The sequence below is a fragment of the Bos grunniens genome, chromosome 6 (genome assembly GCF_055505025.1).
Source record: "Bos grunniens cultivar Pamir isolate PY7600 chromosome 6, Bosgru_T2T1.0, whole genome shotgun sequence".
In the NCBI taxonomy this organism is placed as follows: domain Eukaryota; kingdom Metazoa; phylum Chordata; class Mammalia; order Artiodactyla; family Bovidae; genus Bos; species Bos grunniens.
In genome coordinates this window covers 88,018,399-88,141,002 of record NC_141170.1, presented here as the reverse complement: position 1 = coordinate 88,141,002, position 122,604 = coordinate 88,018,399, and the positions used below count along the sequence as shown (strand labels likewise).

Here is a 122,604-nt window from a genome sequence, read left to right as displayed (position 1 = left end):
GAAAAAATCATGATTATCACTTATATGTGGGATCTGAAAAGGATACAAATGAATTTATTTACAAAACAGAAACAGACTTAGATATTGAAAACAAATTTATGGTTACCAAAAATGAAAGTGTGTGTAGTGGGGAATAAACTAGGAGTTTGGGATGAACATACATATACTACTGTATATGACCGATAACCAACAAGGACCCCCTACTGTATAGCACACGGAACTCTACTCAGCACTGTAATTACTTATATGACCAAAGAATCTAAAAAATATATGAATGTATAACTGAATCACTTAGATGTACAGGTGAAACAACATTGTAAATCCATTCTACTCCAATAAAATTAAAGTATTTAAAAAAAAAAAAGACAAAGAGAACTCACCAACAAAGATGAAAGTGCAGTAAAGAAAAGTGGTAATGCTGGAGTGAAACTCAAACTGAACATAAATGGAAAGACGGTCTTCACACGCAGTCTGAAGAACTTGGTAAGGCAAACTTACTGACATAGATGAGGAAAGTGGTTGTGACAAAGATGAAGATATCCTGGAGGAAGTGAGACTGGTGAAAAATCCTTCACATTAAAAGAACAGAAGATGAAAAGAATGAGAAGCCAAGGCACAGATAAGAAGAAAATATCTGCAAAAGGACTTTATCCAAAATATATAAAGAACTCTTAAACATCAACAACAAAATAAACAACCTGATTACAAAATAGACGAAAACATCTGGATACACACCTCATCAAAGACACACAGATGGCAAATAAGCATATGAAAAGATGCTCAACATTATATGTTACCAGGGAACTGCAAACAATGAGATACTATTACATACCTATTATAAAGGTAAAAATTCAAAATATAATACCAAATGCTGGCAAGGATGTGGGGCCACAGGGACTTTTATTCATTTCTGATATAAATGCAAAATAGTACATATACCTTGAAAGAGAGTTTGGCAATTTCTTACAAAATTAAACATACTCTTACCATATGATTCAGCAATCACACTCTTTGGTATTTGCCCAAGGGAGTTGAAAACAGGTCCACAAGAAAATCAGCACATTGATATTGTTGGTAGCCTCATCAATAATTGCCAAAACTTTCAAGCAACCAAAATATCCATTAGTAGGTTAATGGATAAGAAAACTGTGGTTTACCCAACAAGAGAACATTTTTCATTGCTAAAAAGAAATGAGCTATCAAGCCATGAAAAGACATGGAGAAAACTTCAATGGATTTTTAAAGCAGTAAGACTATTCTGCAAGATACTGTAATGGGTTCATTTGTCAAACCCATACACCATACAACATCAAGAGTGAACCTTAGTGTAATCGATGGACTTTTGGTGATTATGTCGTCTCAATGTAGGTTCACTGATTGTAACAAAAGTATCATTTTGGTGTAAGATGTTGATAGCGAGGGAAGTTGTGTTGTGTGGGGACAAGAGTACATGGGAACCCTCTGTACATCCTGCTTAATTTGCTATGAACCTAATCTCCTTTACTAAAGTCCACTTAAAAAGAAAAAACAGCAGGGAAGGGGGGCATTATTTCATAACACTGAAAAAGCAATGAAATGTTGGAAGCTGATTGAAATCTAGGATTATGACTATTTGCAAAAGTTTAAAAAAAAAAAAAATTCTTGCCTGCAAGTTTTATAGGAAGGTACCATTCCAACTACTTTGATAAATTTTTTACAAAAATTTTCTCAATGTTTCTAATATTTTACAGTGCACTAAATATTAGTTTTCCTATTTCATTCATTTACTTATAAATTTACTTTATGCTGACAACATTTTTAAAGGCCATGGAACAATCATTTTTCCTGAGGATTATTTTACACTTTCAACTTCAATCATTTTTATAGTTCTACATGATTGTACAAGAACTACCCATATAAACAAGCCATTTACATAGAAATCTTTCAATAAACTGTATATTTGGATTATCCCAATCTATTTTAAACCATAATTATATTAAAAAATAACATTTTAGTTCAATATACATGTTAATATTATTGAGTTGTCTAATCTTAGTATGTCATATCAGGAAACAGATTAACAAAACAGATAGCCTTATCTATGAAATGAATGGCAGAGGAAAGAGAATATAGTTGAGAAGCAAAAAGTGGGGACAGGGTATGGGAAAAGAAGAAAGAAAAGGCAAGTCCATGTAACTGTGATCTTGTTTAAGGTGCTTCTTTCTTCATAACAATGTTCTATGAAATCTGAGGAAAAAAATTACTGTACACATTATTAAGAATTACACAGAGTCAGAAAGAGAAAGATAAATACCGTATTCTAACACATATATACGGAATCTAGAAAAATGGTACTGAAGTATTTATTTACAGGGCAACAATGGAGAAGCAGACATAGAGAATAGACTTACGGACATGGGGAGAGGGGACGAGAGGGTGAGATGAACGGAAAGAGTAACATGGAAACTTACATTACCATATGTAAAATAGATGGCCAACAGGAATTTGCTGTATGGCTCAGGAAACTCAAAACAGGGCTCCGTATCAACCTAGAGGGGTGGATGGGAGGGAGATAGGAGGGAGTTTCAAAAGGGAGGGGATGTATGTATACTTATGGCTGATTCTTGTTGAGGTTTGACAGAAAACAACAAAATTCTGTAAAGCTATTATCCTTCGATAAAAAATTAAAAACAAACAAAAAAAGAATTACACTGAAAAACAAAGTGTATTTCTCAAGTACCTTGCTTCTTCAGATTACTTTTCTTACTGTTAGTAGCTGTTAAGAAATGATAATAGGTTGTAAGCAACTTCTCATTGCATAGTCCTCATATATGTCATCAGGGCAGTCTAGAGGGAAAAAAAAAATTGTGTTTCACAGAAGAAATTCAAATAATACTCTAGATAATAAAGGTAGAAACTTTTCTTCCCTCTTATATATATTGATTTTCCTCCACATAATTACATTCTAACAAGCTGTATTGAAAATAGAACTTAGTGATAAATATATTTATATAAATTATGAAAACTCTATAATATAGAGTCCCACTGTTTACACATATCATGATTCAACAGAAAATGCAACCATAGCAGATTTTATAAGGAAATATTTCAATCACAGCATCATCATAACCTTTAGGTCATCTTTTTTTCACTGAAAAGAACAACATATTCCATTATCCCATCCTGTATTTAAACATCTCCTCACTGAGCAAGTAAGCAAGGGCGAGAGTACATGAATTAATCACAGCAGAAATGAGTTGCATATTATATTTATAATTAGTAAGAAATCATACCTTTTGGGAAGTTAAAACAATCAATTCCTTAATTTATAGACCATTTAAATATCTTAAGGTCACACAAATGGAAACCAAATCTCCTGATACTCTTATCTAATCATCATTATACAATAACACCAATGAGGAACAATATTAATGTTTCAACATACATATCTATTGGTATAAAGTTACAAGACTGGGGTCAGAACTAAGAGTTATGAAAACACATTATGTCTTTTATCCCTGTGTGACCTGTATTAAAAAAACATACGGTGCTTCAGTTGGCCAAACATTACTCCAACAACTGTGGCTTCATATAGTCTTTACTGAATATGGATTTCGAATTTTACTGCTATCAGTTCAATAAAAGGACTAATGAGAATACATCCAAAGTAATCATTCCAGTTTACTGAGAAAGAGACAATATTAAGCACATAATACCATTTGTGCTCAATACAGAAACTACTACAAAATGTATGTAATACAACTTATGATCATAATTGTTTTTATTAAGCCAAAAACATAACAGAGCTTTACAGGGAGAACCCAACTACATTTAATTAAACATAAAAATATGGATTAAACAACAACAAAAGAAACAGCCTATCACTGAAGACATATTAATACAAGAAAGTTACAAGGAACCCATTTAAGATTTTTAGAAGGTAACATTCTCAACAATATAAGTGATTTGGGTACCATGATGTAGAAGGAGGTAGTAATACTATTTGCAGAGTCTTTTCAATCTTTCAAGACTGGGTAAGTCTACTGAGTCATGAGTTTTCAGGGTCTATAGTATCTGAAGAATCACTATAAGAGCTTCATTAGCCTTCAACTGAAGAGTTCTATTACTCTAGAAACTTAGAAAGCCAGGATGTTGTGAAAGTATAATCTTCAAAAATGAACAAATCTTTGATTTATAAATAAGTTTATTTATAATGATATTTACATAATAAAACAAAACACATGAAACTCACAAGTTATACAAAGAAACTGATGCATAATAAAAACAGCAATATAGACCAACAGGCAAAAATTTAAAGAAAGATTTAATAAAGACTTAAATATCAAGTAGACAACTTTACTTCTAAATTTCACTTTGTCACCCACACTGAATTGGAATTGAAGAATGGCTCTCTCTTCAGGAGGTCCTGTACTGGAAATTCTGCCAAGTGTAAATTATATTTTGATAAGAATTCAAAGTTAATGACCTATTTCCATGCAGTACCTAATGCTGCCTTAAAATGAAGTCATATTCAGTCTGCTTTGAAGTGAATCAGCCTGCTAATCTGTTCTGCCAGACTAGAAAAATGTCACCAACATTTTGCTGACGTGGCAGGAATAAACTACTATGTAAAGAGAACTGGAGCAGAAATAACTGGGCAATAGTTTCAAGAGAAGCAAAAGCCAGGAGAGGGAAAATAATGAAAACATGCACAAGAATAGGTAGACTAGTAAGCACAGTTAGTGCAGTTGGGAAATGAACAGAAGGATTTACTTCATGGAGTAAGATAACGGCTTCTTCAGTTACTATTCACTGGAAAACAACTTAGTGCCTAGCCAAACAAATTTGTGTTAACAGAAGTACTTGGGAGGACCTGGGCAGGGGGTTAGTATATGGAATGCCACCTTTAAATTCAGGTTGAGTTCTTATTGACAGTGGTGAACATCTGTTTCAAATAGCAATAAAATGAAAACTATATAATCTATACAGCTGCATTCTTTAACATAATTAAAAAAAAACTTCAAATGAGACGAGCAAAAACAAGACATAAGCATTGTCAAATAAGGCACATGTAAAAATCTACACACATTATCCAGTGAAAGACAATATATATATATATATATTTGGAGGTAGAAATAATTACAAAAATACTGACATTTCTAAAGCATTAGCGTATTTGTTACAAACAATCACCAACTAATCCCCATTCAGAAAACTGTTTTGTAAAATGATTATTTAACATCTTCAAGACTACATATTCGTGGCTTTTTTCGAAATTTCACATGTGAGCATCTGGAGAATTCAGTTAGTGGCAAAAAAGTTGTCCATACTATGAGAAATGTAATATGGAAATTATAAAAAGTTATAAATGTTCATAAACCCCATGGTCATCATAATGTAAATGTCCTTGAGTGCACCAAGTTGATATTTCCTCATCAGTTAGGAATTAACAATTCTTACTTCACAGGCCCATTGATGTTTTCAGTAATGTGGCTATATCTGCTGGCATACTTCCTTCGTCACCTGCAGGTCAGAAACTGGTGTTACAAGTTTGATAAAAATATTTTATGAAGCATACTTCTTTCCAATTTTCTCTACTTTTGGTGAATTCTTAATCATCTTTCAAAGCCCAGTTTGATTCAGTGTTACTCCCTGTTAAAAACCTTCTCAAATTCCTACAAATAATATTAGGGCTACTTCCCCTGTGCTCATGTTCACATTGCCAGCAGAGCAGTCTACAGCTTCTCTTTCTGATTTGATAAAGATATACAGAGACAGATATAGATAGCCTGGATCATATCCTATTCATAGACTACATAGTATTTACTCCTCAGGTTCACTAAATAAAAGCATCTATGTAATAATCTGAATGTGAAAATAAAGACAAAACTCACAAATCCAACCAAACAGAAATAATTTCATCTAAACTTATTTTCAGTCCAAAGATAATCATTGACTTAAAGAAAATTTCAATTAAACAAGACCCCAGTATCTAGACACACTTATCCAGGCGTCTCTCTTTCTCTGTCACTCATACAGACCCCAGCTAGAGTCTAAATGTAAGACAATACTTTTATCTACTCTTCTCCTTTCAGTAAAAAATATGCATAAGATGACAAACCACTGTATAAACTCTCAGGACATTCACTGACATGCTTGCCTCTGAATTTGTCCAAAGACTTGAAAACAGTCCATGAAATCCAAATTTAACATCACATAAAAAAGTAAGATGCAGAAATAACTGGTCATACAATAAAAAATAAACTTTACAAGGAAGCTGGGTGATAGGGTGGGAAGGAGGCTTTTATTTGCCCTTTTATATCTTAGGAATCTTGAACTATGTGGATTTATTTACCTTTTTAATAAAAAATTAAAACTTTAAAAATCATTCTCTTTAAAAAGATGGAGGAAATGGAGAGGGTTCTATTTGATGATTGTTTCTAATATCCAATTGCTCTTTAATTTGAAATTATTCAATTTTTTAATAAGTGCATTTTATTGTACTCTAGAGTAATGAGTATTTTGCTAGTCAAAATGAAATTAATATAAATGTTAGAGTTCTTAAGAACTTAATATTGTGCCATGTGCTTTGGATTCATAAATATTTCTAATATAGTAAGTGAATTATAAAACTGCAGATAAAATTATGGACCCAATTTTATTTCTGGGATATTTTTGTGTCAGAGACTGAGAATGGAAGAGACAGAATTTTTCAAAATCAAAGTGGTTTTATCAGTTCTGGCAAAATGATCTTAGTTACTGCAGTACTTTTAACACAAGTATGCTTATGTTCTCCTGTGCTATCCGTTAATCTGCATACCAATCAAGGACTCAAATCATCTTTGTTACTCCCTGCTACTGCTAAATTGACGCCTTTCCATATTTTATGCTGATAAAAAACTTACCTTCATCTACTGTGGTCATATCTTGTTCTAGTTTCAACTTCTGTTGATTAATTTTTAGCATGGATTCTTCAATTGTCCCTTGGCCTATTAATTTTATAACTAGTACTTCTCTAAAGAAAACACAAGATATGTCCACTGGTTACTTAATATAAAATTATTTGATATATACAAACTATGAAATACATAAATCGCTTAAGAATGCAGTAAGAATAATTAGAAAATTGTTTTAATGAATATATCCATAAATTTAAATTCTTTTATTCACACTACTTGAGATTGACATTTTCTGAGCATGTCACTTTCAAACATCCTTACTGATCCAAAGGATAAGAAAAAAGGTATCTATAAAAATTGCTGGTATAACTGTATTACAACAAACAATTCTGGGTTCAGGTAGGTATTTCATTTAACAAAGAACATGCTTTTCTTATCAGGTTCCCAGAGATATAATTTAGTACAAAAAGTATGGAAGTGTTGTAAAGTACAAGGATTACATAGGAGGTTTTAGTTCTACAATAAGTACTAATAAATATTTGGTTCACAAATGAACTTATCAATGTCTTTTGGAAATACAGTAAAACACCCCACAAAGACTGATTGTTTGCTGTTTACATTGAGAACAGAGCTGAATTATAGGTATTTTCACCTCTTTATGTCCTGTGAGCAATGTCTAATTTAACCTTCACCTAAAATACCTACAGCTCACATAATCTATTTCCTATGAGGTAAGAAGGTAGCAACTGTATCACATTACCAAATGTGTCTGGCTCTTACATGGCTTAACAAGAAGTTATTTCAATTACTAATCTTTTTCAAAGGGGCTGGGCCATTGGTAGGACTTCGTTTTCATTAGTTGCAGAACGATATGGACTGGGGGTGGGAGGTTATTCTGTTTTATTTTTTAGGCTGCACCATGTAGCTTGTGGGATCCTAGTTCCCCAACCAGGGACTGAACCCGCTCTCCTGGCAGTGAACGTGCCTAGTCCTAACCCCTGGACCTCCAGGGAATTCCCTGCTTTAATTACTAGAATAAGAATAGGTTATATAGTGCAGTTCATATCCAACACTGTTGATATAAAATACCACAGGGGTCTTGCTTTGCTGAAAATATAAAAACAAAAAACTAAGAAAGGACATCTGACAGATCATATTCTAATACTCTATAGAAATTAAATTGGCATTTAATTAAAAATAAATTTCAACTGCAAACACTCACTTCGTCTGGCCTACTCTATGGCATCTATCTTCTGCTTGTTTGTCATTGTAAGGATTACAGTCAATATCATGAAGTATAACAACATTTGCTGAAGTCAGGTTTATTCCTAAGCCGCCAGCTTTTGTTGACAGCAGAAAGACAAAGATATCCATATCGGTATTAAACTCATCAATTAGATGAATCCTATAAGATAAATATATTAGGTTAAATATCACAAAAAGGTTTATAATGAAAACTGAAAGCAATCACATCACATGGAAAATAAACTTCAAGATGTAAATATATGCTCTTGGCACTCTAGTTATTTTTCTTTTCTACACCATTTATCTCCCTACTATTAATAATTCTTACTTTTAACTATGCAGATTTGATTAATTCCTAATTAATTTTGTCTTTTGTTAAAAGACTCTTGGCTTTTCTAAATTCTGATACGGCTTTGTGATCTTTAACCTTCTTAGAGTCAGTCAGTTATGACTCACAGACAATATCCCTGATGAACTATGCATTTCAAGATTAAAATGGTTAAAACTATAACCATTAAAACTATAATGGTTTGTTCTCTTTAGCATTACTTCTCTTCCTACTCAATGCAGGAAAAAAAAATTTACTCTAGCTGATAAAAAAATAAACCAAAGATATAATGCAGTTTAAACACACTAGAAAAAGCACTGCTTTTAAGACAACCAAAACCCCAAACTTACTCAACTACCCTCAAAACAAAAGATTTTAAGGTAATCTTGGTTTAAAGACAATGTGCTTTAGACTTGGAATGATTTTCAAAGAGAAAAGCACTGACATACATCTAACTCTACTAGTTGTTTCAAAATGTATTTGACTATGGTTCAGAACAAAAATTAAATTTTCCTCATCTTAAGGTAATGAATGATCTAAAGTAACCAAACATAAGACTCAAAGCAATATACAATTCTATGAAAAGCTCTAGACATTTAAAATTCTAACATTTACTCTTATTTGAGAGTAAGGTAGAGATTTTCTGAAACCAAAGTATACCAACCTTTCAGAAATCTGAGTCTTCCCATCTAATCTGAGGTACCTATGCTGATGATGTTTTAAGAGAACCTCTAAAATATCCAGCATCATGGTAAATTGGCTAAATAATACAACTCTATCACCCTGTGGAAATACATATATTAGTTAGGTACATAAAAATAAAATAATTATCTAATGAAAAACTGCCTCTTTAATAATAACAATAATAATCAAGTAATCATAGCTGAGATAAATTTCTTATTTTAGATTATATATAAATTGTCTTCTAAACTTTGGACCTAAAATTGATTTTTAAGACTAATTAATGGGAATAGCTACCAAAAATACTAATTAGATTGTGATCTTACAAATCTAAGCTATTTCACATGTAAACATTATGCATTAATTTATGTTAATGCTCACATATAAGGATTAATTTATGTTACCATGTACCTTCAAAATACTAATTTTGAAGCAATTATATACAATGTCACCTATGAAATAATGACAAGATTATTTAAAAAATCAATATAAATACATTCTACTAACTTCTATTAGATGGAGGAAAAGTAATCAGGAAAACATGCCCAAATACATCCAAAAAATGCTCAAAACATTAATTTCTAGAAGAATGCAGAACATAGGCTAAAACCTCAAGAAAGTCAAATCATGCCAGAACTACTTTAAAGTAGCTGAACTAATTGGGAAAACATATAAGGGAGAAATATTCTTCTTTAGTACCTTCTGCTTCAATTCAGACAAGATGCATCCTAAAACTCGGAATTTTCCAGAATCTAAAATCAAGTCCATGTCTAACTGGAAGTTATTAATATGTCGATACTGTTTACAAAGTACATGTAATTCAAAGTCTGTCATAACTTCCATATCTTCAAAGATCAGGTCAGGGTTAGCCTCACAATGTGTAGGTTCCTCAAAATAAAACAAAACAATATACACCTCAAAATGAAGATAATTTATAATATGATTAGAACAATCTAAAAAAATTGTTCAGATCAGATAGAATATCTAAATCATTAGGTATTTCAGTGCAACAGATTTGGCAAAGGAAATTAATAATTATTTTTTAGCTATAATACAGATAAGAAGTTCTTACTGTTTTAGAGATAATATACTGATATATTTACAGTTGAAATAATGTCTAGAATTTGGTTCAAAATAATCCTGGGGAGGATTCTAGGTGAAACAAGAGAGAGCAATCTCCTTCCAGATGATAACTGTAGAATATGGGTGAAGGTTACACAGGTAGAAGCTTTCATTACACAATTCTCTCTACTTTTACATGTCTAAAATTTTCCACGAGTTTAATATAAAACACAGATACAAAAGCATATGGCTGTGTTCGAACAAAGCGTTATTTGTAAACATAGCTACTGTCATATTTGGCCTTGTGGTCATAGTTGGCTGACTCTTGATGTAGACTGTCAGTCCTTCTTGGCTCTTATGTCTCCTAATTGTTTTCAACTATGTCTTAAAAATGTTTTTCTTAAATATTTGGTTAAAGGGTTAATACCCTTATCAGGTTCAATGGTCTGACTTTTAGACTAACAATGAATCTAAAAGCTTAATAGTGCTAATAAAGCTTACTGTTAGCATACAAAATCCTTACCTTTAGCATAAGCTGAGACATTTCCTTGAGTTTTTCAGCTGTGTAATATTGGCGATGTAATAAAGGATGATTGGCCATTTTTCTCAATTGCATCATGACATTGCACATTTCTGTATTTTTTTCTGTGATCCAAAAGTACACATTAAAAAAAAAAAAACAAGTTGATGGCTGTTTGCTGAAATACATCTCAATGCAAACAAAAGGTTTTAAAACTATTTCTTCAAATTGCAACTTAAAAAAAAAAAGCAAATCCCACTATCATACGATTAAACAAAAAAACAGTCCCAGTACAGGATTATTCTTTACATAAAATTGTGAAAATAAGGTTATACCCATGTTATTGATAGACTTTTTCAATCTGTTGAAGAGATTCATATAGAGTTGTTCCTGCTTCTCTGACATTGCACATAACTCAATTCGATCTTTTTTGGGGGGCAGCTGCTTGAGAACCTGTGAAAGGAAAACAGTTTAAGCAGATCATTCAAATAAAGAGTAGAAAAGATTTTAAAACCAATCATAACAAAAATACACAGATAAGAGTTACCTCTTCTTTTACTCTTCTGAGAATAAATGGTTTTATAATTTGTTTTGCATGTGCTATTCTCTCCTTTTCATATATACTTTGCTCATCTGCTGGTTTCTAAGTAAAGTAAGAACATGACATTTTAAAGTTATTACACAACATGAAACTCTCCCTCACTACATTGAGTTGTTTCCCATAGAAATTCAATTCATTCTAGACGGAACTTGAATTCTGGGCTGACGTATGGCTCTTAAGACTCCACATGTACTTGCAGGTGTTGTGACAAATCAGGTACTCTCCGGAGGTAATGAAACTGAACTGCACTAGGACACTGTTCAGAAGTTATTAACTGAGGAGTCATTACTGATCACACAGATAACTCTCTTAAAAAGATGTGTATGTATTTAAGGGAGTTTGGGTAGAGGTAAAGAGAGAGAGAAGTAGAAACTTGTTTGTTATCTATTTGTGGAAAATGGCCCCCAAAGAAAGCTAGTGCAGGTGATGCAAATAATTAGTCTACAGAAATAGGGTAGTTCCTAGCCAAAACCTGTTAATTTTGGAGAAGAGGATTTTTATTCTAAGATTTTAAAGGAATCCTCCATATCCTATGATCTGCTAAGACCACCAAATGGGAGGGACTACATTAGTGAAATTAGAAAGGCAGCTGGCAGTAGAAGATTATCAGAAAATTCTCGTAAAATACATGTGATTTGGGAGAGTGTCAAGAACCTATATAAACATTGTTGTGCTGGAAAATCAGAGTTCCTGAAAACTACACTCTCATTTTTCTAAGTAACAGGGAAAAAATTAATCATATTTTCTTCTAAATAAGATTTCTTTATTGTGACTTTTATGGAGTGTTAATGCAAAACATATCTCCCAGTATATGAATTTTTGGGATATTCTATCTTGCCTGGCTTTATAGTTTACCTATTAAAAAAATGCTAATTTATCTAATTTTAAAAAAGAAGATGACATGATCAAACTTTCTCCACATATTAAATATCTGAGCTATCCACTAATTTGAAATGATGATTCAGAAAATCAGGATATTAAAAACCAAAACTTTCAGACAATGATTATAGAAGCCTCCAGTTTATTTCCCATTGTATTTTGGCTGACTTCCCAACTCATCCAAATACAGGGATATCAACCACTTAAACTTATTTCATAAGCACACATCTCTGATGAAAACAAAAAAAAAGACAAAATTAAAAAATGGTCCAGATAAAACACAAAGTAAGACATTTGAGAAAAAAATATGAATTTATGCTTACTGTCTTAGAAGAAAACATTCTTCGTATTTCACTGGTGCTACTACTGAACATATGTGGCATAACAAAATTCAACAGCGACATGAGTTCTAACAGGTTATTTTGCACAGGTGTGCCTGTGAGCAGCAGACGGTTATTTGCCTATGAACAAAGATAAAGTTTAGATTAGTGTTGCCTTAAAAGAAAAAAATATTTATATACTTTTTGGTTATCTCCCTCAGTGGAGGAGAAAAAAATTAAAATCATTATTAGTAATAAAATATTCTGTGATGAAAGATAAGTAATTCTAAAAAATTATCATCTATTGTACTTAAAGGTAGAATATATAAAATAGTTTATAAGTGGCTAACTCATGTTCCCACATTACTTTTCTATGAAGCAATGAAAGAAGATAGATTACATCTGATATCCATAAAGTTTATCCTATAGTACAAAGGTTGGCAAACTGAAGCTCATGAGCTAAGAATGGTTTTTACATTTTTAAAGGGTTTAAAAAAAATAAAAAGCAAAAAACAAGTGATAGTAGCTATGGCTCATGGAGCCATAGTAGAATGGCTCATGGAGCATGAAAAGTTACTTATCTGGTCCTATACAGAAAAAGTTTACTGATCCCTAATTTAAGATACCATACACACACACACACACAAAATCTAAAATTTTATCATACTTGGAAAAATTCAGAGAACATTCTCTTACATTAATTGTCATAAGGTGCTGGTAGCGGATGGAGCCCATATTCTTCAGCATATGGCCCTCATCAAAAATTGCATAATTCAGTTTCAGCCGACGAAACAGACTACGATCATCAGAACTGCTGATGGCACAGTTATACCTGTCACCAAAAGAAAAAATCAGTCTCTAAGAATAAACCTTTAAAAGCATGAACTCATGTGAGATTAATGTTTCAAAAAATTATTTTTATTTATATATTTTTAATAGCTAGTACCTAACATAGCTGGTACTCAAATAATTACTGATGCACTTATATCCAATAATTACCGATGTACATGTAAGTGTGTATATGTTAGTCACTCAGTTGTGTCTGACTCTTTGCGACCCGATGGACTATAGCCTGCCAGACTCCTCTGTCCATGGAATTCTCCAAGCAAGAATACTAGGGTGGGTAGCTATTCCTTTCTCCAGTGGACCTTCCTGATTTAGGGATCGAACCCAGGTTCCCTGCACTGCAGGCAGATACTTTACCATCTGAGCTACCAGGGAGGATGATGCACATGTAACCAAGTTACAAAAGCTGCAATATGCAGTTAAAAGACAATTTATGTGTTGTAATTAGACAACCTCTACACATCTAGAAGAGGCCAATTTGGGTACAATTTATATGTGATCTGCAATTATCACACACTTTGCTTTATGAACTGTTACATCTTAAGAAGCAGTAGGGAAAAAAAACCAAACAAACATGAAGCTAAGACATTTCTGTTAAGAACACAATGTTCTGTGCTTAGTTGTTCATTATATTAAACTGGTAGAGTGAATCCAAGAAATAACAATTAATAGCAGCTAGCAGTACAAGACTATATATGAAAATGGAGTCTCTTTTATTAAGAAAAGATGAATTCTGGATGAATTCTTTTAATCATGGTCTCCTACAGAATTAATTAAAAAGTGTTATTATGGTACTACACACCAAACTGAAAAATGCGTAAATCTTCAACATAACTCATTATATTACTTTTGTTTCATAGTCCTTAGCATAAATTTTATTTCATTTTACTACTATTTTAAAAACATTTTTAAAAAAAGATTTGGTGGCTATACATTTTTTTTCTTCCAATTTTTTTTTCTCAATACTTACGTGGTCACGATTACATTGTATTCTTCATATCTACTATGAATGTTGTATCTAATCTGTTTACGTTCTTCTTGAGAACCTAGAATTTAAAGATGAAACATACAAATTGATTTATTGTACTTAACTGTATGTTAAGATTTTAAAGAAATTTCCAAAGTTAAGAGAATAATGACATACTCTTACCATAGTAACAGAGCACCTTTAAAGTGGGGCACCATAAATTAACTTCTCTTAACCAGTTATCTATGAGACAAAAGAGATATTACTTGCATCTGCTACAAGAGGATATATGTGTACAATGAAATGAACACTAAAGTCTAACAAGTTCCACCAGGAAATTCTTTTAAAAAGTAACAGAAGATGATTTTGAAAAATCACAGACTCTTCACAATTTTATCCCTGTGATTTTCAGGTGGCATCAAAATAAAGAGCAGAAGCCCAATCATTATATTTACAGATGCTTATTAATTTCTAATTTTGACATTTCTTTTTTTTGGGGGGTAGGGTACATTCATACATACATTCTCTGACTCCAGTCTAAAATGAATTGAAAAAGAATGAAACAGTAATTTGAATTGGGATGAATTGCATATTTCTCACTTAATAAATGTTTAATTATAAGTTTAAATCACTTCAGATCAGATCAGATCAGATCAGTAGCTCAGTCATGTCCGACTCTTTGCGACCCCATGAATCGCAGCACGCTAGGCCTCCCTGTCCATCACCAACTCCCGGAGTTCACTCAAACTCACATCCATTGAGTTAGTGATGCCATCCAGCCATCTCATCCTCTGTCTTCCCCTTCTCCTCTTGCCCCCAATCCCTCCCAGCATCAGAGTCTTTTCCAATGAGTCAACTCTTCGCATGAGGTGGCCAAAGTACTGGAGTTTCAGCTTTAGCATCATTCCTTCCAAAGAAATCCCAAGGCTGATCTCCTTCAGAATGGACTGGTTGGATCTCCTTGCAGTCCAAGGGACTCTCAAGAGTCTTCTCCAACACCACGGTTCAAAAGCATCAATTCTTCGGTGCTCAGCCTTCTTCACAGTCCAACTCTCACATCCATACATGACCACAGGAAAAACCACAGCCTTGACTAGATGAACCTTTGTTGGCAAAGTAATGTCTCTGCTTTACTAGGTTGGTCATATGCTATCTAGGTTGGTCATAACTTTCCTTCCAAGGAGTAAGCGTCTTTTAATTTCATGGCTGCAGTCACCATCTGTAGTGATTTTGGAGCCCAGAAAAATAAAGTCTGACACTGTTTCCACTGTTTCCCCATCTATTTCCCATGAAGTGATGGGACCGGAAGCCATGATCTTTGTTTTCTGAATGTTGAGCTCACTTAGCTTCCCTTAAATTAATTACTCATGAAACAATTTAAAAGTATTACGAAAACAATCTTTTCAAATGATATTTGATCTGTAATAATTTATAAGCTGAATAACTTACTTATACTGAGTTATTTTCTTTAAAAAGACTTCCAGTATAATAATACACATATGCAAAGGGAGAAAAGTTATAAGGAAACCACAAAAATGAACATCCACCTCCACAAACTAAGAAATCACACACACACACACAGTTTTTCTTCCCTTCATATAAAACACTATTTAGTCAAGTAAAATTGTCCACAGTATTACAAACCTATAGTTGATGCTGGAACAACAATCAAATGAGGACCTTTATTACCCTCCTGATAGAGGTAAGCCAGAAATGCAATAGCTTGAATAGTTTTTCCCAGGCCCTAAAATAAAAGTTTAAAAGAAAACATATTAAATGTAAAATCAAACAAAAGACTCAAATAAATACTGGGAAAATGAAAGAAAAAAGAATATTTCTGGTTTTATTTATTTATGATTCCCCACAATGTAACTCTACTGTATTCTTAGTTCTCAATAACCAAAAAAAAGATCATAATCTCCAAGTGATACTACAACTTAAAGAGTGGGATGTATTTTAACTGCTTGTTAATATGTGATACACACTAATATGAAAGACCTCTGCTTGCATATAAACAATATAATTTTGGTAACTGTTAATATAAAGCAACCATTTAATACATACTGGATTGATAGAAACAGCGTTCCATTGAGTAACTGGAGTTGAATATATACCCATCCTATTACTTAGCAATTTTACTCCTAAGAATATATTCAAGAGATATGAGAGCATATGTCTATGAAAAATCTTGGGTAAGAATACTGATGCACTCTTATTATAATAACCACACCCTGGAAATAATCTAAACTGCCAGGAGAGTGGGTAAAAAGCAACCACCACCACCAAACCACTAATACATGGAAGAGCATGGATTAATCTTAGTAATGTTATTATGTACCAAATGAACCAGAAACTATTTAAACAGTATATGTTGTATGGATCTATTCATACAAAGTTCAGAAATCAGAAAAAAAATTATTGTACTGTGATAGGTGTCAGAATAACGGTGGTGTTTATGACTGAAAAGGAGCATAATGCAACTTTCTGGGATGATGGAAATGTTGATCGAGAGGCAGTCACGTGGGTGTACATACATGTAAAAAGTCACTAAGTTGAACATTTGTATGCACATCAATGAAGTATTATATTAAAAAAAGGCTGCTGCTGCTAAGTCGCTTCAGTCGTGTCGGACTCTGTGCGACCCCATAGACGGCAGCCCACCAGGCTCCCCCATCCCTGGGATTCTCCAGGCAAGAACACTGGAGTGGGTTGCCATTTCCTTCTCCAATGCATGAAAGTGAAAAGTGAAAATGAAGTCGCTCAGTCGTGTCCGACTGACCCCATGGACTGTAGCCTACCAGGCTCCTCCGGCTATGGGATTTTCCAGGCAACAGTACTGGAGTGGTTTGCTATTTCCTTCTCCAAAAAAAAGCTAGAGGAAGAACAGCTCCTCAGGAGAGCTAAACATTGCCAACTGTTAGGAACTGAATTGCTCCCAACCCCAAATTTATATGTTGAGTCCTAATTCCCAATGTTAAGATTTTTGGAGATAAAGCCTTTAAAGAGATAAGTTAAATATAGAGTCATAAGGGTAAGGGCCCAACCCTAATCTTTAAGAAGAGACTGAATGTGCCCACAGGAAAAGCCATGTGAGGACACAGCAATGTGTCTATCTACAAACCAGACGGTAGCCTCTGGTGAAACCAAACCTGCCAATACTTCGATTTTAGACTTCCAGTCTCCAGAACTAAGAGAAATTTCTGTTGTTTAAGTCTCCCTGTCTTTAATATTTTGTTAGGGAAGCCCTAGCAGACACTACCTTATCATAAATATTGTACTTTACAGGATACAAAAACAGTTCCACATAATATATCTCATCGATACCAAATATAAATGATATAGGAATTACTTATGCTTTATTAACTTCATTCTTGAGAGATTAGGTCATTTGGTAAAGGTCAGGCGGCCCATGAAAGACAAATGTAGACCCAGAACCCAGACTTGATTTCCAAGTCCAGTTTCCACAATTGTACTATTCTATATACTATATATAACTTCTAATTATTTTTAAATCCCGCATATATTATTCACTATTCTAAATCACTTCTATGTTTTAACAAAAGTATGAGGCACATGTAGGAATTGTCTTAAAATACTGACGATTATTTTACTAGAAGCGAAATAGAGGACAAAGATTATCTTTGTTTTTATTTTGAAACTCTACACAGTGTAAAAGAGCTGACTCACTGGAAAAGACCCTGATGCTAGGCAAGATTGAAGACAGAGGATCAGATGGTTGGATGGCATCCTTGACTCAACAGACATGAGTTTGAGCAAATTCCAAGAAACAGTGAAGGACAGGGAAGCCTGCATGCTGCAGTCCATGGTGTCACAAACAGTCGGACGTGATTGAAGAGAGTGAACACCACCCCCACCACAAGTTAATACATATATATTCAATAAACATTTTCTCCACTGAACATGATTCATTTTTTAATAAACACTTTTTTAAAAGTATAGTTGGCAGAAGGAAGGTAAAAGTTAGATTAAAGGTCAAGTTTCTACATGACAATACTTGGACTATTGGCTGTAATGAACTTCCTAAGCTTACCTTCAAGTAAAATGTGATTGGGAAAAGAACAGAAACTCAGAGATCTCTAATAAAAGTAAAATGGCTGAGATGATGGTGATGATAAATGTGTAGATTTACTTACTGACAAGGACAGTATCTATGATCAATTTTAAAGGCAGGTATAGAAAAGCACATGCATTAAAATCTCTTTTAGTATAATATATATATGTACATGTATATATATGTATGATGCATTCAAACACATCTGCAGAATAATCTGGAAAGATACAGCAAAATAAATATTTAAGGTGATAGGATTATGTGTGATATTGGTTTTTTTCCTATGTATTTTTATGTAACATCTAATTTTTAAAATATATATTTATTAATTTGATGAGAAAGACAAAAAACCTATTTTCATTTCTGAGAGGAAGTAAGGAGGCTAAAACTCACATAAGCAATCGAAAACTGAGAAGGGCAAGTGGCCTTAACTTTGCTAAGAGCAGTAAACTAACAGGGTCCAAGGGAAATTTTCATTTTTTAAATGACAGCAAGGATGCCTACTAATAGTATATCCTAGAAATAGAGTACTACTTACCATTTCGTCTGCCAAAATGCCATTAAGTCCATGTTTATGTACCAGGGCCAGCCAATTCAAACCAACCTTCTGATAGGGCTTGAGTGACAAACTGGTAAAGAGAGAGTTACCGAATGTTATAGCTTTATAATTCTATTAACTTTCTCTACTAGTTTTCTGAGATGCAATTTAGGTCTACAATGTACACAAAAAGGAAAGTATCTAGGTGTGGTCTTACCTTTTAACTTACAGTTATTAATAAAAGCTATTTACACTTAAGAAAATGAACCCAAAACATAATATGTTTTAAAAAGTCTCTCAAATTTTATTCTGTATTTGTTAACTTACTTCTTCTGGCAATAAGAATTACAAAAGGTATTGTCGTATTCAGTTAAAACGTAATGCTACGAAATTAATTACATAAACAATCAGACTATTAACTATGGTAACATATTACAAAGCTAACATTTATATTAGAAAAATGCATTCATATGAATGAGTATTAGCACACTAAGGAACTTAAAAGTATCAGAACAAAAACATAAGCATAATTTGCTACTTTGCCAGGCTGATTTAATAAACACTTTCTGAATGAATGCCAATCACCTTTAATGTCGCTGATATATATAATTATAGAGCATGTATGCATTGTGTATTTATGTTTGAACTATGTATAAATGTAAACTTGCTAGGCGTCAATAAATACCAATGAATAGAAAACAGCAGGCAAGTGTCAAAATGTTATTTAATTTGTGAACACATAACAGATTAATCCCTGGGATTAACTTTCTTGAAAGATAACATGGAAGGGTTACAGCAGATGAAAACAACAGTTTTTTCTCAAAGTTCAAGTTGTTAAAAACTAGTATTTACTGAACATCTATTATATACACAGATACACAAAAATATCATTTTCAGGTATCACCTCATTCATAGAGGTAGGCTATCACCATTTTAACAGATGAAAAAACCTGAGGCTCAGCAATTTGCCTGAGGCTGCATAACTACAAAGCAAAATCTCATGGATAAAATTTTAACCCAGAAAGTCTCTCTCACTCAAAAGCATATTCTTATACTCTCGAGGGCAGCTTAAACCCCACATTAACATAAAAACTTAAGACAAGGCCATGCTCCTCATTCTACAGTTTTTATTCTGTCCCTTTAATTTCTGTTGCACATATCCTATCTGCACATAGGGAATGTGTCTAGACACAGCCATGGGTATGATAAATGGTTAATGGGTCAGATTCTGAAATCCAGACACTTTAACTAGAACAGGGGTCAAAGAGGTAAGGCAGAAAGGTATCCATCTTAAATCAGAACCTATTCTTCAACTGTGGGGTGTGCAATCTGCAAAACATTTCTCATCTGAAAAAATTAAAAGTAGAGGTAGAAAAAAGTCAGCAGTGTTGCTGAAGCCTTTACAGTTCATTTCTTAAAATGTCTTTGGTCTTCTTGGCCAATACTATTTCTATGCCATTAGAAAAGTAATAATAAGTAGAATATACTATCGAAGGTATTTCAATTTTTCAGATCCAATTAAATTCTACTATACTGGTAGTCAGAATAAATGCTAATACTGGACTCAAGACACTCTACTATGGGCTTTACATGCATTATTACTTTATTTAACCTACATTATAAAGTAGGTACTATTACTATAATCATCTCCATTTACAGATAAGAAATCCTCCCTGGGATTCAAAGAAGTTAAGTAACTTCCTAAGGTCACAGTTATCCAAATCTGTGTCTACAGTTGGTAGAGTAGAGCTGGTATTCAATCCAGGTCTCATCCAGAGCTCTGCCTTCAATCACTAAACAGCAAATATGAAAGTTTTCTCTTTCTGACCCACCTACTCTACAGTCAGGACTTTCTATTTTTAAATTGAACTTTCTGTTATTTTTCTGAGTCATTCCTAACGTCTTAGTCATCCCCTACATATCAAGGTTCACATTCCATGAAAATGATGAAAAACTCGATAAGGTAGGCACATTGCTGCTGCTGCTGCTGCTAAGTTGCTTCAGTTGTGTACGACTCTGTGCGACCCCACAGACGGCAGCCCACCAGGCTCCCCCATCCCTGGGATTCTCCAGGCAAGAACACTGGAGTGGGTTGCCATTTCCTTCTCCAATGCATGAAAGTGAAAAATGAAAGTGAAGTCGCTTAGTCGTGTCCGACCCTCAGCGACCCCATGGACTGCAGCCCACCAGGCTCCTCCGTCCATGGGATTTTCCAGGCAAGAGTACTGGAGTGGGGTGCCATCGCCTTCTCCAAAGGTAGGCACATTACATCACTTCTAAACACATGCCAAGAGCCAATATGCTATCTCAATGTAAACTGATCACAAATAGCCAAAAAATATTTTTAACAAACAAAAGTGACTGAATCTATGCATCACTAACACATGTTGAGAAATGAGTCTATTAAAATATTCTTGACTATACATAAAATTTTTAAAAAGTGATGAGATAGAGAATCACCTACTACATTGAATTTCCCATTCAAATACAATTGTTTCATTCACATTCATAAAGCAGCTATAGTAGTTGTTCTGATGAGGACATTAAATACCTTTATTGAGTACATGTATGTGTGTATTTGCTCTTCTGCTCAATTTATCTAAATTACAAGTAACTAAATTATCTAAATTACAAGCAACTGTCTGTTGCAGCACTGCTGCCCACAACACAAATCTTTTCAGAAAGCAGAAGGATCACTGAAAATGCAGTTTTGGTAAACATTTTTCAATTCACTTGTTAAGACAAGTTTTAAAACAGGGCAGCTATAGTCTTTGTCAGTCACTAGTATTTAGTTGCTATACAATTACACCTCCCATTAATTTTGACATTTCAACATTTTCTAAAAACTTTCGACTGCATATGAACCCCAACCACAAGTTTACAGGTAAGAATATAAATTGCTCAGGGTTATCTGAATGGTATGAAGTATAGCCTGGACCTTGTGAAGTGGGTAAGTGAACTCTTCTCAGTAAGGGACCATAACTATCCTACATTGTATCTTACCTCCCAATGAGGAAAAAAGTGATTTTAAGATTTTCTGAGGTCATGAAAGAAAATAAGGCAGCATGTTTAAAGTTACTTGTTTTGTTAGGGGGGGAAATCCTTTCAGATATAAGTTACTCTGATTTCTTTTCAGAGGGAAATTAAATTGGGTTTAAATTTCCTGTCAGAGAACACTAACTTCAAAATTATTTTGAAAGGTGAGAAAGGCCTGAAATAGAAAACTGGAGTATATACAGTGTGCTAAATTTAAGTGTAAAATGCAGAAGTAGAGGGCTAAACTTTTTGCAGTAGTTCATATGAAACAGATTAGGGATGCTAGTTGAAATTTTATATCCCTTAAGTATAACATGAATGCTGAAAATACTACCACAATAATAGTTTGTACTAAGAGCAGTATCCAAGCTTCTAAAATATTTATATCATAGGACTCTGAGTTAGTTGGATTACGTCTGCAGTATAGATTTGCATTTGATGTCACTGTCAAATGGTTTCACAGCAACTGTTTAGGAACAAGGATATGGAATCATCCTGTCAAGTTGAGGATGAACAAGATCAGAAGAACCTTAGTAGATTTAGCCCAGAAAAAGACACATAATTAAATATTATTTTACACTGAACATGTGAGATATCTTTTCAGTTAGAACAGTATAAAGCTGATAAAATGCTGATTACAGCTAAAGCTTGAGAGATGGCTACATTTATGATAGGAATAAAATAGGAGTAATGCTGAGGTTTGTTTTTTTAACTTTTCTCTCACTGTATTATTATATTTTAACTTAAGGCAATTTTAATTTTGATGTTTCAAAATAATGATTATGAATGTTAATGGTTTTTAGATACATATGAGAATTTTTTCTCTTGCCAGGACTTTAACAGGTTACACAGTTAAAAATATGTCATAGTTACACTATGTCTATATTTTCTTTTATCTCTAAAAGGTTCTTTTTCTGTTATAATTCTTATAAATTCATAATAGCAAAATAGTTAACAAAATTTTGCTTCAAAATAAACTTAACTACAAAGAATTCATTCTGTTAAGCAAAAGCATAACGGGTTATTCATCAGGATTGCGTAATATTTTCTTCAGTGCTAATAAATCCTTTCCCAAGGCAAGGAAAGTACTTTAAATGTTTCTATACTAAGCAGCCATTATGCTTGGCCAGTATACCAAGTAAAAGTCTGCAAGTTGCTTGTGTAACTTACAATGGCTAAAACAAAAGCCAAGAAAATAAATTTCACCCCCTAGAAGTGTATCTAAATAAACTCTAGACTATCTGTACAGGTTTTCAGAAGCTGTACTTTGGACTAGATCCAATAAGCACCTAAAAAAAAAATAAACTATTTTTCTCATCTGTTCAATATTTCATAAAAAAGTCTTCAGTCTAATGGAAAGGATAGCTTTATTACCTGATCATACTATTTACAAGTGATAGGACTTTGTGGATGTGGGTTTAATAGAGAAATTTTTTAAGTGATGCAATAAAGCACTTGATTTTTTAAAATCCAAATTACGATAAAGTTGACTCAACTGGGTAAGCCTTGTAGAGTGAAGAACTCCCCATATCCAATGCTGTAGAACAAGAAGGAGCAGCTCCAACTACACTTTTAGGAGATGAATTTGCTGACATGGTCTTAGTTCTTTCTATGCAACAGAGAAAAGAGCTTCTTTGTGGGAAGTGCATCACGTTTCCCTACACCATCCCATAGCACCCTAGAAGGGCACAGAAAAGATTGTAGCTTACTATTAAAGGCCAGTAACCATATCCTGATTTTTTTTTTTCTTATCTTGATTTTTAATTAACCAATGATCAGCAAATATGCTTTGATCATTAACTTCGTAAAATATCAGAAGTATATAAAATCACCAATGAAGGTAATTAATTTTTATGAGGCCCTAGTGTTAATCTTATTATATATCTACCAGAAATATTCCAAACAGAAATAATTCATTTAAAAAATTACATAACACTGCAGAGTATGGATATACCAAAAGTAATTCTAACTAGGCTCTGATCTTAGAAACCTCAACTGTTTCTGTGTTTCTGCCTCTGTATGTATTATCACAGTAAACAATTGTATACTTTTTTAAAAATGGAAGCATTCTGAACAGTTCTAGGTTTCCAGACAACTTAAAATTAAACTTTTAAAGGAAGTTCAAAACAACTGTGTGCCCACCATATCCCAACATCATGCAAAGTAGGGATGTTCACAATTACAAAATATTGTGTTAGTTATGTTCTGGTTGTTGGACAATTTTTTTTAGTGAAAATACTTTAGTGCTTATTTTTTGCAAGAATTCTGACAAGGTATTTTACTGACAGCAGCAGGTGGGGGAATATACTTCTTGTATTTTTTTTTAAATCACTTTTCCTTACATAATCTATTTAATAGAAGTATCCTTTTCATTTTTTATGTGTTTTTACCTCAAAAAGATTTAAAAATTTGGGCTTCTGAAAGCATTTAAAACATTTAATGACATATATAGATTATTTTAATCATTTCATTCAGGATTAAAAAGAAATTGAACTAAGACAAATTCTTACATTGATAGAATTCAGTAGCTGACTCTTCGAAGCCCTAAATTAAGTAAAGAGGTAGCTAAAACCACCTTTTCAGGTTATGTGACTGTATAAGAAATTATCTGTTATCACAAGGAAAACATAGGTTATGTAAGACCATATTTTTTCCCTCTAACTTACAATGTGATAATGGAGGAAGATATCCTGACTGAGAAGGGGAGAGGAGATCAATGGAAAAGAATTCACACACCACTCATGTACCATTTTAGGAAACCCTGGTTTTTCCTTTTGACATTAGTTTTCCTATCATTTCCACAGTTAAGTTTCCTAGGCACAATATAGAAATAAAAAAAACAACTTACACAACTGAGATAAGACAATAAATAGGTGCATACAAGTGTTACCTTTGGTTTAGAATGGAGGGTTGCTCTGTGTTCCATCCACCTCCATTTCCAGTGAGCATGGTAACTTGTTTTGTCAGTTTATTTGAAATGTCTTCACATTTGTTCATAAGCTTTATAACTACATCCCTTTCTTGAATCAGTGTTTTACAGTGCCATATCAAATCTTCTGATAAGCCATTCGTTTTGGACATCTTTGTGAACTATGGCATGAAAAGAAAAATAATTTAACAGTTCAGATCTAGAGTCAAACGGAGAGTCAATCTCAATTTTTCTCTGTGATGGAAAAAAGTTTCTTAAACTCTTATTAATGACCTTCCTTAATCAAGTGCAAAGACAATAGGCATTTTCATTATCATATTTCTCTTTGATAAATCTCACTGCCATCTTAAACTCATCATGTTGAAATAAAATACACCTTTCTCTTCAAAATACAGAATCCCAAGCTTGTTACTTTGATTCTAGTAGCTGTTCTCTTATGGGAGAAACTCTAACGTAATTGTTAATGTCTCCTATCAGTCATTTTTTTGCCTTTAAAACTCAATTCATTTCTATTACCAAAGGTAACAATACCAAATGTAATAACCTCAGACCAGATCTCTTATTTTTGTCACTTCCTATGAATATGACATACAGTCATATGACTATATGATTAATTTTTCTGAAACATACTTTTCCCTATCTAAGTACAACCCCTCAAGCTTTCAAAAACTCCAATTATTGATATTGTCCCTTGATATTTTACCCTAAACTGAGACTAATACTTGGAAGATACTGCCTGAATTAAAAGTTAGCTGTGACCAATTCGATAGTTTGATTAAACTTAAAAATAATATCAATTTCAACACAAGACTTGGATAAATGGTTTTGTGTGAAAACTCAGAATTTCTTTCAAAATATATTCGTATTTATTTTTCTAAAGGAGATACTGACTACTGCACAATGTAGAAGTTTTAACAGAATTAGAATTTTTCCACAGAGCTGAAAAATATACCCTGAAAAACTGTAAAAAAATATTTTTAGTGTAAACGATTAGAAAAAAATCCCAGTAGCTATTTGAAAACTGTTTGTTGGACAAAAAAACAAACAAACAAACAAAATTCAGAACAGAACAAAGCTAACTAAACTAAAACCATCTTATCAAGATAAAACCACACGATTTTGACTCATGACATCTTACTTGGAATATTTTTTCAAGTGTAACAAGAATCTCATTAACAACTCTAAATAATCCCTGTTATCACAATATTTCTAAGTTCACAGAAAAGCTCAAGCAATAGAAATTTAGTAGAGGATATGCTGAGAAAATTTCATAAATAATAGTTTATATTAATACATTTTTTATATCTAACTTAGTTGGTAAGAAATGAAATTTTTAATCTGTCCCAAAGCCATATTATTACTGTACTGCAGGAATAAAAAACATAACAAAACAAAGATGCAGCATGCCAAAAAACAGCACTGTGAAATACGAAGTCATTTGCACACTACTTTATATTTTCACAAGGACAACATACATTCATAATCACAATGTAACCTTCCATTTGGTACTTTCAGGGAAAAGATTTACACATAAAGAACCAGATGTGTAGGAATCAGTGCCTTGAAGATTTTAAGGAGGTTCTACTAGAACTTTTAATTACAGTATTTTTATTTAATGGAACGCCCCAAAACAACCTCATGTCTATTATGGGGTATGTGTTTGTGATATGTATGTGTGAGAGAGAACCAACAAGAATAGCCAGGAAAAAAAAAAAGGAACATACAGTGTGTGCTTTGTACGTGGCAGAGACTGCTAGGTAAGACTCATTAAGTCCCCACAACAAATTCAAGATCAGTCCACCAGTTCCGGATGAATAAATCAAGGCTCAATTCCCAAGGTTACAAAGCAGGATAAAAAGACTCCAGTCTATGCTCTTTTCACTAAAAACTAGTAACTCCCCAAATAAAATAAAACTGTGAAAGTTAAAAAGCAAAAACCCCTTTTTTCTGCAAATAACTGCCATTTATTGTGCGTTTTATTTTTAAATAAAATAACAATTTTATTTATCACTACCCTGGCTGGTAAACATACCCGGTATACAGACATATTCCCTGTTCTCATGTGGTTTACAGTCATTGGGAAAGACACACAACATACAATTTTAAGTGTTAACAACTGGTATTCCAAGTTGTTGTTCAGTCGCTAAGTCGTGCCTGACTCTCACAAGGAAAAAAAAAACAAAAGCTCACGAGTATAATATAACTGAGGAAGTCCTTTCAGAGTAATAAGGCCAGAAATCGCAAAGAACAGTTTTGACTCAAAAAAGATCAATTTAAAATGTCACAACCTAGAGAAGTAAGATATAAACATAAACAAACAACTAACCAAACATTACCACTTCCTGATGAAAGAACACATCACCAACCATTTAATAGTACTGGTGGGAACATCTAATTCTAATTTTGTTACTTCTAATTCCACAGAAAATATAACCAGAAAAGCCCAGACTGGGAAGCTATAGAACAAATGATCCAGTTTCTTCACCAAAGATTACAGGAAGGGTTGGGGCAGGAGGGAGGGAGAGAGGCACAGGAAGGTGGGGGGAGATGAGGAATGGAGGAGCAGCGGGGAGGACAGATGAAACAAGATTCAAGCGGGTAATTAAGCTGGCGATGAGTACACAAAGGTTTGCTACACTATTCTAATTTTTATGTCTGATATTCTTGTAGGGGCAATGAGGGGTATGCAAAGCAACTCATTTCACAATGCTGTAACAGTCTGATTGAGACTTAGTGAACTTGACATTTTGGATATTTTTGAAGTCAAAGTTTCAAAACTTAACTCGCTGAGCTTCTCACATTCTTTACCCCTCTTTCCATACAAGACAACCAACATTAGAGATGATCCAAATTATTGCTGTTAGTTTAGAATTTAGATCTAAGTAGTGATACATTGTCAATGAATGTAAGACATCAGTTTCATTTCTCATCAGAAAGAGAAAAAAGTTTCACTGTGTGATAAATTTGCTAATATTAGCTTTAGTAATAAGTAATAATAGTAAACACAAAACATCTCTCTCATGTAAATGATGACTCTAGGGAGCAGTTCAGATCTGGTAGAGTGGTTCCAAAAACCAAAACTTCTACTTTGTCGCTTCAATATCCTCAGCATGTGGTTCCCAACATCACACCAACAGGGAGAAGAGATCCTTAAAAGACTCTTTCAAAAATCACAGTATACTTCTGTTATATCTCACTGGACAGGAATTTGTCAAATTACCAAAGGGAGGCTAAAAAAAGTAGTCTTAAATATACTGTGGGTAATGTCACCAGTCATAAACCTGTTTTAAAGCACAGAGTGGGTTAAAAAGACAGAAAAATGATTTGATCCAAAAAAGTTTGACTCATTACGTCTAGAAATGACACTGACGGAGGAGTAGAAAACTACAATGGTTTCTTAACATTTCACTAATAATATACTATGGTTATCTGCAGCAAACGTTTTTCAAGACAGACAACTGAACAGGCACTTACTTTACAGTCCTTAGACTGCTCCACTGGTCAGTACCATAATTACAGCCCATTTACAGATGAAGAAATAGAGGAACAGAGACAGAACTTGCTTAAGGTCATGTAAGTTGCTGGAAAATGTCAGAACTGGGATTTAAAATAAGGTCATTTATCTCTACTCTATTATTCAATCACTTCCTAGTAGGTATTTATAAAACCAAGGGACTAAATAAAGAGGCATGAAACACAAAGAGAGAATAACAAGTTTCCTCAGGATGTCAGGGAAATCAGACTCCAATGTCACAACTGATTATTTGACCTACAAACAATCAGTCCAAACCACAGCAGGTCTTAAGACTCCAGAAGACTTTTTCAAGAAGACGAAACTGATAAAATATCTGAAGTGTTTAATAACTGAGGGCAAATTTAGACAACTAGGGAAGAGTCTAGAATTGAAGTAACAAGTATATATACAAAACTAAGAAAAGAGAAAAATCAAGATAGCTAATAATTAGGGAAAACAAAACGCTGAGCAAGGTGAAAAAAGCAATCGGTGTTGTATATCACAAGGTTCAGTTATGAAAGGTATTTGCATAGTTAACAAAGTAGATACTAAAAAAAAGATTTTCAAAATTATCACATTATTAACATATTGCTGGGCCTGGGAAATGGGCATGTGAGACAGACGGTGAGAAGAGAGCTAATCCTACCACAGTGCTATAATGTCTTGTATCATGTCAACAAATAAGCCCTGCAACTGAGAAATTTGGAAAAGCATTATGTTTATATTACCTAGAGATATAAAAGCAATAAGAATCAGACAAGATGTGGAAGCAATTATTTGCAGTACAAGAAATGGGCTAGGAAGCGGATGGATATGGATTTTCAGGGAAAACAAGGCTATAGAATTATTTAACCTGTTTATCTAAATATATGCATAAATAATAAACATTAAAAAAATCAAACATTTAATTTCATAATGTTTTCATCAAGTGTGTGTGGAGGCAGGGGAAATGGGCATCTCCCCTTAAGAAAAGGTGTAAGAAAACTACTGCTATGTCACTGCTCTGAAGACAAAAAGCATTTAACAATCCTGTAAGTTACTTAGCTTCACTAAAACAAGATTTAAGAAGTACAAAGTACTCTGTAAAAGCAGGATCTACTAAGAAATCTAAAGTTATTGATAAGCATAAAAATATGACCCTAATTACATAATGTGAAATATACAAACATACACATAAACGGATACTCAATAAATCTTAAGTGGTGACTATCTTTGGTAGAATTTTGGCTAAACTTGACTTTCTTTTTTCTTCTTGCATGTACTGTTTCAACTTTAGACAAAACAAATTCTTTTTAAAAAATGATAAAGCTATTTCTTTCAGGGGGAAAGAAAAGGTAACTGATAGTAACTGGATAATTTCATGAAAAAAGAACATCAACATGGCCCTGATTACCATCTCTTTGATTAAAAAGTATTACTTTAAGGCCTTTAATGTTTTTAAAATAGTCACAAACTGAAGTACCTATCTCCTGCCACCATGTGTCGCTCTTACAGCACAAGTAACTGAATTTCTATGGGAAGGGGAAAATTGTTTAAAAGCAGACTTAATTCCCCACCTAAATAAAAAGTGGGACAGCAGCTTAGAAAGTACTCAAATGCACATGTAATTTCAAAATAAATATTTATCAAACTTACAAAAGTGAAAACAAAGCCTGAATACAGCAATCTTCTTCATTTTATTGAAGCCACCCTATCAGGAAGTAGTACACATTACAATGCATCAAGTGACAAATTCACAGACATTTTACAATAAGCACCAGGAAAACAAAGCAAAAGAAAACTTGTAGTATAAGTTACTAGAGGATGGGAGCAGTACAACAGGAGCTTAGTGTTTCCACATGACTAAACCTTGTTTGCTTGGTTAACAGTCAAAGAAAACTGCATTTATACTGATCTAAATGTTATGGAAGTAAATGTGTTTTAGGTTGAGTTATTTACATAGAGTTAGCTACTCATGAATCTTCAATTGATCAGTATACACTACTGTTCTGATTAAAGTATAAAGGTGCAACATATAAGATTATCATAGACATAATAGTATCTCCACCTTACTTTGCACAAAGCTAAATAAAAATTCAGTAAGTGGTGGATCAACTGGTGCCATCAAATGTGTGAAATCTGGCAATAAAAACCCCAATTTTACCACATTAACAGTACATGTTTTTAAACTAATAACATTTTGGCTGGCTATATTTTCAAAGTCTACATGATTTAACAATGTGGCTTCTTACCATAAGCACATACTTTACTGCTATTAAGCAGAAAAATAAGAGAAATGGAAAAATTATGAGGAAAATTTGACAATCTTTAGATTTTTATTTTTAAAAAGGATATACAGCTGCAAACATCAACACCCTCACATAATGCACTTATTTTGTTAAAAAAAACTGATTACATTTAACCCATCAACATTATGGAGACTGTCAGCTGGGTAAAAATCATAATTAAAATGTATGTGTATACTTGATTTATTGGCTGTTTGCACTGTAATGAAATATCTAATGAGTTATTAAAGTTCTGCCAAATTCTCCAATCCTTAAGACTAAAATAAGCTTCAACAATAATGTCTAGTTTACTAGACATTTGTATACTGCTCTTAATATACATAATGCCTTGTAATTTTCACTTAAGTATGACTGAGGGACATGATTAAAATTTCAACTAATTCTCACAGGAATTTCTAAAAATAGTAGTTATGAAAACAAAGGTAAATGCTATTTCTTTTGTTTCTTTTTGAAGTAGCTAACAGGTGTGTTAGCAAGCCTCTCTGATTAACAGGGAAGGAGTAAATTATAACATATGCATTTTTTTTTTTACCAAAATGTACATAATATTGACTTTCCTTTAATTACTTTTAAGACATTAAATTGCTCTTTAAACTAGTCTCATTCAAAATTCTAAAGTAACTGAAAGGAGAAGTTTAAAGTCCTAAACAAATTAAAACATAAAGCTCATACACAATGACTTGCTAATTTTAACTGTTCATTTCCCAAAAGTTACATTTACTTTTACATTTGCTAACTTTTCCAAAAGTTACATTTACTTTTTTTTTTTTACTAAAGCACTGTATATGCTAAACTCAAGTGGCCAACTTTGCTTTTTGACTGCTATATAAAATAATCAACATAATATGAATGGCTAGTGAAAACAGTCTGTGTTCAACTTTAAGAAAGGGGGCAAGATGCTTTAGGAGGTTTAAGTAGATAATCTCTAAATTCATGTCAAGACTAATTTAAACTATGCCAATTAATTAGTAGGGGAAATACGCTTTCTGCATGCTAAGTTGCAGAATATTTTTCAAAGCATCTGGGACATATCACTTTGGTATAATTTACTTTTACTGTAAGATATGTGGGCAAGTGGTTACAGTGACTAAACACACTGGCGCAGATAACTGCATTCCTTATTAAATAAATCAGAATCCCAACAAGCCTGAGCAACCCAACTCTGCAACAACACAGGAGACCATTCAAGATTAAAAGAAAGAAGAAAAGGAAGAAAAGAAGAACAAGAAAGCCCTTCAGCAAATACTTTACCAAATAAATCACTTAGGCAAAGCCAAACAAGTTTTGAAAGGGCCTGCTTTGACAGATGTTCTCCGTAAAAGCAAAAGCTTTAGGCAAAATGAATGTCTTTATTTATTTATTTTCAAAGCCACAGAATATTAGTAATGTTTCTTTATTTTTCAAATATTTTAATTTTTAAAAAAATGCTATTTACAGCCACTGTTCAGGGACCTTCCCTCACTGCCACTTCAAGATACTCATCAAGGGAACTTAGGTTCACACAGATTTGACCAAGTACAAAATTAATCACAAAGCAACTTTACTCCCTAAGTTAGAGAATAAAACTGAAAACTTTATAAAGCACCAAGAGTTACTTCATATTCTAAAGCTATAAAAAAATCACCTATATTGCTTTCACAGCAGGGCTTATTTAGAATTCATGCTCGAAAAGCTGATATTTTCATAAAAGATAAAGGAAAATTTAAAAGACAAGAGTTCTTTTTTCTGTATGAATAAGATTTGCTGACTGTTGACATTTATAAAACTCAAAATACAGGTATTTTAGATATAAGTTGTTTACAGTAAATGAAATTCCAGAGAATGATCATGCAAAGTGTACTTACCAATGCTTATGCCTTCCCTTCACCTAACGCTTGAATTCTAGGCTTCCACACACTTTTCTATCTTTCCACTTAAAAACGCTGCAGCCTGCTACACTCCATAAAATGGCCGCGTTGTTTAATCAAGAAAAGCATGTTAGAGATTGAGCTGTCACTTTTAGAAGAAAAAGAAAATAAACAACTGCTTCTTTTGTGGTGAAGCATAAAACACTTAGGCTGGCATTTTGAATCATGGAGCTCCCCTGGATGTTGCTATTGCTCTTCAAGTAGTTGTTGTAAAATTTCTGCCACATTCTTGCTTTCTGCATGGTGTCTCAGCAGTAACAGATCAGAACAGGCTAGCAAACAACTCCTTCCTTAATGGTAAGCTCTAATTTCTTCTTCTGCAGTGAAATGAACCAAGTTTCTATGCAAAAAAATGAGTGACAGTATGCCCAGCCAATCAGCTTGGGGTTTTCCAGGAAAATCACCCCCTAATTCATTCAAAATTAGGTCATATGACACTATTTGAAATACTATTGGCTTAGAATGATAAGTAATGTTTGACTCTACACAGGATAAGGCCACCCATCTATGCTTCCCTAGGCTGAAGACACCTTGACTATGAACGGTACAGTGAAAACACACACACTCACACACAGGGGGAAAAAAAATGTAGCCTTACCAGAGCTTCCCAACTATTAAAGGGCCGGAGTTCTGTTATCTTCTGAGCCTTTTTCTGAGAACACTGAGGAATCAAAGTAAGTTCACCGATTGAAGCATCTTGAAGGAAGTGAAGGATTTTACCTTTATAGCCATCCTCCATCACTTCTTCACCACTACTATAGTCCTCGTCTAGCGAACTACCGACATCAGAACCTGAATCATATTCAGAGTCTTCAATAACTCTTTTAGGATTAAATACATTTTTTTTACGTTTCTTGTTAAAACCATTTTGTGGTTTCATGGAACATTTCTGTTTCAGTTTTGTTTTAGCTGCATTTTTAGGATAATTTTGACTTCTTGAAGAAACCTCTTTTCCATTTGGAAACTCACTCGGTGAAGCATATTGCATATCTAAGTACAAAGAAAGACAAAAATAACTATATTAGAAAGATATAAATTAAATATAAAGACATAGGACTTTAAGACTTCATATAAGAAAAATATTTAAAACAGTATTCGTGTTTTTCAATACAGAATTCAATTACAATTTATTGTTACATCTTGATTTGCCTTAAAGAGAAATAATGAAGTAGAATATGAAATTATACAATGAATTTAAATATTAGTTTCAAAAACAGGTGATAACTTCTTTCTTAAAATGAATTAAATATAAATCCTCATTTTCTATCAAAGATCCTGAGAATGTAAATGGCAGCTGCATATACATAAGACACCCATGATGGTATTTAGCAGCCCCATCCCCAGGCCAAAACTGATGGGTATTAGAAAAACAATGCTCATCCTAAATTAAAACTATCCATTTTATAATTAATTTTCCCATCACCCATCTCCACTATTCTAGGTTCATCTTTACTAAAAGTCATTTACATATATTATTAAAAAGCACCACTACTTTATCACTGATTAATGTATTATATTCCATGGATTTCTAAGATGTCTGTGATTGAAGGTACATTTATTTTACATACTAGTAAGAAATATGAACAATTAATCTATAATCATTGTTTTATTATCTAGAATGCTTTACTTATTCAAACAGCTTTGAGACTTGAAAATTTTCATACATTCATTTTTGTACATGTATTAAAAAATAAGAAAAATAAATTGAATTTCTTCACATTCGTAATCCTTCTCTTCTTAACCTTATTTCAGACTCAGAACTGATGATATTGGTGGCTTTCTTTTCTCCACACAATACCATTCTCTGTGCCATCAAGAGCACTTGTTGTACAGCATTACCTAAAATAATTCACTAATAAAACCTACAGCCATTGTGTTGGAATTTTAAAAAACTGGCTTTGTAATTAAGAAGAGCTAGTCTACTTGATTGCTACTTAAGAATGTTACTAAACATGTGTGGTTCAACTTCTCCCCACTATTTCTCTACCCTTAAGTTCCTAAAGTTAAAAACAATCCACAATGGGATCAGTGACCTTCTTCCATGCCTGCGACACTTACCTTGTAAGTTTCTGATATTGATGCTTTAGATATTCATGTAGTGTAGGTGAGGACATCTATCTTACAATGTTTACAAGGAATACAGGGAACTGGTTTCTAATATCTCTTGCAAGCCCATTCTCTGGTTATTAACTAATAGGTTTACTATTTTCTTACATACTACAATATAATATACTGGGAAGTATGAATTTTCTATAATAATATAGAACAGATAATTACCTTGGTCTTCTGCAAATACTTTTAAAGATTCTAAAGCCTCTGTGTACATCCATTCATGTTCCTTGAGTACTTCCCTTAATTCCTAGAAATAAGTCATTGATCTTTTTATTAAAAATCTAGAATTAATGACTTCTTGAAAAGAAAAGTTTTATACTTTAAAAAATAAATCACTTAAAAACTTAAAAGAATTCATAGCTGATGATTTCACACTTGTTTTTATGTTGCTCTTTACAAATGCTTTCTGTATATACAGTTATACTTCTGTAAATATATAACAGTCTTTCTTCAAAGGGAAGGAAGCTTGACAGTTTTTGCATTTCTACTCTTGCTATGGAGTACTCTGAACACCAGAATATCAAAAAATGTTTGCTCAGTTTAACTTCAACATGCAGTTAAGCTTTTTCATAAACTGATAACTTCAAAATGTAATTTGAACATACATAAAGAACCAGTATAGCAACAAAACTTTGTCTTTAGTTCATCAGAATTTAGCAGATGTGCGTATACCTGAATAAATCAATACAGGTATAAATGTATTCCCAATGTGAAACAAATAATGTGTTTCCAAGTACAATATGATAAAACAGAGGCTCTTTTAGTAATGGCATGCTTGGCATGGGTCTTTACTGACTCTGAAAGTATTTTTACTACCTAGCAAATAAACCAAAGATTATGGAATATCAAGGCACTAAAGTGGATTATTACACTTTAAAATTCTTTACGAAAAATCAAAGGTTGAGAATACGAAGAAAACTAAAAGAAGTTACTTGGGATCATAGATGACTTTGCATTTTATATATGAGTTGACAACTATTACTACAGTTATATTTGTTATGCTTACATGATGTTATCATTATAATGTTGATATTACAGTATCAAATAAGGCAAATAACCAAGGTAAACAAGTTATACAAATATGTTTTATAATATTGATAAACAAGAGTTAAATTAAATATAATTAGAAAAATGCAAAATCACTCTAAGCTTTTCATGCAGTTGACCTCAAAGACTATTTTGCAGTACAAACAGCACACACTGATTAAATACCTATATATGAGGACTCACCTCTTTATCAAAATTGGGAAATTCCTTTTGCAATTTCAACACAATACTTTCCTGCTTTTCCCAGTTAGTGCTAGATTCTGCAGATTCATTTGACTCTTCCCCCTAATGGGGACAAAAGAAAAGAGAACCAATTTAAGAGATCATCAGGAAAAACAGTCTTAAGACAGCCACGTTTGTATTTTGACTTGATTTGAAAGCTCTCACATTCCATCAAGAAGAATTCAAAAATGCTTTTTTTTTTGTTCATGTGAAAGTTGACAAATTTACATCTTAAGAATAAAAATATTACTGGTTTAAGATCACTCAAAGACCCTGACTACATATCTAGTAACTTGAATGATACTAAAACTAACTTGAAATAATTCAGGTATAAATATTAACTGCTGAGTCACAACATAAAAGCAACATAGTAACAAAGAAACTTATATGAAACTAAATAATATATAAATTAAACCTTAATTTGGGAGTAACTGGCTACTCACACACTATCTCTTTCCTCTGTCACTTAACTTCATTTGAAGAAACTGGTTCCACATTTAAAAGAAAAAAAAACAAGATCTCTTGGGTTCACATATAGGAGAAATCTTGTATTTTAGTCAATCTAAAAGCATCTATTTACGTTGCTAAGAACTGTACCACATGCTCTACACACAAAAAATTAGTTTCATGCTTTCTCTTCTACCTCCTTTCTTGTCCAACAACAGTGCTTTTTTCTTTCATTACCTAACAGAGAAATATCTAAATTGTGAGCAATACCCCCTTCACACTAGATATCTAGATATCTATCCACTAGATAAAGATATAAAATGCTAGAGAAGTTAGGAGTAGGAAGAAGAAAACCGGACATGTTTTTTGTAATAGTAATTGGCCTGTTTGGGCTGGAGCACAGAGACTAAGAAAAAGGCTATAAGGTTGAAAAATCAAACCAGAGCTAATACTGCTTAAGGCCTAGAATGCCAAACTGAGGTCAGTCTTCATTCAGAAAGCAATGAGATTTTTGAGAAGGGGAATAATGAAACACTAATATTTGGAGAAAGCACTGAAAAGCTATCAAAAATTCATACTGCCATCCTTGCTTTACAGATGAAGACACTGAACCTCCAAGAACAATCCTTTTAAAGATCACAGATGGACAATGACCAGCTGAGGTACAAACAGAAACTTAGGTGTTTAGATCAGTGTTCTTCCATTACCAAGTACTCTTGCCTGGAAAATCTCATGGACGGAGGAGCCTGGTAGGCTGCAGTCCATGAGGTCGCAAAGAGTTGGACACTACTGAGCGACTTTACTTTGACTTTCACTTTCATGCATTAGAGAAGGAAATGGCAACCCACTCCAGTGTTATCGCCTGGAGAATCCCAGGGACAGGGGAGCCTGGTGGGCTGCCGTCTATGGGGCCGCACAGAGTCGGACACGACTGAAGTGACTTAGCAGCAGCAGCAGCAGCAGCAGCGTTTCCTAAACTTTAGTTATTCCCACAGCACATTCATGATTTTAAATAAGTCAAATGTTATCAAAGGATGAAGGATAAACAAATCGTAATATGCATATAAAACAGAATATAACTCTGTCCTAAAAAAAGGGAGGGGGGAAATGAAGTACTTATACCTGCTACAACATGGATGAACCTCAAAAATATTAACCTAAGTAAAAGAAGCTAGACACAAAAGGTCACATATGATTACATTTATATGAAATCCTACGACAAAAAGCCAACTGGTGGTGCCAGAGGCTAGGGGGAGAAGAGAATGGGGAGAAACTGCTTAAGATATGCAGCATGATATTACTGGGTGATAAAATATTTTGGAACTAGATAGAACTTATATTTGCAAAACATGGGTAATGTACTAAATGCCACTGAATTTTTAATGGTTAATTTTATGCTGTGTGAATCTCATCTAAAGAAAAAAGTTATTTGGAAAATAGTAACCAGTCCATCCTAGAGGAAATCAGTCCTAAATATTCATTGGAAGGACTGATGCTGAAGCTGAAACTCCCAATACTTTGGCCACCTGATGCAAAGAACTGACTCATCTGAAAAGACTGGAATGATTGAAGGCGGGAGGAGAAGGGGAAGGCGGGAGGAGAAGGGGACAACAGAGGATGAGATGGTTGGATGGCATCACCAACTCAATGGACATGAGTTTCAAATAAGCTCCGGGACTTGATGATGGACAGGGAAGCCTGGCATAGAGCAGTCCATGAGGTGGCAAAGAGCTGGACATGACTGAGTGACTGAACTAAACTATCTTTTGCGAATTAAATATATTGAAGCACATATTAAACATTCAGGAGGTTGTGTGCCTATCATTTGCTCTTTGATCTTGGACCCCACACTTCTGTCAGCTCTGCTAATCCCTGATGACTGAAAATACCTATGTAGTTCAGTGGTTATTCTGGAGCTTCACAGAAGCCAGGTGATACATGAACTCTGGGCTCAAATCATATCAGTGGGCCCAAGAGTTACGAATCAATCCTGCAGTTACACTTCTAGTTCCAGAATGTAGAGTCGGAACTGACATATTTGGCACTGGCAGAAATTCCACATCAGCTCCTTGACCGATGGAGTAAGGTCCATAGCGGTATAAAATACTAGATCTAAGGCCCTAGAACTGTCCCTCTGACAAAGTAGCAACAACCATATTACTGAAGGAATTGCAGAGATTGGCACCACCATCCCAGATCCCAATGTAATGTGCCTCCTTGGCCTATACGAAAGCGAAATGAGTCTTAGAGAATTATTTTAGACTATCATACGCAAACAACAGGTGATGACCCCACATGCAGCTGCTATACAAGATGTATTTTTACTGGAGAAAATCAATGTAACTACACATTAGTCTAGCAGTAATTAAGGAAGACAAGAAGAAGCTATTTTCACCTGGGCAGGGTAAGTGATGAAGGTGCAGGGTAAGTGATGAATACACCTTCGTGCTTTCAGGGCTATAACTCTCAACTCTTTTTCAAAAAATACTACCCAAGGACTTTGATAGTTTTGCAGAGTCCACAGTGTATCACTTTGGTCCTTTACACTGAAGACATCACGTAAGTTGGACTTAACAAGCAGGAAGTAGTGGTTGTTTTCAGATGGCCTTAGTAAGATATATGGAGAAGGCAATGGCACCCCACTCCAGTACTCTTGCCTGGGAAATCACAAGGACGGAGGAGCCTGGTAGGCTACAGTCCATGGGGTTGCTAAGGGTCGGACACGACTGAGCAATTCACTTTCACTTTTCACTTTAATGCACTGGAGAAGGAAATGGCAACCCACTCCAGTGTTCTTGCCTGGAGAATCCCAGGGACAGGGGAGCCTAGTGGGCTGCCGTCCATGGGGTCGCACAGAGTCGGACACGACTGAAGTGACTTAGCAGCAGCGGTAAGATATATGCATGCTAGAGTGGAAAATATGCTGAATGCTCAGTCTCTCAGTTATGTCTGACTCTTTGCAACTCCACAGACTACAGCCTGTCCAGGCTCCTCCGAATTTTTCAGGCAAGAACACTGAGCAGGTTGTCAAGTCCTACTCCAGGGGATCTTCCCAACCCAGGTACTGAACCATGTCTCTTGCGTCTCCCAGAATTGGTAGGTGGATTTGTTACCATTGCGCCACCTGGGAAGCCTACCACCCTCAAATTCTGAGGTCCACCACTTTCATTAATTATATGGGGGTTCAACGTGAAGCATGCTGCAAATTTCACTCTGAAAAGAAAAAACAAAAGACAAATGAATGGCTAGACTTGCTGCCTCTGAGAAAAAGGTACAACACTTTAGTCGGCCTCTTGGGATGCTGGAGGCAAGGTACACTTCAGTTCAGTGTATGCTGCTCTGTTAGGAATGGGGCCTAGATTAAGAGAAGGCTCTGGCGTAGGTCCAGGATGCAATTGCCACTTGGGTTTTGCAACCAGCGAGTAGATGCAATGCTTATCAAAGAATCTGTGGCTCATGAGGATGTTGCATAAAGTCTCTGGCAATTCCCAACAGGAAAATTACAGCAGAGACCCATATGGCTTCAAAGAAAGGTCATGTCCTCTTCTGCTGACAACTACAGGCTGTTCCGCTATAACATGACACATCCATTTGCAGAAATTATTGCACCATGCAAAATCATGAAAATAAAAAGCCACTGGGCTGAGGAAAATTGTGTTAGAGGTATCACATTCAAGAACTTCATTCAGTTCAGTTCAGTTGTTCAGTCGTGTCCGACTCTTTGAGACCCCATGAATCGCAGCACGCCAGGCCTCCCTGTCCATCATCAACTCCCGGAGTTCAACGAGACTCACGTCCACCGAGTCAGTGAGGCCATCCAGCCATCTCAGCCTCTGTCGTCCCCTTCTCCTCCTGCCCCGAATCCCTCCCAGCATCAGAGTCTTTTCCAATGAGTCAACTCTTCACATGAGGTGGCCAAAGTACTGGAGTTTCAGCTTTAGCATCATTCCTTCCAAAGAAATCCCAGGGCTGATCTCCTTCAGAATGGACTGGTTGGATCTCCTTGCAGTCCAAGGGACTCGCAAGAGTCTTCTCCAACACTCCAGTTCAAAAGCATCAATTCTTCAGCGCTCACCCTTTTTCACAGTCCAACTCTCATATCCATACATGACCACTGGAAAAACCATAGCCTTGACTAGATGGACCTTTGTTGGCGAAGTAATGTCTCTGCTTTTCAATATGCTATCTAGGTTGGTCACAACTTTCTTTCCAAAGAGTAAGCGTCTTTTAATTTCATGGCTGTAGTCACCATCTGCAGTGATTTTCGAGCCCCCAAAAATAAAGTCTGACACTGTTTCCACTGTTTCCCTATCTATTTCCCATGAAGTGATGGGACCGGATGCCATGATCTTAGTTTTCTGAATGTTGAGTTTTAAGCCAACTTTGTTACTCTCCTCTTTCACTTTCATCAAGAGGCTTTTTAGTTCCTCTTCACTTTCTGCCATAAGGGTGGTGTCATCTGCATATCTGAGGTTATTGATATTTCTCCCGGCAATCTTGATTCCAGCTTGTGTTTCTTCTGGCATTTCTCATGATGTACTCTGCATATAAGTTAAATAAGCAGGGTGACAATATACAACCTTGACGTACTCCTTTTCCTATTTGGAACCAGTCTGTTGTTCCATGTCCAGTTCTAACTGTTGTTTCCTGACCTGCATATAGATTTCTCAAGAGGCAGGTCAGGTGGTCTGGTATTCCCATCTCTTTCAGGATTTTCCACAGTTTATTGTGATCCACACAGTCAAAGGCTCTGGCATAGTCAATAAAGCAGAAATAGATGTATTTCTGGAACTCTCTTGCTTTTTCCATGATCCAGCAGATGTTGGCAATTTGATCTCTGGTTCTTCTGCCTTTTCTAAAACCAGCTTGAACATTAGGAAGTTCACGGTTCACGTATTGCTGAAGCCTGGATTGGAGATTTTTGAGCATTACTTTACTAGGGTGTGAGATGAGTGCAATTGTGTGGTAGTTTGAGCATTCTTTGGCATTGCCTTTCTTTGGGATTGGAATGAAAACTGACCTTTTCCAGTCCTGTGGCCACTGATGAGTTTTCCAAATTGGCTGGCATATTGAGTGAAGCACTTTCACAGCTTCATTTTTTAGGATTTGAAATAGCTCAACTGGAATTCCATCACCTCCACTAGCTTTGTTCGTAGTCATGCTTTCTAAGGCCCACTTGACTTCACATTCCAGGATGTCTGGCTCTAGGTCAGTGATCACACCATCGTGATTATCTGGGTCGTGGAGATCTTTTTTGTACAGTTCTTCTGTGTATTCTTGCCACCTCTTCTTAATATCTTGTGCTTCTGTTAGGTCCATACCATTTCTGTCCTTTATCGAGCCCATCTTTGCATGAAATGTTCCCTTGGTATCTCTAATTTTCTTGAAGAGATCTCTAGTCTTTCCCATTCTGTTGTTTTCCTCTATTTCTTTGCACTGATTGCTGAGGAAGGCTCTCATACCTCTTCTTGCTATTCTTTGGAACTCTGCATTCAGATGCTTGTATCTTTCCTTTTCTCCTTTGCTTTTCGCCTCTCTTCTTTTCACAGCTATTTGTAAGGCCTCCCCAGACAGCCATTTTGCTTTTTTGCATTTCTTTTCCATGGGGATGGTCTTGATCCCTGTCTCCTGTACAATGTCACGAACCTCATTCCATAGTTCATGAGGCACTCTATCTATCAGATCTAGGCCCTTAAATCGATTTCTCACTTTCACTGTATAATCATAAGGGATTTGATTTAGGTCATACCTGACTGGTCTAGTGGTTTTTCCTACCTTCTTCAATTTAAGTCTGAATTTGGCAATAAGGAGTTCATGGTCTGAGCCACAGTCAGCTCCTGGTCTTGTTTTTGTTGACTGTATAGAGCTTCTCCATCTTTGGCTACAAAGAATATAATCAATCTGATTTTGGTGTTGACCATCTGGTGATGTCCATGTGTAGAGTCTTCTCTTGTGTTGTTGGAAGAGGGTGTTTGCTATGACCAGTGCATTTTCTTGGCAAAACTCTATTAGTCTTTGCCCTGCTTCATTCCGTATTCCAAGGCCAAATTTGTCTGTTACTCCAGGTGCTTCTTGACTTCCTACTTCATTAGTGACCCATTAAAAAAATAGAAGAAAATCTTAAAAGAAGGATAGTGCAATTTTACACATTAAATGATTAAGAAATGCATAAATACTCCAATAAGTATGAACTCAAGTCTGCTTGGAATGTGAGCATTGGAAGGGCTATAGTTTATGAGTTACTATGAAATAGTAGATGAAGAGTTATTTGAAAATGAGAGGCAATGGAAAGACATGCCTCACTGTCTTTGTGTCATCTCTACTATATGGCTGAAAATGTAAACATTAGGTTAAAAATAAGCAAATAAATAAAATCAATAAATTTCAGCTACTTTGCTAGCCTCCTGTTCTCATATTAAAAGTGCCTGGAAGGTTGAAGATTCAACTGCATGCCATGCACAACTCTCCTACTATGTTCAGCATTAAAACCAAATTTGTATCTTCACATCAGTAGAATTGTTTTCAATAACGTTTAAAACACCAGTTAACATTGCTAATCTGTCATGGTATAGGTTTTTGAATTTCACTGTCACTGTCCTTAACATCATCTACATTAACATGGTATCAGCAGGAAGTCTTTTGTGGTGAGATAAACAGGTTGGGACCCTAGCTCTTCAATATTCTCATTTTCTATCTCCTCAAATCCAATCTGTTTTCCGAAACCAACACTTGTGAATTTAAAACATTTCTCTGAGGGTTCAAGTTCTTCAAAATCACAAGTTACTGTGAAGAAAAATTTTCCACAATACATAATGCACTCTTTTGTCATCAGTCTAGGCTTCTAAAAATGGTGGCAATGACTACTCCAAAGTTAAGTTTCTCAAAATTCTAAAACCATATTTGCATCCTCACCTTCAATTACAGTAATTAGTATTTTAAATGCTCACTTTAAATAGTAAGTCATAAATGCTGCTAACACATTTTTACTAAAAGACTGTATCAGAGAATGGTTTTTGGAGGCAAAAGAAAAAAAAACTGGGGTTGAGTTCAGCTTCTGTAGAGGGATAGGCTTGATAAAGCTAAATGTTTTCATTTGGGTCCTGTTTTTGCAATAATTCGCTATAACAGAGAAGAATTAAGTAAATCTATCAATGCAGATTTGGCCGGTCCATCCATTTTTGCTATAGCTAGTGCATGGGGTCTCTAAGAGTTGGATATGACTGAGCGACTTCACTTTCAGTTTTCACTTTCATGCATTGGAGAAGGAAATGGCAACCTACTCCATTGTTCTTGCCTGGAGAATCCCAGGGACAGGGGAGCCTGGTGGGCTTCTGTCTATGGGGTTACACAGAGTCGGACACGACTGAAATGACTTAGTAGCAGCATAGTGAATTCCAAGACTGACTTGAACAATTCTCTTAAGAGGTTCCATTTGTTAAGTGATAAACTACCACTGGGCTTCCCTGGTGGCTCAGTGTTAAAGAATCTGCCTGCCAGTGCAAGAGACGTGGGTTAGATCCCTCTGTTGGGACGATTCCCTGGAGAAGGAAATGGCAACCCAGTCCACTATTCTTGCCTGGGAAATCCCATGGACAGAGGAGCATGGTGGGCTCCAGTCCAAAGGGTTGCAAAAGAGTTGACACAACTGGCAACTAAACACCAATAACCAAACTACCACTGGCTTCAGCTTCAAATCTCTATCTGGAGTTGATGCTGAACATGACAACACTGGTACTTTTAAAAGCTTTAAATTCTAGAGTACATTTTCTGTCTTTCAGATTTGAGTCCTTTGATGCATGTGTTCATCAACAGATCTTGTTTCACTGATCTTACCATGTGTCTCAATTCCTAGATGCAGCTGGCTTACAGAGCAGTGGTATCACTTAATGAAAATTTAGAATGTGAATTTGTTGATAACACCCCACAAGGCTAACATGCTATTCAACAGACGTAAAAGCAAAGTGAATGCTTTGAATCAGCCATCAATAAATACAATGCTATTTCTTCCATGGCCGTTATACACAGGTTTATAAACTAAAATGTGGGCCTACTCTCTTATACTAGTGGTTATTCAAACCTAAAACTCAGAATTTTTACTTCCTACCATGGGAAGAATACTTCTATGGAGGGATACAACAGCTATCCCATTAAATTAAGGTCGAGACTATATCAGGCAAAGAAAGGGGTTACTGTGCTAATTGGGGTGACTGACTTTGATTGCCAAAAAGAAATTGTGCTGTCATGAATGCAGACATGGAAGACTATGTCTAGATTCACTGGGAGGCCTCTTAGTAGATTTATTTCACAAAGTAAAAGTTAATAGAAAACCACAATAACCCAGTAAAAGCATAACTAATATTATTTTCAGATAAGCAGTTAAATATCAAAGGAGTCATCTATAGGAATTATAAGTAGTTGTCACCGAGGAGTTTGAAATAGTGCTCGTGCTAGTAACAACTGTTTTATGTAAGCATTGTACAATTATATGTATATACACACACATTTTACAAGATAAAATTTAAAGTATGTTTTTCCCAAAAGTTACTTTACTACACCACTAGAATATTTTAAAAATCAGTTTTATAATTCAGAGATAAGCAATTAATACTTCTGTGAGAGAGAAGACTGATTCACTGAGATGTATTTTTGTAAATTCAGATTCAACATAGTCTGTGCTTAAGTAGCTAATTTTGATGCTGCAATTCAAATGTAACTCACATGATCCAATCTCTTCTTTTTCATAGATTGATCATCATTAAATTCATCTTCCTCGAATGGCTCTGAAGAAGAAGATAATTTTCTTTTCCTGGGTCCACCACCTTCTAAAACAGACAAGGACATGCAAAGTTCACACTGATATAATACAAGAATCATTAATGTTAAAAAAAAGGGCAAACTACACTTAATAGTTCTCTTGATATCAGGACAGTATTATTTCTTCTACATATGGCATACATGCAATAAATGTTAACTGCATTGAAGGAAAAATAAAGAGATCCTTTTCAGACTTTCAAAAGTAGAAATCACTGTAAGACTATACGTATTTCTAAACTATCACATTATTTAATGCTAATGATATATATCTTTGAACTGACAAGTAATTCTATAGTAGAAAGAAGAGGTTCTCCTCAATGACTGAATGTTCAGTAGTGAAAAAAATTGAGCCCATCAGCTTATCTGAATAGCATCAAATAATTGTCAATAATTAAGTATCTACTATGTACCAGGCTTCGCAGTGGGCTTTTATAAACAGCTGTTTCATTTCCACAACAAATCTACCAAGTAAATACATACTCATTTTACCAATTAGGAGGAACTGAGAAACAGAGAAATCAAGAGATGAATGCTTTTAACCTAAAAACAAGAGAGTACAGCACAAGAGAGTGCTGTACGACAGTAATAGGAAATGTGCACATTCTGTCACGACTGATAGAAAAACTCCATCTACATGATTTGGAAAAGCTATGTTACTTATGTTTTACTTTGTATACATTCATATACTTCTTCAGTACCTTCACTCTCAGAGAGCAAATTCCAGAGACATACTGCAGTGCTTGTAAGAAAGTATTTGCTGAAAGCTTACAAAGGTTTAAGAGTTCAGTATTAACTGTATCAGTACCCTAACTATGCAGTTAGAAATAAAAGTTGTAGGAATATTCAAAATAAGTACAGACACAACAGCTTTTAAGCTGTAAGCATGAAAATGTCATAATACGGCTATAACCAAATTGAATGCAATCAACATTTCAATGTATAATAATTACATGCTTTAAGTATGCATGCTTAAATTTCCCCCACTTTATTTCATAAAGTAAATGTGCATTCTGCATACACCAACTAACTGCTGGCATCCACTCTATCATTACCCACATATTTGCTGGGGTTAAGTGACTACCATTCAATTCAGTCATATCCAGTAATTAGGCATATTACTAATAACTACCATTAATAATAATATTCTAATATTCAAAGTCTGAAAAGTTTCAAACTAGGTGATTACACCATGTCACCTAGATATGTTTAATCCTTTCTTAAAATAAAGAAAAGCATATTTAAAACATAAAAAGTAAAACATGAAACTGCAAAAAAGAAAATATGAACAAAGAACACTAACAGGCAATTCAATAGGGGAAAAAGAAAGAGAAAAGATGATCAACATCATTAATAACTAAAGACAGGGAAAACACAGTACCTTTTTTTCCATCCTAAGATTAAAAGGAGTAGTAAAAGGAAGTCACAGCATACTGTGGGCAGTCATGTTACAACACTATAAATTGTTATACCCTATCTGGAAGGCAATCTAAATAACACACCTCAGAATTTTAGATGTGTGTGTCTTTCAGTTCAATAATTCTTTTTCCAGGAATTTACTTATAAAAAACTGAGGGAGAATGATTATTTAGGCATACATAAAAATTTTTACCTAAGCATTTAAGTGCCTGTCAATAAGCTATTAGACAAGTCAGAATACACTGTTATAAAGAAATGAGTAGACTTTTAGAAATAAATATGGTTACAAAACAACCAAAAAAAAAAAAAAAACCAGAATCACAGTCACATAAAAACGTTTTTACCTACTCTTACACTGACACATACATAGAGAACTAGGGCTTCCCTAGTAGCTCAGATGGTAAAGATCTGCCTGCAATGCAGGGGACCCAGGTTTGATCCGGGGTTGGGAAGATACCCTGGACAAGGGAATGGCAACCTATTCCAGTATTTTTGGAGAAATCCCATGGACAGAGGAGCCCGGGGAGCCCCAGTCCATGGGGTTGCAAAGAGCTGGACACGACTGAGTGACTAAGCACAAACATACAGAGGTGGAAGAATCAGCTAGATTCCGGATGACATCAGTAAATTCATATTTTTACCACTTAAAGTAGGGTAAAAATTTTGGATACCTATTTTTGTCTTTATTAACTTAGTATTCATAAATGAAAACATTCAGAAGGCAATGTAAAAAACATACCTTTATTGTTTAATATGCAGGATGATACTGCATATAAAAGACTATAATTTGTGGTAAAACCAATGTCCAACATCAGAATTTGGAGACTCTTTGTGAACTGTCCAAGGCATTTAAAAAGACCCTCTGTTAGTGAGACAAAGCTGTCATTCTATACATTACCTCAAGAGTGTACCATACTGAAGATGATTGATATGACTATCCTGTCCATTCTAAGAAGCAGCACGGAAGTTTACTTAAACAAGAAAACCTTAATTTCTTCTTTCCTTATAATTTGCCATTTGACAATATCTTCCAAACAAAGAAATAAAATCAAAGTCTAGTACAACAATGACAAGTAAAAAACTCCGCTGAAGTTCAACTTTAACAAGTACTGTAAACTACATGTGGGTAGAGGTTGTGTCCATTTCGTTCCAGCATGTACCCTCCATGCCTAAAACAGAATCTGGCATCCAGTAGTAGATACATACTGAGTATTTGTTTAATAAATAAAGCTGAATAATACAAACTGCTCAAGACAAAAAAAGACCATGCATTGCTGTAGAATAGTTACTTAACAAAGTTTTCATTGGAAAGATTCTGAAATATGAGATATTATGAGGACAAGAAAGAATATGTAAAATCTCCCCAACCCATTTAACAACTCAACAAATATTAACAGGGCCTACAATTTTTCAGAGTTTTTACAGTAGGATACAGTAATGAAGACACAGCTTTCTCTTGTACCATTTCTAGTATCAGACGGCCCTTAAGCACAGAAATGTTAATATGGACTATGCACTTACTATTCGCCACACACTATAACAAGAAATTTGTAACAAGGATCATTGTCTCATAACAACCTAAGAATATCCTACTATTAATATACTATTTTACTACAGAAAGAGAAAACTTAGGCAATGCTGCCCAAGGTTACACAGCTAGTAAGCAAAACAAAAGGAAGAATCTTAATATTCACTGTGGGTAGCAGCCACACACCATACAATACCATTCTGTTGCTCAAACTGGTGAGAAAGAGATTTAAAATATTTCATGTGGAAAACGGAATATTACTCTGCCATAAAAGGAACACCTTTGAGTTACTTCTAATGAGGTGGATGAACCTAGAACCGATTATACAGAATGAAGTAAGGCAGAAAGAGAAAGGTAAGTATCGTATTCTAAAACATATATATATATATATATATATATATATATATATGCAATCTAGAAAAATGGTACTGAAGAATTTACTTACAGGGCAGCAATGGAGAAACAGACAGACAACAGACTTATGGACGTGGGGAAAGGGAAGGAGAGGGTGAGATGTATGGAAACAGTAACATGGAAACTTACATTACCATATGTAAAATAGATAGCCAATGGGAATTTGCTGTATGGCTAAGAAACTCAAGCAGGGGCTCTGTACCAACCTAGAGGGGTGCGATGGAGAGGGAGATGGGAGGGAGGTTCAAAATGGAGGGGATATATGTATACCTATGGCAGATTCATGTTGTGGTTTGGCAGAAAACAAAATTCTGTAAAGCAATTATCCTTCAAAAAAAAAAATTAAAAAAATTTCATGTCGATAAAGTAATATCATCTATGGAATCCAAGCAGGGGGTTAAGATGAGGTAGATAACTGCAGAAGAAAGATACTAGACCCATGAAAACACATTATGGTATTTTCTATTTTTGTATATAATTAAAAAAAAAAATCCACTTAGGAATATGGGTGCATATTCACACTGCTAATGAAATCATAAATTGGCATAACCTTTACAATTAACATTGAAGTACATATTATATTTCAAAATGTGCATACCCTTTGACTCAGCATCCTGGTTTGACGTTTAGGCTACAGAAATAAAACCAGAAAGGTTTACTTGTAATGCTACTTTCTTTTGTATTGTAGTAATGAAATAATGTAAACATCAATGCTAAGTAATAGTCAGATCAGTCACTCAGTCATGTCCGACTCTTTGCAACCACATGAATTGCAACACACCAGGCTTCCCTGTCCATCACCAACTCACGGAGCTTGCTCAAACTCATGTTCATCAAGTCGGTGACGCCACTCAACTATCTCATCCTCTGTCGTTCCCTTCTCCTTCCACCTTCAATCTTTCCCAGCATCAGGGTCTTTTCTAATGAGTCAGTTCTTTGCATCAGGTAGCCAAAGTATTGGAGCTTCAGCATCATCCTTAGCAATGAATATTCAGGACAGATTTCCTTTAGGATGGACTGGTTGGATCTCCTTGCAGTCCAAGGGACTCTCAAGACCACAGTTCAAAAGCATCAATTCTTTGGCGCTCAGCTTTATGATCCAACTCTCACATCTTTACATGACTAATGGAAAAACCATAGCTTTGACTAGAGATCTTTGTTGACAAAGTAATCTCTCTGCTTTTTAATATGCTGTCTAGGTTGGTCATAGCTTTTCTTCCAAGGAGCAAGCGTCTTTTAATTTCATGGCTGCAATCACCATCTGCAGTGATTTTGGAGCCCAGGAAAATAAAAGTCTTACTGTTTCCATTGTTTCCCCATCTGTTCGCCATGAAGTGATGGGACCGAATGCCATGATTTTAGTTTTCTGAATGCTGAGTTTTAAGCCAGCATTTTTGCTCTACTCTTCACTTTCATCAAGAGGCTCCTTAGTTCCTCTTCGCCTTCTGTCATAAGGGTGGTGTCATCTGCATATCTGAGGTTATTGATATTTCCCACAATCTTGATTTCAGCTTGTGCTTCATCCAACCTGGCATTTTGCATGATATACTCCACATATAAGTTAAATAAGCAGGATGACAATATACAGCCTTGACATACTCCTTTTCCAATTTGGAACCAGTCTGTTGTTCCATATCCGGTTTTAACTGTTGCTTCTTGACCTGCATACAGATTTCTCAGGAGGCAGTTAAGGGAGTCTGGGATTCCTATCTCTTTCAGAATTTTCCACAGTTTGTTGTGATCTACACAGTCAAAGGTTTTAGCATAGTCAATAAAACAGAAGTATATATTTACTGGAATTCTTTTGTTTTCTCTATGATCCAACAGATGTTGGCAATTTGGTCTCTGAATTCTCTGCCTTTTCTAAATCCAGCTTGAACATCTGCAAGTTCTTGGCTCGTACCGTTGAAGCCTCGCTTGGAGAGTTTTGAGCATTACCTTGCTAGCATGTGAGGTGAATGCAATTGTGAAGCAGTTTGAACAATCTTTGGCATTGCCGTTCTTTGGTACTGGAATGAAAACTGACCTTTTCCAGTCCTGTGGCCACTGATAAGTTCTCCAATTTTGCTGCCATATTGAGTGTGGCACTTTCACAGCATCATCTTTTAGGATTTGAAATAGCTCAGCTGGAATTCCATCACCTTCACTAGCTTTGTTCGTAGTGATGCTACCTAAAGCCCACTTGACTTTGGACTCCAGGATGTCTGGCTCTAGGTGAGTGATCACACCATCGTGATTATCTGAGTAGTGAAGATCTTTTTTGTACAGTTCTTCTGTGTATTCTTGCCACCTTTTCTTAGTATCTTCTGCTTCTGTTAGGTCCATATTGTTTCTGTCCTTTATTGTGACCATCTTTGCATAACATGTTCCCTTGGTATTCTCTATTTTCTTGAAGAGATCTCTAGTTTTTTCCATTCTATTCTTTTCCTCTATTTCTTTGCACTGATCAGTTAGGAAAGCTTTCTTATCTCTCCCTGCTATTCTTCGGAACTCCACATTCAGATGGGTTTAGCTTTCCTTTTCTCCTTTGCTTCTGTTCTTTTCTCAGTTATTTGTTAAGTCCTCCTCAGACAACTATTTTGCCTTTTGCATTTCTTTTTCTTGGGGATGGTTTTGATCACTGCCTCCTGTACAATGTCACGAACCTCCGTCCATAGTTCTTCAGGCACTCTATCACATCTAATCCCTTGAATCTATTTGTCACTTCCACTGTATAATCCTAAGGGATTTGATTTAGATCATACCTGAATGGGCTAATGGTTTTCCCTAGTTTATTCAATTTAAGTCTGAATTTGGCATTAGGAAGTTCATGATCTGAGCCACAGTCAGCTCTTGGTCTTGTTTTTGCTGACTGTGTAGAGTTTCTCCATCTTTGGCTGAAAAGAATATAATCAGTCTGACTTTGGTATTGATCATCTGGTGATGTTTATGTGTAGAGAAACAATAAATTAATCCTACTGGTGTCAGAGAGGAATGTTATGGAGGTATTTTGTAATTAGATAAATTTTGATTGTAACGACAAGTTATCCAAGATAAATGATCAAATGACTTTTCTTAAAAATGCAAACCAATACTATATTTTGTATTCTAATGATTATATATAGTATTTAGGCTTGCTTTCATTTCTTATTTAGTAGTGGGATTATAGGTTAGTTTTACTTGCTCGGTACATACACACAAAAAAAAATCTAGGCAGCATTTACTGAAAAAAATTGGAGGTGCTTATATAAAAATATTTATTTGGTATTCTAAAAGCGGACTATAGTATAAATGTTTAGTACACAAAGGAATGCTAATTACAAGCTAGGATTTCCTTAAGTTCCTGACTCTCATTTAGAGAAGTAAAACTACAATGAATTAGAAAGGACACTTATTAAAGAACATATATCTCCCAAAACTTCACTGTTAAGATATCTGATCTGCAGAGGACAAGCAAAATTACCAATGAAACTGTCCCCTCCCCTTTTTTGGGAGGGTCAAGAAAATGGAACCTAGAAAATTCAGTTTCCAGGTAAGTAAGACCTCAGGTAAGTTAGTCAGTTAACCTTCTTATTTTTTTAAACCTTCTTAATCTTCACTGTTTTCATCTAAAACCCCTGAAGCTATTAATACTTCCTAAGGTTCCTGTAAGAATTCATGGAGAAGCTTGGTAAACTGATGAGCAATAAAAATGAGAAGATATGTATTATCTTCAACATGGCTTGAAACGAAGTCAGGCATACCTGCATCACCGAACATCAGCAAGGCAGCAGCAATTGCTCCATCCATAGTGCTTGTTGAGTCAATCAACTAACAAAATGAGAAAAGATTGTTTTAAAAACAATACTTTAAGAATTATTTTACAAACTTACCAAATATTTAAATATATTAAATATATAAACCAATATATTAAATATACAAGTAGAGAAATAGCTACATAATAGCTTAATTTCAGTAAGTCAGATGATAAATTTTCAGAATATCTGGTTTGTCTAAAAAGTCTAAATTTATCTATCTTAAAATGTATTTAATGGATTTACTTATCACCATTATAAAAGAAAAAATAAAACATAGTCAAATATGTACAGTACACTCAAGGTTTTTGTTATTTTAATTGTAAGACTGGGCCTTGAAGTCTCAAAAACTTCCTACCTATGAGTGAGTTCAGGTACTGGGTGGGTGGGGGTGTGTGTGTGTGTGAGAGAGAGAGAAAGGGAGGGAAAGGAAGAGAGGGAGAGGGGAAGGAAGGGAGGGAGGGAAGGAAGGACAGGCACTGATAGGCATTTAAAATAAACTCTGGAATTATTTTTTAAATCTAGTACTTCTCGAGAGGGATAAAGGACTCTTGAAATATGCTCTATTTCTAAATTGCTAAAAACTAAATTGCTTGAATTTACTCAAGAACATATTAATAGATGGCTTACATAATTCACACTTTCAGATTTCAGAACTCCCATACTTTCTCTTGCCGTAGTTTCCTGTACTTCCAATGAGTTATTTGTTTTAAAAAGATCTTAATTTTTAAAATGAGCTATTTTTGCATTAAATTAAAAGCCTCAAAACAAAAAAATAATGCTCTTTTCTATACTAGTTTTCTTCCTCTTGGATCCTCCAATATCTTGTAAGCCTTTCCTCATTTTCAAAATAGACAAAGCATATTCTTATCAAGTGTAGGACTAAGTTTATATTTCATAGCTCCTTGAATTATTTTATATGGGTCTAAAAGCCTCTGAAGAGTAATTTATAAATGTTATCTTTAAATCTTTTAAAATGATGGGAGATCACTTGAAATCCAGATTACTTCCAGGGAGTGCTTTGCTTTGGAGCAAGTGTTATGCTAAATTCCCCAAATTTCAAATACTAGTGAAACAGACACACAAAGTTCATGTAGCAATTCAACTTTACCACTGTAATTATAAAATTAGAGATAAATGCTTCTATAGGGAATAAATCCCCTTGAACTACACGAAAAACTGGCACTCAAGCTAAAGTATTTTTAAACTGCGATTTATGTTGACTATTTTAATACTCCACCATGTTTATTCTGTTGAAAGTTCTTTCCAATACTTTCAGTGTTGCTACTAGTGGCTACGTTCTTTCCTTCTTTTCCTATGGGAAAAAAACCCATCAGGAAGCAAGTAACACTACTTGCAGGGGAAAAGTAGACTCAAGATACCATTCAAGTTTCACTGAGCTAACAGTAGAAAGGTTATCAGAATAATTTGGGAAAAAAGAAAGATTCATATTAAATATATCAGAGAACAAAGGAAATAATATAAACTTAAAAGAGTTCAAACTAGCAGGCCTAGATCACTTCTATTTCAGGCATGTTTTGTTTGACTTGAATGGTATTTCTGGTTTTGTCTTTCTTTAAATTAGTTACTATAAAAAGGAATGAAATATGATACAACATGAATGAACTTCAAAGCTGTATACTGAGCACAGAAAGTCAGTTATAAAAGATCACACTGGGATTTTCCTGGTGGTCCAGGGGTTAAGACTGTGCTTCCACTGCAGGAGGCACTGGTCCAATCCCTCCTTGGGGAAACAAAGGTCCTAAATGCTATACGATCAAAAAAGAGAAAAAACATGTACGGTAATGTTCCCACTGATATGAAATGTCCAGAATAGGCAAGTCTATAGAGACAGAGATTAGTGGTTGGCCAGGGAACGGAGATGGGGAGTGACTGCTAATAGGTACAAGGTTTCTTTTTGGAACGATTAAAATGTTTTAAAATTAGATTATGGTGATGGTTGTACAACTCTGTAAATACGCTAAAATCCAAAAAATCAGGTGATCTTTACAGATTTAAACTATATCTCAATAAAGCTCTTAAGTTGATGTTCAACACCAAATAAAAATTCAGTCTTTTATTTGAAAATCTGAATTATCTGATAAAAACAGGCTGTCACTGATTTCACATGGTCATATCCTATCAAAGCGAAGCAGCAGCTACCTCTCTTAAAAAAAGAGTATGTGCCAATATCCACCGCTTCAAAGTTACCTGCCTAGACCATAGAGATATGGTGCCTTCCACACCTTAGCTTGGGGGAGTGATGCTAGGGATGGTGATGATCAAAACAAAGGTGAAAAACCTATGAACCTGTAATTAAATGATTCCCCGGAGCTCAATCAAATACTAAGTGGCAGAGCTAGGGATAAACTATTTACTAATCTTCAGAGGTTTATTCTCTACCTACAACTTAACTGAACGGTAAATTTTTATTTCCTCTTATAAAAAGAGAGCTAGATAACTGTAACAGTAAAACTACAGCCACTTGTTTTGTTTCTATAGTTCAATCAATATTTCTCAGCAAGGGTGCCACTGGCAGGACTCCTTTTCTGTTACACGGCTGTGTTCTCGGTACTGTAGCGTGTTTAGCATCCCTGGTCACAGGGCACTAAATGTGAAAAGCAACTCCTAATCATTACGGGGAAAATAAGAAGAAAAGTCTCTGGACATTTCTATGTTTCTAGTGAGAAGAGGGTTATCCCCATTTCAGAACCATCCAAACTCAAAAAACTTCACAACCTATATGAGATACAGAGACGCTCAAGTTATTTCATTACTTATAGGTGAATAAACCTCACCTACTGTAAGATTCAACAAGTAAATCTCTGGCATCTGCTTTTATTATCAAATTATCTTCAAACATAAGATATTTTTAGAAAAATGACTATCTACTGAATATAGCACTGGATACAGGAGACATTTTAAGCATCATTACAGCTGTAATAACCAATTACTAGAAAGGGGTATAACCTTAAGTAAATCACTGTCACTTCTTTGTGGAAAAAGTTCCTTCAACGTCTGAAGTTTAGCATCTTTAAGGTCTTCCAATTCCGAAAGGTCCTCCAATTCTGAAATATCATTATTGTTTCTAGTGGCCATGGTAGGAAGGCCTTGGGACTCTTCATCTTCAGATGGCTCAGAACTAAAAGTATTTTCGGAGGGGAAAAAAACAGTATTTTAATGTATTACTAATGTTATCTCATTATAGATGAATATAACTGTACATATATAATACAATACATTTGCAGTTCTTTTCAATAATAAATGTAATCTGTATCTGTTAAAGATTAAAACAAGTTGTTATTTTTTCCATTTCAGTACAGTTGTACATCTACACTGAGAAAGTCAGCATACTTTGAACATATTTCAAATTCTCTGGGCCAGGATAGAAAAGAACAGCAAAAACGTGAACCATTTTGTTAATATACTCATCCATTGCATACCCAACTTCTCTTTCCTACTTTTTTCACCTGTACCCTGAATAAAAGATGGGTGTTGTCATGTTGTTCCTGAGAAATTATCATGCATACACTAATAAAAATATAAAAGGATTTTCACAGTCTACCTAGGTGATCGAAGTGTTAAAATCAAAATGGTCCATTCAATATTAGACTGTCTACCAAGAACAAAATGTTTGTTTAGCAGACAGGGAGCATTTGTTTTACACAAGGCTTCATCCAACAGCAACTAACTTTAATCTCATTACATTTCAGTTCATATGTTTATCTTACATAAAAGACACTGTGAGCCAAATTTCATTCATGTTTCTCCCAAACAACAGAATTCATTTTGAAATTTTGATTTTCTAACACAGTAAGCATTCTGAAGATCAGAAATCAGAAGTATAACAAATGGGTAGAAGTCACAGAGATCAGAGAAAGAAATATAGTCAAGTATATTCCTAGTGCCAGAGAATGCAGACTTCGCTATGCAGCTAATTCTGTTTTTGGACAGTTCTTTTAGACACATATCCAGGACCTGTATTTTAGTAACTTCTCTTTACTTAGTTCAGCTGCACCTGTTAGGGTTCCAGTTATGACTAAGAATCTCCTGAAAACATATAAACTGGACTGTGAAGGAACAGAAGTATCCATTTTAACAAACTTCTGGGTTGACTTCTTGAATCTTGCTCTGAAAAACTGCTCTAAAGTAACAAGGTTAAATAAATCTCTTCCTTTAATGAAGACAATTACACATATCTCCCTTTCCATTACACCCAGATTTCTCATTCCTTACATATTCAACTCTAAATTTTCACCCTGACTTACTACATTCACACTTCCTAACTGGTTTCTGCCTCTGAGTTCACTGAGAAAATGAAGCTTTCACGTTGGAATCCTTTTACAATTTTCACACTGATCACACTAGTGATCAGATTCATCACCATTCTGTGGGACAAACTCATGTGTCTCTTGATGTAGGAAGTTTTCAGGCTGACAGTGAATCTTATCAAGCCTTCGACTTAATGTCAATTTATAGGAGATAGAAAAGATAGAGCAATAAATTCAAGTCAATCATGAAGAAGCAACCAGAAAAAGTCTATTTTGTCTAGAAGACTCTATTTCTTCAGTAAGTTGAAGTACTTTAAAAAGAGAGGAGAGGAGTGTACTATTTTAAGATCCAAGTATAGGTAATTAAGAGTCATGACACTCAAATGTTTCTTATTTGGATTCTGGTTTGAAAAACTAGCTACAAAACACATGAAACCTAAATATAAACTGGGAATTACACGATGTAGAGAACTGATAGTAGTATTTATGTAAGTGGGATATAGAGCAAGTACTAAGGGGACGAGTGTTCGGGTATCTATTATTCATTTTAAAATACTTCAGCTAATAATAATAAACAAAATAATGCAACAGGAAAATAGTAACAATTGTTAAATGTAGGTGGCATATATATGTTCATTATCTATCATTTTCCAATATGAATAAAGCTTTAAAAATAAAAGAAAAAATCTACAAGAACAAGAATAACCACTCTGTGTTCTTTTATCTGGTCTCAGATCAAGTTATTTATTCCTTTCCCTTTACACACACACTCAGGGCTAAGGGATTCCAGGCCTAATGCCTACAGGAATTAACTGTCTACTATGTTCTCCTCTGAATCTATCTCTTTAACTGCTTGCCTCCAAGCCTATGTATTCAAGATTGCATTTTTATTTCTTCATATCTTTTATGGTTCTCAACTTACTGTTATATATCTTCTGCTGCTGCTGCTGCTAAGTCGCTTCAGTCGTGTCCAACTCTGTGTGACCCCATAGATGGCAGCCCACCAGGCTTCCTCTTCCCTGGGATTCTCTAGGCAAGAACACTGGAGTGGGTTGCCATTTCCTTCTCCAATGCATGAAAGTGAAAAGTCAAAGTGAAGTTACTCAGTCGTGTCCGACTCTAGCGACCCCATGGACTGCAGCCTACCAGGCTCCTCCGTCAATGGGATTTTCCAGGCAAAAGTACTGGAGTGGGGTGCCATTGCCTTCTCCGTATATATCTTCTACTGTTATATAATCTTCTGCCCCATCGCCTCAGGGTAATTGTTCTAAGGGCAATAATATCCTCTATAAAGTCAAATGTGATTTAAAACAACAACAAAACCCCCAAATCGTTCATTAGTTATCTGTCCTTCTGTGGTCTCAAACACTGTTCTTTGAAAATGCAGCCCCACCCCCAACCCTCACCCATGGGTTCTGCAGTATCATTACTTCTGATTTTTCCTTTACCTCTTCAGTTCAGTCGCTCAGTCGTGTCTGACTCTTTGTGACCCCATGAATCGCAGCATGCCAGCCCTCCCTGTCCATCACCAACTCTGGGAGTTCACTCAGACTCACGTTCATCAAGTCAGTGATGCCATCTGGCCATCTCATCCTGTCGTCCCCTTCTCCTCCTGCCCCCAATCCCTCCCAGCATCAGAGTCTTTTCTAATGAGTCAACTCTTCACATGAGGTGGCCAAAGTACTGGAGTTTCAGCTTCAGCATCATTCCTTCCAAAGAAATCCCAGGGTTGATCTCCTTTAGAATGGACTGGTTGGATCTCCTTGCAGTCCAAGGAACTTTCAAGAGTCTTCTCCAACACCACAGTTCAAAAGCATCAATTCTTCGGTGCTCAGCCTTCTTCACAGTCCAACTCTCACATCCATACATGACCACAGGAAAAACCATAGCTTTGACTAGACGGACCTTTGTTGGCAAAGTAATGTCTCTGCTTTTGAATATGCTATCTAGGTTGGTCATAACTTTCCTTCTAAGGAGTACGCGTCTTTTAATTTCATGGCTACAGTCACCATCTGCAGTGATGACTGCTATTTTTTGGAGCCCAAAAAAATAAAGTCTGACACTGTTTCCCCATCTATTTCCCATGAAGTGATGGGACCGGATGCCATGATCTTCGTTTTCTGAATGTTGAGCTTTCAGCCAACTTTTTCACTCTCCACTTTCACTTTCATCAAGAGGTTTTTTAGTTCCTCTTCACTTTCTGCCATAAGGGTGGTGTCACCTGTCTTTAATCTGTATAGAAGGCTTTCTTCCTTTTTTTTACCTTTTTGAACTCCAGTATTATCTAGGATTCCAAGGTGGACTCAAGAGCCTAGGAAGAAATGTCAGTAACCTCAGATATGCAGATGACACCACCCTTATGGCAGAAAGTGAAGAAGAACTAAAGAGCCTCTTGATGAAGTGAATGAGGAGAATGAGAAAGTTGGCCTAAAGCTCAACATTCAGAAAACTAAGATCATGACATCCAGTCCCATCACTTCATGGCAAATAGATGGGGAAACAGCAGAAATAGCATCTGACTTTATTTTTTCAGGCTCTAAAATCACTGCAGATGGTGACTGCAGCCATGAAATTAAGACGCTTACTCCTTGGGGAAAAAAGTTATGACCAACCTAGACAGCATATTAAAAAGCAGAGACATCACTTTGCTAACAAAGGTGTGTCCAGTCAAAGTTATGGTTTTTCCAGTAGTCATGTACAGATGTGAGAATTGGACTATAAACAAAGTTGAGGGCCGAAAAATAGTTTCTTTTGAACTGTGGTGTTGGAGAAGACTCTTTAAAGTCCCTTGGACTACAAGGAGATCCAACCAGTCCATCCTAAAGGAGATCAGTCCTGGGTGTTCATTGGAAGGACTAATGGTTGAAGCTGAAACTCCAACACTTTGACCACCTGATGGGAAGAGCTGACTCATTGGCAAAGACTCTGATGCTGGGAAAGATTGAGGGCATGAGAAGAAGGGGACGACAGAGGATGAGATGGTGGGATGGCACCACCGACTCAATGGACTTGGGTTTTGGTAGACTCCAGCAGTTGCTGATGGACAGGGAGGCCTGGCATGCTGCAGTTCATGGGGTCGCAAAGATCCGACTAAGCGACTGAACTGACTGATTACCTAGGATTCTACCTTCAGCTCCTTGTTATCTATTATGTTTCCTGAGATACTTCCACCAATTGTCAGAGTTTCTACTATCTCTATCAGTTCAGTTCAGTCTCTCAATTGTATCCAACTTTTTGCGACCCCAAGAACCGCAGCACGCCAGGCATCCCTGTCCATCACCAACTCCCGGAGTTTACATAAACTCATGTCCATTGATCGGTGATGCCATCCAGCCACCTCATGCTTTGTCTTCCCCTTCTCCTCCCACCTTAAATCTTTCCCAGCATCAGGCTCTTTTCAAATAGGTCAGCTCTTTGCATCAGGTGGCCAAAGTATTGAAGTTTCAGCTTGAACATCAGTCCTTCCAAAGAATATTTACGACTGATTTCCTTTAGGACAGACTGGTTGGATCTCCTTTAATTGCAAAAGAATCTCAAAGAGTCTTCTTCATTATCACAATTCAAAAGCATCAATTCTTTGGCACTCATCATTCTTTATACCCCAACTCTTACATCCACATATGACTCCTGGAAAAACCACAGCCTTGACTAGATGGACCTTTGTTGGCAAAGTAATGTCTGCCTTTTAGTATGCTGTCTAGGTTGGTCATAACTTTTTCCCCAAGGAGTAAGCATCTTTTAATTTCATGGCTGCAGTCACCATCTGCAGTGATTTTGGAGCCCCCCAAAATAAAGTCTGCCACTGTTTCTGCATCTATTTGCCATTAAGTGATGGGACTGGATGCCATGATCTTAGTTTTCTGAATGTTGAGCTTTAAGCCAACTTTTCCACTCTCCTCTTTCACTTTTATCAAGAGGCTCTTTAGTTTTTTGCTTTCTGCCATAAGGGTGGTGTTATCTGCATATCTGAGGTTATTGATATTTCTCCTGGCAATCTTGATTCCAGTTTGTGCTTCATCCAGCCTAGCGTTTCTCATTATGTACTCTGCATATAATTTAAATAAGCAGGGTGACAATATACAGCCTTGACGTACTCCTTTCCCAATTTGGAACCAGTCCATTGTTTCATATCCAGTTTTAACTGTTGCTTCTTGACCTGCATACAGATTTCTCAAGAGGCAGGTCAGGTGGTCTGGTATTCCCATCTCTTTCAGAATTTTCTAGTTTATTATGATTCACACAGTCAAAAGGTTTGACATAGTCAATAAAGCAGAAATAGATTTTTTTTGGAACTCTCTTGCATTTTCGATGATCCAGCAGATGTTGGCAATTTGACCTCTGGTTCCTCTGTATTTTCTAAAACCAGCCTGAACGTCTGGAATTTCATAGTTCATGTATTTCTGAAGCCTGGCTTGGAGAATTTTGAGCATTTCTTTACTAGCGTGTGAGATGAGTACAACTGTGTGGTAGTTTGCGCGTTCTTTGGCATTGCCTTTCTTTGGGATTGGAATGAAAACTGACCTTTTCCAGTCCTGTAGCAGTGAGCCACTGCTGAGTTTTCCAAATTTGCTGACATATTGAGTGCAGCACTTTCACAGCATCACCTTTTAGGATATGAAATAGCTCAACTGGAATTCCATCACCGCCACTAGCTTTGTTCATAGTGATGCTTCCTAAGGCCCACTTGACTTTACATTCCAGAACGTCTGGCTCTAGATGAGTGATCACACCATCGTCATTATCTGGGCTGTGAAGATCTTTTTTGTACATGTCTTTTGTGTATTGTTGCCACCTCTTCTTAATATCTTCTGGTTCTGTTAGGTCCATACCGTTTCTGTCCTTCATTGAGCACATCTTTGCATGAAATGTTCCCTTGGTATCTCTAATTTTCTTGAAGAGATCTCTAGTCTTTCCCATTCTATTGTTCCTATATTTCTTTGCACTGATCACCAAGGAAGCCTTTCTTATCCCTCCTTACTGTTCTCTGGAATTCTGCATTCAAATGGGTATATCTTTCCTTTCCTCTTTGTTTTTCACTTCTCTTCTTTTACAGGCCTCCTCAGACAGCGATTTTACTTTTTTGCATTTGTTTTTCTTGGGGATGGTCTTGAACCCAGTCTCCTGTACAAAGTCAGGAGTGCCTGTAGTTCATCAGGCACTATGTCTATCAGATCTAGTCCCTTAAATCCCATAGGTCCACCCATGAACAGAAAATTGCATTAAAGATTTACTGAACATGGCCCCACCCATCAGAAAAAGACCCATTTTCAGGAAGCTTCCATAAGCCTCTTATCCTTCTCCAGAAGAAGGCAGACAGACTGAAAACCATAATCACAGAAAACTAACCAATCTAATCACATGGACCACAGCCTTGTCTAACTCAATGAAACCATGAGCCATACCACGCAGGGCCACCCAAGACGGACGGGTCATGGCAGAAAGTTCTGATAAAATGTGGTCCACAAGAGAAGGGAATGGCAAACCACTTCAGTATTCTTGCCTTGAGAACCCCATGAACAGTACGAAAAGGCAAAAAGATAGGACACTAAAAGATGAACTCCCCAGGTTGGTAGGTGCCCAACATGCTGCTAGATATCAGTGGAGAAATAACTCCAGAAAGAATGAAGAGACGGAGCCAAAGCAAAAAGAACACCCAGCTGTGGATGTAACTGGTGATGGAAGCAAGGTCCGATGCTGTAAAGAGCAATACTGCATAGGAACCTGGAATGTTAGGTTCATGAATCACAGCAAATTGGAAGTGGTCAAACAGGAGATGACAAAAGTGAATACTGACATTTTAGGAATCAGTGAACTAAAATGGACTGTTGGGTGAATAACTCAGATGACCATTATATCTACTACTGTGGGCAAGAATCCCTTAGAAGAAATGGAGTAGCCATCATAGTCAACGAGTCTGCAATGCAGTACTTGGATGCAATCTCAAAAACAACAGAATGATCTCTGTTCATTTCCAAGGCAAATCATTCAATATCATAGCAATCCAAGTCTGTGCCCTGACCAGTAATGGTGAAGAAGCTAAAGTTAAATGGTTCTATGAAGACCTTCGAGACCTTTTAGAACTAACACCCCAAAAACATGTCCTTTTCATTATGCAAAAGTAGGAAGTCAAGAAATATCTGGAGTAACACCAGGTAAATCTGGCCTTGGAGTACAGGATGAAGCAGGTCAAAGGCTAACAGAGTTTTGCCGAGAATGTACTAGTCATAGCAAACACCTTCTTCCAACAACACAAGAGAAGACTCTACACATGGACATCACCAGATGGTCAACACTGAAATCAGGTTGATTATACCCTTTGCAGCCAAAGATGGAGAAGTTTTATACAGTCAGCAAAAGCAAGACTGGGAGCTGACTGTGGCTCAGATCATGAACTCCTTATTGCCAAATTAGACTTAAATTGAATAAACTAGGGACAACCACTAGATCATTCAGGTATAACCTAAATCACATCTCTTATGATTATACAGTGGAAGTGAGAAATAGATTTAAGGGACTAGATAGAATGACTGATGAACTATGGACGGAGGTTAGCAACACTGTACAGGAGACAGGGAGCAAGACCATACCTAAGAAATAAAATTATCTCTATCTGTGGTTCTCAAAAGGGAGGCAATTTCCCTTAGAGGACATGTGACAGTGGCTGGAGACATTTTTGATTGTCTTGCCTAGCGAGGTGCTACTGGCATTTAACTGGTAGAGGTCAGGGATTCTGTTAAACATTCTACAACATACACAGCAGCCCCTCAGAACAAAGAACTACCTGGCGCAAAGTGTCAGCAGTGTCAAGGTTAAGAAACCCTGATAATTAAAAAGGCCCATATATTGATTGTAACTGATTGTAACTATGGAAAACAGTGTTGTGAAAAACAATAAAGATTTTTATGAGCTGACATGATTTCCAGGATATATATCATGTATGACAGAGGATGAGATGGTTGGATGGCATCACCGACTCAATGGACATGAGTTTGAGCAAGGTCCAGGAGTTGGTGGACAGGGAAGCCCGGCGTGCTACAGTCCATGGGATCACAGTCGGACATGACTGAGAGACTGAACTGAAGTTAATAAAACAAAGAATAAATGTACACATACATCTATACATACACATTATTTATTCATAGACAGCACAAGATAGAGTGCTAACTTCTGTGTAGCAAAGAAGAAAAAAGACACATGAAAGAGAAACAAAGTATGACAAAAAACTAACTGGTTAGTTCTGAGGTGGGAGGAGGAAGAGGCTGGTAGAGAAGGGACAGGAAGTTACTACTTCTCTGTGCTTAGATGCTCAGTCATGTCCGACTCTTTGTAACCCCACGGACTGCAGCCTGCCAGGCTCCTCTGTCCATGGGATTTTCCAGGCAAGGATATTGGAGTGGGTTGCCATTTCCTACTTTAATTATTCTCTAAGCACATTCTATGTAGAGTTTTGATTTTTGGAACCATGTCAATATTTTAAATATTTGAAGGTAAAAAATTTTTTTAAAAGGGACAATGGAAAAAAAACCGTAAAAGGAATACAAACAAAAATTAACATACTGAACTACACTTGAAGTGAATAACAAAGAAAATTTTCAATAAATAATCTAAGTACTGTAACCATACACCTTCACCTAAAGACAACATAAAACTTATGAACAAATCTTAAACTCTTAGTGGGCTTTACAGTCAAGCAGTATGACAACAGCAATTCTGAAACTATTATACGTGTACTGGGTGACTGAACAAATTAGCAAATATAATGATACTGGTGGAAGCAGAGTTCTCACTATCAGAGAAGGAAATACAGAGGAAAGGCAAGGAAGAGTCTTACAGTATTAGGTCAGAATAAAATATATTATCACAAACTTACGATTTTAAAAGCAACAATAACAAAAACCCCACAACATTCTCTCTCATATCCTAGCCCATTCTTGCTGAAAGGGCAATGACAATCCCGTTTCACCTAACAGCAAAGAAAGAACACACTTCACTCCCAGATTGCCAAATGCCATTCCTTTAAAAAGGTGCTACTTGAAGAAATGGCAAATTCTAATTTCAGGCTTGAGAATTCAACTTAAGCCCATCAATTAGGAGAGAACAAAAGAGAACAAACAAAACTCTACGGAGAGAAGGGTAAACTCTCTTATGCATTGTTGAAAAATTGATAAACTAATCTATGGTATCAGTCAGTTTAGTTGCTCAGTCATTTCTGACTCATTGTAACCCCATGGACTGCAGCACACCAGGCTTCCCTGTCCATCAACAACTCCTGGAGCTTACTCAAAGTGATGTTCATCAAGTCAGTGATGCCATCCAACCATCTCATCCTGTGTCATCCCTTTCTCCTCCTGCCTTCGATCTTTCCCAGCATCAGGGTCTCTTCCAATGAATCAGTTCTTCACATCAGGTGGCCTAAGTACTGGAGTTTCAGCTTTAGCTTAAGTCTTTCCAATGCATATTCAGGACTCATTTCCTTTAGGATTGACTGGTTTGATCTTCTTGCAGTCCAAGGGACTCTCAAGAGTCTTCTCCAACACCCCACTTCAAAAGCATCAATTCTTGGGTGCATTAGGGGTGTAGAAATTGAAAAAATCAAAGTGTCAGTCACTCAGTCATGTTTGACTCTTTGCAACCCCATGGACAGTAGTCTGCCAGGCTCCTCTGTCCATGACAAGAATATTGGAGTGGGGTGCCATTCCCTTCTTCAGGGTATCTTCCTGACCCAGGAATCGAAACTGGGTCTCTCGCATTGCAGGCAGATTCTTTCCTGTCTGAGCCACAGGGAAGCCATGTAGAAAGTGAGAGACATCCTAAAAAACCTGGTTTATTACCTTCACAAGTAACGAAAATCATGGGAACCAAAAAAAAGGCTGAGATAATTTCAGATTAAACCAAAGACACATGATGAACTAAACCCAATGCATGATGCTAGAGAAAATTTTATTATAGAGTACTACTCAAAATATGATTCATGGACTAACCACCTGTCCTTGAAATCAAACTGTTTGTAATCTGTCCATCAAAAGATAAGGAACTTAAATCAGAGGGAAAAACAACTACATTACTAAGCACAAAGCTTCGTTCAGCTAATTATTTTTTTTCATTACAAGACATTCTTAGTGGAGGAATGAGTACATCAATTTATATTTTAAGGGGAAACAAGTTTGATCCTTGGTCCAGGAAGATCCCATGTAATGTAGGACAGCTAAGCTCAGGCACCACAACTACTGAGCCCGTGCTCTATAGCCTGTGAGCTGCAAGCACTGAAGCCTGAGTACCCAGAGCCCATGTTTTGCAACAAGAGAAATCAATGCAATGCGCAGCCTGAGCACTACAACTGGAGTAGTCCCCACTCACTGTAACTAGAGAAAGTCCAGTGCAGGCATAAAAAAATAAATAAAAATACAATAATTCTATTATTATACGAAGGTGACAAGCAACGTGGAAAAATGTTAACAAAGGATGAATCTTTTTAAAAAGCTTGTGGAAACTGGTTTTTCTTGTAACTTTTCTGTAAATTTAAATTCTTTTCAAAATAAAAAGTAAAATTTGGAGTGCTAATGTATCAATTTTCCTCAGGATCTACCACATAGGATCATCACTATTTTTTATTTCAGAGTAAAATTCAAGACAAAGGCATGTTCACCTAAGCTTATGTACAAGAGGAAATTCATTTTAAGAGAAAGTCCTCATCTTAGCAGAGGACAGTCTTGATCTCTTGCATCACTTTCCTCACTTAGCCTCTCATCACACAACTTTTTGAGTTTTACCTCAATGACTGTTCCTTCTTAGAATCTTCTACCAGTTTCTTCTCATGTCGCTCCGTTCCTAAAATCAAGAGTTCCCCTGGCCTAAGTCCTTCAATCAAGGCATTGTCTGTATTCCAGCTATACTACAGTGTCTCTTAGTGATTTTATCTAATCGTGTGTCTTTTAATATCAAGGGCCTGCAATGCAGGAGACCCAGGTTCCATCCCTGGGTCGGGAAGATTCCCTGGAGAAAGGAATGGTAACTCACTCTGGTATTCTTGCCTGGAGAATTTCAAGGACACAGGAGCCTGGCGGGCTATAGTTCATTGGGTTGCAAAGAGTCAGACATAACTGAGCAACTAACACTGCAGTTTTCATCCTGACAACACCTAAATATACATGTGGAACCTAGACCTTTCTCCAGAACCTAATGTTACAAATCTAAATTGCCTACCTGACATGTCCACTTAGATGTCCAAGAGTCTTCTCAAACACAGCATGTCCAAGACTTAATTGCCAATCTTTCCTTCTAACGCTGTTCTCTATCACACTCAAGAGAGTACTCCTTATCCCAGTTACTGTTAACTCCATCCTTCCAGTTGCCCAGGTCAAATTATCTTAGGGTCATCCATACTCCCTTCTCTGCCGTTCCATTTGCAATCCATCAATAAAGCCTCTCTGCTCTACCTTAAGAGTATATCCAGAATCTAACTACTTCTCATTCACATCCATAGGTACGAGAATGGTCTAAGCTTCCATCCTTTTTTTTTGCCTTAGTTATTACAAAAGTATTCATGATTCTACTACCACTTCCCTATACCCTTGAAGACTTTTAAACATATTAATCAGGTCATTTTACTCCTCTGCTCAGTATGCTCCTTTAGCTCCTTTTATTCTCATTCAGAATAAAAGCCAAATAGCCTATGGGCTTATTAACTAGATAAAGTCCTTGCCCTATTCTACTCCTCACCTTGTGACCTTAGGTCCTTCACTTTCTAGCATTAGCCCTAGTCAGTCAGTTTAGTTCAGTCGCTCAGTTGTGTCCAACTCTTTGCAACCCTATGGTCTGCAGCATGCCGGCCTCCCTGTCCATCACCAACTCCTGGAGTCTACTCAAACTCATGATCATTGAGTCAGTGAAGTCATCCAACCATCCCATCTTCTGTCATCCCCTTCTCCTCCCACCCTCAATCTTTCCCAGCATCAGGGTCTTTTCAAGTCAGTTCTTCACATCAGGTAGCCAAAGTACTGGAGTTTCAGCTTCCACATCAGTCCTTCCAATGAACATCCAAGACTGATCTCCTTTAGGATGGACTGGTTGGATCTCCTTGCAGCCCAAGGGACTCTCAAGAGTCTTCTCCAACACCACAGTTGAGAAGCATCAATTCTTTGGCCCTCAGCTTTCTTTATAGTCCAATTCTCACATCCATACATGACTATTGGAAAAACCATAGCTTTGAATAGATGGACCTTTGCTGGGGAAGCAATGTCTCTGTTTTTTAATATGTTGTCTAGGTTGGTCATAGCTTTTCTTCCAAGAAGCAAGTGTCTTTTAATTTCATGGCTGCAGTCACCATATGCAGTGATTTTGGAGCCCCCCAAAATAAAGTCTGTCACTGTTGATGATGGGACCATGATGATGGGACCCACTCCTTTTCCCTAAACAGGCATAACACCACTAAAGGTCACTAAGCAGGATATTCCTAATGCCCCTCCCAGCACATTCACATCTCTGCTCAAGCAACATCTTCTTAATAAAGTCTTTTCCAACCATGTACTTTACCCTTGACCCTTAACCCTGGCCCCAAATCCTGTATCCCCTCTCCCCCCTCCCTTTGCCCATCAGATTTATTATTTGGCATATTGCATTTTTTATTTACTTACTACATTTCTATCTATCATACAAGCTCTGTACTAGCTCACTGAATGTGTCCCCAAAATGTCCAAAAATGTCAATCGGACTCAAGAACAAATCAGGAAGTAGTTACAAATGATCAAAGGTACTTGTTAAAATAAATTCCCTATCTATGGAGAATGAAAAGATTAAATATTTACTCTAACTGAACTTTTTTTCTGAAAATCAGAACCGAGGGATTTCCTGGTGGTCCATTAGTTAGGATTCAGTGCTTTTAGTGCCGTGTCCTGGGCTCAATCCCTGGTTCAGAAACTAAGAACCCGCAAGCCAACTTGTGAGGTCAAAAAAATAATAATAGAGAAAATCAGTCCAGAATCAATCAATCTCACACACATACACATAAACATGTACATACACACACACTTATGTGTTTACAGCTCTATGTTAGGAAAAAATGACCATGATGCAGTCAGGAAAAGGAAAAAAGTGGGGTGGAAATCATCAAAAATTTTCAACATAAGTTAACTTTTTCTAAAAAAAAAAAAAAGGGGGGGTTTATACATGCAAATATAATGAACCTATTAAGTTGCTTACACTATAATCACCGTGTCTTTGTTGAATTTTTTCTCTTGAACTGTACTGGAGCAATTTGGGGAAACAACATCTTCACTATCAGAAGACAAATCAATGTATTGAATCCCTCTTTGATTCTTGAAATACGATATACTTGCTTTTCTGTCATTTTCTGGAGTTTCTGGAACACTAGAATCTTCTGCAAAAGACAAAAAGCAGAAAGGCATTTTGAGCAACCTGAAAATAAGACAAATTTTGTTTGTGCAAATCTGTCTTAGCACAATCATGTGCCAAAATTCTTTAGCTTCATTCACGTTTCCATCTTAAACCAAAACTCCTCCTAATTTTTAAAGAAAAAATTAATAGTCAACCAGGGCTGGCATTAAATGATTTTCCACTTCAGAGGTTACTTACTAGCAAGACCTTAGTGGACACTGCAAAACAGCGGTTTGTATATTTCAACCCTCTTATCTCTGTGCTTTTGTTTCCTAGTACTCAGTTCTTACCTAAGACAACATGGACACTAGAGCCCAAAAGACTTGAATTTCAATCCCATCTCTCAGTCAAGTTACTTAATCTAAGTCTCAGTGTCCTCTATAAAAAAGAGATGCTAATAATCACAGGGTTAATGTGCACATAAAATTTAATTTGGAAAATTGGCACACTGTCAATATCCAACATACATTAGCTCTTATGCAAATATTGGTGTTACAGGCCAAATTATGTCCCCTCCAAAATTCCTATGCTAAAGTTCCAACCTCCATGACCTCAAGATGTAACATATTTGGAGACAGGTCCTTCATAGAAGTGACCAACTTCAAATGAGTCAGTTAGGTTAGTAACCTATGAGAGAGAGGAACCAAGGATACATGTGCATGGGGGAAAGGCAGGGTGGGCACACAGGGAGGAGGCTGAGGAGAAAGGCCTTCACAAGACACCAACCCCACCGACACCTGGATCTTAGACTTCTAGCCTCTAGATATGGGAGAAAATCAGTCTGCTCTTTATGGCACTCAGTCTGTGTTATTTTGTTATGGCAGCCCTCACTAATAAAGGCTGGAGAAGGCAATGGCAACCCGCTCCAATGTTCGTGCCTGCAGAATCCCAGGGACGGGGGAGTCTGGCGGACTGCCATCCATGGGGTCGCACAGAGTCGGACACAACTGAAGCGACTTAGCAGCAGCAGCAGCAGCACTAATAAAGTCAGCATCATTTGTTTATCCAAAGCAGGTGAGTAAAATATTCTATTGTGGTCTCCTCTCTCCAAGGGCTGAGGTTCAAAATTATTCTCCCTTATATACAGGAGGAGGAATTCCTGATTTAAGGAATTCATATTAAAGTGTCTTGGTTTAGTGAATACAGTTGTCCTGCAGTATCTGGGAGGTTTAGGGAGACTGGTTCCAGGACTTTACTGCCCACTCTCAAAATGGGGGAATGTTCAAGTCCCTTAAATAAAATGGTCCTGTAATTTCATATAACATATGCACACAGCTGTATTACTTTTAATACCTGATTCGTGTAAATTCTATGTAAAGAGTTGTAGATACACATGTGAAAGTTACACAAATAGTTGCAGTGTGTATGTGGCAGATTTGTTTTGCTATTTAGAACTTCCTGGAACTTTTCTTTCTGAATATTTCCATTGTACCTGATCTGTAGATGAGAATCCATAGATATGAGGGCCAATTAGTGATACATTTTAAAAAGGAATGATCACATGAATTTTAATTCAAAAGTACCAATTTAAAAAACAATAGCTACCATTAGCCACTATTCAGTATCAATTCCAGAAGTGAAACACATTTTCAATACTTACAATAACCCCAAGGGGACATTATATCATCATTTTATAAATAAACTAGATGCAGAGGAAGCAACTTGTCCAAAGTCATACAAGGGAAAGTATCAGACCTAAAATCCAAAACCCAGAGTCTAAATCCTGGTAAGCTAAAATTCTTGACCTTCCTGCAATTAACTGTCATAAAATGATACCAATCACTATCATAAGGCTCCTGAGTCATATTTGTAAATAACATTAACCAAGGCTTACATAACCAATCTCTTAGAGGACACAAAAAATATTTTTCTTCCTGCAATGAAGTCCCAGCAACATTCAGTTCAGTTGGTCAGTCGTGTCCGACTCTTTGCGACCCCATGAATTGCAGCACACCAGGCCTCCCTGTCCATCACCAACTCCCGGAGTTGACTCAGACTTACGTCCATCGAGTCAGTGATGCCATCCAGCCATCTCATCCTCTGTCGTCCCCTTCTCCTCCTGCCCCCAACCCCTCCCAGCATCAGAGTCTTTTCCAATGAGTCAACTCTTCACATGAGGTGGCCAAAGTACTGGAGTTTCAGCTTTAGCATCATTCCTTCCAAAGAAATCCCAGGGCTGATCTCCTTCAGAATGGACTGGTTGGATCTCCCTGCAGTCCAAGGGACTCTGAAGAGTCTTCTCCAACACCACAGTTCAAAAGCATCAATTCTTCAAGGCACTCAGCTTTCTTCACAGTCCAACTCACATCTATACATGACCAGTGGAAAACCCAGAGCCTTTACTAGATGGACCTGTGTTGGCAAAGTAATGTCTCTGCTTTTCAATATGCTATCTAGGTTGATCATAACTTTTCTTCCAAGGAGTAAGGGTCTTTTAATTTCATGGCTGTAGTCACCATGTGCAGTGATTTTCAAGCCCAAAAAAATAAAGTCTGACATGGTTTCCACTGTTTCCCCATCTATTTCCCATGAAGTGATGAGACCAGATGCCATGATCTTCGTTTTCTGAATGTTGAGCTTTAAGCCAACTTTTTCACTCTCCTCTTTCACTTTCATCAAGAGGCTTTTTAGTTCCTCTTCACTTTCTGCCATAAGGGTGGTGTCATCTGCATATCTGAGGTTATTGATATTTCTCCTGGCAATCTTGATTCCAGCTTGTGTTTCTTCCAGCCCAGCGTTTCTCATGATGTACTCTGCATATAAGTTAAATAAACAGGGTGATAATATACAGCCTTGATATACTCCTTTAATGATTTGGAACCAGTCTGTTGTTCCATGTCCAGTTCTAACTGTTGCTTCCTGACCTGCATATAGGTTTCTCAAGAGTCAGGTCAGGTGGTCTGGTATTCCCATCTCTTTCAGAATTTTCCACAGTTTAATGTGACTGTGGAGAGGTCTGACACAATGTGGTCCACTGGAAAAGGGAGTGGCAAATCACTTCAGTATTCTTACCTTGAGAACCCCATGAACAGTATGAAAAGGCAAAATGATAGGATACTGAAAGAGGAACTCCCCAGGTCACTAGGTGCCCAATATGCTACTGGAGATCAGTGGAGAAATAACTCCAGAAAGAATGAAGGGATGGAGCCAAAGCAAAAACAATACCCAGTTGTGGATGTGACTGGTGATAGAAGCAAGGTCAGATGCTGTAAAGAGCAACGTTGCATAGGAACCTGGAATGTCAGGTCCATGAATCAAGGCAAATTGGAAGTGGTCAAACAAGAGATGGCAAGAATGATCATCAACATTCTAGGAATTAGCAAACTAAAATGGACTAGAATGGGTGTATTTAACTCAGATGACCATTATATCTACTTCCGTGGGCAGGAATCCCTCAGAAGAAATGGAGTAGCAATCATGGTTGACAAAAGAGTCCAAAATGCAGTACTTGGACGCAATCTCAAAAACGACAGAATGATCTCTGTTCATTTCCAAAGCAAACCATTCAATATCACAGTAATCCAAGTCTATGTCCCAACCAGTAACGCTGAAAAAGCTGAAGTTGAACGGTTCTATGAAGACCTACAAGACCTTTTAATACTAACACCCCCAAAAGATGTCCTTTTCATTATAGGGGACTGGAATGCAAAAGTAGGAAGTCAAGAAACACCTGAAATGACAGGCAAATTTGGCCTTGGAATACGGAATGAAGCAGGGCAAAGACTAATAGAGTTTTGCCAAGAAAATGCACTGTCATAGCAAACACCCTCTTCCAACAACACAAGAGAAGACTCTACACATGGACATCACCAGATGGTCAACACCAAAATCAGACTGATTATATTCTTTGCAGCCAAAGATGGAGAAGCTCTATACAGTCAACAAAAACAAGACCAAGAGCTGACTGGCTCAGATCATGAACTCCTTATTGCCAAATTCAGACTTAAATTGAAGAAAGTAGGGAAAACCACTAGACCATTCAGGTATGACCTAAATCAAATCCCTAGCAACATTACTGAAAAGCAAATCACAAAACTGTTCAAACAGAACAATTTTATAAATGTTGAATGTATGGGGTGAAAAATCACTTTGAAAAAAAAATTTTTTTTTCAGCTATGTTTACTGCCATTTGTATGAAGACACAAATTCTGATAATTATGTAAAATAATAAAATGATAGTCTAATTCTTATCTACTAAGTATTAAAGGTACTATGGACTCTGCTTTTACACAGTGGTCCTGCTATATCACAAACCACAAATAAAACTAAAAATGTAGATCTTTATTGCATCATAAATTTAACCTAAACTTAATGCTTAAAGCTCAACATTCAGAAAACTAAGATAATGGCATCCGGTCCCATCACTTCATGGCAAATAGATGGGAATCAGTAGAAACAGTGGCTTTTATTTTTTAGGGCTCCAAAATCACAGCAGATGGTGATTGCAGCCATGAAATTAAAAGACTTACTCACTGGAAGGAAAGTTATGATCAACCTAGACAGCATATTAAGAAGCAGAGACATTACTTTGTCAACAAAGGTCCTTCTAGTCAAGGCTATGGTTTTTCGAGTAGTCATGTACAGATATGAGAGTTGTACTATAAAGAAAGCTGAGGGCCGAAGAATTGATGCTTTTGAACTGTGGTGTTGGAGAAGACTCTTGAGAGTCCCTTGGGCTGCAAGGAGATCAACCAGTCCATACTAAAGGAGATCAGTCCTGAGTGTTCATTGGAAGGACTGATGTTGAAGCTGAAACTTCAGTATTTTGGCCACCTGATACGAAGAGCTGACTCATTTGAAAAGATCCTGATGCTGGGAAAGATTGACGGTGGGAGGAGAAGGGGACGAAAGAGGATTAGGTGGTTAGATGGCATCACCGACTCAATGGACGTGAGTTTGAGCAAACTCTTGGTGATGGACAAGGAGGCCTGGTGTGCTGCGGCTCATGGGGTCACAAAAAGTCGGATACAATGAGCGACTGAACTGAATGCATATAATTTTAACAGTTCAACACTGTCCAGCTTTTTGAAAAGGGCTATGACAAAATGATTTGGATTGTCCTCTTTTCTTTAAAAAGCTTCCTTATTCAAAGTGAAGAACAAGCTTTTCAAACTAGTCTTACTGTTTGTTTGGGGGCAGCGGGGGTGGCAGGTGGTAAAAATTCTATTAGTGAGTAGTAGGAGCACTAGAGTTTCTTGAACTGATTATATATTCATCTTTTCTTTAATCTTCTCCTCTGATCTTCCCAATCCAGGAATCGAATCCAGGCCTCTCACACTGCAGGCAGATTCTTTCCCATCTGAGCCACCAGGGAAGCCCAAGAATACTGGAGTGGGTAGCCTATCCCTTTTCCAGGGGAACTTCCCAACCCAGAAATCAAACCAGGACCTCCTGGATTGCATGCAGATTCTTTACCAGCTGAGCTACCAGGGAAACCCTACTTATTATATACAGATTATAATACAAAATAGATGGTGAGGACATAATTTTAAAATTCACATTCAATATGCTTCATTAATAAGGTAGGAAAAAAAGCTGGGCTTTCTTATGGGTTTCCCTTGTGGCTCAGCTGGTAAAGAATCCACCTGCAATGCAGGAGACCTGGGTTTGATACCTGGGTTGGGAAGATCCCTTGGAGAAGGCAAAGGCTACCCACTCCAGTATTCTGGCCTGGAGAATTCCATTAACTATATACTCCAGGGGTTGCAAAGAGTCAGACATGACTAAGTGACTTTCACTTTACTCTCTTATAGGTACTGAATTATTAAGAGCTTTTACTGGATATGCAACGTTCACCATCAAAAAATATACATTAGATTGGTTCAAGAGAGTAGAGTAGAATGACACATGTTCATCTCCTCCTGCAAGAGCACCAAGATTGCAATTGGTTGTTGAACAACTATTAAAAGGAGGACGCTGGAGCCCACCAAAAAAAGATACCCCAGACCAAAGACAAAGAAGCTGCAAGGAGATAGAAGGAGGGGGCGCAAGCACAATAAAATCAAATCCCATATTCACCAGGTGAGTAACCCACAATCTGGAGGACAATAATACCAAAGAAGTTCTCCCACTATTGTGAAGGTTCTGAGTCCCATGTCAGGCTTCCCAACCTGGGGATCTGGTAAAGGGACTGGGAATCCCCAGGAATTCTGACTTTGAAGGCCAGCAGGATTTGATTATAGGACTTCCACAGGACTGGGGGTAACAGACTTCGCTCTTGGAGGGCACAAACAAAATCTTGAGAGTATCAAGATTCAGGCACAAGGAGCAGTGATTCCACAGGAGACTGAACTAGACCTACCTGCTACTGTTGGAAGGTCTCCTGTGGAAGCATGGGTTGGCAACGGATGGCCGCAGGGACAAAGGCACTGGCAGTAGCAGTCCTGGAAGGTGCCCCTTAGGATAAGCCCTCTTGAAGGTTGCCATTAACCCTACCATAAAGCCCACAGACCCCAGGGCTGAGTCGTCTCAGGCTAAATAACTAACAGGGAGGAAGCACAACCCCACACATCAGCAGATAATGGGATTAAAGTTTTACTGCCCACCACAGTAAGTCCCAGTTTTTCCCATGCCCAGTCCCTCCCATCAGGAATCTTACACAAGCCTCAGCCTCATGCACCAGAAGGCAAACAGAAGCAAGAAGAACCACAATCCTGCAGCACTAGAACAAAAACCACATCATAGAAAGTTAACCAGAATGAAAAAGCAGAGGGTTATATCCCAGATGAAAGGACTAGATAAAACCCCCTGAAAAACAACTAAATGAAATGGGGACAGGCCAACTTTCCAAAAAAAGAATTCAGAATAATGATAGTGAAGATGATCCAGGATCTCAGAAAAAGAATGGAGAAGATGCAAGAAATATTTACCAAAGACCCAGAAGAACTAAAGAATAAAGATGAACAATACACTAGAAGGAAGCAATAGCAAAATAACTGAGGCAGAAGAATGGGTAAGTGACCTGCAAGACAGAATGGTGGAAGTCACTGTTGCAGAACAGAATATAGAAAAAAAGAATGAAAAAGAATGAAGATAGCCTAAGAGACCTCTGCGGCTGCTGCTTCTAAGTCACTTCAGTCGTATCCGACTCTGTACGACCCCATAGACAGCAGCCCACCAGGCTCCCCCGTCCCTGGGATTCTCCAGGCAAGAACGCTGGAGTGGGTTGCCATTTCCTTCTTCAATGCATGAAAGTGAAAAGTGAAGGTGAAGCCGCTCAGTTGTGTCTGACCCTCAGCGACCCCATGGACTGCAAGTCTTTCAGGCTCCTCCATCCATAGGATTTTCCAGGCAAGAGTACTCGAGTGGGGTGCCATTGCCTTCTCCAGGGTTTCCAGAAAGAGAAGAGAGGGAGAAAGGACCTAAGGAAATATTTGAAAAGATAATAGCTGAAAACTTCCCTAAGATGGTAAAGGAAATAGTCAACCAAGTCTAGGAAGCACAGAGAATCCCAAGCAGGATAAACCCAAGGAGGAACAGACCGAGACACACAGTAATCAAAATGACAAAAATTAAAGAGCAAGATAAAATATTAAAAGCAACAAGGGGAAAAATGACAACATACAAGGGAACTCTCATCAGGCTATATTAGCTGATTTCAACAGCAACTCTACAAGCCAGAAGGGAATGGCACGACATATTTAAAGCGATGAAAGGGAAGAAACTACAACCAAGAATACTCTACCCAGCAGGACACTTGTTCAGATTCAGTGGAAAAATCAAAAGCTTTCCAAACAAGCAAAAGTTAAGAGAATTCAGCACCACCAAACTAGCTTTACAACAAATGCTATAGGAATTTCTCTAAGCAGTATGCACGAGAAGGAAAAAAATCTACACAAAATAAACCCAAAACAATTAAGAAAATGGTAATAGGATTGTATGTGTGTGTATGTGTGCGTGTGCATGCGCTCAGTTGCTTCAGTCTTGTCCAACTCTTTCTGACCTTTTTGACTGAAGCTTACCAGGCTCCTCTATCCATGGGATTCTCCAGGCAAGAATACTGGAGTGGGTTGCCATGCCCTCCTACAGGGGATCTTCCTAACCCAGGGACTTAATTTGCCATACATATGGATTATTACCTTAAACGTAAATGCATTAAATGCACCAACCAAAAGACAGACTGGCTGAATGAATGAAAAGATGTGCATGTATGCACTTCCACCTATCGCATCACTCTACTTAACCCCTCAAATTGTACATTATTATTTTATACTGTTAGGTTAATCATGTTTCCATTATGGCTTGCAACTGTAATTCTTTTATTTTTTGTCTGGCTATTGGTTGTGAAAAGTGATAAACATCTTTTACTGTTGTGGAAAAAAAAAAAAAATATATATATATATATACATATACACATTAAACATGTATACTACCCTGAACCAAGTGGCACCCCCAAAGCCTGATTGGCAAGTGACTAACAGCAGAGGAAATGGTTTGATAATATGGCGGAATGAGGGAAGATTATAAAACAAAAGCATTTCTCAAACTAAGGACCTCTTTTAAACTTCTCACTTTTAAAAAAATGAGGGCTCCACAAGAGTCTTTGCTTATGCTGGTTGTACCTATAATATTTACCTCATCAGAAAATAGTAACTAAGAAAATGTTTAAGAATTTATTTAGGACTTCCCTGGAGGTCCAGTGGTTAAAAATCCTCCTGACAATGCTGGGGACATCAGTTCAATCCCTGGTCCAGGTGGATTGCACACGCTGCAGGGCCACTAAGCCTGTGTGCCACAACAAGAGAAGCCACTGCAACGAGCGGCGGCATGCAGCAACTAGAGACAGCCTGAGCGCAGCAACGAAGGCCCAGCACAACCACAGAGCAAACAAGAGGAAGGAAGGAATGCTTAAAAAGAAAAAAAATTAATAAGAAAACTATATTCCTTCCTCCCCCATCCCTCAAATTCAGTGAGACAAGTAGCACTGTTTTAAATCTGTGAAGATTCCTGGTTTAATAGAAAGACAGCTAGATTCTCATATCTGTTTGTGCAATTATCTATTGAAGTGTATTGTTTTTGTTTGGTTTACAAAGGAAATCATGCCTCACCACAGTTACATAGTTAAGGAAGGAATATTTTTTAAAAATAAAAAATAGTTTTACTTTACTGTGGGTATTTTTTGACAATGAACCCAAATTTGACAGATGGTAGTTTTTCTAAAGGTTGTTGCAATGTGGAGTCTGAAATGATGTGAACGAACTTTTCATTCTGTTACATTAAAACGTTCCAGTCAATCTTGCACTTTAATAGCCCCTTAACCCACGCATTATCTTTTTAAAGCATTGTGTGCACTATCTTTTGGAAAATATTGGTTCACTCACTGATTAATGCATATCTTCCAAATGTTGACGTCATATTTTTTTACAAAAATGACATTCATTAATCTCACCACTGGTTTCTAAATATCTGGAGACTGTCAAAATCACATTTGTAGATAGGTTTTCCAAAATTCAAAAGTTTTCTTTGAAACTAGAATTTTATCATTTGCATAAATACTGTCAGTTGTTTTCCTTGATATCAGATCATTTTTTTGAAAAAAATGTCTGTTAAATACCTGTCTACATAGTGTGGTTTGTCAGTCATTCTTTTAAATAAAAATGGTGCTCTGTGAAATAATGACAAGCTCAGCTCAAACTCAAAGCAACTGCTCAAATGCTTTCTCCTCAGACAACCACTGCACTCCAGCATGCAGCGAAGGGGAGTTCACATTTTGTTTCAAAAAATATTAAAATGGTGCCTACTAATAAAGGTTGATTTATTAAAAACTATTTTTACTGCTTCATCAAGAACATTCTTAAGTGAAACTGACATTTAAAAATTTTAAGGATACAATGACAATTTAGAACAGCCTGGAATCTTGGCCTCAATTCACGCGAGGGTACCAGCAGTTTTACCTATCACTGCTTTTGCATCATTGGTGCAAATACCAGTATAGTGAAAAAGGCAGGCAATGTCTTAATATTATTATGAAATAGTTTTAACCCTTTTGGGTCCAAGGGAACTCAAAAATTCACAGGTCATACTTTGAAGAATAAAGGGATACAGTAAGAGCTTTACATAAAATATCAACTTTCTAGTATCAATAATCTGGAATTATAATAGTGCTGAAGTGCTTAGATTTGTTTGACTATTTTCAGAACAACCGGAAAAATAGCTAATAGCCAATGGCCAAAGAGATATTCCTGATGTAATGACATTTTTTGACCAAAGCAAAGAAGCACTTTTAAGCAACAGCACAAAGGAGACAGGAAGGAAGCAAAAAAGAAAACGATAGAAATGCGGGAAACAATGTGACAACTAGAAACAATTATAAAAGACACTGGCTACTACTCTATTCTGACTTTGTTGCAGGCCTGCTGTATTTAAGGCACTGTACCAGGAGGTTATGGATATTAAAGAAAAAAAAAAAAGGCAAGTTACAGTTCCACTTGCCCTAAAGAAACTAATTATAGGAGCTAAATAGCCATGTACATAAATAGCTATGTTATGAATCATAATCTGTGCCACCTGAGAGGAATCAACAAAATGCTAAAGGAACGTAAGGGAAAACAGCCTGTCCTTTCATGTAAAAATAACTTAAAAATCCTGTTTTAGGAACAGAAGATGGTATTTTCCCATTATCAAAGGCAATGGGAACCTACATCATTAGCATATGAAAGAAGATTCCAAGGTTCAAGGGAATAAGCACAAATGAAATTCTCCATTCAGTTCAGTTCAGTCGCTCAGTCCTGCCAGACTCTTCATAACCCCATGAATCGCAGCACGCCAGGCCTCCCTGTCCATCACCAACTCCCGGAGTTCACTCAGACTCACGTCCATCGAGTTGATGATGCCATCCAGCCATCTCATCCTCGGTCGTCCCCTTCTCCTCCTGCCCCCAATCCCTCCCAGCATCAGAGTCTTTTCTAATGAGTCAACTCTTCGCACGAGGTGGCCAAAGTACTGGAGTTTCAGCTTCAGCATCATTCCTTCCAAAGAAATCCCAGGGCTGATCTCCTTCAGAATGGACTGGTTGGATCTCCTTGCAGTCCAAGGGACTCTCAAGAGTCTTCTCCAACACCACAGTTCAAAAGCATCAATTCTTCGGCGCTCAGCCTTCTTCACAGTCCAATTCTCACATCCATACATGACCACTGGAAAAACCATAGCCTTGACTAGAGTTGGCAAAGTAATGTCTCTGCTTTTGAATATGCTATCTAGGTTGGTCATAACTTTCCTTCCAAGGAGTAAGCATCTTTTAATTTCATGGCTGCAGTCACCATCTGCAGTGATTTTGGAGCCCCAAAACGTAAAGTCTGACACTGTTTCCACTGTTTCCCCATCTATTTCCCATGAAGTGATGGGACCGGATGCCATGATCTTCGTTTTCTGAATGTTGACCTTTAAGCCAACTTTTTCACTCTCCACTTTCACTTTCATCAAGAGGCTTTTTAGTTCCTCTTCACTTTCTGCCACAAGGGTGGTGTGGTGTCATCTGCATATCTGAGGTTATTGATATTTCTCCTGGCAATCTTGATGCCAGCTTTTGCTTCTTCTAGCCCAGCGTTTCTCATGATGTACTCTGCTGCTGCTGCTAAGTTGCTTCAGTGGTATCCGACTCTGCGCAACCCCAGAGATGGCAGCCCACAAGGCTTCCCTGTCCCTGGGACTCTCCAGGCAAGAACACTGGAGTGGTTGCCATTTCCTTCTCCAATGCGTGAAAGTGAAGTCGCTCAGTCTTGTCCGACTCTAGCGACCCCATGGACTGCAGCCCACCTGGCTCCTCCATCCACGGGATTTTCTAGGCAAAAGTACTGGAGTGGGGTGCCATTGCCTTCTCCCATGATGTACTCTGCATATAAGTTAAATAAGCAGGGTGACAATATACAGCCTTGACGTACTCCTTTTCTTCTTGGAACCAGTCTGTTGTTCCATGTCCAGTTCTAACTGTTGCTTCCTGACCTGCATGTAGGTTTCTCAAGAGGCAGGTCAGGTGCTCTAATATCCCCAACTCTTTCAGAATTTTCCACAGTTTACTGTGATCCACACAGTCAAAGGTTTTGGCATAGTCAATAAAGCAGAAATAGATGTTTTTCTGGAACTCTCTTGCTTTTTCCATGATCCAGCAGATGTTGGCAATTTGATCTCTGGTTCCTCTGCCTTTTCTAAAACCAGCTTGAACATCAGGAAGTTCACGGTTCACATATTGCTGAAGCCTGGCTTGGAGAATTTTGAGCATTACTTTACTAGCATGTGAGATGAGTGCAATTGTGTGGTAGTTTGAGCATTCTTTGGCATTGCCTTTCTTTGGGATTGGAATGAAAACTGACCTTTTCCAGTCCTGTGGCCACTGCTGAGTTTTCCACATTTGCTGGCATATTGAGTGCAGCACTTTCACAGCATCATCTTTCAGGATTTGAAATAGCTCAACTGGAATTCCATCACCTCCACTAGCTTGTTCGTAGTAATGCTTTCTAAACCCACTTGACTTCACATTCCAGGATGTCTGGCTCTAGGTGAGTGATCACACCATCATTATTATTTTGGTCGTGAAGATCTTTTTTGTATAGTTCTTCTATGTATTCTTGCCACCTCTTCTTAATATATTCTGCTTCTGTCAGGTCCATACCATTTCTGTCCTTTATCGAGCCCATCTTTGAATGAAATGTTCCCTTGGTATCTCTAATTTTCTTGAAGAGATCTCTAGTCCTTCCCATTCTATTGTTTTCCTCTATTTCTTTGCATTGATCGCTGAAGGCGGCTTCCTTATCTCTCCTTGCTATTCTTTGGAACTCTGCATTCAAATGCGTATATCTTTCCTTTTCTCCTTTGCTTTTCACCTCTCTTCTTTTCACAGCTATTTGTAAGGCCTCCTCAGGCAGCCATTTTGCTTTTTTGCATTTCTTTTCCATGGCGATGGTCTTGATCCCTGTCTCCTGTACAATGTCACAAACCTCATTCCATAGTTCATCAGGCACTCTATCTATCAGATCTAGGCCCTTACATCTATTTCTCACTTCCACTGTATAATCATAAGAGATTTGATTTAGGTCATACCTAAGTGGTCTAGTGGTTTTCCCTACTTTCTTCAATTTAAGTCTGAATTTGGCAATAAGGAGCTCATGATCTTAGCCACAGTCAGCTCCTGGTCTTGTTTTTGCTGACTGTATAGAGCTTCTCCATCTTTGGCTGCAAAGAATATAATCAGTCTGATTTTGGTGTTGACCATCTGGTGATGTCCATGTGTAGAGTCTTCTCTTGTGTTGTTGGAAGAGGGTGTTTGCTATGACCAGTGCATTTTCTTGGCAAAAACTCTATTAGTCTTTGCCCTGCTTCATTCCGTATTCCAAGGCCAAATTTGCCTGTCACTTCAGGTGTTTCTTGACTTCCTACTTTTGCATTCCAGTCTCCTTTAATGAAAAGGACATCTTTTTCGGGTGTTAGTTTTAAAAGGTCTTGTAGGTCTTCATAGAGCCGTTCAACTTCAGCTTCTTCAGCGTTACTCATTGGGGCATAGACTTGGATTACTGTGATACTGAATGCAGCAACCCCACGCCCGAGGCCAGGGGTGGCAGCCGGGAGGAGCAACCCCATGTCCAAGGAGCGGTGGCTGCAGGGGCGCAGGAGGGCCTAGAGGAGCTATTCCACGTTCAAGGTCAGGAGGGGTGGCAATGAGGAGATAACCCTCGTCCAAGGTAAGGAATAGCGGCTGTGCTTTGCAGGAGCAGCTGTGAAGAGATACCCCACGTCCAAGGTAAGAGAAACCCAAGTAAGACGATAGGTGTTGCAAGACGGCATCAGAGGGCAGACACACTGAAACCATACTCAAAGAAGCTAGTCAATCTAATCACACCAGGACCACAGCCTTGTCTAACTCAATGAAACTAAGCCATGCTTGTGAGGCCACCCAAGACAGGTGGGTCATGGTGGAAAGGTCTGACAGAATGTGGTCCACTGGAGAAGGGAATGGCAAACCACTTCAGTATTCTTGCCTTGAGAACCCCATGAACAGTATGAAAAGGCAAAATGATAGGATATTGAAAGAGGAACTCCCCAGGTCACTAGGTGCCCAACGTGCTACTAGAGATCAGTGGAGAAATAACTCCAGAAAGAATGAAGGGATGGAGCCAAAGCAAAAACAATACCCAATTGTGGATGTGACTGGTGATAGAAGCAAGGTCCGATGCTATAAAGAGCAATATTGCATAGGAACCTGGAATGTCAGGTCCATGAATCAAGGCAAATTGGAAGTGGTCAAACAAGAGATGGCAAGAGTGAATGTCAACATTCTAGGAATCAGCAAACTAAAATGGACTGGAATGGGTGAATTTAACTCAGATGACGATTATATCTACTACTGCGTGCAGGAATCCCTTAGAAGAAATGGAGTACCCATCATGATCAACAAAAGAGTCCAAAAGGCAGTACTTGGATGCAATCTCAAAAATGACAGAATGATCTCTGTTCGTTTCCAAGGCGAACCATTCAATTCTCCATTAGTGGTGTGCAAACAGAAGACAAACTTATATCCTAAATTATTCCAGTATACATTTATTCATTTTCATACCTAAGTCTACCATCACACAAAAGAAGGATTTAAACACCTGCCACTGATTCTACCTTTCCAAGGGATCCCAGATCAAAAACTATTCAAAAGAAAAAAATCACTGCTAGGAGATTATGAATTCACACAGAAAAGTCTACATCAATTTGTTAATCCACAAATAAAGGTGATGCCAAAGTAGAATGAAAACACTTAAACCTTTGATTCTGTCCCGTAGACTTATGTAAGTGTGCCTTTTTGCCATTTTGACATTCTAATTGTGTGCTGTTCTACATGATTCAATTCTCTAATATGGCAACTGACTTTCAAGGCCGTTCCTTTCAAGGCCATTCCTAGTGAAGCACATCATACAATTGCCCCTTTAAAAGGTTTATTACCAAAAAAACAGATCATAAATTCTGGACAGTCTTGGGCTTCCCTGGTGGCTCAGTGGTATAGAATCTGCCTGCCAGTGGAGGAGACCTGGGTTCGATCCCACATGCCAAGGAGCAACTAAGCCTGTGTGCCCCAACTACTGAGCCTGTGCTCTGGAGCCTGCAAGCCTGTATGCTCTAGAGCCTGTGCTCTGCAACAAGAGCAGCCACCACAATGAAAAGCCTGTGCACCACAACTAGAAAGAAGGCCCTGCTCACCACAAAAAAGCCTGCACGGCGATGGAAGACCCAGTGCAGCCAAAAATAAAAATTAAAAAAATTAAGAAAATATAATCTGGACAGTCCTAATTTGAACAACATAGTAGACAGGGATCTTCAGCATCTTAGATAAATCAAACTATCTCTGATGAAAGCTCTCAAAAAAGACAAGGAATACACTAAAAGATTGAAGATTAGTTTCTCATACACTAGCTTAAAATGAGAAAGAAGAAACATTTCAGGCTTAAGCCAAAAGAAAAGGTAAAGATAAACAGAAAAAATGTAAAGGAAAGAGTCATGTGATTTATAATGGACAAGGTCAAAGTGTTAAACCTGAAAAGTACTTTTTAATAAGAATTTATATCTACATTAAAAACATAACTGACATGTACAAATGAATTTTAATAATGAAATGCATAAACATGGCAGGATACATAGAACAAAAAGTCAACAGAGACAAAAATGAGGCTTTAACTGTCTAGTCTAAACTCTTAATAGAAAAGGCAGCACCAAAATAATTAAGATATAAAAAGATATTTTTTAAACTATTTTGATTGGTACCTACTGTAAGAGACACATTATAGATTATGACCCTAAACACACAGATCACTAGTTATATAACAAAGGTCTCATAGGCTTTACTGTTATACTTTGATAATTTTCTATTTGTTGTATCTATGAAAAATAAGTTATATGCATTCAGCCAGGATCCAAGAAACTGACTTTATGACATGTTTGTAATCCAGTTTGAAAAAAATGATATAAATAATAACTCATTATTTTTGACATATAAGTAAATGTGTAATTAGATTATGCATTTTCAAGTACTCAGAGCTTTTACAGAAATTCTTTAGTAGGCCAAAAAGAATATCTCAGTAAATTCATCAAAGATGAAATATTACAGACTACATTCTCTGGTCACAAAAAGTAAAATTGGAAGTAAATGTTAATAATAATGTTGAAGCAAAATTTCAGTTACTTGGATATTAAAACAACAAATAAACAAGAAAAACAAAAGAAACCACTCCTTTAAACTCTCAGGTCCAAGAAGAAGAAAAAGCAAAAACATATTAAAATCTACAGTACAGGAATACCTCTTTTCTTGCATTTCACAGATACAGTGCTTTTTTTTTTTTTTACAAATTGAAGGTTGATGGCACCATATGTTGAGCAAGGTTTCTGACATTTTTTCCAACAGCATTTGCTCACTTCATGTCTCTCTGCCGTATTTTGGTAATAATTCTTGTAACATTTCAAATATTGTATGGTGATGTTTGTTACGGCGATCGGTCATCAGTGATCCTTGATATTACTGTTGTAATTGTTTTAGGTGCCCCAAAAGCACACATATAAAATGGCAAACTTAACTGATAAAACGTTTTATGTGTTTTGACTGCTCCACCCACCTGCCACTTCCTTCATCACTTTCCCCCTCTTCCAGCTTCCCTATTCCTTAAGACACAACAATAAATTAGGTCAGATACTAACCCTCCAATGGCCTCTAAGTATTCAAGAGAAAGGAAGAGTTGCACATTCCTCTCTCTAAATAAAAAGATGGAAATGTTTAAAGTTAGTGAGAAGGCAGGTCAAAAGCAAAGACAGGCTGAAAGTTAGGCCTCTTGCAGCAGTTAGCCAAGACATGAATGCAAAGGCAAAGTTCTGGAAGAAAATTAGAAATTCTACTCTAGTCAATCTACAAACAAGAAGCCAAACAGCTTTACTGCTGATATGGAGAAACTTTCAGTGGTCTGGATAAAAGGTTAAACCAGCCTCAGCACTCCCTTAAGCCAAAGCCTAATTCAGAGCAAGACCCTATCTCTTTCTTTCTATGAAGGCTGAGAGAGGTGAGAAAGTTGCAAGGAAAAAAGTTTGAAGCTTGAAGAAGTTAGTTCATAAGGCTGAAGGAAAGTAGTTGTCTCCATAACATACAAGTGCATGATGAAGCAAGAAGTACTGATGTAGAAACTGCAGCAAGATATCCAGAAGATTTAGCTAAGATAATTAAGGAAAGTGGCTACATTAAACAAGAAAAGTTTCAGTGTCAACCAAACAACCTTCTAATGGAAGAAGGTTCCATCTAGGACCTCCAGAGCTAGAGAGGAGAAGTCAATGTCTGGCTTAAAAGGATAGGCTGAGTCTCCTGTTAGGGGCTAATGTAGCTGGTGACTTTAGTTGAAACCACTGCTAATTTATCATGCCCGAAAATCTTAAGGCTCTTAAGAATTATGCTAAATCTACTCTGCCTGTGCTCTATAAATAAATGGAACAAAGCCTGGATGACAGAAAAGTTGTTTAAAACAGTTGTTTAAAATACTAAGTATTTTAAACCCACTGTTGTTACACCTACTGCTCAAAAAAACGACTGCTTTCAAAATATGACTGCTCAGGGAATTCCCCAGTGGCCCAGTGGTTAGAACTCTGGGTTTTCACTGGTGAGGGCCTGATTCAATCCCTGAATAGGGAACTAAGATCCAACAGATGTGAAAGAAGAAAATACGGATGGATATATTTATAATGTGGTGGTAGGGAATGGCTTTCTTTTATCAGTTCTGATCGGGACCTAAAACCATAAGCCTTAAAGAAAAAGATTAACAAACTGACCATTTAAAAATGGAAAACTTCTCTGTTGTAAACAACAAACAGAATTAAAAGACTGGAATAAAAAAAAAAAAAGGCAATTTAATCGTTCATTAGCCTTTTAAAGATTAGAAAGGTTTGCAATATTCTGGCCTGGTATGAAAAAGCAGACATCTGAAACCAGCCTGTAGTCTAGTGCAAACTGGTAAAACTATTATGATGGGTTATTTGGCAATTACTAAAATATTAATTCATATTCCTTCTAACATGACAATTTCATTTCCCAGAATTTTTCCACAGATTGTACACAGGCAAAAACATCAATATAAAAGAATGGTCACTACAGCATTCTTTAAAACAAAAAGAGGAAATTAACCAAAACAACCAATGTCTATTAACACGGAACTATATGAATTATAATACATCAATGTATAAGACATACTGTAGTCACATTCAAGTATAACATATTTTATATGAACATGGAAAACATAAAAAAAAATCTACTTTGAGGGGACTTCCCTGGCAGTCCAGTGGTTAAGAGACTGCACTTCCACCGCAGTAGGCATGTGTTTAATACCCAACTGGGCAACTAAGCACATGCAGCATGGCATTTGGGGGAACCCCCCCCAAATCTACTTTTTAGTCAATAGTGAGCTGCATTACAATATACATAATACTATTTTATCTAAAAAAAAAAACACAAAAAACCAACAACCTAGAATACATATAGGTAGGGAAAAAAATGAAAAAATGAAAATACCAACACTAAATGAAAAGATTACATTAGAGTCTCTCCATTACACAATTGTTATAATCATTTTTTATATAACACTTTATTTTGAAGAAAGCAGCACAAAAACTAAAAAGGTAGAAAAGGAAAACATAGACAAAAAATGTACATTTAAAATGAATTTAAGACATTTAGACTCACAGTACTTTCTATTAGAACAATTGAGCACTAATCTTTTTAACAAATACGACTCTTCAACTAATACTAGCAGACATTAGGAAACCAGAATTTCTATCCAAAGATAAAATGAGGATTCACATTTTGGCCACACACACTTAAGAGGACTCAGTAGTTAAAAGTATCACTCAACAGTTAAAGAATCGTGAGGTTAAAATGATACGTGCAGCTTCATCATTCAAATGATCTTATTCATTTTGATTTCAGAGAACAAATAGACAAAGGAAGTGAAGTCCAAAAGTGATAAGATTGTAGAATCCGTAAGTGGCAGAGCATTGTTCCTTGGAAATCTTTTCACAATTAAAAAATTTTTTCCTCCTACTTATTAACAACAGTTACTTTCAACATGATGACCACACCAAAATGGCAGCCACTATAGAAGACTGACCATTTCATTAAGAAATTCATCAAGCATACACTAAAGCTTTCCTCCATTCCAACCTCAGAACCACCTATGAATCATCTATTTTTCTCTTTTACTCCCATTCCCCTGGGTAAAATGTGTCTTCATGTTTTTCTCAAAGTTAAACAGTCCAGCTACAGTTGCACTCCTACCTCCCTGACGCCTCTCATCAGATACCACGCCCCGTCTTTCATCCTTTCCCCCTCCACTAGCTTCTTTCCCTCAGCTAAAAAGTATGCTCAATTTTCAATGTTCCTCAGACATCTTTTCTTGACATTATTTCCTCATCAAGCTGTTCTCTTTCCCTTGTTGGAATAGGAGTCTTCATCTGCTTAGTTTTCTATTGAAACTGCTATGGGCCAACAGGAACTTTAATTTCAAAGAAAAGAGGTCTCTGATCAGATCTCATTCAAACTGATTTCTCTGCAACATTTGATACTGTTCACTATACAACACCAATGTGGAAACTCCCCTTTCTTTTGCTTTCAGGGTATTACCATTTGCTTACTATTCTGTCATCCTTTATATCTTTCATTGGTTTCCCTTCCTTTATCCATTTTTAAATACTGATGCTTCTTACTATCTATTTTGTTTAGGACATTTTTTTGGCTGGGGGCGGGGGTGGGTAACTACCTCAAGGATGACTTCAAAGTTGATTTCTCATATTCCAACCATTCTCTGAGCCCTAAACTCCAATGTTCAACCCTCTACTAGACCTTGCTACTAAAACATAAACGCAAATTCAACATGTTTTGGTATCTATCTCTTAATCCTGCTGCCTAATTCAGTTGATAGTGCTACTCACTCAGCTGTCCAAGCAAGGAACATCTGCATTACCTTTAAATCCTCCACATTTAACTGATCATCAAATATCATCATATACATATCATATAAAACATCTCTAAACTGCCTCCTCTGTCATTTCCCTGTATTTAGGCTTCAATTATTCCAACAGTTTCATTGCTATTTCTCCCATACTGAAATGTTCTATATAATGTATACCAAATAAAGTCCATTCTCCCTGGGAGAGCATATAAATAGGCCTCTCAAAACCCACCAGTCTCTGTTTCTAAATCTTTTCTGCTTCATGCATACTGCCCTATACCTCCTCTTCCATAGATAACTTCACCTATTCCATTCACATACCACATTCCAAGGCAACATGCTTTTATCCCTTGTTCACTGAATAAGCAATGAGTCATTGTTTAGTGTTCACTCAGTCATTTCTCTATGATTTTTCCTGATTCTCTGCAGAAAGAAGGAATAATCTAATCACTGTGAATTAGACTGCGGTCCTACACTGCTTAATATCTTCCCTTATTAGAAGTTACCACATTGTGCTATTTTAACCATATATATTTATGTGTTCTTTCCTCTTGGTGCTCCTTGAGGATCATGCTTAGCTCAATGTTTTATTCTTTATGCATAAAACAGTAGATTCTCTACTCTCACACTCATTTGTCACTGCTTTATTCTCTCCAAACCTGCTATGCTCCCAGAAAAGTAAAATAAAAAAGAAAATGTAAGTAGTAATGACTGATAACTCCAGGCACTAATGAGAGTAAAATAAACCGAGGTGGGGGGAGGCGACCCACAGGTTAAGTGTATGCCCTCATAGCCAAAGGCTGGATTAAGGGAGCCTGCCCTCTATCAAAGGTAGTTTCAAGTATCCCAGGCTAAAGATGACTGATGGCTATGGCACTGTTTCACAATCATAAAGAGGAAGAGGGACATTTAAAAATATGTACGAAGTACTATTATCACCTATTCATCATTCAATACTCCTTTTTTCAACACATACTTTGAATGCCTACTATACACCAATCATTGTTCTAAGCAATGGGGATGGACAGATAGGTAAACCAGGTCTTTGCTCTCACAGATCTTACATTCTAATAAGTGGAACATAAATACATAATGCAAAGTTAGTGATGGATACTATACAGAAAAATACAGTAAAGGGGGTGAGGGTTGCTACTTTAGAGAGTAATCAAGAAAAGACCTTCTTAAAAAAAGGTAACATTTCACTAAGTCCTAATACAACAGCAGAGTCACATGCAGATAACAAGAGAAAGCGTCTTGGAGGCAGATGGAAAAGCATATAGGAAGAAGAAAAGATTGAATGGGGTTTGGCATATTCAAGGAACAGTGTCCCTGTGGCACTGTAACTGAAGGAGAATGGTATAAAATAAAATCTTAACTCTTAGGTAAAATAATTGGATTATCTGAGAAAGAGTGATAACAGGTAATTTTAACCACATACAATTTCCATCCTGTAAGTGGACTCAGACCCTAAAACTGATGTAAATAAACAAATGTAGCCTAATTCTACATAATAAGAGTAATTACCGGTTGATGATAAAGAAAGGTCAATATTCATATCCCACTGATGATACGTCCACTGATTTCCCAATGTCCATATTCAGTCTGATCTTAAATCCAATTTTAGTGTGTTGACCTCTCCTCGGAACCGTGTGTACGCACGCTCGATTGTGTCTGGTTCTTTAGAACCCCATGGACTGTAGCCCACCAGACTCCTCTGTCCATGGGATTCTCCAGGCAAGAATACTGGAGTGGGTTGCCATTCCCTTCTCCAGGAGATCTTCCCAACTCAGGGATCGAACCAGGGTCTCTTATGTCTCCTGCACTGGCAGGCAGGGTTCTTTACTACTACCACCACCTGGGAAGCCAGGGGCCCAAGGCCTGATGTTTATTTCAGCACCCCTCTCCCGCCATGCTAAGTTAACCTGCTTTTGGTCTACTGCTTAACTGGCAGGCTCCCCTTGTGGCTCAGCTGGTAAAGAATCTGCCTGCAACGTGGGAGACCTGGGTTCAATCCCTGGGTTGGGAAGATCCCCTGGAGAAGGGAAAGGCTAACTACTCCAGTATTTTGGCCTGGAGAATTCTAGGGACTCTATAGTCCATGGGGTCAGAGAGTTGGACATGAGCGATTCTCACTTTCAAACTCAGGGCAGGACCTTTGATTCTCATTTGAATTTTTAAAGGCATACCCAAGGTCTTACAGTGGGTACTTCATACCTATTCTAATGTATAGAACTACCTTTATTCCCCTCAATTACTTAAACTAAGATCCTTAACATCCATTTTATCTCATTCCTACACAAGGACCCAGATGTAAAATCTTGTACTTTCTTACTCTGAAACTCTTAAGCCTTGTTCTTCTGTTTGTACTGCCACTGCTGTTTGGATTAAAAGAGCTTCCCAAATGATTTCTCTCCCTTTAAACACTACACTCTAGCAATACATAGGTTTCATGACTGCCAGGTTGATTTTTTTTTTTTACAAAACAAGTTTCTTTCATTATTTTACCCAAGGGCTTCCCTGGTGGCTCAGTGGTAGAGAATCTGCAAACCAATGCAGGAGACTCGGGTTCGATCCTTGGGTCAGGAAGATCCCTTAGAGAAGGAAATGACAACCCACTCCAGCACTCTTGCCTGGGAAATCTCACAGACAGAGGAGCCTCGTGGGCTACAGTCCCTGGGGCTGCAAATATTCAGACATGACTTAGCGACTAAATAAGTACCTCTGGAGTACCTATAATATTAAGTCTAAACTTTGCCTTACTTTTCAAGATTCTCAAAAATCTACAGGATCAATTAAAATAATCTTTTCAGTAAGCAAAGCTCTCTCTTCCAAGGAGGATGAATCCTTACCACTCCTGGAACAAACTTGATTTTTGTAATTCCCAAGTGTCATTAAGACTTACCCCACAATTTCTAAAGCAATCTCAGTTTTAAAAAGAATTTACATATGGAAAGTCCAAATAAAGAGAAAAGAAGCGAAGTCTCCTTAGAGAAAAAAAGGAAAGCAGAAAAAACACCTTCTGATTAGAAAAAGAAACTAAAAATTTTACATTACTGATAAATAACTGAAACATTTCATTAAATTCCACTTTACAAAGTGTTTTTATTTTAGAGATGAAAAAACTGTGGATCTCAGAAAATCTGAGTTACTTCTCCGATGTCCCATTTAACAAAAATTAAGAAGCAGAGGCTCCCAAGGACTCAACATCCCATGCCTACACCCTGGCCTTTCCTTCCCTAACCACAGAATAAACAGATTAAAATATTTAGTTAAAATATTAAAGTACCTGGATGTTTAGACATTAATGACAGCATGTTATGCAAACCAAATTATCTGCTGAAAGAATGCACACAGGGATGTCACTCGTGCTTAAATCTTTCAGTGCTCTGAATTTAGGTTAAGTTCAAAATTCTTCGAATAAACAAAGCCTTTCAAAATTTGATTCCTAATTACCAGTTAGTCACACCTACCAAATTGTTCCATCAAGTTCCAATTACACCTAAGTATTTAAATTGTTATTCTAATGATAACTTGTAGGGACTGTTTTCAATGTTATATTTAGGTAGAACAGCAAACAAAATGGGGATATCAAGGGTAAAGACAAATATTACTAATTCTGTAATTTAAAAGGTGCTTATGAAATACTGAGCTTTACACTAAAAAGGGTATTACTGAAATAAACATTAAAATATAACTTCTAATATTCCTTTCATCCTTCATTAGAAACTGAGTGACATAAATGATTAAAAGTTTAAGTTCAAGAATTAGATTGCTTGGATTTGAGCTCTGGTTCCACCAACTTCCCAACTTTACCCACCAGGTCTCATTTCTTCAAAATGTGGGTAATATCTTGTAGGCCTGTTTTAATAAGAGAATATGAACCACTCACCATTATGACTAAAACATAGCAGCAGTTCAAATATATACTAATAGTTAACTGTCAGAAGAACACAGATTAAGATGGGGATGCTAATTTTTGGCTTTCTCAAACCCTACTGTTCGTAACAATTTGCTGAAGAGGTTAAAAAAATGAAGAACCACCATGAAGAACACCAATTATTGGGACTTCCCCTGTTGTCCAATGGTTTAGATTTCAAATGCCAATGCAGAGGTGTGGGTTCAGATCCTTGGTCAGGGAGCTAAGATCCCAGATCTCTTGAGGTCAAAAAAATGGAAACATAGAAGCAATATTGTAACAAATTCAATATAGATTTAAAAAAAAAAACAGTCCATATTAAAAAAAAAAAAAACTCAAAGGAAAAAAAATTATTCATATGCACTTTGGAAGTCAGTGGTTGGCAAAATCTGAATGTGACCTGCTCTTCATTTGTTCATAGACGTTTTCTTCAGGCAACCTTGAATAAAGTCTTAGCTCACAGCAGGTTATCAATTTTTTTTGGAGAAATACTGGAATGAATTTAAATGTGTGGCAGTAACAGCCTCAAAATCTATCATAGGACTGAATCACCTAGTTCTTTTTCCCATAGCTGCCATTCTGACCTAAATTCTGATTTTAGCTGCCATCACTGGGCCATATTTAAGAACTTATGCAGAAGTGAAACAACTATGGACGGATAATCAGTTGGAGGTACATGGCGCCTATGGCAGCCCCGAAGCTGCATGTAAAAGGGCATGGTGAAGGACAATGCATCAGTATGTATGACATCAAGAACAGAAATCAGAATCTCTTCTGCTTTTCTTCTTAAAAAACAAAAACAAAAACACGAAACTCTCTTGATGCTGTATCAATTTCTAACATTGTAACTCACCTGTTTTTTCAGTTACATCTGAATCAGGGGTGCCTGCCCTGCTAACTTCCCCTTCAGCATTCTCCTCTTCAGCACTAAGAGAAATTGGTGAAGAAGGGCCAGGCTGGGAGGGTTGAGGGGTTGCTTCGGGCGCTTCCTCAATCTTATTTCTTTTCTCAAAGCGAAAACGGTCCAGGTTGAAAAGATTCATATTGATATAAACTACCACTTCGTGGGGTTTGGCGCTATAGGTGAACTATCTGCAGGGAGAAAATAAAAAGAGAAAAAGAGGCCATGAAAACAACATAAAATACAAAGCCACAGCAGTTCATTCCCAAGGCAATTAAGTGCCCGCAAACATGCCAGTGGCTCAGCATGACTATTATGGCTGCGCTTCATTGTTAGGCCATAACAATCAGGTGGACAGGGGTATCCTTTTAAAATTTTCCATTGCTTTTTTTCACTCCCTCTCTCCCCCACCCCCGCCCTTCCTTCCTAGAACCACACGCTGACCCTCGCGCAACCTCCTCTTACCCCAGCACGCGCGGGCACGTTCCCCACGCTAACTCCCCTGCGGGCCGCGCGCCCGCCCACAGTGAGAGAGACTCCCTGTACTAAGATGCTCCCTGCCTCGAGAAAGGACGTGCCAGGGCCCGTGCCTCGACACTGCAGGGACACAAAGGGGCCAAAGCAGGGGAGCGGCGGAGGCCGTGGTGGCGGGCACCCGCCCGGAAGTTGACGCGGCGCGAGCCCAGCTGAGAGGAAGCTGATAGGATCAAGAAAACACAGGGAAGATTCAGAAGTGCAGACTGCTGAGGCATCTCTTTCAACGATCGCTTGCTCTCTATCACTCTCCCCCTAGTACTTACAGTCTTGCAACTTCGGTGCGCTTAACAAAGAATGAAAAGCAAAAATAATTCTTGGCGTGCAGCGACGGTAGCCGGGCCGGGACCTTCTAAAACAGCACGGAGAAGCCCAATGAGCGCGCAGTGATGACGCAACACGCAACCTAGGCTTTTCTCTTCCCCAGCGACGTGCGAGGGGAAAAATGTCTAGGCGCGCGCCGTTGTCATGGTAACCCGTATCCGCCTCTTTCCCTTGGAAGCGCGCTTGTGGCCTGTCTCTCCAGGTTAGCCAGAAAGTTGTTAAGTAGAACAATAATAAATAACACAATGACAATAAATAGCCTAATAAGGATATTTAATATAATATCTGACATATTATAATCTATACATTTATATAATCTGTAAACAGTATAACACCGTTGTTCTAAAGGCATTACGTATAATCGCAACCCTTTCAAGAAGCCTGTTTTTATAAAACAAGGAAACTGAGGCCTGCAGATGTTAAGTAGCGAAGAGGGAAAATCGAGGTATGTTGAATTTAAAAGCGTATTAACTGCCTCTGCACTGTTGGTGGGATTATTCCTAGAGTGGAATATGACAATTCACATATCTTGATAGAAGTATTAAGAATATTTCCTCTCTTTGCTCCAACATTAAAATAAACAGACAGTTTTTGAATCGTAATTTGATCCCCTGGTTGGCATTTACCTTGAAGAATTTCTATAAGTCATTCTTCTGCCAAATACATTGGTCGTTGTAAACAAATTAGCACTGTTTTTAAATCAGTGTTTTGAATTATGTAACGTAAACCCACAATTTGAATTGTGTAATGTAAACCCATAATTACAAAAATTAATTTTGTAATTAATTATCTGGGTCCATAAGATTCAGGATCAATGACTGAACAATTGGGATTTCCATTGTACTTATCCTTGATATCCCATGAAATGCCCTAGATTTATGCATTAACTTATAAATAGTAAATTCTTTTTGTTAATGAAAAATATTTGCTTTAAGATCTCTTAGCAACTTTCAAATATGCAATACAGGATTATTAACTGTAGTCACTGTGCTGTATGTGTAATAGAAAAAAATGAATCTTTGCTTTACATGCAGAAAGATCTAGCATTGAAAATGGATTCGATTAGCTTGATGACTTTGGTCATATTGTAAATAACATCTCTGAGTCTCAGTTTCCTCATCTTTAATTGTGGTTGATGATACTATTGACATCTTTGCTACCATTAGGGGCTTGTGTTCATGCATATGGACCCCCACCTCAAATGTCCAAGTCTGACACTACCTAGGAGTTGGCATAGTTTTTAAAAAAGTATGCTCTGTTAAGTTTGAGTTTTAGATAAACAATGAGTATTTTTTAGCATAATTATGTCCTATGCAATATTTGGAACTTGTCCATACTAAACAGTTACATGTTGTTCGTCTGAAATTTAAATTTAACGACGTGTCCTGTATTGTATTTGGCAAACTTACTTTCACCCTACCACTTTATCACCCCTTTGACCTAGGGACTTTTTGGTACACATTGGTCTAAGGATATAGATACTAGAAACACAATTGGCCCTCAACAGAAAAGACCTGGGGAAAAGTCACTGTTAGCCATTTTGGAGCCATGTGAGCAGAGCATTTTGAGAACCAAGTACTCAAAAGCAGTCCACCTTATTCCAAGAACTCACTTGATGATTTGAACAAACCTACTTGGTTATTTTAAGGAATAAAACATTCATTAGATTTGTAAATTTTGCTAAAACTTTTGGCTCATTCTCACTGACTATGGTAACAACTAATTTTTTTTATTGTTTTCTACTTTTAAGTTTTTTTAAAGAAATAATTGAAGTATAGTTGATTTATAATGTCGAGGCTATCCACTAAAAGTATCCCAAAAAATTTTTTTTAATTTCAAGAATTTACAAAAAAAAAGTCTTGCAAGCCTTTTTTCTTCCCCCACCAAAAAACCCCCTTTATAGAGCCTATAAAGGGACAAAAAAAAAAAAAAGTAAAAAAACTTGTTCATTAAACTAAATGCCTGAAGGTAATTCTGCAGTATCTACAGAGATGTGGAGGAAAGGATTAGGACTCAGCAATTTTCTAGATCGTATGTGGGGGTGTGTGTGTGTGTATGTGATTGGCCAAAAAGTTAAAATATTAGTTTATTACAGAAAAACCCAAATGAGTATTTTGGCCAGCCCAATATTATTCATTTGTGCAAGAAAAAAAATTTAATTTTATATCTTGGAAATACGTCTTCCTTAAAATGTTCCCAAAGACATAAATCCAGCTTACAGGGTAAAGAAATGAAGGTTTCAAGAATGACCAATTCATGGTGTAAAAGTATTCTGTTGAGACTAAACACAGTTAGATCTTAATAATTATAAATAAGGCATACTAGTCAACTTTTTGTTGCATTACCAATATAAAATTTTACTTGAATAAAACAATAAGCTTGATTGTCTAGTGTAGGTCAACTTCAGATTACAACGACTGTCTGCACAAAGTACATATTCGTAAATATTTGTTAAGTGAAAATAACCAGACAAAATTTCAGAGCAGATAGATAAACAGAAATAAGTTTTAGAATAAGCTGAGAATCTTCAAAATGATGCATGCTATGGAAGAACAACATAAACCAGAGCTTACAAATCTCAGAAAAGAGTTGACACATCTCAAGAAAGAGAAGTAAAAGAAAAAAAAAAAATCTTAGATTAAACTAGATGTAAAATATAGATAAACATAACAGATAATGCCTTAAGAGAAATAGAGGAGGAAAAGAATGTTAAAATTTGAAAACTAAAAATATAAAGCTAAATATATTTCAAGACAAAATAATAAAGATAAGCAAAGAAGGTCCAACATAATTATAATTGAAGTCACTTAATTGCACTCATCTCACACACTAGTAAAGTAATGCTCAAAATTCTCCAAGCCAGGCTTCAGCAATACATGAACTGTGAACTTCAGATGTTTAAGCTGGTTTTAGAAAAGGCAGAGGAACCAGAGATCAAATTGCCAACATCTGCTAAATCATCGAAAAAGCAAGAGAGTTCCAGAAAAACATCTATTTCTGCTTTATTGATTATGCCAAAGCCTTTGACTGTGTGGATCAAAATAAACTGTGGAAAATTCTGAAAGAGATGGGAATACCAGACCACCTGACCTGCCTCTTGAGAAACCTATATGCAGGTCAGGAAGCAACCGTTAGCACTGGACATGGAACAATAGACCCTGGTTCTAAATAGGAAAAGGAGTACGTCAGGCTGTATATTGTCACCCACTTATTTAACTTAAATGCAGAGTACATCCTGAGAAACGCTGGGCTGGAAGAAGCACAAGTTGGAATCAAGATTGCCAGGAGAAATATCAATCACCTCAGATATGCAGATGACACCACCCTTATGGCAGAAAGTGAAGAGGAACTAAAAAGCCTCTTGATGAAAGTGAAAGAGGAGAGTGAAAAAGTTGACTTAAAGCTCAACATTCAGAAAACAAAGATCATGGCATCTGGTCCCATCACTTCATGGGAAATAGATGGGGAAACAGTGGAAACAGTGTCAGACTTTATTTTGGGGGGCTTGAAATTCACTGCAGATGGTGACTGCAGCCATGAAATTAAAAGACACTTACTCCTTGGAAGGAAAGTTATGACCAACCTAGATAGCATATTCAAAAGCAGAGACATTACTTTGCCAACAAAGGTCCATCTAGTCAAGGCTATGGTTTTTCCAGTGGTCATGTATGGATGTGAGAGTTGGACTGTGAAGAAGGCTGAGTGCCGAAGAATTGATGCTTTTGAACTGGGGTGTTGGAGAAGACTCTTGAGAGTCCCTTGGACTGCAAGGAGATCCAACCAGTCCATTCTGAAGGAGATCAATCCTGGGATTTCTTTGGAAGGAATGATGCTAAAGCTGAAACTCCAGTACTTTGGCCACCTCGTGTGAAGAGCTGACTCATTGGAAAAGACTCTGATGCTGGGAGGGATTGGGGGCAGGAAGGGGACGACAGAGGATGAGATGGCTAGATGGCATCACCGACTAGATGGATGTGAGTTTGAGTGAACTCCGGGAGTTTGTGATGGACAGGGTGGCCTGGTGTGCTGTGATTCATGGGGTCACAAAGAGTCGGACACAACTGAACTGAGCTGAACTGAACAGAAGGAAACCAAAGCAAAGGTGTGGAAGAAGTAACTATAGCTGTAATTCAAAAAGCATTTCCTAAAAATCATAAGGATTTCAAACTATGTATTGAAAGAATATATCATTTACTTGAGAATATCAACCCAGATGGCCAACACCAAGACATATTCTAGTAAAATTTAGACTTTAAAGAAAGGAGAAGTACACATGTTAGGAGGAGGTTAGAGTGCAATTTCTGGAGTGCAGATGGACCTTTATTTGAATTGAAAATATTTGCAGGAACATATGAGGTTCGATACACATACTGTATAATACCTGTGTCCACTGGAAAGGTATAAGAAAGCTTATATTATTCCCTACCTCCAAGATTTTGGTCTTGAAATATCGTTTACCACTATAGAAAACCAGGACTTTTTTCCAGTCAGGATAGGAAATGTACAGAATGAACCTGGAATGATTTTATAAAGCAAAAAGCAAAGAAATTATGAAAGACCACTAACATCATGTCAAAAAGTTTCAGGAGTCAACTTGAAGAGGCTCTTACCAAGGGTCAAAGATGGTACAATTTGAACTTCAGTATGGTTAAAAATTGCAGTTATTTGAAAGCCATTAAATATGTTTAAATATATGAGTTTTTTCCTGTTATTTAAAACAACTGTTTATCTTTAGAGAATGAAAGGAAACAATTATGAAAGGTATGGGGAAAGAATCACGCTTTTATCTTGCCCTTTGTCTATAAAGGGCTGTAGTGAGTAATCAAATAATGGATGAAGGGAAGTGGCTACTTATAAAAGTGTTTCAACTAGTAAATGACAAAGAAGTTATAAAATTTGAGTTACTGAGTACACCTGGCCCAAATTTCTGACCTACAAAATTGTAATCTGTAATAAAATGGCTAACCACTAATTTGGGGATGGGTTTGTTATGTTGGAATAGATAATTGGAACATATCCAACTTTTTCCAACATTTTTGTCTCAAATGTACTGATTCTCTCAGTTACAACTAAAATGTTCCTTATTTTCCCTTCTTAAAATACTGAGAGGGCTTCCCAGGTGGTATTAGTGGTAAAGAACCCACCTGCCAATGCAGGAGACCTAAGAGACATGGTTTCCATCCCTGGGTCGGTAAGAGCTCCTGGAGGAGGGCATGGCAACCCACTCCAGTATTCTTGCCTGGAGAACCCCATGGACAGGAGCCTGGCAGGCTACAGTCCATAGGGTTGCAAAGAATTGGACACGACTGAAGCAACTTAGCATGCAAAATACTGAGATTCAGAAACTCTAGAAATCTTAGGCTCATTTCCTGTTTACCTGAAGTTTGGAGTAACTGAGTCCAAAAGTCAACATTTGATAGGTTTTTTTAATGTGTTGTCACATTTTCTGTCTGCCTTCTTTGCCAGAATTATTTCCCACAATAGTGTATATAATTCTTTCTAAGTCATGTAAAGGAGGTTTAAGGCACCTCTTCTTTAGAAATATAGTTAGTCACAGAAAGGCATTATCATTTCTAATTTGTATTAAAGTGTTATTTATAATTCAACATGGTAGTTAAGATAAAGTGTCTAAAATGTAGACCATAAAATAAAATTTTGTCAGTAGGATTACTCAAATGTAGTGACTAAGATGTCAGAAATAAATTACTATCAAAGGTACCTATGGAGATAGAAGTCACTTTTTACATTAAAATAAATATTTATGTAGAGGTGCTGTTGTGATGGTTAATTTTATGCATCAGTTTCACTGGGCTAAGGATGCTAAGATAGCTGGTAAAACATTATTTCTGGGTGTGTCTGTGAAGGTCTTTCTGGAAGAACTTGCCATTTGAATTGGTAGACTGACTAATGAAGATTGCCTGGACCAATATGGGTGGGTATCACCCAGTCCATGGAGGGTCTGCATAGAACAAAATGGTGCAAGAAAGACCCACTCGCTGAATCTGCTTGAACTAGTACATCCATCGTTTCTTTCCTTCGAATCTGTTCTCAGGCCTTCAGATTTGAGTCTTGGACTGGAAAAACACCACTGACTCTCCTGGACTTCCAGCTTGCAGAGGGACCACTCAGCCTAAAAAATTGAGTGACTCAATTCCTCATAGTAAATCTCTTCCTGTATACATATACATCCTATTGTTTCTATTTCACCATAGAACCCATAGCTGCCAAAATCCTGTTAATTACCTGTTAGTTTTGAAATGGTCTCAGTGAAAATGTTTGCTGGAATCTTCAAATTTCTTCATCAAATAGGAGGAAAGGCTTTGTGAGAAGTTAATTTTTATTTGTTTTTGCCTTATATTCACCAAAATAAAACCATGAAGCAATTTGGGGAAGGAGAAACCCTTCCAAATTTGAATTGAGTAAGAAACCAAGCAAAATAAGAAAGAGCAACAGAGATTTAAAATGGGATTTGCAAACTTGGATCCCTTAACTTGATATCTTAAAAATGTAAACCACACCTGGTTAGTAATGGAAATTTAAACTTGTGTAATCTTACCTCCCACACACATATGAAATGGAAAACACAAGATGCCAAATCATAAAACTAAATGGATTTTTCTTCCTTGGTAACAGGAAACAGACAAATATTATCTATTTGTAAGCAAATACTTCTTTTCCCAGATTAATCATTCTTAATTTAGGGAGGTCCAGGGGATGGTCATGAACCTCTTTTGAGAACCTGATTTTTAAAAAGCTGTGGAATGCCTTCCAGAAAACTGTATATGTACATAATGGATTGTACATAATTGTACATACTCCAAGTATTCTGTGGATATCACATTAGGAAATTCTGACAAAGAGATCCTCAATCCAAATAATTTTGGATAAATCCAGGGGAAACTATCCTTGAATGTGACTTCTAGAACTTGAAACCTCTACTAACTACTGTTAACAATTTAAGAGATTAAAAATAATGAATATTTTTCACCTTTTTGTTAATTACTTGCCATTTTATTAACTGTTGTAATTACTTTTCTGGAAAAAGGTAGGATTTAAACTCTAAATAATGCACATTTTTAGTAACCTATTGTTAAAGAGCAAATCTTAGGTTGTATCTTTTCCTTTTTTTTCAACCTAATTTTTTCCCCTGGTTTTTTTTTTTTTCCTATTTATTCATGTCTTATAATTGTCAGTATACTTTCAGCCAGAAACTTGAGTTCACTCATATGTACACATTGCTGACTAATATATCCACAGTTGCTATTTCTGCCACTGTCCCTGTGTAGTTCAGTTTCTTCACAACACTTGTTAGCACTGTTTGTTGTTGTCTACACTGCCAGAATGGTGCTTGATACTTTGAATCATTCAAATCATACATCCAAGTCCACATGTTATTATATTTGTACTTGCAGTATCTCATTTTGTTGTAGTGATTCTTACCTTGAAGTTGTCCTTTTTATCTGACACTCTGCAGATGTTGTGCTTCAGAATAGATTTAAGTCAGGCTGGATCATTGTAATCAATCCTGTACATATATTTTTTTTCTTCTTAAATTGGCCTTTATGAAGAGGATCCAAAAGAAAATAAATTCTTTCTTTCCTTTAGCCATTTCAAATTAAATAAACATTAAACATAATTCAGGAGACTTCTTACCACCAGATGTTAGTCAAAACATAGTTCTAGGGATAGATTACATGTTAATATTTTACATTTTTATGCACTGTATGTTGTCTGTGGACTGTTCCTACTTAGGTATTTGATAATAGTATAAATGCCTTTTGTTACATATGTCTGTATTCTTGAAAGTAGAAGTGTTATTGAACCAAAAACATGACTTCAAAAAATAGTCATGGATTATAATCAGCTATAAACTGATTATATAAACTTATAATAAACTTATAGTCAGCTATATTGAGAAAGATGAACTCTTAATAAGAAAGTAATAAAAATTAACAAAGTCATTATGAAACTAAAGACACCTGGGTTCAAATATATGTTATATAAGTACCCATACTAGAAAATAGTACTCATACTAGAGAGTTTCTATGGATTAAATTAGAAATAATTCATGCTTAGGGTAAGACTTGGCCAATAGTCAATGTCAAGTAAATATTATTTTTAGAGTGGAATTCATCTTACCCAATGGCTTAGGCTTTCAGTAGTCAAATTATGTGATGGACCATTTTAAATTAAAATTATCCTTAAAAATTCTATATGCACGCTAAGTCGCTTCAATCGTGTCCAACTCTGTGCGACCCTATGGACAGCAGCCCACCAGGCTCCGCCGTCCACAGGATTCTCTAGGCAAGCATACTGGAGTGGGTTGCCAGTTCCTTCTCCATACTGGTATACTAGTAAGTAAAAGTAAAAAGTCGCTCAGTCATGCCCAACTCTTTGTGACCCCACAGACTGTAGCCTACCAGGCTCCTCAGTCCATGGAATTTTCCAGGCAAGAGCACTGGAGTAGGTTGCCATTTCCTTCTCCATATAAATTCTATAAGTCAGTCATAAATTATAATGTATATAGATTTGTGTATGTTAAATAACTTCCATTACTTTATTTAATTAATCATTATTAACCACTACCCTGTACTAAAGAACTATAAGAGGTGCTGGGAAATATAAGAATGAACAAGACTGATGTGATTCTTGTATTTCTTCAGATAGCTTAAATTCTGTCAGTGAGAGAATTAACCATAAATTGCAAAATAGTACTAAATATGCTATGATAGTGAAAGTAAAGTATATGGTACTAGAGGGGCTCTTATGATTTGTTGGAGATAACTAGGGGAGAAGTGATGGCAGAGTCCTGAAGGATGGCTACAAATAAGTGAGTACATATATACCAGTGAAGGAGATAAAGTGGTGACAAGGAGGGAAAAGGCTAAAGTCCTTTAGAGGTCGTTGTACTTAATCCTCAGGGCAGAGGAAAAGATCAGAAGTTTTAAACAGTTATAGGTAGGAAAATTGACTCTGGTGTTTATAAACATTGAATTGGAGTGCAGCAAAAATGAAGGCTTAGTTCTGTAAAAATAATGACAGCTAAAAATATAGAGGAATGATAAAACTGTTAAACCCCTACTTTGGTGGTGCTGGTTTAGTCACTCAAACCCTGTAGCCTGCCAACAAGGACCCAGATTTCCTTTTTCTCCAACATTCCTAGCATTTCATCCACATATCATCTTATGGTTGTTTGTCAGCTGCTAAGCTGCTAAGTCACTTCAGTCGTGTCCGACTCTGTGCGACCCCATAGACGGCAGCCCACCAGGATGCCCTGTCCCTGGGATTCTCCAGGCAAGAACACTGGAGTGGGTTGCCACTGCCTTCTCCAATGCATGAAAGTGAAACGGAAGTCGCTCAGTCATGTCCGACTCTTCGCGACCCCATGGACTGCAGCCTACCAGGCTCCCAGGGCTGCACAATTCTAAACACAAGAAGAGAAGTGCAATAAGCTCTTTTTTTTCATTTATCTCCTTATTAGAAAGCCAGTCAGAAGACTTCCCCTATCAGTTCATTGAACAGAACTGGGTCACATGTCTACCTTTAGATAAAAGGGAAGCCTGGAAAATGAGAACTTGGATGTCCTAGCTTTGTAGTAGAAATTGACAAAGAAAAGGGGGAAGGGCAGATAGGAATGTTTTACACACTTATGTGGCTCTCCATTGCTCCAGGAAAAGGTACGCATCTTTAACAATGACACCAAGGTTCTGTGTTCTGCCCCTTGACCTTTGAGTTCCTCTCTAGTTATCTTTAGCCATGACCCTCCTATCCTCACTGTAGTCAACCTGAACTTTCAGTTCCTCCTGTGTACCATTCTCCCTCCAGTCTTTACACAAATTGTTCTCTTGCCCTAAAAAACTGCTCCTTGCATTGTGGTGATGTCTTGACCTACTTTATTTAGCTAACTGACTTTGATGCCCTCCCGCAATCATTGTCAGTAATCTTAAATTATACAGTGTTTCCCTATCAGATGTCATTATCACACTGTAGTATAATTGCTTATATAACTTTCTGTCCCTGTTCATAGATTCTAAGCTGCATCTCAGAGCCTATTGAAGCATTCTTCAAAATGGATACTCTATAAACATTTTGGGAACAAAGGGATGAAGGACTTGAGCTCAGGCCGAAACTCACCAAGTTTAACTGGGTTAAATGAGAAATAATTTTAAAAATATGTAAATGTACTCTTAACAATTTGATATACAAATGTCTTTATTATTTAATGGTTGAGTTCGGCAATTAAATTGTAGGGGGAAAATAGGTATCAAAATGTAATTGGTTAAATGTGAATTCTTAGTAAAAATTCTGGGAAAGGTGTATTAAACAGCATAATCCCAAATCTGTTTTTGCCATATTCAACCTACCTAAGTGAAACTATTTAAGTGTACTTATTTATTTGATGAAGGATTTCAAAAGTGAAGGGAAAAATCATTATTCCAGCAATGATTTGTCATTACAGGTCTGAACTGCCAGAGGCACCAAGCCACCCCAGATCTATATAGCATGAGTCACAAATTAAACAGGTCTTTACTGTATCTGAATTCCAGTTCCTAATCATGAAGTTCACTGTGAACGTGACAACATTTTGAGATAAAAGAACTGATTCTGCAAGGGACATTTTGTTTCATTCATTTCTGTAAATTAGGAAAGTCACAGCTTATAAAAGATATGTTAAAATAACAAATTAATTCACAATATGTATTCATAGCTAACGAAGCTCTAAGTAATATAGAAAAATTTAGAATCATTTTTAAAGCATTATATTCCTTAAAACATTTTATATTTCCTGTAAAATAAGGAACAATGAAGAAAGTGGGGAAAAACCACTAGACCATTCAGGTATGACCTAAATCAAATCCCTTATGACTATACAGTGGAAGTCAGAAATAGATTTAAGGGACTAGATCTGATAGAGTGCCTGATGAACTATGGACGGAGGTTCATGCATTGTACAGGAGACAGGAATCAAGACCATCCCCCCAAAAAAGAAATGCAAAAAAGCAAAAAGGCTGTCTGAGGAGGCCTTACGAATAGCTGTGAAAAGAAGAGAATCAAAAAGCAAAGGAGAAAAGGAAAGATATAAGCATATGAATGCAGAGTTCCAAAGAATAGCAAGGAGAGATAAGAAAGCCTTCCTCAGCGATCAATGCAAAGAAATAGAGGAAAACAATAGAATGGGAAAGACTAGAGATCTTTTCAAGAAAATTAGAGATACCAAGGGCACATTTCATGCAAAGATGGGCTCAATAAAGGACAGAAATGGTATGGACCTAACAGAAGCACAAGATATTAAGAAGAGGTGGCAAGAATACACAGAAGAACTGTACAAAAAAGATCTTCACAACCCAGATAATTACGATGGTGTGATCACTCGCCTAGAGCCAGACATCCTGGGATGTGAAGTCAAGTGGGCCTTAGGAAGCATCACTATGAACAAAGCTAGTGGAGGTGATGGAATTCCAGTTGAGCTATTTCAAATCCTAAAAGATGATTCTGTGAAAGTGCTGCACTCAATATGCCAGCCAATTTGGAAAGCTCAGCAGTGGCCACAGGACTGGAAAAGGTCAGTTTTCATTCCAATCCCAAAGAAAGGCAATGCCAAAGAATGCTCAAACTACTGCACAATTGCACTCATCTCACATGCTAGTAAAGTAATGGCTCAAAATTCTCCAAGCCAGGCTTCAGCAATATGTGAACCGTGAACTTCCAGATGTTCAAGCTGGTTTTAGAAAAGGCAGAGGAACTGGAGATCAAATTGCCAACATCCACTGGACCATCCAAAAAGCAAGAGGGTTCCAGAAAAAACATCTATTTCTACTTTATTGAATTCCAAGGCTACAGTCCATGGGGTTGCAAGGAGTTGGACACGATTGAGCAACTAACGCTTTCACTTTCACTAACAGTGTGCTTGGCATATATGAAAGTGAAAGTGAAAGGCCAGAATACTGGAGTGGGTAGCCTTTCCCTTCTCTGGGGGATCTTTCAAACCCAGGGATTGAACCCAGGTCTCCCGCATTGCAGGTGGATTCTTTACCAGCTGAGCCACAAGGGAAGCCGTGGCATGTATGAGCCTTCAGTAAAATCCTATCAGCTATTAATATGACTCTGGTTCTTATCTGAAAATGAAAGCATTAGGTCTAATGATTCCTAGTGCTTGAAAAATATTTGTGTTCCATTTCAGGATTTTGTGGCAAATGGACTCTGTTGCAAACTTCTGAGGTTTTGTAAAGTTATTATTTATCTGTTGCTTAAGAGTTTTTTGTGTTTGTCTTCCTTGTGGTTTCTATAAAACAATATGACCTTAATAATGTAGGAATTATCAAATTCATTTTTAAAATACACTGGTTTGTTTAAACAAACTCAAAATAAAAAATTTAGTGCTTTTATTAAGAAAAAAAAATATGTATGAAATACTAGTTTTTGTCAGGCCAGTTTCCCTTAAATCTTATCTTTTTGGTCATTGATTCATGATTGTTTTAAGTTTTTCAACAAATACTGGCACAGAGCCTCCTTCTAACACATTCCTGTTTGAAATTGACATAGCTATCTTTATTGTCCTGGAACGTTTGTAGCACATATGTTAGGACCTGTCCCCAAAGATTGTTGAACATCATTAAAAGTAAGTGTTCTGCATTGCTGTAAATTGTAAGCCAGACCCAAGTCAGTCCCAGATGAGTTTCTACACGAATAATTTTTAAAAAAAAATGAAAGAAGGAAAAAAAAAGAAGTCCTCAGATGTTTAAACCCGCTTAACCATCTATAGTAGAGGGCTTGAGAGAGGGTGATATAATATATGTTGTTTCTATAGCAATCTTACTGTTCCTTTGCTTGCACAAGTATCTAGATTCCAGCAAAGGAAAATGTACAATAGTTCTAAGTATTCTAATGTTCTAATAATCTTCCACTTTTCATCTTTTTCATCCTCTTCTATTTATTCTATCTGGTACAATTTATACTTTTATGCATTCCAAAAGCCTTGGTAGAAAACTTCAATAATTTAAATATCTGTACTATTATCCATATAGCACCTATTATCCTCCAAACATAGTAGGTTAAAACAACAAATATCTATCCTTTCACATTGTTTCTCAGGATCAGGAATCTGGAAGTGACTTTAGCCAGATGATTCTGGCTCAGTGTTTGTCCTGAGATAGCAGTGAGGTTTCTATCTGGGGCTGTGGTCATTGCAAGACTCAAGTAAGACTGGAGGATCCACTTCCAAACTCACTGATGTGGTTATTTGGGGACTTCAAGAACTTACTAATGACCCTGACCATGGGAGCTAACATCCGCCAGAGCAAGCAATCTAAAAAGAGGATGATGGAAGCGTCTTTTATAACCTTATATCATTCCTGACATGCCATCACTTCTAGTGTATTCTGTTTCTCCCACAGACTAACCTAGTACAGTGAGGGTATGAAAACCAGGAGGCAGGGGTGATTGAGGGGGGGGGGTGTCTTCTTTTTAAAAAAATTAATTTATTTTAATTAGAGGCTATTACTTTACAATATTGTAGTGGTTTTTGCCATACATTGACATGAATCAGCCATGGGTGTACATGTGTTCCCCATCCTGAACCCCCTTCCCATCTCCCTCCCTATCCCATCCCTCAGGGTCATCCCAATACACCAGCCCTGAGTGCCCAGTCTAATCTAATGCATTGAACCTGGGCTGGTGATCTGTTTCACATATGATAACATACATGTTTCAATGCCATTCTCTCAAATCATCCCACCCTTGCCTTCTCCCACCAAGTCCAAAAGTCTGTTCTTTACATCTGTGTCTCTTTTGCTGTCTCGCATATAGGGTCTTCGTTACCATCTTTCTAAATTCCATATATTTGTGTTAATATACTGTATTAAGTGTTTTTATTTCTGACTTACTTCACTCTGTATAATAGGCTCCAGTTTCATCCACCTCATCAGAACTGATTCAAAAGAATTCTTTTTAATAACTGAGTATTATTCCATTGTGTATATGTATCACAGCTTTCTTATCCATTCGTCTGCCAATGGACATCTAGGTTGCTTCCATGTCCTGGCTATTGTAAACAGAGCTGTGATGAACATTAGGGTGTCTCTTTCAATTCTGTTTTCCTCAGTGTGTATGCCCAGTATACACACTGATTTGTATGGCAGTTTTATTTCCAGTTTTTTAAGGAATCTCCACACTGTTCTCCATAGTGGCCATACTAGTTTGCATTCCCACCAACAGTGTAAGAGGGTTCCCTTTTCTCCACACCCTCTCCAGCATTTATTATTTGTAGACTTCTTGATAGCAGCCATTCTGACTGGCATGAGAAAGTACCTCATTGTGGTTTTGATTTGCATTTCTCTGATGATGAGTGATGTTGAGCATCTTTTCATGTGTTTGTTAGCCATCTGTATGGCTTCTTTGGAGAAATGTTTGTTTAGTTCTTTGGCCCATTTTTTGATTGGGTCGTTTATTTTTCTGGAATTGAGCTTCAGGAGCTGCTTGTATATTTTTGAGACTAATTCTTTAACAGTTGCTTTGTTTGCTATTATTTTCTCCCATTCTGAAGGCTGTCTTTTCACCTTGCTTATAGTTTCCTTTGTTGTGCAAAAGCTTTTAAGTTTAATTAGGTCCCATTTGTTTATTTTTGCTTTTATTTCCATTACTCTGGGAGTTAGGTCATAGAGGATCCTGCTGTGATTTGTCAGAGAGTGTTTTGCCTATGTTTTCCTCTAGGAGTTTTATAGTTTCTGGTTTTACATTTAGATCTTTAATCCACTTTTAGTTTCTTTTTTGTGTATGGTGCTAGAAAGTGTTCTAGTTTCATTCTTTACAAGTGGTTGACTAGTTTTCCCAGTACCACTTGTTAAAGAGATTGTCTTTTCTCCATTGTATATTCTTGCCTCCTTTGTTGTCCATAGGTGAGTGGATTTATCTCTGGGCTTTCTGTTTTCTTCCATTGATCTATATTTCTGTCTTTGTGCCAGTACCATACTGTCTTGCTGACTGTAGCTTTGTAGTATAGGCTGAAGTCACGCAGGCTGATTCTTCCAGTTCCATTCTTCTTTCTCAAGATTGCCTTGGCTATTCGAGGTTTTTTGTATTTCCATACAAATTTTGAAATTATTTGTTCTAGTTCTCTGAAAAATACCATTGGTAGCTTGATAGGGATTGCATTGAATCTATAGATTGCTTTGGGTAGTATACTCATTTTCACTATATTGATTCTTCCTATCCATGAACATGGTATATTTCGCCATCTATTTGTGTCATCTTTGATTTCTTTCGTCAGTGTTTTACGGTTTTCTATATATAGGTCTTTTATTTCTTTAGGTAGATTTATTCCTAAGTATCTTATTCTTTTCATTGCAATGGTGAATGGAACTGTTTCCTTAATTTCTCTATTTTCTCATTGTTAGTGTATAGGAATGCAAGGGATTTCTGTGTATTAATTTTATATCCTGCAACTTTACTATATTCATTGATTACCTCTCTTAATTTTCTGGTGGAGTCTTTAGGGTTTTCTATGTAGAGGATCATGTCATCTGCAAACAGTGAGAGTTTTACTTCTTCTTTTCCAATTTGAATTCCTTTTACTTCTTTTTCTTCTCTGATTGCTGTGGCCAAAACTTCCAAAACTATGTTGAATAGTAGTGGTGAGAGTGGGCACCCTTGTCTTGTTCCTGACTTTAGGGGAAATGCTTTCAATTTTTCACCATTGAGAATGTTTGCTGTGGGTTTATCATATATGGCTTTTATTATGTTGAGATCTGTTCCTTCTGTGCCTGCTTTCTGGAGGGTTTTTATCAAAAATGGATGTTGAATTTTGTCAAAGGCTTTCTCTGCATCTATTGAGATAATCATATGGTTTTTATCTTTCAATTTGTTAATGTGGTGTATCACATTGATTGCTTTGTGAATATTGAAAAATCCTTGCATCCCTGGGATAAAGCCCACTTGGTCATGATGTATGGTCTTTTTTAATATGTTGTTGGATTCTGTTTGCTAGAATTTTGTTAAGGATTTTTGCATCTATGTTCATCAGTGATATTGGCCTGTAGTTTTCTTTTTTTGTGGCATCTTTGTCAGGTTTTGGTATTAGGGTGATGGTGGCCTCATAGAATGAGTTTGGAAGTTTACCTTCCTCTGCAATTTTCTGGAAGAGTTTGTGAAAGATAGGTGTTAGCTCTTCTCTAAATTTTTGGTAGAATTCAGCTGTGTTAGCTGGGCTTTTGTTTGTTGGAAGATTTCTGATTACAGTTTCAATTTCCGTGCTTGTGATGGGTCTGTTAAGATTTTCTATTTCTTCCTGGTTCATTTTTGGTAAGTTATACTTTTCTAAGAATTTGTCCATTTCTTCCAAGTTGTCCATTTTATTGGCGTATGGTTGCTGATAGTAGTCTCTTATGATCCTTTGTATTTCTGTGCTGTCTGTTGTGATTTCTCCATTTTCATTTCTAATTTTATTGATTTGATTCTTTTCCCTTTTTTTCTTGATAAGTCTGGCTAGTAGTTTGTCTATTTTATTTATCTTCTCAAAGAACCAGCTTTTAGCTTTGTTTATTTTGCGTTTATTTCTGCTCTAATTTTTGTGATTTATTTCCTTCTACTAACCCTGGGGTTCTTCATTTCTTCTTTTTCTAGCTGTCGTAGGTGTAGAGTTAGGTTATTTATTTGATATTTCTCTTGTTTCTTGAGGTAAGCTTGTATTGCTATGACTCTTCCCCTTAGCACTGCTTTTACTGAATCCCATAGGTTTTGGGTTATTGTATTTTCTTTGTCATTTGTTTCTGTGCATATTTTTATTTTTATTTTTAGTTCTTCTGTGATTTGTTGGTTATTCAAAAGGGTGTGGTTTAGCCTCCATATGTTTGTATTTTTAATATTTTTTTTTCTTGTAGTTGATGTCTAATCTTACTACATTGTGATCAGAAAAAATGCTTGAAATGATTTCAATTTTTTTAAATTTACCAAGGCTAGATTTATGGCCCAGGATGTGATCTATCCTGGAGAAGGTTCCATGTGCATTTGAGAAAAAGGTGAAATTCATTAATTTGGGGTGAAATGTCCTATAGATATCAATTATGTCTAACTGTTCCATTGTATCATTTAAAGTTTGTGTTTCTTTGGTAATTTTCTGTTTAGTTGATCTATCCATAGGAGTGAGTGGGGTATTCAAGTCTCCCACTATTACTGTGTTACTGTTAATTTCATTGGGGGTCTTCTTGAATCATCAGCTACATAGATTGTTGTTGTTGTTCAGTCACTCAGTTGTGTCCAATTCTTTGTGGCCTCATGTACCACAACATGCTTGGCTTCCCTGTCCTTCATCCTCTCCCGAAGGTTGCTCGAACTTATGTCCATTGAGTCCGTGATGCCATCTAACCATATTGTCCTCTGTCGTCCCCTTCTTCTCCTGCCTTCAATCTTTCCCAGCAGCAAGGTCTTCTCCAATGAGTTGACTCTTTGCATCAAATGGCCAAAGAATTGGAGTTTCAGCTTCAGCATCGGTCCTTCCAATGAATATTCAGGACTGATTTCCTTTAGGATTGACTTGTTTGATCTCCTTGCAGTTCAAGGGACTCTCAAGAGTCTTCTCCAGTACCACATTCTTCAGTGCTCAGCCATTTTTTTGTACAGCTCTCACACCTGTACATGACTACTGGAAAAACCATAGCTTTGACTAGACGGACCTTTGCAGGCAAAGTAATGTCAATGTCTCAGGTTTTTAATATGCTGCTAGGTTTGTTATAACTTTTCTTCCAGGAAGCAAGTGTTTTAATTTCATGGTGCAGTCACCATCCACAGTAATTTTGGAGCCGAAAAAATAAAGTCTGTCACTATTTCCATTGTTTCCCCATCTATTTGCTGTGAAGTGATGGAACTGGATGCCATGATCTTCATTTATTGAATGTTGAGTTTTAAGCCAGCTTTTTCACTCTCCTCTTTCACATTCATCAAAAGGCTCTTTAGTTCCTCACCACTTTCTGCCATTAGAGTGGTATCATGTGCATGTTTGAGGTTATTGATGTTTCTCCGGGAAATCTTGATTCCAGCTGTGCTTTATCCAGTCTGACATTTTGCATGATTTACTCTGCATATAAGTTAAATAAGCAAGGTAACAATATACAGCCTTGATGTACTTCTTCCCCGATTTTGAACCAGTCCATTGTTCCATGTCTGGTTCGAATTGTTACATCTTGACCTGCAGACATCTTTCACTTTGGCAGGTAAGGTGGTCTGGTATTCCCTTCTCTTTAAGAATTTTCTCTTCTTAAAATTGTGGTTGTGGTCTACACAGTCAAAGTCAAGTCATTTGGCATAATGAGTCAGCTCTCTCTCACACGCATGCACGCACTCTTTCTCTCTCTCCCTATATATACACATATATATATTTAGTTAATAGTTTAATCTACTCAGCTGACTGCCACATTTGAGTCTAGTGACTTTATACCAAAAATTTTTTTGTGGACTATTTAGGCAATTACTTTTAGCCATTTTTTACCAAGGGACCAGGTTAGATTGGCTTTTCCCTTGCAGAAAGTTTGTAATACAACTTTGACACACTCATCATTAAATTATTATAAAAAACTTTATAAAGAAATTAAATAAAAAGCTAATATTAAATAGTAATAAAACATATTTGATAAGACAATCCCCATAAACTTTTATTTGATGAGCCATGAAAACAAATCTTGGCCATGGCAAAAGAAAAAAGCAAAGATATACAATTAGACATGAAAAGGAGATATTGCTATAGATCAGGAGGTAGAAAAGGAAAAATTAGACCATTACATGAAACTTTATCACTATAAATTTGAGAAGTTTAAAAAAATGGACTATTTATGGAGATCAGTAGTTCTAAAATGTAACTCTTCATTAAGCAGCATTAGTATCACTAAGAAACTTGTTAGAAGTAAAATTCATAGACGCCCTAAATCAGAAACCCGGGGAGTAGCATATTAAAAAGCAGAGACATTACTTTGCCAACAAAGGTCCGTCTAGTCAAAGCTGTGGTTTTTCCAGTAGGCATGTATGGATGTGAGAGTTGGACTACAAAGAAAGCTGAGCACTGAAGAACTGATGCTTTTGAACCATGGTGTTGGAGAAGACTCTTGAGAGTCCCTTGGACTGCAAAGAGATCCAACCAGTCCATCCTAAAGGAAGTCAGCCCTGAATATTCATTGGAAGGACTGATGTTGAAGCTGAAACTCCAATACTTTGGCCACAGTTTCTTTTTGCAAAGAACTGACTCATTTGAAAAGACCCTGATGCTGGGAAAGATTGAAAGCGGGAGGAGAAGGGGACGACAGAGGATGAGATGGTTGGATGGCATCACCTATTCAACAGACATGAGTTTGAGTAAACTCTGGGAATTGGTGATGGACAGGGAGGCCTGGCATGCTGCAGTCTATGCAGTTGCAAAGAGTCAGACACGACTGAGCGACTGAACTGAATGGAGAATAGGACTTTATAATCTGTGTGTGTGTGTGTGTGTGTGTGTGTGTATGTTTAGGATTTATTTATTTTTGGCTGCACTGGGTCTTCATTGCTGTGTGCAGGCTTTCTCTAGTTGCAGACAGTGGGTGGGTGCTAGCCTTCATTCCAGAGCAAGGGTTCAAGACCATGGGCTTCAGTACTTGTGGTGCGTGTGCTTAGTTGCCACAGCATGTGGGATCTTTCTGGACCAGGGATTGAACCTGTGTCCCCTGCATTGGCAGGCAGATTCTTAACCCCTGGAGCACTAGGGAAGCCTCATAATCTGTGTTTTAACAGCATGCTGAAATACAGGAATCACTTAACAATAAAGGTGATTGGAAAGGTGATTTAAACTCTAACATTAAAAAAGGCACCTAAACCAAGTGAATTCTCAGCTATGATTTATCTAAGCTTTAAAGATTATAGATACATCAATATTTTATTAAGAGATCCTAAGCATTAAAATTCGGAGAAGACAATGGCACCCCACTCTAGTAGTCTTGCCTGGAAAATCCCATGGACGGAGGAGTCTGGTAGGCTGCACACCATGGGGTCGCTAAGAGTCAGACATGACTGAGCGATTTCACTTTCACTTCTCTCTTTGCACTGGAGAAGGAAATGGCAACCCACTCCAGTGTTCTTGCCTGGAGAATCCCAGGGATGGGGGAGCCTGGTGGGCTGCCGTCTATGGGGTCACACAAAGTCGGACATGGCTGAAGCGACTTAGCAGCAGCAGCAGCAGCAGCAGCAGCAGCAAGCATTAAAATTATATTGTGGAAAAAAAGAATGATGTCAGAGAAGGACATGTTTGGGTGACCACATAAGGATTTTCAGGAGTGCAAATAAGGTTCTGTTTCTTGACCTGAGTGGTTAGTAGTTATTTGCTTTTTAAACTATTTTTAAGCTGGACATATATATGTATGGATGGATAGGTTGGTAGGTAATTTATGTTTTTATTCAACCCATATTTATTTAGTGCCTCTCATGTGGAAGGCACTGTTCCAGGCACTTGAGATGCTTCAATAAACAAAACAGTGTTCTCTGTCCTCATGGGGCTTACTTCTAGTGGGAATATATAAAAAATAATAAACACAAAAAGAAATTGTTTCATATTAGAAGACAATACGTTTATGGAAAAATAAGATAGAGGAGTTAAGGGGGACAAGGAGTGCTAGGATAAAGGTCTGATTGTTAAAATGAGATTTATCAAAGAAATGAAGGTAAAGTGGTAAATCATGAGAGTATCAGGGAAAGGTAGAGGGAACAACTAATGAAAAGCCTTAAATTAGAAACATGACTGATATTTTTAAGGAAGAGTAAGGAGGCCAGTGTAATGGGAGCACAATGGTTGGCAAGAAGAAAAGTTTGAAAAGTTAAAAGAGCTAACCAGATCAAGTCATGTATGTCCTTGTAGGCCACTGTAAAGTTTTGGCTTTGGAACAGTCTGATAGGGAGAAATTGTAGGGACAAGTATAGGAGAAATTGGTTATGAAAAGTTATATGATCTGACTAATGTGTTTATATGTGTCACTGTACCATATTGAGAATGTACAGAAGGGTAGAATCATGAAGACCATTTAGGAGGCTTACAGTGCATTACTGACATGGCAGTAATTTAGGAAAGAGATGTTAGATTGGACAAGGGTTGAGTTGCATGAGCTGTTTGTACATTTTGGAGTTGAATCCATTGTCAGTTGTTTTATTTGCAGATATTTTCTCCTATTCTTGTTTTCTCTTTTGTCTTTTCATCTTGTTTATGGTTCTTTTTGCTATGCAAAAGCTTTGAAGTTTAAGTAGGTCCATTTATATATTTTTGTTTTTAATTTCATTGGGAGCTGGGTCAAAAAAGATCTTGCTGTGATTTATGTCACAGAGTGTTCTGCCTACGTTTTTCTCTAAGAGTTGTATAGTTTCTGGACTTAATTTAGGTGTTTAATCCATTTTGAGTTTATTTTTGTGTATGGTGTGAAGGAGAGTTCTAATTTCATTCTTTTGCATGTAGCTGTCCAATTTTCCCAGAGAAGGCAATGACACCCCACTCCAGTACTCTTGCCTGGAAAATCCCATGGATGGAGGAGCCCAGTAGGCTGCAGACCATGGGGTCGCTAAGAGTCAGACATGACTGAGCGACTTCACTTTCACTTTTCACTTTCATGCATTAGAGAAGGAAATGGCAACCACTCCAGTGTTCTTGCCTGGAGAATCCCAGGGATGGGGGAGCCTTGTGGGCTGCCGTCTGTGGGGTTGCACAGTCGGACAGGACTGAAGTGACTTAGCAGCCGCAGCAGTCCAGTTTTCCCAGTACTACTTATTGAAGAGACTGTCTTTTCTCCCCTATGTATTCTTGCCTCCTTTGTCATAGATTAGGTGTCCAGGGATGCATAGGTTTATCTCTGGATTTTCTGTCCTGTTCCATTGATCTGTATTTCTGTTTTTGTGTCAGGACCATATTGTCTTGATTACTGTAGCTTTATAATGTAGTCTGAAGTCAGAGAGCTTGACCCTTCCAGCTCCATTTTTCATTCCCAAGATTGTTGGGGCACTTTGCGGTCTTTTGTGTTTCCATACAAATTGTAAAATTTTTTGTTATAAGTCTGTGAAAAAAGTAGGTTCCCTCAATGTCTACTTTCTAAAGATTTTTTAAATCATAAACAGGTGTTGAATTTTATCAAAAGCTTTTTCTGCATCTGTTGACATGATCACATTTTTTTCACCTTCAATTTGTTAATATGGTGTATTGCATTGATTGATTTGTATATATTGAAAGTCCTTGCATCCCTGGGATATATTTCACTTGATCTTGGTGTATGATCCTTTAATGTGTTGTTGGATTTTGTTTGCTAGTATCTTGTTGAGAATTTTTGTGTGTATGTTCATCAGTGATATTGGTCTGTAATTTTCTTTTTTGTGTGTGATATCTTTATCTGGTTTTGATTTCAGGGTGATGGTGGCTTTGTAGAATGGGCTTGGGTATGTTCCTTCCTCTGCAAATTTTTGGAAGAGTTTGAGAAGATTTAGTATTAGCTCTTCTCTAAATGTTTGATAGAATTTACCTGTGAAGTCATCTGGTTCTGAATTTGTTTGTTGGAAAATTTTTAATCACAATTTCAATTTTATTACTTGTCACTGATCTGCTCATATTTTCTATTTCTTCTTGGTTCAGTCATGGAAGTTTGTACCTTTCTAAGAATGTGTCCACTTCTTCCAGATTGTCCAGTTAATTGGCATGTACTTGCTTGTAGTAGTCTCTTATGATTCTCTATATTTCTGAAGTGTCAGTTGTAAATTGTCTTTTTTCATTTATAATTTTATTAGTTTGAATCTTCTCCCTTTTTTCTTCATGAATATTGCTCTAAGGTTTTACCAATTTTGCTTGTCTTCTGAAAGAATCAGCTTTTAGTTTCACTGACCTTAGCTATTGTGTCTTCATTTCTATTTGATTTATTTCTGCTCTGATTTTTCTGATTTATTTCCTTCTGCCAACTTTAGGTTTTGTTTGTTCTTCTTTCTCCAGTTGCTTTAGGTGTAAGGTTGCTTTAGGTTGCTTTTTGAGATTTTTCTTGTCTCTTGAGGTAGGATTGTGTTGCTATAACTTTCCCTTTAGAAATGCTTTTGCTGCATCACATAGGTTTTGGGTCATCATGTTTTCACTGTCATTTGTTTCTATGTATTCTTTGATTTCTTCAGTCATCTTTTGGTTATTTAGTAACATATTGTTTAGTTTCCATGTGTTTGTGTTTTTTACAGATTTTTTTTTTTTTTTTTGGTATGTGATTGATTTCTAAGCTCATAGTGCTGTGGTTAGAAAAGAAGCTTGATAAGACTTCAGTCTTCTTAAATTTATTGAGGCTTGATTGATGACCTAAGATGTGATCTATCCTGAAGAATGTTCTGTGTGCACTTGAGAAGAAAATGTATTATGCTGCTTTTGGGTGGAATGTCCTATAAACATCAGTTAAGTCTATCCAGTCAAATGTGTCATTTAATTCTTGTTTCCTTATTAATTTTCTGTCTGAATGATCTGACCATTGGTGTAAGTGGGATGTTAAAATCTCCCACTATTATTGTGTTACTGTTGATTTCCCCTTTTATGGCTGTTAGCATTTGTCTTATGCACATTATGTCTTATGTACTCCTATACTTATGTATAGGAGGTGCTCCTATGTTGGATGCATAGTATTTATAATTGTCGTATCTTCTTGGATTGATTTCTTGATCGTTAGGTAGTGTACTTCCTTGTCTCTTGTAACAATCTGTATTTTTAAGTTTATTTTGTCTGATATGAGTATTGCTACTCCAGCTTTCTTTTCATTTCTATTTACATGGAATATCTTTTTCCACCCCATCATTTTTAATCTTTATGTGTTCCTATGTCTGAAGTGGGTCTCTTAAATAACAGCATGCATATGGATCTTATTTTTGTGTCTGTTTAACTAGTCTATGTCTTTTGGTTAGAGCATTTAACTTACATTCAAGGTAATTATTGACATATATGTTCCTATTGCCATTTTCTTAATTGATTTAGATTTGTTTTCGTAGGTTTTTTTCTTCTCTTTTGTCCCAAAAAGTCCCTTTAGTGTTTGTTGAAAAGCTGGTTTGGTGCTGTTGAATTGTCTTAGCATTTGTTTATGTGTAAATCTTTTGATTTCTCTATTGAATCTGAATGATATCCTTGCTGCATAGATTAATCTTTGTTTTAGGTTTTTCTCTTTCAACACTTTAAATATACCCTACTACTCCCTTCTGGCCTCTGTACTTTCTGCTGAAAAATCACTTAATAACCTTATGGGGATTCCCGAGCTTTTTAGTGCTTTTCCCTTGCTGCTTTTAACATTTTTTCCTTGAATTTAGTTATTGTTAGCTTGATTAATATGTATCTCAGTGTGTTTTTCCTTAGATTTATCCTGAATGGGACTCTCTGTACTTCCTGGGCTTGGGTGGCTATTTCGTTTCCCATGTTAGGGAAATTTGTGACTATAATCTCTTCAAATGTTTTCTCAAGACCCTTTCTCTTTCTATTCTTCTAGGACCCCTATAATTCAAATGTTGGTGCCTTTAATGTTGTCCTTGGGGCTTCCCTTATGGCTCAGCTGGTGAAGAAACTGCCTGCAATGCGAGAGACCTGAGTTTGATTCCTGGGTTGGGAAGATCCCCTGGAGAAGGGAAAGGCTACCAACTCCAGTATTCTGGTCTAGAGAATTCCATGGACTATATTGCGACCATGGGGTCACAAAGAGTCAGACACGACTGAGTGTTTCCACTTTCACTTTCAGATGTCTCTGAGGCTGTCCTCATTTCTTTTAATTCTTTTTTCTTTATTCTGCTCCTTGGCAGTTATTTCCACCATTCTATCTTCCAACTCACTTATTCATTCTTCTGCCTTGATTTTCTGCTATTGACTCCTCCTTGTAAATTTTTCATTTCAGTTATTGTGGTGTTATCACTGTTTGTTCTTTGGTTCTCCTACATCCTTTTTAAACATTTCTTGCATTTTCTCGATCCATTCCAGTTTCAAGATTTTGGATCATCTTTACTATAATTTCTCTGAATTCTTTTTTAGGTAGATTGCCTACTTCCTCTCCATTTATTTGATCTTATAGGTTTTTACCTTGCTCCTTTAACATATTTACCTTGCTCCTGTAACGTATTTCTGTCATCTCATTTTTGTTGTTCCTGGCTTATTGGTTGTTTGGCCAGAGGTGTCCAGCATTGGAGCTTGCAGGCAGTTGAGTGGAGCTGGGTTTTGGTACTAAGATGAGGACCTCAGGCAGAACTCACACTGATTGATATTCCTTGGGGCCTTACATTCTCTGGTGGTCTTGGACTTGGCACTCCTACCATAGGCTCAGACCAGGCCACTGACCTGGGAACCAAGACCTGGCAAGCTGCCTGGTGTGACAAAAACAAAAGTCAGTTCAGTTCAGTCACTCAGTCATGTCCAGCTCTTTGTGACCCCATGGACTGCAGCACACCAGGCTTCCCTGTCCATCACCAACTCCTGAAGCTTGCTGAAACTCATGTCCATCAAGTTGGTGATGCCATCCAACTGTATCATCTTCTGTCATCCCCTTCTCCTGCCTTCAGTCTTTCCCAGCATCAGGGTCTTTACAAATGAGTCAGTTCTTCACATCAGATGGCCAAAGTATTGCAGTTTTAGGTTCAACATCAGTCCTTCCAATGAATATTCAGGACTGATTTCCTTTAGGATCGACAGGTTTGATTGCTTTGCAGTCCAAGGGACTCTCAAGAGTCTTCTCCAACACCACAGTTCAAAAGCATCAATCCTTCAGCACTCAGCTTTCTTTGTAGTCCAACTCTCACATCCATACATGACCACTGGAAAAATCATAGCTTTGACTAGACCTTTGTTGGCAAACTAACATCTCTGCTTTTTAATGTGCTGTCTAGGTTAGTCATAGCTTTTCTTCCAAGGAGGAAGTATCTTTTTCATGGCTGCAGTCACCATCTGCAGTGATTTTGGAGCCCCCAAAAATAAAGTCTGCCACTGTTTCCATTGTTTCCCCTTCTATTTGCCATAAAGTGATGGGACCAGATGCCATGATCTTCGTTTTCTGAATGTTGAGTTTTAAGCAGCTTTTTCATTCTCCTGTTTCACTTTCATCAAGAGGCTCTTTAGTTCCTCTTCACTTTCTACCATAAGGGCGCTATCATCTGTGTATCTGAGGTTATTGATATTTCTCCCAGCAATCTTGATTCCAGCTTGTGCTTCCTCCAGCCCAGCGTTTCTCATGATGTACTCTGCGTATAAGTTAAATAAGCAGGGTGAAAATATACAACCTTGATGTACTCCTTTCCCTATTTGGAACCAGTCTGTTGCTCCATGGCCAGTTCTAGCTGTTGCTTCTTGACCTGCATACAGATTTCTCAGGAAGCAGGTCAGGTGATCTGGTATTACCATCTCTTTAAGAATTTTCCACGAAATTCTTAAACAAAATAAAAGCAAAATTAAAAAGAGACAAACAAAGCCCAAGGCAAATAAAAATAAAGCTACACAGACAAAAACAAACACATAATAAAAGAAAACCAACAGACAAATGTAACCAGACAAATATAACTGGACAGATAGCAAAAACAAATCAAAGTCACTAAAAATAAACCACTAAGCAAAGACAAGCAACAAACAAGGAAAGCAACAAACAAACAAACAAACAAACAAACCAAGAAGACACTGCCCAAAGAAGAAAGCCCGCAAGCAAAAACCAATAATAAAAACAAATGTAACCAAAACAGAAAACAAAAAATAAAACATAATCTAAAAAACAAACTAAATGAAAAGCTCTGAGAACAAAATATAAGCACACGAAAATGATAAAAACAAAACTGAAAAAATATAAAAAGAAGATTAAAAGCAAAAAAAAAAAAAAAAAACTAACACAAAAATATCAAAAGAATAAACTGTCACCACCATCACCATCACCACCACCAACAACAAAAATAACAGACAACAAACAAGAAAGAGCAGAATAATGAAAAAGAATTAAAAATATAATGGAAAAAATAAAAATGAAACAGCAATAACATAACAGTAAAAAAAAAAAAAAAGGAATAAGTAAAAAATAAAAGATAAAAACAAAATTCCTTGGTGCCTTTACTATCCATGTCCTTGACCCCACAGGGAGCTGCACCCAACCCCAAGCTCTTCAAGAGGCCTTCCAAGACCTGGAGGTTGGTTCTGGACCCTATGTCAGCCCTGCTTCTGTGGTGTGTTTCTTTCACCAGCATCTGTTTCTGAAGCTGACCCAGAGCACATGTCACTGCTCAGGCCAGTTGGGGCAGAGGCTCCCAAGTGCAAGTCTGCAGCAGCTGACTCTATTGGAAGAGGCTTTGAAGGGGTCAGTTCTTCACTGGGCAGAGGAGATCTTGGCTGAGGCATGGCTCTCTCAGGGGCAGCAGGTGGGCCACCATGATCTGTGTGGCCCTGGGAGTCCCTGGCAGGGGCAGGGCTCAGGCCCGAGACTCGTGTGGTCAGAAGGGGCTTTGGCAGGAGTGGAGCCCAGGCCCAGGGTGCTAGTAGGCTCCCTAGGGCCTGAGCAGGTAAGGTAGACCCTGGTTTGAGTGGTGGCTGATCCTGCTTAGGAGTGTGCCCCTGCCTTTGCCCATGGAGGCTGGGCCAGTGCGGAATGGTGGCCCTGCCCTTTCCTTGCCACTTGACAATGGACCTTGCCTCTAAGGTGGCCCAGGCTCCCCCTCCAATCCTCTCAGCTGTGGAGCCTCTCCTTCTCACTGCCCCAGGTTCTTTCCCCACCAATAACAGTTGTCCCCTCCCTGGGTCCAAACCCCACTCTCCAGCACCCAGCCTCCCTCCTCACCAGGAAACACACAAATCTGGCTGGAGCACTCAAAGCTGTGGCACATACCATGCATGTAGCTCTCACTGCACTCTGCCCTTCACACACCTGCTGCTGTGCTCCCCTCTGAGCCCCTGGTCCTCTGAGGGTCCCCCTCTCTGCCCCTGTTGGTACCTT

General features: G+C 37.0%; 1 protein-coding gene across 7 annotated transcripts; it reads right to left on the bottom strand.

Moving 5' to 3' along the window:
• Positions 1–4,165: 4,165 nt before the first annotated feature.
• On the bottom strand, positions 4,166–94,829 carry SMARCAD1 (SNF2 related chromatin remodeling ATPase with DExD box 1). Of its 7 annotated transcripts, none has more exons than XM_086406554.1 (24): positions 94,609–94,829; positions 93,761–93,999; positions 68,851–69,028; positions 55,352–55,523; positions 52,331–52,397; positions 45,155–45,258; positions 35,951–36,052; positions 34,886–34,967; positions 33,207–33,598; positions 24,864–25,063; positions 18,938–19,028; positions 15,972–16,071; positions 14,511–14,570; positions 14,331–14,406; positions 13,211–13,346; positions 12,518–12,655; positions 11,262–11,357; positions 11,050–11,167; positions 10,718–10,839; positions 9,832–10,020; positions 9,116–9,234; positions 8,101–8,283; positions 6,885–6,994; positions 4,166–5,502 (listed from the first exon to the last, which is right to left on the bottom strand). In XM_086406554.1, exons 2-24 carry the CDS (start codon positions 93,948–93,950, stop codon positions 5,441–5,443), a joined length of 3,087 nt encoding a protein of 1,028 aa, XP_086262680.1. In that variant the 5' UTR covers positions 93,951–93,999; positions 94,609–94,829; the 3' UTR covers positions 4,166–5,440. The 7 variants fall into 7 exon arrangements, with proteins under 7 accessions (XP_086262680.1, XP_086262682.1, XP_086262681.1 ...); XM_086406556.1 differs by having other exon boundaries at positions 45,155–45,255; XM_086406555.1 differs by lacking the exon at positions 94,609–94,829 and adding an exon at positions 94,274–94,606.
• Between the last annotated feature and the right edge of the window lie 27,775 nt (positions 94,830–122,604).

Excerpts from the sequence above, each read along its gene's own strand:
- SMARCAD1 (XM_086406554.1), bottom strand. The coding sequence starts at position 93,950 with ATGAATCTTTTCAACCTGGACCGTTTTCGCTTTGAGAAAAGAAATAAG. Across the intron at positions 36,053-45,154 it reads AAAAGAAGAGATTGGATCAT|GGGGAAGAGTCAAATGAATC; the intron begins GTGAGTTACATT and ends TGTCCCCATTAG. Across the intron at positions 6,995-8,100 it reads CATAGAGTAGGCCAGACGAA|AGAAGTACTAGTTATAAAAT; the intron begins GTGAGTGTTTGC and ends TGTTTTCTTTAG.